The sequence below is a fragment of the Miniopterus schreibersii genome, assembly GCF_964146895.1.
Source record: "Miniopterus schreibersii genome assembly, chromosome: 3".
Lineage (NCBI taxonomy): Eukaryota > Metazoa > Chordata > Mammalia > Chiroptera > Miniopteridae > Miniopterus > Miniopterus schreibersii.
In genome coordinates, this window is record NC_138103.1 from 28,875,151 (window position 1) to 29,016,669 (window position 141,519).

The following is a 141,519-nucleotide window of genomic DNA, read 5'->3' on the forward strand; positions in this document are numbered from 1 at the left end:
CAGGTGTGGAGGACGCATAGATAGGTTCACGAGTGTGTGAACACAGATGAGTAGGCATGGCACGGGTCCTAGAGCAAATTAAGCCTGAAACATCACTGGAGGCAAAAATGACTAAACCGAAGCTGTCCTACTTTAAGCACATCATGAGAAAGCAGGGTTCTTTGGAAAAAACAACAATGCTGGGAAAAATAGAAGGCAGCAGGAAAAGAGGAAGACCAAATATGGATTGACTCCATAAAAGAAGCCATAAGCATGAGTCTACAGGAGCTGAGCAGAGCTGTTGAGGACAGGACATTATGACCATCACTCATTTACAGGGTCACCAGGAATCGGAGCCAACAACGAGGCATGTACATGACACCCGTATGGGGTGTGTATACAGGATGGGCATAAGAGTCCTGGATGTAGGACAGGTCATTGGGATGTGTCTATGGAGCATGCATATGGGGCATATAGATATTTGGGGCATGAAGGAGCATCCCCAGGGAGCATGCATGTGGCATGTATGTGAGATACATGTGAGCTGTGTATGGGTTCTATGTGTGTGTGTGCTGTGTGGATGTGTGCAATGGGTTAAGGTGACTTGGATCTATTCTGCTGGCAGACAGATGCTAGAGATAAAACTGGGTCACATCCTCCAAAAGAGCTTCAGCTGCCATCTCTGCAGCTGGCCCTACCCTCTTCCCACCCCTCACCAGTGCCCTGTCTGGGTTAGAACATAGGGAGTGAGGCATGTGCTCCAGGCCTCCAAGGACAGCTCACCACACACTACTTGGGGAGTAAGGGTCCTCAGGCCAGGACACCCATGCAGGGGGACAGCCTGAATGCTTCCTGGACCTGGACATATTAGGTGCCCAGTGTGAGATGGACAGATGACGGGTGGTGGATGATGACCTATGGTGACCTGCCAAGGAAAGAGAGAAGGCATACATCCCAGGCTACAGTGATGGCTGAAGCAGCAGGGCTGCCCTCTGCCCTGCTGGCACCCATCCTTTGTCCCTTTGCTGACTTTCTCCCTTTGTTTCCATCTCTTCTTCTTTCATTCATTTTCTCTCTTCACTCTAACACTCCCTCTCCTGGGCATTAAAATTTTTTTCTTGAAATATGATATACATAGGGAAAATGCATAAATCATTCATATACAACTCAATTAATTTTCACAAATTGAACACACCCAGGTACCCAGCATCCAGATCAAGAAACAGAATATTAGCAGCCTTTCTGTGCCCTTTCTAGTCACTTCCCCCCAAGGATAACCACTCTCCTGACTTCTAACACTGTAGATTAGTTTTGACTAATTAGTCATTTTTAACCCCAACACCTGAGTCCCTCCCCAGACTCGGGAGCAACATTAACTCCTTCCTGAATGTGAGAGGTGAGGAGACAGCAGTATAGTCATGCTGTCTGTCCTCACCTCCCCACACCCCTGCTGGCAGGCAAAGGATGAAGGGCCTGGCTGGCCCTCGTCACAGATGCCTGTCCAGGGTCTCCATAGCCCCTGCTTGAATGTTTCAGGGTTAAATTCCATAGCTTGACACTGAATAATTAATTTCTATAAATGTGTTAGTTAGGGCAATACTAGCTGCTATAACAAATAAACTCTTAAAATTCAGTAGCTTATCACTACTTATTATTTCTCATTCTCTAATAGTTTTATACTAATGTCCTTGGTCAACAGGCAGCTCTTTTCCACATGATGATACCCAAGCTTCTTCCATCTTGTGGCTCCCTCTCTCCTCGCCAGGGCCTTGGAGTTTTGAGCATCCTGCCAATACATGGGAGAAAAGAGGACAGAGAGGGCACGCCTGCTCTTTCGGTGCCTTTTCCAGGAAAATGTCACTTCCGCCTACATTCCATTGGTGAGAATTAGTCACATGGCTTATCTACATGCAAGGAATGTTGGGAGATGTAGTCCCTGAATGGGCATTCACATCCCATTGCCAACTCTCTACTCTGGAAGGGGAGAATGAACATTTGTTGGGCTTCTCTGTCACAGGGGGCCTCAGAGGGAGAGAGAGCCCAGAAAGGACACAGTCTCTTTGCTCCTGCCTCCACCTTGCTGGGAGGGCAGAGTCACCGACGTAGTGCCTCATTCACTTATCCATCTGAGTGACTTCTCACTCATTCATTCATTTGCAAATTCATGTACTCATTTTCCCCATGCCCTTTACACACACTATATCCACTTACTTGTGCACACACATCCATACACACCTCTACACCTCCTATATACCTGGAAGACCTAAGGGGCAGAGTAGCTGCAAGGGCCAGAGCCACATACCCACCATGTGGACAACTCACAGGGGTTCGGGCTCTGGGGTCCCAAGAGGTCCAGGGGGAGAGGGAGACATACTGAAGAGCCAAAGAATTGGTACCCTGGTTCTAGGAGGTCTGTCCCTCCCATAGGGCCCTCATTTGAGGGCCTGAGTGGGTTCGAGCATCAGGGAGGAGAAGGAGCTGTATGACCTGTCATGGCAGGGACCAGGGTCCCAGTCCCAGGGAGTAGAAATAAGACTATGCACAGCTCTGAGGCCAGTGGTTTAGGGGGCAAGCTTGGCTTTGGGTCAGACAGATTGTGGCTCAAGTCATTGGCCAGGTCGCCTATGGACTGTATGGCCGTGGGCAGCTCTGAACTTCTCTGACCCTCAGTGTCCTCATCTGTGAGATGGGTCAATGATCCTCAGCTCATGGGGCTCATTGTGAGAACTAGAGGTAACAAGAACGACCATAATCTCTGGGATGTGGCAGTGTTCAAAGTGGGCCACTCTAACTCCTGGGCCCAGGCCAAGGGGAACCTGGACCTGTGGGGAATTTAATTCCAAGGCACCCACGAAGATAAGGCCTAGGCAGCTGATTGCAGTACCCAACTCCAGCCAGGGATGTCCTTGGGCCAAGGTGGGGGCTGAACCATTGGCACAGTTGTGAGGCTTTGGTAGGGGAGGGGATTCCCACATAAAGCCCTAAGGCAGAGCAGGCGGAGCCCACAATCTCAGAGTATGGCCCCCTCCCCTCTTCCATCACTTCCCCTGATCCAAGTAAAAGCTTCCTTCCTTCACATTACCATGTCCCAGGGATCTTCACACTCCCAAAGGACCCTAATAAAAGCAATGCTTAAACCAGAGCAATGGCCCCTCATGGTGGATTTACAAGCTGAGAGGAAAACAGGAGACAGGAAGGAGGAGGGGAGCCCAGGGGAGGTAAGTAGGAAGGCTGCCGCCTCTGCTCATTTTTTATTAAAGATCTGCTTCAAGGTCAGCCCTGCCCATCTGCCACAAGGGACTCCTCAATTTCCTAAGCTCTGCAAAGAGAGAGAGAGAGGGATGCTGTAAGGAGGAGAAGGAAATGGAGAGAAAGTGGCCTGGGGTGGGCCAGGCAGAGAGGCACAGGGAGGAAGAGGCGGTGTGTTTCATGAACACAGTGTGGACCCAGCAGAGTGCTGGGTGCAGAGGGGGCACCAGGGTGACAGGGAAGGGAGTGAGGAGAGATAAAGGACAACAGCAGGGAAACACTGATGGGTCCGGCCAGGGGCAAAGAGTGAACAGTTAAGGTATCAGATGAGGGGAGGAAGCAGATGCCCAGGTTTTGTTATTTTCCAGGTAAAAGGCTGAGACTCGATGAGGCTTTCCCAAATCCACACAGCTAGTCAGCAGCAAATCTGGGCTTCAGGCAAGGGAACCCAGGGCACGAAGAGTACGAGCTCTAGGGCAGATGAGGGCCATAGCATCAGTTCTGCAAGTTCAAGAGCAATTGTGGGTCCAATTCAAAGAGTATAACCCCAGAGATACCGCAGATTAAAGATGGCCACCAACTCCTGGCCCCTCCTCCCCTCAAGAGGTGGAATCTATGTCCCCCACCTTTGAATAAGAGTAAGGGAGCGAGATTTAAATGGAGTGGGCTCTGTAACTACTTTAACCAATAGGAAATGGGGAAACTGATGTGCCTTCTGAACCCAGCGTTAAGAGATTGGCAGTTTCTACTTCCCCTCTTTTGGATCACTTCCTCCCAGGTCCCTGGGCTGCGACGTGAGGTGTCTGACAACTCTGCTGGAGACACCACGTGAAGAGGCCTGAGACTACCTGGAGAAGTCAAGAAGGAGAGCTGAGCCCAGCCCTCCAGCCATCCCCACCAGAGCCCCAGACATATGAATGAAGGTACTTTCTCCCTTCTAATCCACAACCCATCCAGCATCTGAAAACCACCAGGTGATTCCATTTAATGCCCTATGGAGCAGAAGAGTCACTTAGCCAAGTCCTGCCCAAATTTCCGACCCACAGACTTGTGAGATATGATAAAATAGTTGTTGTTTTGAGTCATTAAGTTTTGGAATATTTGTTACGCAGCAATAGATAGCCATTAGAGTAGGTCTGGAGAGCACTCAGACACCATCACATTTAACAAGCACTTAGGTGGTTCTGATGCAGAGAGTTGAGGAAACACTTTGAGAAGCATTGGATGAGAGGGAATGACTTCAAAGCCAAGTGCCCCCAAGGTGTGTGTCTACATCACATCATACAAAGATATAAATGGAAAGAGACAGGCAGAGCCAGAGAACAAGGGAGCAGAGTGGACTGGGGGGTGGAGAGGAAAAACAAAAGGTGGAGGGGGAAGGCAGACAACAGCTTGGAGACGGACTGAAAAACACAACTCAATTCAACAAGCAATGATTCTTGCCTCCTCTGTGCTTGTGTGGGATATTTGGAGGTTGCCATGGCCCAGCCCTGCCTTCATGGAGTTCATGTTCTAGACACAGGATGGCACAGAGAGAGGGTGGCAGAGATGGCAGAATAAGTGAGAAAGGGCAGGGCTAATTCTTAGATCAAGGTCACTATAAGCCACTCCCTGGGCCTGGAACTCTGGTGGGTAAAGGCTCCAGCCTAGCTTGTCCAGGCCTCTCATCACAGTCTTTCCTGCTCTTGCCTCTGAGCATGAGGCCCCTGGAAGGGCTGATTAGGCAGCAGGAGGTGGGAGATGGGTGCCTAGAAAGGGAGCTCCCCCTGGAGCTGAGTGTTGAAGGACATGGAAATGGAAAAAGGTGCTACAGCAAATATAAAGGCCAGTAGGGGATGCAAGGGTTGGTGGGGGAGGAGAGAGGGAAGGTGGGCAATGCCAAATTTAGTGACAGATTGAAGGCAAGTGAGTCTGGCTATGGGAGGAATGGGAGAGCATGAATCCGCTCCAGGTGCAGGGCTTTGAATCAGTCACTGAGTCCCACGTCTACTTTGGAAAGGTTTATTCATGGCACTATAGTTCTAATAATACAAATGGCAGAATGTAAGACAGACAAAATTTTGGCTGGTGAAGCTAGGCAGAAGATGGATTGAGAAAACATCAAGGGAAGCATTTAGATACCCGATCAACAAATATTTACTGAGCACCTACTATGTGCTGAAACTGGAAATATAGCAATGAGCAAAGTCCCTGCCCTCATGGAGTTCAAGGTTTAGAATGTGAAGAGAGAGAAAAACACACAAGTGGTTGGGTAATATGACAGGTGATAAGATAAAAATAAGGGAGAGGACTCCACAGAAGCTATACAAATGGCAATGAGCACACAAAAAGATGCTCAACATCACTAATCATCAGGGAAATGCAAATCAAAACTAAAACGAGACTCCACTTCGCACCTATTAGGACGACTATATTTTTAAAAACAATATAAAGTAACAAGTGTTGATAAGGATGTGGAGAAATTGGAACCCTTGTGCATTCCTGGTGGGAATTACAATGGAGTAGCTGCTGTGTAAATCAGTATGGCGGTTCCTCAAAATATTAAACATAGAATTACTATATAATCCAGTAACTCCATTTCTGGGCCTAGACCCTAAAGAATTAAAAGCAGAGACTCAAACAGATGTTTGCACACCCATGTCCATAGCAGCACTATTCATAGTAGCCAAAAGGTGGAAACAACCCAAATACTCATTGAACGATGAACGGATAACATAATGAGGTCTAGCCATGTAGTGGAATATTATTCAGCCTTAAAAAGGGAAAAAGTTGTGCTTGCTTTGTCAGCACATATACTAAAAGAAAAAGGAATAAAGTTCTGACACATTGAAGATTTTATACTAAGACACAAGAAGACAAATTTTGTATAATTCCATCTATGTGAGGTATTTAGGGTAGTCAATTCATAGAGATAGAGAGTAAAATGGTGGGTGCCAGGGGCTGAATGGAGAAGAGATGGAGAGTTAATGTTTCATGTGCACAGAGTTTCAGTTTCGGTTTGGGTGATGGCTGCCCAATAATGTGAATGTACTTAATGCCACTAAGATGTACATTTTAAATGGTCAAAATGGTAACTTTTATGCATGCTTTACCACAGTAATACTTTTAAAGGAGTGAAATGGTGCTGGGTGAGGAGATGGTGTTTTATATGGGGAGTTCTTGGAAGGGTTCATTGATCAAGTGCTATTGGAGCAGAGAGGTGTGTTCCAGGAGAGAGTAAATGGGGAGGGGCGGGTACTAGGCAGGGGACCAGGACCAAGCAAGGCCTGGCCCAGAACCATGGAGGGGGAGGGGGAGGGGGAAGGGGAGGGGGAGGGGGAGGGGGAGGGGGAGGGACAGTTCCAGGAGATGGCAGGTCTATAGGAAGAAGGGGGAACTGGAGGACTCAAGGACTCACAGCGCTCTGACTTGATACTGGACTTAAGAAAGAAAAGGTGCATGGTCAGGGCCCCAGAACAAAGTAGGCGGCCCCTCCAAAGGTTTAACTGAAGAGAGACTGGTGACGGGACTCCGCATGGTGGAGGGTGAGGATATGAGAATGGAGCAATAAAGAATAGAGAAGCACCAGAGACTTACAACAGTGGGAACCGGTACCACCTCTAGGCCTGAAGTACCACAGGAAGGAAACAATGCCAGAACTTGGCCAAAAGACCTGGAGCTATGGACAAGAGGCTATGGAACCAGAGCTAGAGAGGAGCTCAGCAAGGGAATAAATATCTAACTTCTCTCTCCCCTCACCCTTCATTCTCCTGGTGATGCTTCCCCTTGGATGAATCCAACCAGAAGTCAAGAGCAAAGGGGCCTTGCCCGACCAGCACGGCTCAGTGGTTGAGTGTTGATCTATGAACCAGGAGGTCACGGTTCGATTCCTGGTCAGGGCACATGGCCAGGTTGCGGGCTTGATCTCCAGTGGGGTCATGCAGGAGGCAGCCAATCAATGACTCTCTCTCATCATTGATGTTTCTCTCTCTCCCTCTCCCTTCCTCTCTCTGAAATCAATAAAAATTTAAAAATAAAATAAAAATAAAGAGCAAGGGGACCTGAGTAACCTGTCTGCAGAGGTCAGCTTCCCAAGGCCCAGAGCAGGACAGAGATGGGTGGGGAAGAGACCCAGAGAGGCAAACAGAGAAAAGCCAGCACAGATGGTGATACCATTCATTGAAATAAGTAACACAAGGGAAGGAGCCCTTTTTAGAAAATTAGCAGGCTGATAGGGAAACCAAGATAGAAGTTTATTCCCCCGAGCCAGGGCAAGGGAGTGCAAGGGGCAAGAGTGCTACTGGGTGTGGTAGAATAAATGGCCCAAGGAAGGTGGAAAAGCTTGCTTCCAGCCAGCTTGCAGGGGCCCCTCCCCTTCTCCCCTGAAGTAGCTCCCACTGTAAAGCTAGGAGGGACAGAGGCTTCAAGAGGCAAGCGAGGGGGAGGTCAGGAGGAGGTGTGCCCAACTGGGGAAAGTATTCCTGGGCACTAGTCCCAGAGTTGGGGCCAGGGCTGGTCAGAAACCAAATCAGTGTGGTGAGGTTTAAAGCCTACTTGCCTTCATTTAAGGAAAGGGCTTCACTCTGAGAGAATACCCTCCCTGCACCTCCTCTGGCCTCCCCCACACCCTCCACACACCCAGTCACAGCTCCCCAGGCAAGGAGCGGCCTGCAGGGGCCTCCAGGGGCTCTCCCCCAGCCCTGATCTGCTGACTCCCTGATCAGCCAGGCGAAAAGGGAAGCCCCTCCCAGACAGCAGAACAAGCACACTGGTGCTAGGCCAGCCTGAGGAAGGCCCAGCAGATGAAATATTCATGCAGCCAGAAGGCAGGAGATGAGCAGAGGACTCGCCCCTGGGGCTATGGGGCTGTGGTAAGCAGTAGCAGCTGTAGCCCACCCCTCTCCCACATCCCAATCTTTGTTCTGCAGAGTGGGCTGGGCCTACAGTATCAGCATTCCAACCACACACACACATACACACACACACACACACTGAAGACACGTGAGGGTTGGCATGGGAGGGTGAAGAAACTTGGGGGAAAGGAGAGGGGAAAGGAGAGGGCACACACAGACTCCAGACACCGACAGAGAAACACACACAGTCATACATACATACAGATGGGCATACATGCTCATAAACCCACACAGACTCACAACAAACATACACTTGACCCAGGGATGACCCTTAATGTCATATAAATGCCTTCTTAAAATCTGCTTCACTTGCCTACCCCTAGTCCCAGCCCTGCTCATGCCTGCTCAGGGACTTCCAGCCCTACTTGCTGAGTCAGGAAGCTTCCACTGGGACACCACTGGTGGGCTCCAAAAAAGGCTTCCACCTTCCTGGCTTCCATTAAGGAAAGGTCTCTGGGTTCCAACACCCCTTGGGGAGCCCGCCCCTGAATTTCCTATACTCAGCCGGCTCACTGTTCACTCAGGAAAGGGAGATGGGAGCCACAGGAGGGACAGATCATCCAAAGTCAGAAAAAGTAACCAAAGAGCTACTTGAACTGAGGACTCAGGATTCCAGACGCCCAACTGAGCGAGCACCATTGAAGATCCAGCGACTCCATTCTCAAAATTCCTCTCATCCATTGAGATGTCTCCCACTACCACCCGACCTGGCCTCTGTCCGGCCACCAGGATGCATGATGAAAGGAGTATTCTGGAGGTTTCTCCCAGCTGGATCCTCGGGCCCTCTTAGACATCTGCTGCACAGTGCCCAGGCCAGGACTCAGCATCCCGAATTCCACTCCCAGTGCCAAATTAATAAACCCCCTTACTCCGGTCTGGCATGCCCCGCCCCACTCCTCAGGAAATGGAACCCACGTCCCTGCGTGGAGAGTCTCCCAACGCCCCATTTCTCGCCTCCACTTCGCGGGGTGTGGGTAGGGAGTGGCCTCCGCACCTACAGAGGGCGCTGTGGGCGCCAGGCCGCTCTGGCCGGCCGGCGGGCAGGGAGGCCGCCTTCATGGTAGTGCGCTGTCCAGCATTTCAGCAGGCGGCGGCGGCGGCGGCGGCGCCCGGGAGGAGACCGAGGGTGCGGGGCTGTGGGGGCCCGCGGAGCTGCCCTGCCGACCCGAAGAAGCGGCCGGGAGGCGGTCCAGACAAGCGGGGCCTGAGGGCCTGGCTTGAGTGCCCGGCGGAGCGCGGCGGCCAGCAGGGAGGTGAGAGCCCTTGGTGGGGCGGGGGCATTTCCCAGAGGGGCTGGGGCTGGGTTGAACCTCGGGCCTCCCAAGCTGGGCCGGGGGGCTCGGAGTCTGCAGGCCCCTAGCAGAGGGTGGTTGGGGGACTGCTAGAGTGTTTGGTCGGGGATGCGAGGCACCTGGAGAACAGAGATGAGGAACGTCGTTCATGTCACAGAGAGGAATGGAGAAAGTGAGAACCCTGCGGGGTCACGGACAGGACTCCTCTGGGCATAAATGACCATGGCCTGCCCCATTAGAATGCTGGAGAGCCCTCCAACTGCAGTCCAAGTGCCCTCCCCCCAACTGAGGAGAAGGACCTGCTCCCTAGGGAAGGGAGAGACCGATGCAGGGACCCTGTGGAGATGCTGGTCACTGGGAGGGGTGGAGGGAGCAGGCCCCCACCCGAATGCTGGGCTTCTGTCCAACAGGAAGTGGCAGCACAAGGGACAGTCTGGCCCCTTTCTCACCTGCCCATATGCCCCTGGGAAGGCAGGACTGGCAATGAGAACTGGGTCTCACACAGGATGGCATTTACTCTCACACTGGGAAGAGGATGGAGGACACTGAAGTGAAAATAGCCACTGAGAGTTTAGGGGGTTTCTCTATGGGCTCTCTGGGTGTCTGGGGAGAGTTTCTGGAGATCAGAGTGGACCTAAACCCAGAACAAATTCCTGATAAAAAGGAGAGATGAGAGAAGAGACGCAACCTCTGCCTCCTCCCCTCTCTCCCAGGGCTCCTGCCTGGACAGTGTTGAAGCCTCCTGCAGTTCCTGCTCCTGGCAGCAGGTTCATTGTGGGGATGGATTTGGGGGAGAGCAAGAGAAGGGCAGCCAGTTTTTGCCTGGTACTCCAATGCCTGTGCTCTGTCCTAGCCATAACTTCTCCCTCCCCTGAGACCTCCTTCACTCACCCACTTCTGGCAACAGGGGGCCTGTGCTGGTCTTTTGTCCTGAGTCAAGAGAAAAGGCAGACACTTTGATGGAAAGCAGGACAGGGGCTTGAGAGTTTCTCTGTCAAGGGGAATCTTAAGGTCATATTCCCAGCATAAGCTAGATTCTTCCCTAGCCGAAAATAGGACCAAGTTGGCTAGGAAATTGCTCCCACATAACACCAGCTTCTTGGTTCCTTAATTTCATACCCCATCCCACTCTCCTCTGAGGGGTGGGGGAAGAATTCTTGAAGTGTGAATAAAGACTTGATTGGATTTTAATCAGTGGGGGTGGATGGGTTTGGAGTCATGGATTCTGATGTCTGAGAAACATGGGTTCAAATCTAAGTTATGTGACTTCAGAAAACCACTTTACTTTTCTGAGCATGTTTCCCGATTTGTGAAACAAATATAGTGTTAATAGTATGTAATTTGCTGTTCAAAGAAATAATCCAGGTAATGGATGGGAAACTATTTAAAGCTGTAAAATACTGGGCAAATGTTAGTAAATTGAATGCAAGTAAGAATTTCTTAAGGAGCTGGATAAAGGTGGAAAAGTTTTCAGCATTGTCTAAAGCACATCTTTCTTTTCCCAGAGGAGGTGGGCACTGGTTGAGGGCCTAATACCAGGCCCTATGCTAGCCACAATGCTACAGTTGGCTCAGTCAATCCTCACAAAAACTTCACAAGGCATCCATCACTGTCCCTATTTCACAGCTGAGACATGAGACTCGAGTGACTTTCCCAAGGTCATGAAGCCACCCACACAAGCTATCTTCCCTAGGGCAGAAGTGGAGCTGATAGCCTGTCCCAGTCCCTTGATAGCAAAGCCCAGTTAAATGTCAGTTTCTTGATTCATGCTGCCAGCTTTCCAGGTGGGAAGCCTGAGACATATGGGTGAAGGTGTGCAGTGCAGGAAGGAGCTGACTCCCTCAAGGTCGCTGGGATATTTGGAGGTGGAAAGTGCTTTGAACTGGCCAGCTGGGTGCCCCCACCTCAACCCACCCCCGGCACTGGCATGCCTGCCAAAGGGGGAGTCTGAATCTGACAGGCCCATCTGCTCACTGCTGCACCCACTTCTTCCCTCCTTGGCGTGCCAGCCTCTTGCTGACCTTGGCGAGGTGGTGACTGCCAGCTCCTTTCTGAAGTGGTTAGTCCTCAGCCCCTGAGATGGGGCCTTGGTCACAAGCAGCTGCCCCATTGCTGGCCTATGTCTCCCCTACTGACTTTTCCTTTCCTCTGACCACTTCTTACTGCCTCCAGGGACAGAATCATTGCTCCTCCTGTCCCAGTAGCCAGCGGGGAGCTCTGCTGAGGAGATGGGGGAGCGCACCCTCTTTTTTAACTCCTATACACATTCTAAGCTCCTGCCATAGACCTATCACTTCACATACATTATCTCATTTCACACTCACATAACTTGGTCCTTTTCACAGAGGAGCAAAACAAGACCTGGAAGCGATGTGACTTTCCCAAGGTCACGGAGCAAAGTCTTGGAGCAACCCCAGCCCACCGCCTCAGGCACCCAGTGTGGCTCCCACAACACCACTCTGTCATCAATTCCCCAGGTTCTCGGGGGGGGGGGGTTGTCAACCAGGGCACCATGGGTCAGTGGGAGTTGGAGGGTGGTATGTGGTGGAGGTGACTGAAGGGATCTGGGACAGGGGTCCAAAGACTTTCTTTCTGGGCCCATCTCTGACACTGGCTTCTTGTAAGACCTTAAGTTGAAGCCCTTTTGACCCAGGACATGCAGGGACATTGAAGATGCCCTGCACAAACTTCCCAGAGTTTTTTTCCAGAGTCCAGGAGGCCCCAAGGCACACATGCACAGGCCCCTTGCCCAGGTGCGGTGGTTGAGGTTTATTCAGGGAGTCTTGGGGACAGTCAGGGATTTTGCAGCTGATGCTCTAAAGAAAGGATGCAGGGCCCTGCAGAGGGGGTGAGTCGGTATGGCAACGAGTCCAGGCCCCGTGGGGAGGGGCAGCCAGACAAGAAATGGAGAAGTTCCTTCTTAATTCCAACATCTGGTCTCAGTGAAAGGGTGGGGAGCTCAGAGAAGGGAAGGGTTTAATGAAGAAAGAAAGGATCAGAGAGAGGGCACTCAGTGAGAATGGGTTCAGAGAGGAAGGGAGTGGGAGGTGCTCAATGAAGGAACAGAGAGATCAGCGAGAGGGACAGAGGCCCAGAGGAGCAGAGGGGCCTATGACAGCGAGGGGCTCATTAGAGACCCCAGCATGACCCAGCCTAGATCTTCATGGTGGCTTAGTGCCTGCTGACACCTCTGGGTTTCTGCCTCTTCACCTTCCTCTGGGTCATGAGCCCAGGAGGGCAATAGTTCCATCCCCCAACGCCAAGTCCTGTCGATTCTGTGTCATCCAGAATGGGGCTCTCAGGAGGCCTGAGCAGGTGTGCCAGTTCCAGGTTACCCAGGCTGACTTTTGACCTGGGAGAAAGGCCTCAGCAGCCATGTGGGCCTTGGCTCCAGAGCAGCCCCCAACCCCTAGGGGTTTCCACCCTGCTGTCAAAAGCCAGCCGGCCCTTCCTGCCCTTCTGTCTGCAGCACCCGCTTCCTGGGCAATCAGCCTGGCCTCAGCCTTCTGCCACCCCCGCCCTGGCCTGCTGCCCACTGCAGAAGCTGCTCTGCCAGCTGGAGCTGGCGGGCAGTGCCACAGCTCCCTTAGCATCTCTTAAGGCCTGTGAGGGCCATGAGGAAGCCTGGGCCCAGTGAACAGGACCTTGGAGTACAGGCAGCTTACTGCACTGGGAGCGCTTGGCATTCCAGTGTCTAGCTTTGAGTAAGGCCTGTGGCTCTGAGACCTCTCCCCATAATGAGCCACACCCCCTGCACAATTCCCCAGAACTCCTCAGGATGGAGACAGGTAAAAGTTTCATTGAAGTCTTTTGATTTGAAAAATGACACATCTTTATTGTACAAAACTTGGGAAATAGAGAAACCAAAGAGAAAACAGGAATCATCAAAGATACATACCACCCAAAGATAGCCACTGTGAACAAAGCAGGGCGAGGATTCCCTTCCAGGATTTTGTCCATGTGTTCATGGATACAGAGTTAAATAACTGGGAACATGCTGTTGGGGGGAAACTGGCATGCTCTTTTTTCACTCTATCATAAGAATTTTCTGATGTCTTTAAAGACTCTTCAAAAAGCTTTCTTTTAATGGCCATATGAAGGCTGGGCATGAGTGGATTTGATTCCCAGGGAGCCGCTGACGGCTGCAGGGAGAACCTTGCCCCTCCTTTTCCCTCCTGAGTGGGACACACCTTCAGGGTCTGCTGGCTGTGGTGACGCTTGGAGAGGATGGCTATGGGGCTGTGACAGTGTCAGCCAGGGACTGAGTTAGGCCTGCTTCCTCAGTCTGCCTGTTGCCAGCACCAAGGTGGGCAGGGTCAAGGCTTCTGAGGAGGGGGAGCATGAGAGAGTCACACATCCCCTGGAGAGGATGAGAGCCTGGATCCAATAAGATCTCAGAAGAAAGAGCTCAGAACTGGGAACGGCCAATCTTCTGGGCTCGAATCTCATCTGGGCCCCAACCTCCACAATCAGGTCTTTTTTCTGGCCCGTAAAATGAGTATAATGATACCTTCCTCCACATGCGCCATGAGAAGTGACTCAGGTAAGGCGTGTGAAAGCTCCCGAGGAAGGAAAATACCCAGTGCACTCCCCAGGGACAGTGGTCATATGAGTGTGTGACCACAGTCAACATCTGTCAGTGCCCCCTATTTTCTGGGCACAGTAGAAACACTGAGGACACCCTGACCTTGAGGAGCTCCCAGACTAGTGGGAAAGAGAAGCATGAGGGAACTGACAGTGATGACCTATTGAGACTCTGCTGGGACTAAGATGTCCACAGGATATGGCAGCCAAAGGAGGCTTCTGGGGGAGGGACATTGAAGTTGGGCGTTGGAGAATGACAGGGAAGGTACCAGACAGAGCAGGCAGAGAACAGCGTGGGCAACAATAGCACAAAAGTCCTGGTGAACTAAGGGGACAGTGAATGATCTAATGTAGCCATAGCCCAGAGGGCATTCCTGGGAAGAGAGGGCAGCCGGGGGGGGGGGGGGGGGGGTGATAGGCTGGACCAGGTCTGCGAGGACCTTAAAAACCACTGTAAGAGCTGGGAATTTATTTGGAAATCAATGGGAGTCATGGAAGGCTTTGGAGAAGTGTCATGAAACAGTCAAATGTGCACTGTAGGAACCCCACTCTGACCTCATTTAGTGGAGGATGGGGAGAAAGAGACCAAGGGCGAGAGGCCGGGGAGAAGGTGACGGCACAGTAGGAGAAGGGACAGGTACCGGAGACACCTCTAGGAGATTTGACAGGGGTGTATGTGCACGTGCTCCAGGCTAGGTTCACTCTGGGAGAAAGGAAGACCCATGGGGCAGGGACAGGATGAGAAGTGGGGCAGTCTGTCCTGCATGCCCTTCCCAGCTGCTGGCATAGACCTCAGTGCCAGACAGAGAACCCCAGGCTGGGGTGGGTAAGCTTCAGGGCTGGCAGAGGAGCTCAGCCACCCCTTCTCCAAATAGGATGCCAGAGGGGACTTCTGGGATTGTAAGGAAGTTAGGACACTCAGTAGACCCTGCCTCTGGGCAGTGCTGAGTCCCCTCCTTGTTTGGCATGGTCTGACACATGCTTCTTCATCCTTGTGACCCACCCATTATTGTCCCCAGAACACCTCTCTTCTCTGCCTCCCAATTTCTCTCTTCTTCTGTCCCTTGCTTCTCATACATCAGAAAGCACCCAATGGTTATTCGTTCATTAATTTATTCATTCATTCATCAGACATTTTCTCAGCAGGTCCTCTGAACTGAAAAGCTCAATTATCATTGTCATCCCCAAACCCTGTGGAAGGCACTGGAGAAAGGGAGGAGCCACCCTCAGTCTAGTGGGAGGCAAGGCCCATAAGCTGGTGGATGTTTGGGGATGGAATATGGGATATGTGGGAGCATCCCCAGGGCTGCAGAACATTTGTGGTGATGGGAGGGTCGCCTGCCTGGGTGACTCTGTAGCCAGTATTTACAGATGAGTACAGGTTTGCCAGGGGGAGAAAAAGGGGAAGAGCCTTTGGGGCAGAGGGAACAGCATGAGCAGAACTATGGAGGAGGAAAGAGCATCAGGCACTTGGGGAATAGTGTGGCTGGAGAATCAGGGCCCAAGCCTGAGGGGCAAATGACCAAGCTGGAGAGAGGCCTCATGAGGGTCCTTAGTGTTAGGTGAGGGAGTCTAACCTTTCTCCTGCAGGCAGCAGAGAAACCAAGGGACTTTTCCAGCAGGTAAGCACACAGCCAGAGCTGTTTCAGGAAGGTCACCCCTGAAGGGCGAGCATGATTTGGACAGATGGAGAGAAGGGGGGCCTGTGGTGTGCTTTTAGGACATAGGTCACATGGCCTGGGGCCTCTTCTACTGCAGCTCTGCTCCTCCCGACTTGAGACATCCAGAACCACAGCAGCCATGATCTCTAGATGCAGAGTACCTGCCTCAGCATTTCCAGAGCATTCTATGAAAAGCAGATTCCTGGGGCCCAGGCATTCAGAGTCTGAGTGTGGGGCCTGGGTTTCTGCATTTTTAAAGCTCCCAGGTGACTGTACATCTAGAGTTGAGAGCTGGTGCCTCCTTGCTTTGTATCTGCTGTTCCCTTTAGCTGGATTTCCTTCTTCTTTTTCTACCTCCTTGATCTTCAGACTCTGCTCACATGTCTTCTGTGCAATGCTTGTTCCAGGCCCTCCCCTCTGCATGCCCCCATATGCCTGGTGCTGCTTCTTCCTGGTCCCGTTTATACTCTATCCTGGCTGGTTGTTTGCCCTTCCATCTCCCTCAGTAATCATCACGAACACTCACCTAGCATCTCCCACATGCCAGCCACTGCTCTAGGGGCCTCGTGTACTAATTCATTTAGTCCTCACAACATCCTATGAAGGAGCCAGGTCACAGCCGTGGATGCTGAGGCTTACCAACCAGCATCAGCCAGCTAAGATGTGGTAGGACCACAGAGGCTGCACTGTCCTATGATGCCCCAGACTAGGAGTTCTCTGAGGGCAGGGACCCTGTGTTATTCATGGTTGCAGGTCCCCAGTGCAAGCACAGGGCATGGCACATGGGAGGTGCTGAGTTTCCCCATCTGTAAGATGGGCTTAAGGATGACAGTTCCCCTCCAGGGCTCCTCTGCAGCTTGGGGACGTCCCTGGTCTTAATGGGGTTGTAAGCTCTGAGGTGTGTGGTCTGGGTTGGAGTGTTGGCAATGAAGGCCAGGACTCCTCTCTGGGATTTTAGGATGAGTTTCCCAGAACGGCCTTTTCCCCTCCTTTGCTGTGCTAAAGTTCAGGCTCTCCCATAGAATTCAGACCCTCTCAACACTGGCCAGGGGCTGGGAGCGAGCTTATGGCTGGGGTAGGGTTAGACAACCTGATGACAATTCTATGGGCCGATGGCAGAGCAAAGTGGAGACTGGGAGGAACCACAGCTGCAGAAGCGGCCCTCACTCTCAATCTGACCTTGAAGGGCTTGCCCCTTCCCAGAGCAAGGAAGGACCCCCTTCCCCATCACTCATTCCTCCCACCCACAATCCCTCAGGAACCGTAGGTTATTGTCAATGATGTTTTTAATTAACTGCTTAATTAACTATTTAAGCTAATCAGATTAATTGACATTAATTGGCCACCATTTGTCAAGGACCCTGGAAAGCCATGCCTTTCGGAGCTGAAGTGTGTGACTGGGGTTGGGCAGGGGAGTCAGGGAGGAGCTGTCACTGTGCTGTGGAGCTGGGGGGAGCAGGTGGCAGGCAGTGGCAAGACCAAGGACACCAGGACTGCTGCCCCAGGGACTGTGCACCTCTCAGTGGTTCCTAGGGCCAGGCTGCTGAGTTCTGGCTCTTCACACTTTAGGAAGCGCATCACCCCTTCCTCTTCCTGAGTTGCATTAAAAACGTAGCTTTGATGAGGGACCAGAGGGAAGAGCCAGATACTTTCAGTCTCCAAGGGCTGTAAAGACCTTGGAGGGGGAGAGACATTAAAACCCGAAATAAGCCATGAGATAAGTAGGTCACCCCATAACAACTGCTGCAATGAAGTTTAAAAAGGGGGAGGCGGATGCTGAGCAGCATCAGGTAGATAAAATATGCAAAATATTAAACTGTGATAAAATGATCAGATTTCCATTATTTAGTCAATTACAGCCCCCAAAGCCCACAGTACATTTTTATGCCTGTTTTAAAGCACAACTTACAGTTTTAAATTATAGCACTTGAAACAAAAAAGAAAAAAACTACTATGAAATGCATCCTACGTTTTGGAAAGAGAGAGAAAAAAAAGCCAACCCACTCAAAACCGAGAGTGTGAATTTGTCTTCAGAGACACTATCTCAAGATTAAATGGCTCTCACATCTAAGTCCAACACTGAACTGGAAGCTGGTAGCCTGCAGTCTGGTCTTGACTTGGTCACTGACCCCCTAGGGGCCCCCTCCCGTCTCTGATGAACCCCTGGCCTGTATTCCTGAGAGAGTGCTTCCATGGAGCAGAGGAGGTGTGGATTTTGGATATTCTGGTGATGAATACACATGTGAGGGGAGACAGGGGTCTCTTTTAGTGAGAGGGTCAAGCTCCCAGGTTGGGGGCACTTCCTGGGCAGATGTAGGGGCTCCCTGCTTGGTGACAGAGATCTCTAGCTTGGTATGAGAAAACCTGGAGAATGAATGTGGGGTCTCTCCCCCCCCCTTAAGTGCCCTATCCTGCAGCCCCTGGAGGAAGAAGGACCAGGAGAGACTGGAGGCTGTTGCCTAGCAACAAGAGGCGCATCTGGATCGATGAGAATGGCAGCTGAGGCTCCAGCCCCCAGCCCAGCTCTCTTTGATCTCACCGGGCCCAGCAGAAACCTGGAGGGGATGCCCAGGGCAGCCTGCCTGATTAGAGCTGAGTCAATAGAGGGAATTTTCCATAATGAGACAGTGTGGGCAGTGGAGGCAGCTGTCCCTGGCTTCTCCTGTCACCCGCCCCAGTGGGTAGAAGGTGCTTATCTGTCTGTCCCAGCACACCCTTCCTGCTGATAGCTCCTGGGAGGATCATCACCACCCAACTTTTATTATTTTCCATCTTGGACTGCCAGAGATTCAGAGCCCAGCTTCTGACACGTATTCTGGATGGGGAAACTGAGGCTTGAAAAGGAAAAGAGATCTGATTATAAAGCTTCTAGCTCATCTTACCTTTCCTCAGCCCCGCTCCCAGGTGTGAGCCTGGGAGGGTTGGATCCTGGCGGGGAGAAGGAAGTAAAGGGGGTGATGGAAGCTGTTGAGAGCATGTGGGCTCCTCTGGTTTTACTCCAGGGTCAGCCCCAGAGGCCAGTATGGGAGGGTCCTTGGAGAGCATGGAGTCCTGACACAGAGTTAGGTGGCTTTCCCTAGGACACTTCATCATTGCCGTCTGGCTTAGACCCCCCCACCCCACGCAGCCCGACACAGAGATCACCACCTCGGTAGGAGCCCATGCCAGCAAAGGTCCTTTCTCAAGCTCCCTTCCCAAATCTCCATTCTAGCTCAGACAGCCACAAGGAAACTACCTGCTCCCTGGCTGAACAGCTACAGCTCCCTGAAGGCCAGTGAGGTGCCTGAATAGGAGCTGAGTGGGCTGGGTGGGGGCAGGATTCCTTTGTTCCACTAGAGTGCAGGGGAGGCTAAAATACTACTTGCTTATTTGGTGTCAGCACTGCTCTATACAGGTCTATCTACTGGGTGGAACTGGTCTGTATTATTTTCAATGACCAGTATTGCGTGTTCGGCTCTATCCACTGATTTATATTACTGGTTTACTGTGGTTTGCAGGTTCCTCAACATCCTCTGTTGATGTATCCAGTCTGACTGAGGCTCTCTATGGCCCGTCCTGGGCTACAGCGGTCTGCACTGGTCTCACGTATGTGTATTGCCTGTGCTGTAGTCCCCTCAGTAGGGAACAGACAGCTGAGGCTTCCTTGTGCCTGGGACCTGCCACTTAGATCTTCTGTTCTGGGAACCCAAATCAGAGCCAAGAGGAAAAGGAACAGGGGCTTTAGGCTGATGGGCAGGAGCTTGGATGCCAGGCAAGTCAATCCTGTCCCTTCAAAGACAGAGCTGGGCCCTGGCTGGTGTGGCTCAGTGGTTAGAGCATCGGCCCACGCACCAAAGGGTTACGGGTTTGATTTCCAGTCAAGGGCACATACCTAGGTTGCAGGTTCAGTCCCCAAAGCCAGTCGGGGCACGAGCAAGAGGCAACCAATTGATGTGTCTCATGTCAATGTTTCTGTCTCTCTCCCTCCCTCCCTTCCACTCTCTCTAAAAATCAATGGAAAAATATCCTCAGGTGATGATTAACAACCACAACAAAAAAAGATGGAGCTGGACTCCAGGGCTTACAAAGTATATGACAATATGGCCCTTGCAAATGTCAACACACAAAGTATAGGCATATTGAGAGTGGTAACTAGGGACCTTTCCCACTGAGGTCCCTGGAGATAGCAGTAATAAAAAACAAGTAGTGAGCTCACTGTCAGTACAAATACATTCTGAGTTTCAAGAAACGTTCACAGATAGCTGCTTTGTGCCAAGCTCTGTGCTGTGCACCAGGGACACAAAGACAGAGGGAACCCAGTCACTGCCCTTGGAGAGCCCCTAACTAGGCCAGGGAGCTAACAGTCACAATTACCTAAATGCTGAGAGTGGTAACCAGAGGGTGAGGCTTTAGGAGCACAGCAGAGGTAGGAAGCCTCAGCTGTCTGATCCCTACTGAGGGGCCCAAAGCACAGGCAAAACACCTATGTGAGACCTGTGCAGACCACTGTAGCCCAGGACAGGCCGTACAGGTGTCTCCCAGTGGAGGTCATGGAAGGCTTTGCTAAGGAGGTAATGCTTGAGCAGAATCTTGTAGGTTGAATGGAAGGGTAAGAGCATTCCAGGCAGAGGGGCCAGAGTGGACCAGTGTGTTCTTGGGTGGATCAAAGCGCCGTGTGTTTGAAACACAGCCGGGATTAGACAGGATGACCAGGAACCAAGCGCCAGCTAAGCTGCCTGGCCTTTCTCCTGTGGTCAGTGGGCTTGCTCTCCTTCCCTTCCCTTCTGGATACCCCATTTCGGCTCTGGGAACTTGGCCAGCCCCAGTACCTCCGTTCCATAGCACAGACTGAGACTGCAGGGCAGGGGACAGCTCCAAGCCCTGCCCAGGGACAGCTGGGCCCAGCACAGGGCTGGATAGGGAAGGCAGGAGAGGACCAAGAGCACTGTGGTGCAGGCCCAGGCTGCAGTGCCAGCACCCCCACAGGCCAGGCTGCCTGCCCCTCCTGGAACCAGCACTCCCTCAACCCAGCCAGCCCCAGCCTGGGGACTCTGGCCAAGGACTTCCTCTGGCTCCAACCAGGGCGGCAGGAAGCTCTGGCTGCTGAATAATTGAAAGGAAGGCTTTCAGCATTTCTCCCTCTCTCCCCCTCCCCCACAGCATCTTCTGGAGGGTTGGGTAACAAGCAGCAGTGCCAGCATCTCCCGCCCTCCCGAGAGTCCCCAGGAGGCAGAGATGAAGCTCACTTAGCTAACCCTCTCACTGCCGGCCTGCCCCAGTGCCTTCCTCCCAGGTCTCACCCTGCAGCATTTTCTTACCAGTGAATACTGGTCTCTACTGGGCCATGTTGGGTTGGTATCTGTGAAAAGTGACCTTGTTGGCAGACTAATCTTCACAAGTTGTACTGATTTGGAATTGTAAATTATCTACATAATCTGTTCTGAGCTCACTGGTTCATGCATGCCTGTGGTGGTTTAGACTGGTTGACATTGTTTATGGTAATACAACGAGGATACTTAGACATACCTTTAACTTAGTAAATACTCTTAACTAAAGGGTTAATTCCTTCAACGCTAATGGGGTTACTTATATTAACACAATTTTATAAATGAGGAAACAGCACAGAGGTTTAGTCACTTTGGGGCACATAGTAAGTGATTTGAATGAACCTAGGTTGGCTCTTTTGCCACTTGCTGGTCAGCACATGTTCATCTTGATTGTTTTCATTTATTTCATTGAGTCTATGTATTAATGCATTTCAAGTTTTATGTGTCTTGATTAATGTGGACTGGGTTAATGTGAAGTTAGGGTCACACCTTTCTCTAAAGGGCAAGGGCCAGCAAAAGTGAAGGCACTGGTTAGCAAAAGAGATCTTTCCAAAATGCAAATCTGACCATGACCTCTCCAGCTCAACAGCCTTCTCTGGCTCCCTATTGCCTATAGGGTATAGCCCTAGCTCCTCTGTCCCCTCCCATCCACTGTGCTCAGCCGTGCACAAGCCCATGTTCTTCCCTCTTTCCTCATTAAGCTTTCTTCCCACATGCGCCACACTCTTCCCAAGACGTCCTACCTCCCTTTGTCCCACCAGCTCCTACTTATGCTTCAAGATCTCTTCTCCAGGAAGGCCTCCCAGCTACGCTCCTCCGCACACACACCCTAGTTAGTTAATGTTTCTTCATGTCTGCCATGCCAGTACTTACCTTGATACATTACAGGCATCACTGCTTCTCCCCCTATATCTCTCTCTTGTCCTTTGCTGGGGCCCAGAGTGGCCACTCGCTGAGTAGCTGTGACATGAGAGCTTGACCCACCCTTAGAGCTGAGGATCTTCTCCTCACCCTGTGGCCCTTACCCCCCAGCCCCACCCTCCTTGGCAGGGAACATGGGGAAGGCTTCCAGTGTGTTGTAGCCACGTGGCTGGAGTGGCTCACAGAGGTTTGGAGAAGGGCCCCCACAGGGAAGGGAGGGGTCCACAGGAGAGCCCCTTCCCCCAGTGTCCCAGGAAACACATCCGTATCACAAGTACAGCCTGGCTTCAGTGCCAGAGATTGAGGTGGGTGAGACACACAGAGCTTCCTTGGACACAATGGAGATGGATTTTCTTTCCCAGACTGACAAACTATCCTGACAAACCATTGTTGCACACTCATTTTTACAAAGACTCGGACTTAGTTTCACAACCTAAGTACGTGCTTTCATGTGTGTTTGTCAGTTCCACCACGTTTCTGACAGTTACAAAGAATTTTTTTTCTTCCAGGAAACTCAGGAAGCATGTCCCTCCCCACCCTCTCTCCCATACTGGGCTTTTTCTCTGGAAGGGCTCACACTGTGTTCCCAGCCCCCACCTCACAGGAAAGCAGCTCCCCATCATGATCCCACTCCACCCTGGTCCTCTTAGTCCCAGGGCCCTGCACCCTGCCTGCCCTTGCCCTCAGCCTGTGGTGCCCCCCACCTGTACTTCCCCTTCCTTACAAAGACCAACTCATCTGTCAAAGGGCCAGTTCAAACACCATTGCATTTGTGAAGCCTTCCCTCACCTTCCCAGGCCAAGTAGACTTTCTCTGGTTTATTTGCTCCCCCAGCACCAAGCTAGGGTGCGGGGAGAGGGTGTAATTAGGGTCTGTCCCCATAACAAGCTTGTTATTCAGAGAATGAATGATACTACCATGCTGTGAGGTAAGGAGTATTGTCTTCATTTTACAGATGAGAAAACTGAGGCTCAGGAGGTATAATGGCTTTCCCTGCTCACCTAGGCCTCCAGGGGACTGAGTGCAGCCCCCTGGTGAGACAGGCTCCTGAACCTCAGGAGCAAAGGGGGCCCCTGGGTTGGTGCCATGGGTGCTGGAGGCTGAGGTGCTGGGAGTGAGATGGGGAGGGAAGGAGTTTGCTGAGGCCAGCAGTAGGAAAGTAGCCCATGTCACCTCAGCCAGCTCCTTGTAATGACACCCATTCTCTGCCCTGAGCTCCTGCTTCTGCTCTCTCCTCCCTCCATGATCAACAACTTTGTTCAATCTCCAGTCTCAGTCTCAGTCTCCAGCTGTGTATGACAATTCCCAAACCAGGCCCCACCTCAGCCTCCTGAATGTCAGACCCATGATCTGAGACTCCTGGACATCTTCCCCTCGAAGTCTAGGGACTCCTCACACCCACCCTATTCAAAATAGTCACCACTGACAAATAACAACGATCACCTGCACCATTTATGAGACACTCACTGCACACTAGGCGCTGTGGTGGCATTTCACATGTATTTGTCCTTTACAACAAACCTCTGGGGAGGGTGCTGTTATTAGTTCCATTTTACAGGCAAGGAAACTGAGGCACAGAGTTTAAGACACATGACAAGGTCACTCAGATTTTGAGTTCCCAAAGAACATAGACTTGTCTCTCCTTCAGACCAGGGCAGGGCCCAGTCTCCCCCTCAGACACATATGTTGTCCACTGCTTCCTCTTCCCAGGTCTGGCCAGTCCACTACCCATCTGAGTATCCCACCCTTCTGAGCCCCAGGATGAGTGATGATCTCATTAGCTGACAGGCCTCTGTGCCTGTCAGCAGACTGGACCCTGCAGTACAAATGGACTGTTTCACCTTCAATTAATCTCTACCAGCAGGACTGGGCTTGCAGGTACCAGCAGCCAGACTGTTCCATCCTGTCCTCGGCCAGGTCTGTTCAGGGGACCCAGGCTTGGGTCTGGGAGTAGGAGGAATGTCCAGGGACTCAGCTGTGAGGCTTGGAAATCAGAGGTCTGGCTCTTTAACCACTTAGATCTGCATGACTTAATCTGCACATGGGTTTGGCTGGCCCAGCATCTGGGCTTGCCCTTGGGACCTGACCCAGTGCTGGAGACAGACTCAAGACTGAGCTCTGGGGGTGGCTGCTGTGGCTCTGGCCACTGGCTACATCAGCAGAAAGGGGGTAGCCGAAATCTTGGCAGTATACATATGTAATTACCTAGATTTCCAGAGTAGGAAAGGACGTGTAAGGTCTCTGAGTCCAGCCCCTGCTCCCCTCATTGTCCAGTGGCGAGACAAGGGCCCAGAGAGGGGGTAAGACTTGCTCAGTGTCTCATGGCCAATCAGTAGTAGAGAAAAGATTTCCCATTTGCTGCTCTGCCTCCAAAGAGACTCTGTCAATGTCCCCAAGGACCTTGGCAAGTTAGGGTCAGGGTTAGGGTTAAGGCTCTAGATGTCATATCTGCCTGCTTGACCCCCTCCAAGCCTCTCACCCTCAGCACACTCTCAATCTACCCTCCATGTTCCCCATCACAGTAAATGGCTACACCATCCACCTGGTCACCCAAGTCAGTGTCATCCAAGACACCTCCCCACCACCCCACATCCAGTCACATCCTGCCAAGTCTGTCTGTTTCTTTTTTATTTATTTTATTTTATTTTTTGTTTAAAGTATTACAGATGTCCCTTTTTCTCCCCAATGACCTGTTCCCCCCCCTTCCCTCCCCTGTTACTTCCCCCTCCCCAGTCCCTCTCCCCACCATTGTCTGTGTCCTTGGGTTGTGCATATATGCATATAAATTCTTTGGTTACTCTCTCTGCTCAGGCCTCACCTACTCCAGTGTCGCGGCCTCCAGACCCTCCCACCCCCTCTGGGAAGCCTGCCCTGACCAACCAGACAAAGCTACAGACACTCCTCAAATTCTCTTTATTCACACTAGACCCAGATAACAATTGGTTTCCAAAACCAATTGTTATCTTGTGAGCTTCCAGGCAAGGATGGGGTCTCATTCATCTCCAAGTCCTCAGCCTTTCATAGGGTGGGGCCCAGAGTAGATGTTGGGTGAGTGTTTGAATGAACATAGTATCCAACTCCTGTCTGAACAATTCCTGTAACGGGGAACTCATCCTGGCATGAACTGAACTGCTTAGGGTTTTTATTGTTTTTTAAGATTTGATTGTTAGGGCGGAAAAATCCTGTCATGGACTTACTGAAGTCCACTCTAGATGACTTCCCTGCCGGAATCCTGGCTTTGTCTTCTAGGACAAAGGCCAGCAGTGGGTGAGTCTCTCAAGGGGAGAGAGTGACAGATAAGCTAGGGCCCTGCTCCTCTCTGTGTGGTCAAAAGACAGCACTTGGGAACCTGTTGGAAGTGCAAATTCTCAGACACTACCTCAGATCTATTGAGTCAGAAACTCAGCGTGGGGCCCAGCCCACTGTGTTTTAACAAGCCCTCCAGGTGACTCTGAGGCCTAATAGAATCTGAGAACCTCTGCTCTGACAGGGTTCCCAATTGCTGGTCCATAGTCTATATCAGAATCACCTGGGGAACATTACCAATTTCACCTTCGGAGATTTTTTTTTTCCTCTGGAGATTTTGATTCAGTAGGTCTGGGGTGAGTCTCAGGTAGGATGAACATGTGAAATACAAGACACCAGGTTAAATTTGAATTTCAAATAAACAGTGAATATTTTTTTAAATATAAGTATGTCCCAAATATGAAATTCATGGAATTCAAATTTAATTTAGCTGCACATCCTATATTTTTATTTGCCAAATTTGGCAACCCTACCTACTTCTTACAAGCTTCCCAGAAGATTCAGCCAGGTTTGGCCTATATCCTCTACAAGCCTTCAAATATTTAAAGATAGGGATTCTGATAGCCTGTATATTCTTTTGTTGTTGTTATTAATCCTCACCTGAGTATATTTTTTCCATTGATTTTTAGAGAGAGAGGGAGAGAGAGAGAGAGAACATCAATGTGAGAGAAACATATCGATTGGTTGCCTCCCACATTCATCCCTACTGGGGCTGGGGATTGAACCTGCACCCAGGTATGTGCCCTTGACTGGGAATCAAACCAGCAACCCTTTGGTGCGAGGGCTGACACTCTAACCAGTATGATGTCCCTCTGCCTTATGAAATCTCATAAGGATTCCATAAAAGATAATGTCAGATGCCTCACAGAGAGACCCTGTCTGCAGTAACTCCCCGGTTTGCTGGTCCAGCAACCCTAACTTGGAAAGAAGTGGGCTTAGTGTGCAATGACCCCTGGGTTCTCCTCTAGGTGTTCAAGGGTCATGCTTTTAATAACCTACCTCAGCTTCCTGCCTGGCACCCTCCAACTCACCATAAATTGGTAGAATCCACCATCTGTCCTAGAGCAAATGCAGACGGCACCTTCTCCCTGTACCTCCACAGCCTGAAAGATTGCCCCTGGTAGCCTAAGACATTTTCCCAGAGCTGGGGATAGAATGTCTTGGGGTCTAGAGATCTGAGTACATTCAGAACTCCCCCCATCAGCTTCTCTTCTCCTCCCTTCAAGGAGCTTGGGCCAAGCTCTAGGCTGGGGAGCCTCACCCACATCAGAGGGTAAGCCTTCAGAGCAGCATGACTAAGAAGCTGGCTTTCTACCACACCTTCAGTGTGCCTCCTGCATTGCCAGGTTCTGTGGAGGCTTTGAGAAGCTATAAGGAAGAGATTGTCCAGTCCCCGCAGAGGGTTCACAGTCTAGAACAAGGGTCAGATGAAAACAACAAGTTGAACCTCAGTATCTAAAGAGGTGAGGACAAAAGCAGTGGGAGTGAAGGAGGGAATGACTCATCGTTCCTCAGAAGTGGAGAAGGCTTCCCAGGGGAGGTGACATTTGGGCTAGGCACTGAAGGATGAGTAGAAGTTCGCCAATGGAGAAGAGGGGAACAGGTATTCCAGCACAGGGTAACCTCATGGGCGAAGGCACAAAGGAGTGAGAATGCTTGGCTGGGAACAGATGACCAAGGCTGAGGGGCTGGAGGTTGGTTGCAGGATGAGGTGTAGCAACGGATGAAGCTGAGAGATAGCATAAGGCAAAACATGAAGGGGCCTTGCAGGCTGTATTAAGGACTGTGCCAGATAGTCCTCCATCCTGCCTCCCATAATAATTGTTTTCCATTTGCTCTGCCCATATGCACTGAGCTCCACCTGCTCAGGCACTTTGCTGGCACTGGGAGCAGAAAACTAAACTGCCCCCAGCCCAGGGGGAGCCAGGCCTGTGAACCCACAGTGACAACAGTGAGTGGCAAGAGCTCTGGGAGGGCAGCACCTGCCAGAGGGCTAAGCGAAAGCTTCCAGAAGGTGGTGATGCATATGAGCAGTTACTTTGAGAACATGTAAAAATCAGAAGGGTATCCCAGGGCAACGGAGAGGCAAGAAAGATGGAGAATCTGTTGGAAGGGGTGTGGACAGCTAGACCAAAAGGCAGGTCAGGTCATGACCTTAAGCCAAGGTGGCAGGAAGCCACTAGAGGCTGTTAATCAGAGCATGACATGTCTGATTTGCTCCTGGACTGATCTCCCAGGTTGCTGATGCGGGATGGATAGACAGGTCAGGAGGTGTCATGCAGGACACTGAGGCCAGAGTAGACCAGAGTAAGGGGCTTGGATTGAGATGGTAATGGGAGAGAAGGAGGTGGATAAATGTGAGTGATGCTGGGAAGAGGGGATGATGACATGTGAGCTGCAGTGGGCCAAGGCAGTGGAGGTCTCCAAACTCCATATATGCCCCTGGCTCAGGTGACCAACATATGGAGGGGTTACCTATGAGCTAAGCACAGCGGCCAAGGCAGGTGGAGCAGGATTCCTAGTGCTCTGGGTGGGGGCAGGGGAGTAGGTGATGCTTATAGGGTGCCCCAGGAGAAGCCCTGGTGGAGCTGGGGTGCAGAGGTGGGATAGGGACAGGCAGGATGCCTGCAGGGTTTGGGGTGGAGAAAGGTTAAAGAAAACAGCTCTGGTCTGTAAACCTCCAAGAGCCCTCCTCTCCTGAAGAGTCTGGATGATGCTCCAGGCACAGGTGGGGATCAGAGGTTCAGAGAGGGACAGTGATGCTTTCAGGGTCACAGAGCAAAGAGTGGAGGAGCCTGGCCTAGACCCCAGGGACTTGGGACTTAAGGTGATGGACATATAAAGGAGCTTATGTTCTCATAACCACTGTCACTCTGTCCCCTTTAGAGCTTCTAGTGCCTCTCACAGTCCCCCTCTCTCTCATCTGCCTTCCAATCTCTGTGGCTCTGAATTTCCCCCACTCCCATCACTCTGAGGTTAGTAAGGAGAGTGTGTGTTGGGGGTTGTGTTGCAGGGAAGGTCCATTCAGGATGTCCAGACATGCCCAATCTCTTCTCTTCCCACCTCCCTCCACACTTTCCCTCCCTCCCATCCCACTCCCTGGGAAGGAGGCCTCCCTGTTGCTTAGCAACTAGCAGAGCCTTGGAGAAAGAAAATGGAAATAGCTCAGGAAGTACCTCCCTGTTAAGATAGGTCCTTGGTGTGTATGTGTGCGTGTGCACACATGTGCCTGGGCAAATGCACGCACATGCCTTACTTTGGGCCTAGTGTGAAACCAGGACTTCTTACCTCCCAAGCCATGCTGACTCCCACATCACCCTGAGCCTATAGGAGGATGTGCCCGGAAAGCTAATGTCAGTGCCACTTCTGGCCACATCCTCAGAAGCAGTGTTCTCAAACAATGAGGGGACAGTCCTATGGGCTTCAATCTGGATCAGTCCCCCACCCGGACTGTTGGCTTTGGAGAAGTCAGCCAAATTAAAGTGGGAACCGAAAACTGCATCTGTGGTGGGAATGCCCCTAAGCCTGGAGAAGGCTCTGTCTTCCCATCTCTGCAGGGCTGCCCTGGGAGCAGACTGGGAGGTGGGAGCACATGTGGTCTGTGATGCCACCAGCCAAAGCCAGGACAATGAGTGTTTTGGGGAGGAGGAGGTTTTCTTGAAGGAAAACAAGAATAAAACTAACAAATGTTCCCAGGAACTAATTTGATTGCCTGGGGAGTTGCAAGCAGGTGTGGAGGCAGGTGCTAGGTGGTCAGGCCCAGGCACTGGTACAAGGCAGAGAGGGTTGCCCTAGGTGGTTACTAGGTCCCTGAAAATGACTCCTTTCCAAGCCAAGGGCCCTTAGAGACTATCTATAGCCCCGCTTGCATTCACTCATCTTACAGACGGGAAAGCCCAGTGTCCAATGCCCCCTCATGCTCTGAGGTGTGACCCAAAGGTGCAAACCTGCTGTCCATCCCCCTCCGCAGCCTGAGGGGAAGCGGATTAGAGCCATGAGTGGGCCTTTAAATCTCCAGGATTAACTGCGCAGAGAGGAGCTTAGCAGGTGGCCGAGAAGTGACCATCCCGCCCCGTGTCTGTGTCTGTCCCTCAGGGCCCAGGCCAGTAGCTGCGGGGCCAGCTGCTATGTCCTCCACCGTTAACAACGGGGCGGCCAGCATGCCGTCCCCGCCCGATGCCGCGAACGGCTTCCCGCAGCCCGGCGCCTCCTCCGGGAACTGGCCGCGGGCGGAGGAGGAGATGCGCGCCGCCGAGCCGGGCCTGGTGAAGCGCGCGCACCGCGAGATCCTGGACCACGAGCGCAAGCGGCGCGTGGAGCTCAAGTGCATGGAGCTGCAGGAGATGATGGAGGAACAGGGGTGAGCTCGCGCGGGTCGAAAGAGGGGACGTCCTGGCTGCGGGATAGGGCCAAGGCGTGGGGCAGAGGGAGGAACTATGCAAGCTTGGGGACCCTGGAACCAGGCAAGGGACGGGAGTCTGAAACAGCCCAAGTGGAATCATTGCAAGCCCAGCCCATTTATTATAAACCCATTTATTAGTTTATTCAACCAACAAACTGTCTTGAACACCTCTGAACTGGACTCAAATTCACAGAAACCAAGGAGACACAATTCATGCTTTCCAAAAACATCCAGTCCAGTCCAGTGGAGGAGAGAGGCATGTAAACATTCATGACAACTCAAAGCCTCAGGTTTCCCTTCTATAAAATGGGTGGATCGAGCTACCTAGATTGTGCCAAGCACCTGCTGCAGCCAGACAAGAAAGCACAATGGACTCTGCTCCCTCCCCCTCACAGAGCCCCCCTATCTCCCTGAGCACCTCTCCCCTCACTAAGCCCCCCCCCCCACTTCACTGAGTCTTCCATTCTGAAATCTGACCCCTCCAGAGCCCTTCTTTCAGGGAAGCCCGAGCCACCTCCTTCATGAAGCTCCTCTCCTTCCCCGAGTCTCTTCCCCCTGGCTGAATCTTCTCCTCCAGGAGCCCCAGCCCCTCACTGCTCTTGGGAGGGCCTTTACCAGATGAGGGCAGTCTCAGGTGGAAGGGGATGGCATTTGGCTATGTCCTTGGTGTCATTCCCCAGGCATCAATGACCTGTGCCTCTCTGGGAAGCACCCACTAGGTCTCCAGATGTTCAGTCCCAGCCCCTTCCTCACACCCAAGCCCTCACTGCAGGTGGTCCTTAGACTGGGGCTTCCCACAAAGCTCTCTCTCCAGTCACCATCCTCCTCCCCTTCCATCACTTAGTGGCAGCCTGAGGAGTGAAGACCACAGCCACCCTGAAACCCAAAAATCCAGGCTTTTGACCCAGGCCTGTGACCTTGGGCAAGCCACAATTACTCACCTATAAAATAAGTCTTCCAGAATTGTTCTGAGGGTCCTGTGAACTAAGGCATGCACCTACAGGGCTCCTCGACCCCCAGTCAGTCCCCAGAAAGTGCTCCACAAACATTAGGGACCCTTGCCCTGTTATCAAATCTAGTCATTAATATCCAGTTCTAGAAACACTGGTTCATTCGCATTTATTTACCAGGTTCTCAGGCATTTGACAAATATTCCCACTAGTTACAGGAACACACATTCTTTGGCCCCATTAAAAAGCGATCCCTTTCTTAATATTGATGGATGGCCAGCTAATTCACAGGTGACTGATGCTGCATTTGAAATCACCTTCCAGGGTAGCCTCTGTGTGCAGCCTGCAATCACTATGGGGGTGGGGACAGAGCTGGGGAGCCTGTGCAATGTGATACCGGACCCCCTCCCCCATCACAAACATCCCCCTCCTCCCCTTCCCAGGCTCCTTTCTGTGAGGACACAGTGGTAATGGTGGTGGTGCCAAGGTGGACAGAGCAAGCTCTGCCCCTAGCTGGACTTGAAGCTTTGAGCCCTCTCCCTGTTCTGTTTCCTCATCTATAAAATGGGAATAGTGAGGCCATCTACCCCCCAGAGCTACAGGGAAAACCAAATTAATGATCAAGGAAGGAATTATCTAGGAGCCCTGGGTCTGGGCAAGGAGAATGAAACGTTTTCCACTCTGGGGACCTCTTTTAAAATACAGTGTCCCCTCATCCCACTCCAGTTCCAGAGGGCAACCCAGGAAGTCCCCAAAGCAACAACAGATTTGGCATGTCCTTCCCATACAGTGGAATGGGGACGAGGGAGATAGACATCATTGTCCTCCCTATCTCCATTCCCCTGTCCAAGCCCTTGATTTTTAGTATGAAGCTTTGGCCAATGCTAGCCAGGCCTCCTGCATGGCCTTAAGTTGGCAGATGCTACCACTTTCACAGAGAGTGGGTAGTTGGGTACCAGCTTCCCTTCCATGTCAGCCTTTGCCTCCTGGGAATGCAGGGTGAAGAGGCCCAGGTGACTCCTGACCTGGGACCTTGCTGAGCTGGCAGAGGTCTGGAGTAGAAGAAGGCAGAGTGCCTGGGATAGCTAGACCCTCTGTCCACACCACTCTGGAACAAAAATACTCAGTCACTACAATTTATTGAGCACCAACTATGCCCGGCAAAGGGCTTTATATGCACCATCTCTCTTAATCCTTGTGACAATTTTGAAAGGCGGGTTACTATCCCATTTCACAGATGTAGGAGCTAAGGCTAAGAGAAGTGTAAGGACTTGTCCAAGGTCACAAAACTAGAAAGCGGGGGGGGGGAGTGCCAAGACTCAAAAATAGGACTGCCTAGCTCTTCTGGCTCACCCCTTAATCACTGTCCCACAGGGCCTCAACTGAGAGGGTTGGCCTCAAGAGATATGAGGAAAGGGGAGACTGGGAGGTGGTGGTCACACTTGAGACCTCTTTGCCAAATAACCAGATGTTATCCCTGGGTCCCCAGTTTCTCCCAGCATGAAACCCTGGGGCATAGAGTGGTCCTCCCTAAGCCTCCTAGTTGGTTCAATCCAGCCCTCCCAGCCCCCTAACAACAAGTGTTGAAGTTAGTCAACTTGCCTTAAATCTGGCAGCTCTGGGATGAGCCCCAAGTCCCTGCACATGTCCTATTCCAGGTCTTAATGAAACCCATCTCCCAGCCTTACATGCTCCATAGAACCCCAGGCATGGGGCTTGGACCCTGACCTGAAGCCTCTCCTATCCACCTGGGGATCTGGCCCAGCCTTACTCTTAGGCCATCTCCTCCCCAGCCCCACCACTTCTAGGGCCCCATGCCAATGGTCCAGCCACCCTGTGTCTCCCTCCCAGAGGTCTATGGGTCTGGAACTGAGCAGTTTAAAGGGCCTATGCTGTTTGTCTCTGTGCTGGTGACAATGACAAGTTGGCTTCCTGAAAAGGTGAGATGGGAGCAGTTCCTCTGTGCCTCTACTGCTCAGAGAGGCCACCATCCCTTCTTCTTGGGCACCAGGCCAGTCCAGCCATCTGAGAGCTCTGTACTGCCCAATGCACAAGGACAAGGACTCTCCAGCTGAGTGCTAAACAGGGAATGAGGTGGACACCATGGGCCCAGGCCCAGAGCTTGGTGAAGCTGGATTAGAGGTATCAGTATAGTGTGGCCTGAGCACCCCCTCATCCCCCCACACACATATCCTCCCTGTGATGAGGTGAGGAGTTGGGAAAGATGGGCCTTTCCCCCTTCCAGGCAGGATTCAACCCTCCCTATGGTGGGCCACACAGGTGCCTGAACCTGCAGAGGATCAGAGGACAAGGGACATCTGGTTAAAAAGTTGTGCTTCTCATCTACCCCTGCTCCCCAGCATGTTCAATCAGTCCCTGAGACCCAGCCATTCTTCCACCTAGACAGTTTTTTGTCTACTTCTTCCCCTCCACCTTCAGGCCCACTCTCTAGCTCTCATTTCACCATCTCCTGCATGAACCCCTGTGGTAGCCCAATGGCGGCCCCCACACCTCCAGGTCCTTCTCCTGTAGCCACATAGCCACCAAAGCCACCTTTCCAAAATAAAAATCCAAACTTCAAACTCTTCAATGCCTCTCCATCACCAGTCACTCATTTATCAAAAATTTGGGGTGCCACATGTGGCAAGCAAGGTGCCAAGTGCTGGAGATACAATGGCAATCCAGACAGACAAGGTCCCTGCCCTCAGGGAACGCCCAGGCCAGGGCAGAACACAGAGGAGTCAACACATAATGACTAGCACATGGACCACCTGCCAGGATCCAGGAGGTACTGGCTGCTATAAAAACACAAACAGCAGCTCCTAACCTGGTCGGAGGGTATTCATGCTGTTGTAAACATCCTATGAGTCACATCTTTGTGCTTAGCCATGATTATTTCCTCAGGGTAAACCTAGACATCAATTTAGGAGTCAAAGGGAGTGTTCATTTTTTAAGGCTTTTGAAAAGAATTGCCCAGTTGCTCTCTAAAAAGGCAGGGCCAATCCACACATGCTTGTTGAAGAAGGGGAGAAAGGATTGAAGAGAAAAGATTGGAGAAAAGACCTGGAGTCCCTAAGAGGGAACAGTGTACTGTTTCATGAACAGGCTGAGTGGGGAGGGCTGGGCCTGCTGCGTGGACAGAGGGTGAATGGTGACCGGATGATAGAGACAAGACAGGACCCCTGTTCCTATTTGCCACCATGTTTTCTGTCCAGGACAATGACTTGCAGCCCAGGGAGGAGAGAGGGTAGGGGCTGGGGACCCCAAGATTCATTCAGCAGCAGCCACTGGATACCTGCTGTGTCCCTGGCATAGGGCAAGGGCCTGGGCAAACAAAAACACCCCCCACCTGGGCCGCATGGACACATGCTGGAGAAAGAAATGCCAGAGGAGCTGGAAGGCCCGGGCAGCAGCTGTCACAGTGGTGCCATGAGAGAGGGTGAAGACTGACTCCCAGGTGTGGGAGCAACGATGAGGAGCAGAGAATTCTGGACTTTGGTCCCTAGCCTGAAACCTGGAGGGAAAAGGGAGTAGAGAAGTGAGGAACTTCCATTCAAGGCCCAGATTTCATCCACCCGGCTCAGAGGGAAACAATGGATCTAGCATTGGGATCCCCAACAAGCCACTTAGTAGCCTTGATCTTGCAGAGATGGGAATGCTCTAAGGACCTCCCAAGGCTACTGTGAGAATCGATGTCCTTGAGGCCAGGAAAGCAGAAAAAGCCATGGATTCTCACTTCTCCCTAAAATGTATCCAGAGAGGGACTGCAGCCTGGATGTGGGAGGGAAGCCTGCCCTGGGAATGAATGAGTGCCAGGAGGAAGGGCATCGCCTCACCTAGTCAGTCTCTCCACCTCTAGGAACAACTTCCTTTAGTTTATTTGTTTGTTTGGCTGGTGGTTTATTTAGTTGGTTAGTTGACTGTTTTGGTACAAAGTGGGCAGGCCTTGAGCTTCCCCAGCACTGAGAACCTTGCTTGGACAGATCATCCCAAGTTGGAAAATGTTCTTGTGACTGAAGCCTGGGGGAAGGGGAAGGAGAGGGGGAGGCACAGGCTGGAAAGGAACCAAAGCCAAGAGAGCAGCTCTCGCCCTCCCTGCACCCCTGCAGGTACTCTGAAGAGGAAACCCGACAGAAGGTCAGGACTTTCCGGCAGATGCTGATGGAGAAGGAGGGAATGCTCACCAGGGAGGACCGGCCTGGAGGCCACATGTGAGTGCCACCTGTGTGGAGGCAGGAGAAGGGAGGGTGCAGGATCAGGCCACAGCTGGGTGCCAAATGCTCCTTCTGGGGGTTGGGGGTGTGCAAGGATGAGGAGGAAAGAGAGAGACATGGACTCTGTCCACTGAAAGCTCCAACCTGGCCCAGGCACATGGCAGGGGCTGAGAGGCACCAGGGCATCACCGGGGTTCTATCTATGGCCCAGCAGTGGGGGAGGCAGCCCAAATCTCGGTTCAGGGAATCACGGGCTGCAAATCAGTAAACCTGAGAAATGTTCTGACCCCAGCTTTGTCACAGGCTGACAATGTGACCCCAAGCTAGTCCCTCTGCCCCAACTCTTACCTCCAGTACAGTGGCCTCCATAGTAAACATGTACAGTGGTACCTTGGTTTTCAAATGTGATCCGCTCCAGAAGACCGGTCAAGTTCTGAAATGTTCGAAAACTGAGGGGTCCACAGCCCACAGCTAGGCCTCAGGATCCTGCCCTCAGCGGAAGCAGTGTGGCATGGTCGACTTCCGAGGCATGTTCGAAAACTGAAGCATTTCCTTCTGGGTTCACAGTGTTCGTAAACTGAAATGTTTATCAACAGAGATGTTCAAAAACTGAGGTACCGCTGTATTCTGGAAAATAAGAACCAACACACCAAATGTCATTGCTAGCTGGCCAAAGTCTTGTCAAGGAAAGAGAACACAAGCTGCTCTGTGTGTGTGTGTGTGTGTGTGTGTGTGTGTGTGTGTGTGTGTGTGTGAGAGAGAGACATCTCTGTACTTGTCACAAGCAGGAGGGGCACTGGTGTGCTTTGGACTCCCAGGAGGGCTATAGGGAGGTCAATTTTGTCTCAGATTAGAAAACTGGGAACCACTCAAAACTGAACAAAATGGAGCAGACTGCCATAGGAGGGCAGAGCAGCCTGTCCCTGAGAGTGTCCAGGCATAGCTAGATGGCCAGATGCCTGGCAGGCAGCGTGCACTGAGGGAGTGTCATTGAATCCACTCTGATGGACCTTCCCCTGGCGAAGCCTCAGTGTTCCTGCCCTGTTCTGGCATTCCCTGCTTCTCTGTCTGGAAGTGAAGCTGAGGCCGGATGAGAGGCTGGGGTAAATGCTGCTGGGCATTTCCTCCAGAGTAGGACTAGCACAGAGAGTGGGCATCTTGCTGAGGCCCTAAATCTCTGTCACCTTTACTCACACACACAAAAAACAAAAAAAAACACAGCACCTTCTGAGGATTTTTCTGTTACGGTTGTCTGAGAGTAAACAGCATTGTGAGAATAATGAACCTCAATGGGCAGTGAGTGGGGAAGCCCTTTCTGCAGACCGTCTGGATTGCTGAGGCTCCAGAGGTGGGGGATTCTGCACCTTACCTCACTTAAACCTCCCCTCTCTGGCTTGGAGTGAAAGCTGACTTGGAGCAGCCTCAGGCTTGTGAGGGCCTCAGGGGTGACCTGGAGGAACCAGGCTCAGCTGACCTCTCCCTCTTCCCCTCTGGTGGGAAAAGGTGATACCACCAACAACTCCTCTCCAGCCCCAAGGAACTCCCAGTATCCCTCAACAGCTCCTGTGTCTTCCCCCTCAGTGATGCCAGCTAGCTCCTTGCAAAGCAAGGCCAGCCCTTCTCTTTGTTTCTCAAACCTCCTGACAAACCAAATCCTCCAGCTCCTGCCCACACCACCTCTAAACCCAAGAGGTTCTGGCTTTGTGACCAGTGCCCCCTCAAATTGCCCAGGACTCCTCTGGAAATCACCTGCCCTTTCCTCTTCCATCCTGTGTGAGGGTGAGAGGCCTCCTCTGGACTCTACCTGCCACCTTCTCTGGGCCCTTCCAGCTCAGGCCTGCCTCCTTCCCTCCCCCGGGCTCCTTCCTCTTCATGTGGTTATTGCTCTTTCTCAATTCTGCTTTTTCCTCTGGATACCAGCCCACATTTGTCTTTCCTTTCACAACCAAATTTCTGTAGAGTGTGTGGCGTGCATTGTCTCCACTTCCTTAAGCCACAGAGATCTGGCTTCTGCCCCATGACTGCCTTGAATTGTTCAGGCTGTAACCACCTGAATCCTACTTACCATGCTGTGGGCCTGATATCACCAGCAATTGCCACCATTGTTTGTGCGTCTCCTTCTGAAAACCGACTTTCCCCCCTGGCTTCCAAGATGCAGTTCTCTGTGATTCCTCCTGCCCCTCTGATGGCTTCTTCTGTCTCCCTCATTCCTGCCCACTTCCCAGATGTTGCTGCAAGGCTCTGTGATGTCCTCAGCTCTCTTCCAATTTCTGCCTTCCCTCCTCTCCTTGGGGATCTCATCCTTTCCATGGCTGAATCTCTCCTGCTAGCGGATGATTCCCAGGTCTTTCCCAGTAGTCTTGATCTTATCTTTCCTTGAGTGAATGAATGAATGAATGAATGATGCATTTAAGAACTGGGACACACTGGGAAATATGCCATGGGAATGTTGTAGTGCCTCCATAATAAAAAGAAATGTCCTTGAGCATCTGCATGCCTAACCCTGTGCTAGTACAATGAGGGGGGAGGAGATGAGGGGAAGACATGCCTCCTGCTCTCTGGGTGGAAACACAAACCTGAAACCTAAAACCAGGAATTACTGGCAACTACCGACAATGTGGCCACTTGAACCTTTCAGCCCTGTTCTTGTCCAGCGGAGGAACTGAGGGGGACAGGTCAGGGTTGCCAGTCAGGAAAGGTTCCTTGGAAGAGGCAGTGTCTGGGAGACTTGATGGTCAGGGAGGACTCCTACTCTGGAGGCAGGGGAGACCATAGACTTGGCAGGATCCTGGGAGCCCACTAGAACGTTAGCTCCATGAAGATAAAATCTTTATCAGTTTTGTTTACTGCTATATCCCTGATGCCTAGAACAAAGCAGCTTGTCAGTTTTCCCCAAAGCCTCAGGTTCCTCCTTTACATAGAGCAGGGGTTTGACCAGGAGGCTTCTTTTAGCTTGGGCAACCAAAATGGTGTGAAAATAGCACTCCAAATGGTGACTGCAGCAAGCTCAGGAGGCAGAAGTGCCCTGGATTACTGAGAGGCTGGGAGGAGCTGTTTGTGGTGCTGAACTCAAGGCCGGAGGCAGGTGACAGATTAGTCAGGTACCTGCCTTCCAGTGGACCTTCAATTCTTAGCTCCAAGTGCGGGGTAGTGGAGGGAGGGTGTGGGTTCTGGTGTCAGACACTCCACCTGTCCAAACCCTTAAGTTCAATGTTAACCCCCTGGGCTATGGATTCCAGCTCCACCTCACCCCAGCTGTGTGACTGGAGCAGGTCTTTAACTTCTCTGGGCCTCCACCTCTCTACTTATAAAATGGAGATATTAGTACCTACCTCATAGGACTATTGAGGAAATTAAATGAGACAATGAATGTAAGTGTAAGGAATAGTCACTAGCATACAGCAGACATGTATCACTAATAGATGATCACCACCACTGTCTTAGTCAGCTCAGGCTACTATGACAAAAACACCGTAGACTGGGTGGCTTATCAACAGCAAAATTTATTTCTCACAGGTTTGCAGGCTGGGAGTCTGAGAGCATGGTCAGGTTCAGGTGAGGAATGTCTTCTGGGTTGTAGACTGCTACCTTCTTATATCCTCACATGACAAAAAGAAAGCTAGCTCTTCTGTCTCTTCTTATAAGGGCACTAGTCCCACTTATGAGAGCTCCACCCTCTTGACCTAATTACCACCGAAAGGCCCTGCCTCCTAATACCATCACATTGGAGTTAGAGTTTCAATATATGAATTTGGGGGTTGGGGGGGCACAAACATTCAGTCCATAACAGTCACAATCCCCATGATAACAGGAGGCCTGGCAATGGTTAGTACTAGATTGACCTTAACTTGGTCAATCCACCCTCTCTGCCCCTTGTCTCCACCCTCTCTGCCAACTGCGGGATTCTCACGGGGATCCATGAAGCCCTCTGACCACCCATCAGTCCCTGTGCTAATGCCTTTAGCTTCCTGACCCTGATACCCCACACCCACTCATAGACTGATAATTTGAGATGTGAGGAAATTCAATGCCTTCTCAGAGTGAGATGACAAAGAAGAGCCAACTAAAGGATCTTCACCGTGTGTGTGTGTGTGTGTGTGTGTGTGTGTGTGTGTGTGTGTGATTTTTTACCCTCTGGCACTGTAAGAGCCCATGACACCTCCCATTCAGGAAAGGGTCTCAACAGGGACAGAGTCACTCCCAGAGCCTTTTAATCCTCAGGGATCATCCTTCCTCCTTAAGCTGACTAACTGGTTTAAGTGACAGCCTCTTGTGACAGTCCCACCTCCAGTCTACCCTCCATACTAGATACCAGAATGTCACACTGCTGCAGTATCTGGATATGATCCCATAGATGGTGGAAGCCAGTGGGTGGTTTTGAGGGGTGTGATGTGGTCAGGCAGGTATTTGGGGGCTTTAACCTTTGGAAGATGATCAGTTGGGTGAACAGTGGGGCAGCTGGGGAAGAGGTTATGGAGACGAGGCATGAGGTCCCAGAGATATGGAGAGAGGACACGCTTTTGTCCTTGGAAATGATTAGGAAATGTGAGGAGTCCTATTTTGCCCCCCAGAAACTGTCTGTGGGTTCCCCATCACCCATGCAATCAAGTCCTGACTCCTTGGCCTGGCATTCAAGGCCTCCACACACTAGACCCAACCTGGCTTCCCACTCTCAGCATCACGCAGCAGCCAGCCTGACCTGCTGGCAATTCCCAGCCATGCTCTGCATAGTCTCTCCCCCACATCTTTTCTCATACTGGGCCCTCAGCCTGAAACACCCTTGCCCCTTCTACGCAGGCTCAAAACACCCCATCATCCAAGGCTGCCTCTAAAAACCACTTTGTCCACATTCCTAGGATAAAAGTAAAACCTTCTCTTCTTTGGAATGTATATGTTTTCTTTACTTCTTGTGGCCGCTGTCAGTTTTTTTCTTTTTTCACTCTAATAGATGACAACTTTTAAGTATAATTGTTTTCATAGTTATGTAATATAACAAAATGTTTGGGAGAGAGGATTTATAGAAAACAAAATTCACAAGCTACTTTCTAACACAGTGAGCAAATTCATCTCTTTTTTCTGTGCATCTAATTTTATACATAGTGCGACCTCTCTGTGCCTCATTGTTTTTTCTGTAAGGTGGGAATATTAATGGTGATACCCACATCAGAGGCTTGTTGGGCGCATTAAATGATTAAATGAGATAAATACATGTAAAGTGCTTAGAATAGTACCTGGAACCTGTATTAGTAATTATAATATGCACAGTGCATATTATAATTAGTAATTATAATATATGCTGCATTTTGAGGAAATAGAGGAGAGGCCCCAGGCCTGACTCATTCCTGTTCCTGCCACCACTGTCCCTCACCCCACCCCTTCAGGTCCTTGGCAGGCCTGGCACACTGGCTGAGTGAATGAGCAGAGAGGGCAGAGCCTTTGCCTGGGGTCTGCCACTCCTCTGTCTGGACTCATTCATCTGTCAAATGGCCATTATGCTTCTGGCTAATGGGAAACAGAACCAGTTAATTAGCAAAACTGCTGGTGGGAAGAAGGGCATGTGACAGGCAGCCTTTTCCTAGGTCAGAACCTTGCCCATGGCAGCCAGTCCAGCATGTGTCCTATGAGGTGCTGTGTTCAACCTCGATATGTGCTTGGTCCCTCTGCAGTGGACTCTTTGGACCTGCTTTGGTCAGCTCTGTGGGGCTTGGTTTGTTCTGTCATAAGGAGAAACGCCTCCCCTGAGAAGTAAACTAGACCACAAACATGAACTTAAGAGCAGGAAATATTAAATCTAAAGCTCAGTACACACCCCCTACTATAAAGTAGGAAGGGGACAGCTGAGCTAACATCTACAGCAGGGAAGCCCAGCCAGCTAAGTCAAGAGCTGTCCTGTTTGCACATGACTTCTCAAAGCCAATTGCATAGGTGAACTTATATTCTTTACTCGAAGGTCCCAAAACCATAGGGGATGTTCCTTTCTCTCTCTGGGCCTCGGTGTTTTCATCTGTAAAATGGGGGAAGGTGCAATTTCTCTAAGTGGCTCTGCATGGGATTTGTGAACTGCAAAGAACTATTTAAACATTAGAAAATATTATTATTAGTGATATTGTCACCCAGGAAAAGCAGGATAGGAGAACCCTGGGAGATCTTACAAAGCAGATATAGTAGTACCAGCCCCACAAAACTAGCAAAAGAGGTTGCAGCAGCCTACTTCCATTGATATCCCCACGACAAGTCTTACCAGAAGGTTCTGAGACCTTGGGCCTCTCCCTGAGCCTGCTACTCCTACCCTAAGCCTGCTCTCAAGTAAGCCTCTCAGAAAGGACTGAGGAATGAGAGTCCAAATGATAAGGCCCTAGGGAGGGAGGTGGGGTGGAGGGGAGGGAGTTCTGTCCCTGCTACAGAGGAAGAAAGGAGAGATGACCCTGGGGGTGTGGCCAGCATACTAAGGAGAGTGCACAGCGAGGAGAAGGGGAGCTCAGTGAGGGCCTAGACTCAGTGGCTAACTCAGCTGGATGTTAGGAGGCAAGAAAGGATCCCTGCTGAAGACAGTGCCCAAACTGAGCTATTTTATTTTTGTGAATAACCGTCCTCATTTTTGTGTCCATATAAATGGAAACCCCTCCTCCCAGTGGCTCACCAACACAATGCTGGAGTGCCCTTAAATTTTGCTAAAGACTGTATTTTATGTGTCAGGCATTTGTGTGGCTGAGGGCTGTGTGGGGTGACAGGCCCTGGGAGGGTGGGGTGCTGACTAGGCCAAGGAGTTGGAGATTTCAGGGACAGACACAGGAGGTGGGAGGCCACTGGCTTCAGGAAGAGGAGCGTGGGGAAAAGCACAGAGGTTTGAGTGAAGGGATGTGGGGGTGTTTGATTCTGTGGAGGTGGGAGAATGACATGAGCCTCTCCTTCCTTCATCACCCCAGATAAACCTCCTGTACTACCTGGATGACTTCAAGGCTGCCAGGGTCAGGTTGGTGTTAGGGAACTGAATGACATTCCTGAGATTCGAGATTAGCAGATTAGTGGGTGTTCTGCTGGAGATTTGTCCCTGAAAATTCTTTTCCCTCAGTGCCTGTGGCCTGCCTTCCTTGTCCTGTATCTCTTTCATGTGCCACAATGGCTTTTCTCCCTGGAAGAGGGTGTGTTGGTATGTGAGTGTCAGATAGAGGCTCCTCTTCTCACAGTGGTGACCATGTGTGGGACAACAGGAGCTTCAAAGACAGAATCTCACTTAATCCTTCCTCAAAGCTGAGGTATCCTTTTCCTCGTTGGATAGATAAGGACCTCGAGGCTCAGTGAGCTTGGTCATGCCTGGATTCAGACCTTTCCGTGTGAATCCAAAGCCCACGTCATGTTTTTAACACTCTGCCACCCAAGTCCTGGCCTCCTCCTCTCCGGTCAGGGAAAGAATGAGCCAGGTAAAATGGCACCCAGGAGTGAGGGTAATTCTGCCAAAACCAGGGCTGAGCCTCCATGCGGAAGGGGCACTGTCTGAGCCAGTATGGAATGAAAAATGAAATGGGGGGGCACCACTCTGGAGCCATTACGCTGGAGCTGGACCTTTGGAGGGTGGTTTCTGGGCTTGTTCAGTAAAAAACAAAGTTGCACAGCACCCGTTACCTAGCAAATTCTCCCAAAGCCCTATAACACAGTTATCACTCTCATCTTGGAGAAGAGGCTCAGAGAGGGGGCATGACAGGCACCAGGTCACACAGTGACTCAGGGACAGTGTGTGATGAGGGCACACCTGCAGCTTCAAAATTCATGCATTTGCCTTAAGCCCAGCTGCCTTTCCGAAAAAAGCATTCTTTGAAGTGCCCGCAGGGTGCAAACATCTGGCAGAAGGCTGGGGACTCCTGAGCCAGGAGCAGGGACCGGGGTCCCTGCCGAGTGCAGGGGAGAGTTCTGCAAGATGGATGGGGAGCATCTGAGGCAGAGTGGTGGGGTCTGCGCCTGCTGCCGCCAGGCAGTGATTGATGACAGCCTGCAGCAGAAGAGCAAGGAGGCCTCGGGAGGCTGGAGGCTAAGGGGAGGAGGGCGAGGAGAAGCTATGAATATTTCAGAGAGGCAGCCAGGGCTGGAGGAAGGAGAGGTGTGAGGGAGGGAGGCAGTCGGGTGGGCAGGGGGAGGCAGCTCAGGGACCAGGACAGCAGAGTTATTAAGGAAGTCGTATCAGTGAGGGGGGCTCAGTGAGGGAAAAGGAGGACTGGGGAGGAGGAATGGGCTCGGAGAGGGGAAAGGGGCTGGGTGAGGGGTGCAATGAATGGGACTAAGGGACAAAGAATCGGTGTGGGGAGGGGACTCAATAAGGGGAGGGGCCTCAGGAGAAGGGGGCTCACTGATGAGAGAGGGAGAACTTGTGGGGGGAATTTAGAAGGAGGAGGGCTCAGTGCTCTTTTTCCTCTTTTGCAAAATATGGCACCGTTAAGGCTGGGAGTCCTGTAAGGAAGGCTCCCCATAGGATTTCCCAAATCCCCGCCGGACCGTCTAGGGGTCGAGGCTGCAGACCCCGGAGCCGGCCACATCCCGCCTACCTTGGACCTTTCGGGGCGGACCAGGCCTGGGGCGCTGCACTGAGAAAGGGGCAGCGGGAAGGCCCGGCCCGCGGGGGCGGGTGCTGAGCGTCCCTGTCGCCGGCAGCGTGGCGGAGACACCGCGGCTGCCTGAGGGCGCCGAGCCAGGCCCGGAGTACGTGCCCTTCGACGAAGAGGACGGCCCGGTGGACTGCGACTGCCCGGCCGCCTGCTACCGCGGGCACCGGGGGTACAGGTCAGCCCACGGCGCGGCCGGAGGAGGGGGGCGGACAGGGCCCGGGGGGCAGGGCCGGGGGGGGGGGCGGCCCCACCCCCTCACCTTCCCCCCGCCCCTTCTCGCTCAGGACTAAGCACTGGTCCAGCAGCTCGGCGTCGCCCCCTCCCAAGAAGAAGAAAAAGAAAGGCAGCCACAGGAGGAGCCGGTGAGAGCGCCACCCAGCGGCGGGGGCGGGAGGGGCACAGTGGATCCCCCCTCCCGCGGTGTTTGCAGGGACCCACCGCTGCACTTGTGTGAGCCTGCCTTCGCTGAGTCCCTCTGCCCTTTTTGAATCCCTCCCCCTCACTGTGTTGCCCCCAACAAAGTGCCCTCCTGCTTACTGACCCCTCCCCTTACTCAACCCCCTTTTTTTCACCAAGCCCCTCCCCCCACTGAGCCCCTCCCCTTCACCAAGTCCCCTCCCATCACTGAGTCCCCCACTTTGGCACTCACCCGCTGGAGACCCCAGAGCTGCTCCGTCCACCTGGTGGGCACCCCTCTGCCCTTCGTCAGCAGTCTTGCCCTCACCCCCACAAGTATGAGTGGCCTGGGGAGGAGGGGTTTGGCAGGGTCTCATCTGTGGTTCCCCCTCCCCTGTCCTGAGTGAGACCCTGGCAAATGTCTGGGGGCCCAACTAACTCGGTCCAACTGTCTGTCCTTCTTTCTCCCCTGGCCCTCAGCAAAAAGAGGAGACTAGACTCCGAGTGCAGGTCAGTGATGAAGGTGGGCAAGGACCAGGAAGGGTTGTGTGTGGGGGCGGTGTCTGTGGGAGGGTGAGATTCCAGGGCCATCCTCCAGAGGCAGGAGGCCTGGCACCTCAGGGCCTGGACCTTGGACACCACCAGCTTATCCCCACGGAGGCCAGAAATCCCACCATTACAGCCTCCAACCTTTGGGTTTGAAACAGCCCTCTCTTGCAATGCCAGGAGGCTAGAAGAGTGACCAGGGACAATACAGGCAGTGCCACACAGGCAGCCTTAGGGACCCTGCTGACCCTCTGGGCCTCGGTTCACTCTGTACAACCGGCAGTTGGCTTCATGGCCTGGAATGCCCTTTTCCAGCTTTGATGCCCCAGGCACCAGTCTTCCCTAGCCATTTCCAGCTGCCCCTCCACCTCCCAAGCCCCAGTTCACTAGAGCCCACCTCCCACACCTTTGTCCACAGCTGTGGGAGCTCCTCACCCCTGCGCAAGAAGAAGAAGAGCGTGAAGAAGCACCGCAAAGACAGGTACCCTTCCTCTCCTGGGGCCTCCTCGCACTTCCATGGGGCCCAGGACCAGGGCTGTGTTCCTTGGGTATCCCTGAGTCATCCCAGGTGGGCTCAAGAGAACCCTTTTATGGCTCTACAGGTCTGATTCTGGGTCCAGGAGGAAGAGACGGCACAGGTGAGCAGTGCCCTGTGGAGGCTTACAGGAGGGTGTAAACAGAAGCTAGTGCCCGCCTGCAGAACCCAAGGCCCAAAGGAAGCCATGATGGGAGAGGGGCTGTGAGGGTCCTGCCCTGCTCCACCCTCCCACTCCAGGGACTCCTTCTTAGAGCCAGGCAGGGGACCAAGGGTGGGAGGAGGAAGATGAAGACCAGTGGTTTGCAATCCTTACCTGCTCTATAAGTCAGCCTTGACACAGGGATCCCAAGAATTTCCAGACAACACAGCAGGTCCAGTGTTCAAAGGGCATGTCCATAGAGGTGTCAGTTAAGAAGGCAGAAGCATTAGAACCCTGAATTTGCAGGAGAAGGGCATGTCGGGTAGAAGGAAGCTGCAGTTGGTAAGAGACAGGATGTGTGGGTTGTGGCTAGAGGTAGAGTAGCTGAGGGCCAGGTGCCAGCCCTCAACAGGCCTGACTACTATGGAGATGGCCTCCACCTAGGCAGGGCTGAGAGCCAGCATGGGGCTCTGAGCAGGACAGTGACTTACTCAGGATGGATTGGGAGAGAGGACAGGAGGAAGTGAAAGGCAGGAGCCTAGGCAGAAGCAGGGATAGAGAAAGTAGCACAGAGGGAAAGATTTGAGGCAGTCCCATTCCCATGATTGGCATGAGAGCCAGAGGCCCTCCCAGCAACCCTGAGTAGGGGCAGAGTCCCCAGCCCCATTCAGGCAGTGGGAATTTGCCCAGGGCCATTTGCCAGGTGGGGAAAGAGCCTAAATGAATGCCTAATCCTTGCCCTCTTATTTCCCCAATTTCCTGCTCCTTCCTCTCCCCCAGTTATTATAGGCCAGTGTGGGCCCCCACTGTCCTCAGTAGTCACCATCAACTTACAGAGATCCTCTGGCCAGCACCCATTAGTACTGGGAAGGACCTAGAGATAAGTTAGGCTAGATAGTTCCAGATGGGGAGACTGAGGCCAAAAGCATGCAACAAGGGTTCTAGACCCAAACTTTTGCCCCTCTCCCCCACCCCCCAGGCCTGCCCCCCACTTACTCTGCTCCTGTGAGAAACACCTTCCAGTGTGTTTCTTAGCATCACTTTATATTTGGTCAGAAGAAAGCACCTGTTTAGGACTAGGATTGAGCCAGAATTTGTTGGCATAAGGGAGCTTGGGCTGAGAGACCTACTCGACCAGGCATGAGGTATGACCTTAGAGGGCTAATCAGAAGGCTCTCAATCCTTTTGTCAAAAGCAGCTCTTTTTTTGTCAGAGAGCTGGATGGGATGGGGGTCCAGAGTAGTAACCCAAAAGCAGGAAAATTATGCCCAAGGGCAGGAAGATCACAACCAAGGGAAAGCATTTCTTTTCTAAAACCCGGATGAGCTGGCCCTGGGCTGGGCCACAGTCTAGAGGGCAGAGAAGCAGGAGGTTTGGGTTCTACCTGGGAAGGCCCCATCTGAGGAGTCTTGGGGCACAGGGAACACAAATGAAGTGTGGAGGGGTCACCCCCCACCCAATAACTCATCAGAGGGGCCTGTCCCTAGACTGATGCCAGAAGATAAGGGCATGTCACCCTTCCTTTTGGATCTGTAGCCATACCACCCTTTGGCATTCCCAGAGGGAGCAGCAGTTAGGGCCCAGGCAGGAGGTGATCATGGCCCAGGACTTACTGGAGAAGGAAGGAACAGACTTGACTGAGTGGAAGAAACCAAAGCATTGGGATGGGATGGGCAATTTCATACCTGCCAGGGAGGCTCAGGTCATAGAGAGGAATAAATCTCAGGTCCACACCTGGGCACAGCCAGGCTCCAGGGCTGGAGGCCTCTCCCTCCCCTGCCTGGCTCAGGTTGTGCTGTCACCTAGCTTCTGCTTTCTGTAGATCTCGAAGCCCCAAGAGCAAAAGAAAAGAGAAGAACAAAGAGAGGAAGAGGTGAGCACTCTTCCCATTCTCCAGCTCCTAAGCCCCTCTTCCCACGCGGCAAACCTGGCCATCTGGAGTCTCAGAATCAGGCTCTTAGAAATAGCTCACTTTGTATACCCTGCCCAGATGGAAAAATTCAGATGCAGAGAATAAGCCAAGAGCCCTCGTTAGGCAGTGGCAGAGCTGGAATTAGAACCCAGGCCTCTTGCCTCCCAGTCCAGGGTCTTTTCAGGCTCAGTCTTTATAACTCCCCTGCACCTCTTCAGAGTCACAAGAACAACAGCTGAGGGATCAGTGACATCTTGGAGGCCTGGGACCATCTAGAGAAAAAGACACCTCCTAATTCCCACAAATGACCCACAGCGACTAGCTGGGCTTTGCACCTGTGTGAACAGTTTTTGTGTTATTTTTGTAGGAGACTTGGGGAGGGGATACTGGTCAGCCGTGGCTTCCATCAGGCCTTCATGGGCATCCCCATGGGGAGGTCAAGTAGAACTTGAGTACAGGCTGATTTCTCTCCCAGGCCACACGAGTCCCCAGGCCGGAGGTCCCATCGCCACAGCAGTGGAAGTTCCCACAGCCCTTCACTCTCCTCCCAGGACAGTGATTCCAGATCACCCAGCAGGTAGGTCCTGGGCCACTGGAAGCACTCAAGATGTGGCTAAGCTCGGCTTTCTGTTGGGGCAAAGGAGCTCGCATATTAAACATACTCAAGGGCTGGGGGGCCGTGCTGATAGACAAAGCAGCAATTAATCAGCGGGTAGTTTACCAGGACAGTGCCAGTGCCAACCTGGAACTGGACTAGGCATCCCAGACCTTGAATGGAAATCAAGGCTGTGTGGGGCCTGGGGCCTGGCTCTTTAAATAGAAAGGTTCCCAGCCTAGTGCGAGGGAGGGTAGGGGGCTGCCCTTCCCGCGGGGCTGAGGTTTCTTGTAGAGGGGTGTCTCACGCCAGCTCCCTCTGTGTCCCCTGCTGCAGGCAGAGCCCCAAGCACAGAGGCGAAGGTCGGAAGACGGGCAGCCAGCGGTCCAGCGGGAGCCAATCGCCTTCCCTGTCGGGCGGCAGCGGATGGGGGTCGCCCCAACAGAACGGAGGCAGCAGGCAGCGGAGCGGAGCGCACCGGGGCCGCCCGGGCTCGGCGCACAGCCCGCCCGATGTACGTACGCCTGGCTTTGCAGAGGGTTCCCGCGCCACGCGGGGCTGCGCCGTGCTGGGGCGGGGCGAGTCGCTGCGGGGCCGGGGGCTGTGAGTGTGTAACGGGGCGGGGGCGCTGCACGCCTCCCTCAGGCCCGCCGCTTCCCCCTCCCATGCGCCCTCCTTTGAACGGAGCGGCCAGGAGTGCTTGGTTTTATGCCCATCTGGCTCTAGTGTCCTGGGTGGGAGATGGGGGGAGCTGCAGGCTTGGGCTACCCTTGAGCTTGGCAAACTGAAAGCCAGAGAGGGTTGACCACCGGGACACTCAGCCATTTAGGTAAGAGGAACCAAGATCTCTTGCCTCCCTCCCCCAGCCATATTGAAGTGGGAGAGGGCATGGCCATTGGAACAGGATTCCAGAGACAAGACTCCCCTGGGCATCACTTGGGTTCCTGAGCCTCCCTCTCCTCAAGCCCTACACCCTCTCAGAGTGCTCTCTGTCCTTCAACCCCCTCACTAACCCCCTTCCCCTCTCTCAGATTCCTCCCCTTATCTCAGTCCCCTTGACACAACAGAGCTGCATTTCTAAAGTCCCTGCTCCAGGAAGAGTCTGTCCTTTCCTAGGCACTGCCCTCACTTGGACAGATGTATCAAACCTGGGGGTTCCACTTGCCATCTTTCCTAAGGCACTTCCCAGTGTACCCATTGCTCCCTGGGAGACCACAACAACAACACCCCAAAAGCTGTCTCCATCCATCCTCCAGGAGGGGCACAGATTCCTGGAGACCCACAGGCAGGTGTGGCAATTGTAGGAGCCCACAGCTGGATGTCTGAACCAAGGTGGGGGATCTCATAGGACCTAGGAGAGGCATATAGCCCACTTCTGTCTGTTGATCTTAGAGTACAGTATGGAGGCCCCCTCAGGGAGAAGGGGATACAGCACTGACAGGGACACTGGGTGGACACAGGGGACTTAGGGTCGGCAGTCTGCCAGTCTGCAGGTTCTTCCCTGCCAGACCCACAGGCGGCCCAGAACCCTCAGCAGGGAGGGGGGAGCTGCCCCTCCCCAGACCTCAGGTCTCAGCAGCAAACATGTACATGTTGGTTGGTCAGTTTCATTTTGATTTTTGGCTGTTTTCCTTTCACTCCCTTTCTTTTCTCAAATACCCTGAGTCCAGGGCCTCAGCAAGGAAAGCCAAGGGCACCTGACAAAAGGCTCTTGGTATCAAGGTTAATTTTTGTTTAAGGACATTACTTATGTGGAAACTGCCCCACCTGGACAGGGTGCCAGGCTCCTGAGCTCTAAGGGGCCTGGTCGGGCCATGTGGGGAGGATCTCACCGTTGTCCCTGGATCTGTCCTGGGTATGGGAGAGAGCTTGCAGAGGTAGTTGAGGCAGCCAGGACAGGGACAGGTATGAGACATGATGCCCAACCTGGACACCCTCCCACCCCTATGGGCACAGAGCCCTAACAGGGCAGTGCCCCAAACACCTTCTCATGGAAGCTTTACATCCTCATGCCCCTCCCCTCCCCAGAAGTACAGAAAAGCATGTTCTTTCAAGTCAGGGTGGAAAGGAGGCCCCTTCCCACTTTTGGTCTCCTCCCCAGCCTTGGATGCCTGGGCAGTAGCCCCCACAAGAGCCCTTGGGCATGTGCAGACAAAATGGCCACAGCAACTAGGTAGACCCTCGGAGCAAGCAGTCAGAGAAGGTGGCCTAGCCTCCGACCTGGGGAGGAAGCCTCTGCAGCACCCCAATCTTGTCTCCCTCCCAAAATGGGACTCCATTTTGACATTGCCCTGAGAGTCTTCTAGGAGACAACACTTTGTTACTCTTTTCACAAAACATGGCCCCTGAGTCCTCTCCCTACCCTCTGGGCTCTGGGCCATCAGGGACTGCTGAACATCCCCTGCCTCTCACCTAAACCCAGACCCCTTCCTTGCCCTATAGAGCCTTTCCTAAAAGTGAAATGAGGCTAGTTCTCTCTCATCTCCAGGGAGGTGAGATGGGGGTCATAGACTTTGCCATTAACCAAAAATGGTTTTTGGGAAAAGCACTGGGGGTGGTATTCTTGGAGTCTACCTTTTAAAAAAAGAGAGAGAGAGACAAATGGAAAAAGAAAAGCTCACCATTTTTAACCCCATCTATGTTTTTTTTTTAGCCTCCCATTTGAAACTTGGTAATATTGTGATTCCATTTCTCATTTAGTGGCAAGGGAAGAGGGTGGGGAAGTTTATGTAACTTTTCCTGTTATTTTGTTTTTGTTTGTATTTTCTTTTCCTGTTCTTTTTTCCTTTTGTAATGTACAGAAATGCAAACTATCTCTCTGGGTTTTTTCTATCTTCTCTGTTGTTCTAGAATTTTGCTTTTGTGCGTTACTGTGGGAGCCTCTCCTCCTAATGCAGAGATGGTTTTTGAATCTCAGTGAACATTAATCATATACATATCTCTGTATAATTATTTTTTCCTTTGTAATCAGAATTTAAAAGGGAAGATAACTCTTTAAAAAATGATCCCCATACCAACAGCTTCTGCCACATCTGCAAGCAGCTGCCATCCCTTCCCTCAACCCTGGGCACAAGGCACTGGTGGAACTGCCTCAGCTTTCAAATTAACAAAAGTGGTGCAGACCATGCTTCTGGGTCCTTGCCTATGAGGAACTTTGGAGAGAAGCTGGGAGACCCAGGGAAGGAAAGACTTGTCCCAGTCACCCAGAGCAGTGAGCTTCCCGTGTCTCCTCAGTTCTGTCTAGTATAAGAAGATGGCTGGGCATGACAGGGACACGCTGCTCAGCACCTTCCGTGCTAGGCCTCAAATCCTTAGAAGGCCCTGGAAGAGGGAGCTGAAGACATCTTAGAGAGTTTAGCTCAGGTGAGGGCTTCAAAGCCAGACACTCCCAAGCAAGAGAAAGAAATCCATCCTGGTTCTTAGACTGAGGTCAGTGGGATGCTAGCTCCCAACATCTCTTTGTTGTCTTATCCCAGGCCAGGGCTAAACCCCCAAAGGGATTTCTGGGTTCTGTTGCTTACTGCTCTCTGCAGCTCACAGACATCAAATGACCAGTTTGAGTCACACAGCATTTTAGAGATAGAACTAAAAGGAGACCATCTACCCTCAAGACCCCCAGCCACAGCCAAGATGTGGAGACAGTAGTCAATGGGAAGCACATTCCAAGAGCCCTGAGCAGCAGGAGGAGGAGGATTTGGGAGGTGGATGCTGGGAGTCTCCACTCATACCTTCCCCCTGGGGACCCCTCCAGATGTTGATGGCAGGCTCCCAGCTCTCTCAACTTCCCAGCACTGAGACCTGCCCACATGAAGACCAGGGTATAGGTGAGCCTGGTGTTACACAAGTCCAACTCTATATGACTGCAGTTTTAGCAACTCAGGGACCCTAAACCCTCACAGTTCACACACATGTGGAGAAAGAAATAGTGAGGCACAGAGAGGGAAGGGAGCTGCTTAAGGTCATATAATGTGAGATAGATGAGTAAGATGCCCAGCATATTGGCCAGATAGATTGCAGGGTTTGCAGCCTTAGAAGTAGGGCTCCCTGCCTTGGTTCCACCTGTCCCTAGCATTGGAAGTATCAAGGGAAGTCTCAGCATTTGCTGAGTCAGAGATGGTTCAGAGCAAGGCCCCCAGGCAGCCTAGAGTGACCCCAAGAAGGGGTGCCCAGGGCACTGCCTGACCGGCCTCATCCCAGGCCTCTCCTCCACACCCCCAGGGAAGAGCAGTGACCATGGCTAGAGTGGGGCAGTCAGAATAGGAAGGGACATCTTGACATTTCTTACAGGATGAAGCCAGAAAGCAGGAGGGATGAATTTTGCTAATGGTGCTAAAGCCAGGGGGAAAGAGAGTAAGGTTGACTTGAGGCAGGATCAATCCTCTAAATTGAATCTGTGGCTGCCTTCCCTTTTAAATGCACAGTTCCCACTTCACCCCATCTGTCCACTCTGACTGGCCTTGTTTGAACAGCTTCTCTGTCTTCTTTCTGGCTGGGTCCACCTTTCTCTCTGTCTCTCTATTCCCTTCTGCCTTTGCTTCTGTCTTTCTCTTTCTCTCCCTGTCTCTCTCTCTCTCCCCTTGTGTCTCTGTCTTTCTTTCCATTTCTCCTCTGCAATAGGCCTATCTCCCCAGGCTGCCAGCCCTTCCTTTGCCCACCCTGTGGTTCTGCTTCTATCAGTTGCTTCCTGCATGCCCTCTGGAGGTTTTCTGTTGTTTAAAGAGTTAAGAAAAACTTGGCTATTGGAATCGGTGGTGGGTGGGAAAAAGCACAGAAATGGCTGGGCAGGAGTCCCCTGCCATCCCAGGGACTAGACCGAAAGCCACACTTGGCTGCCCATATGCCAGCTCAGAGGGGGAGCGCAGCTTACAGTCACTGTCTTCCCCAGTCTGCGTTCCCAATGCGGAGACCTTCTTTTCTTTTTTATTATTGCATTCCCGTCCCTGACCGCTGAGAAGGTAGGTATCCCAGCTCAGCTGTGCGCTCGCTGCTCCCATCTCCAGATAAGCCCTGCCACTCTGCTTGGTTTGAATGTGGTTTTCTTTCTCTCTTTCTCTTAGTCTCGCTCCGGTTGGTTTTCTTCCCTCCCCTTTTCTTTATTTTAGTGACTACTCATTTGTAACTTGCATTTTCTCCAAATGAGCTACAAAGCTGTGTTTCCTGGTTTGTTGTTTGGTTTCCTTGACTTCTCCCCCTCCCCCAACAACATTTCTGGTTCATTCTTCCCTCCTTCCCTGCTCCTCCTTCTCCCCCCATCCCTCTTCAGGCCCTCTCTTTCTCATTTTGTTGTCTGAATGCATTTCTGTGTGGTTTAGCATTCCAAGTTTGTGTTCCTTTCCTGAACTCTATGCTGTGGTTGAGCAAATTTGATTTCTGTTGTCTGGAGTAACTGCTAAGCCTCTCACTCCTCACCCCTGCCAGCCCCTGGGGTGACTTGGGCAATAAGCCTTTGTTGGTGGAGGGGCCTGTGCTGGGCCTTTTGACCTCTAGATCCTGGAGGAAGTTCTTGCTGAGGTCAAGCCTGGGGAAAGAGCCCTGTCCCACTCTCTGGGGCCTGCTGGGCTCCTGCAGGTGCTGCCCTGGCTGCAGGCCGAGCTTTAGGGTGGGAGCTGCAGGACTTTGGGGCAGCAGCTGACACCAGGGCTGAACCCCACAGCTCCATCTTTGGGGTGTGATGGTAGTCGAACTTTGGGTGGGGGTGAACTGGCCAGGAGAAGGCACTGGACTTAGAGGGCCTACTTAGAAAAGTCTCTGTGAAGCAATTCGGGGGATGGAAGGAATTCTCAGCTAACCCTCCCCTCCCTGGACCACTACCCAATCTAGACGGGCTCCCTCCTTCCCCCAGTATCCTTCTGTCTTCCAAATTTGAGTTCAGTGTGAATGATCCAGAAGGGATAGTCAGTAGAGACCACAGACCCCCAAGGTTAGGGCAGAACCAGGCTAGGTCCTGGGACTTGTGACTTCCAGCCCAGTGCTCATCCAGCCTCACTGAGGGCACATGTCACAGGTAGGTCCTCAGGGACCTCAGCTCCCCATCCCTTCCCTTTAAACTGTTTTCTGTCCCACTTAGGAGCAGCTACAGATGTTTGACATCCCAACCCTGTGAGGCCTTGCTGGGCCTCCATCCTCAGCTTTGAAAACAGAAGGCCTCATCTGCCCCCATGTTGACCCCAGGGGAAGGTCCTCAGGGCTCACCCACTCAGAACATTCTGCAACTCTGGGTGGCTCTAGGAGGGCAGACAAGGAAATTGTTCACGGAGGGAGAAAGCACTGCTGGTCTGATGGAGGAATGGATGTCCCGCCCTCAAGGAGTACCTGATGTGATCAGGCACCCAGAAACAGGATCCTCAAATGCTGAGTTGGAGGGGCTAGTTGTCCCAGATGCTCACTTATTCTTGTCTTTAAGAATACCAGGATCAGGCAAGCACACTATTCCTTGCTACTCTCATTCCCTTGTCTTTTCACCTCAAAAATTTCTTATAAGAAAAAGAAGTTGGATAGGAAGTCAGTGATCACCCAATATCATTGTACTTTTTTCTCTCCACATTAACTGAATCAAATGGTTGTTTAGGTATCACATAAATTTAACCTGAGGTAAAGTTTCATTAAAACAATTAAGAAACTTAAAAAAAAAAAAAAAAAGATGTCAGGGAGCAGGTGGTACCAAGGAGCAGAGAGGCTCCTGGGAGCAGAGCTCAGAGGCAGGTGAGGTCTCACTCACTCATCCATCCATTCAGACACACACACACTAAACAAGCATTTGCTGAGCACTTCTCTGTGCCAGGCCCTGTCTGAGTGTTCATGCCAGGGGAGAGGCAGGCAGACCTGGGTTTGCAGCCTCCACCTGCCAGGCTGGAGGGCAGACAAAAAGATCACTCAGAACAATGAGAGGGGAAAAGCTGAACCATGGATGGGGAGCTCTGCTCATCAGGGTAGCCCCACCCTAGCACGTCCTGGCTCAGTCCATACTATGGAAGGAACAAAGGTCTGTGGGATCATAGAGGAGCACACCTGACTTAGGGTGAGGCTCTGGAGAGGCTTCCTGAAGGTGGTGGCCTTGGGCTGACTACAGAAAAGATAAGCATTAACCAGGCTGTGAATCAGAGAGAGGAGGGGGAAGAGGCGAGAATAGTTCCAGGAAAGAGGGACAGGACTCACACAGAACAGGCTTCCAGAGATGTTTGTGGTCCCTGGCCACCACAGTCCTGTCTGGCAATGAGATCCCATGGTGTCTGGGCTTGTATCTTCCTCAATTCCTGGAAAGAATGCAACCCAGCCAGGCTGAGGATGAGGCTCACCCTCTGGCAAGATCATGGTGACCCTTTCATGAGGGCTTCTGGAAGAATGGATGGATTAGGATGAGATTGGCCCTAGAAGTCTTCCCTGAGAGAAGGCACTATGTGCCACCCTACCTAGCAACATCTTCCTCCCAACCTCCATCATCCTGGCACTTGGGGGACATGTCATGGGGCCCCACCCCTTCCTACACTGCTCTGACTCTGTTTGTCTCTGAGGGAACAGTGAGTCAGTTGTATTCTGTAAAGAATCTCTCAATCCCTGAACATGCCTACCCTGTTCAGAAAGACCCCAGTTACGATCATTTTATCAATGAGGAAACTGAGGCCCCAGAGTTAAGTGACTCCCTTAGGTCTCACAGCAAGCTTTCATCAGGGTTGATTCCAGTGTGTTCATTTTGCCAATGACCATCATCTTGGGCTATGGCAGCCACTTGGCTTGGAGGAAGTGAGAGGGAAATTAAAAAGAGCTTGGACTTCACGACGTGCCAGGCAGGAAGGGTCCAGATCAGCACAAGGGGTCTGGCCCAGGGACTTGCACCTCATGGTTAGGGACAGAAACATGGGGGTGGGTGTCCACCCAACCCAGACCCTTTTTATTCCTAACACTCCCAGACCAACAGTGGGAAGTAGAGAAGGCTCCACAGTGCCTGTGGGAAAGAACATCGTAGCCCTTGGTCTTCTTCCTGCCCTGCTGGCCTCGTCCCTGAGTCAGAAGTAGTGGCTCAGATCCAGAGTCTGGGTTGGAGCAGAATTCACATCCAGGTCCTAATTCTCAAGTTCAATATTCTGCCCTCTTGCTTGTGCCCCTCCCCCCCCACCACCACCAAAGTAGCAAGCAAAGGCTTCTTAAAGGTGGGATCCAGCATCTCCTTGGATATGAGTTACGATGCATTGACTGCCAGGGCTCCCACTCTCCCACCTAGTATCTGTTAACTCTACACTTTTTGACAGCCCAGGGGTTAGAAAAGAAACTGGGAATTTGGGGAACCTGGGGACTTTTCATATGCCTTCTCTGGAAGGAAAAAGATGCTGGATGACAGAACCTACTGCTGGGGGCTTGAGAGTTATACCAGCAGGGGTGGGGGACATGTGTTGGGGAGATAAGGTCTCTGGTAATGTCTATTGAGAATGGAAATGCCATCTCAGAAGGGGCATGGCTGAAGAGCCCAGCCTCCATCTCTCCCAGCCTAGGGTCAGGATGCTCAGAGGGGTACCTTGGTACTTGGTAATATCTACTCTGCCCACCTATGCCTGTATCTGCCCCAAAGAGAGATGTCAGGCTCTTCCAGGAGGAGGACTTCATGGCCCATCTGTCTCTGGTCAGCTGCTTTCACTTTCTGTGGTTGGTATTTGCTGGCTGCTTCAGCTACCAGCCACAAGCTGGCTGTGCCTCTCTACCAATGGGGCTGACTTCTTGGCTCTACCTTCATGCCTTGGCTGGATCCAGACTTGTACACGAAGGCCTTGGCACCACCCTGCCCCAGGAAGCACCAGGGCCATGCCAACCACATTCCTTACAGCCCTTGGCAGCAAGGTGCCCTGAGGGGTAGCAGCTGGTTTTGTTCTCTCATCCCAAGAGCCTGTCAAAAGAACTTGACCTAGACCCTGACCCTGACCTAAGACTCCCTGGGTTTGGCCTTGGCCCTTGTAAAGGTATTTCTTCCTTCCTCAGCAAACAGCATTGAGGCCTTACTAGGTGCCAAATTCTGTGATTAAAAACTCAGGTTACAGAGCTGATTTCAACACCAAATATGCCCTGGAGGTACTCCAAGTCAAGTTGGTGCTGTTATTGGGGGTGGGGTAGGAGCGATGGACAGACTTATAAATAGATAAGTGTTATCAACTGTTACCAGATGGAAGCCCAAGGACTGGAGGATGGTCAGTTCTATGGAGGGAGGGGGTGGAGAGGGTGGTCAGGGGGCGTGCAAAGAATCTTGGAATATTTGCTCTGGAAGGAACATCAGGAAGCAAAGCCCAACACTCTCATTTTGTGGATGGTGAAACTGAGGCTCAGTAGGGGGAAGTTACTTGGCCAGGATCACTAAGCGAGGTAGTGGCAGGCTCTGGGACCCTGGTTCCCAGCCAGGGCCCTTTTGAAGGTACCAGGTACCCTTTCTGGTTTTCTGTATCCAGATCCTTGTGTCCTAACTCCACTTTTGGAAAAACATATGACATCTCTATCCAACGGTCATGGTCACCCAAGAGGTGCTTGCTCAGGCCCAAGGAGCCAGGCGCTGCCAGTCCTTCCTCCAGAGGCAGTGTGGCCTCCTCTAGGCCTAGAATGGGGTGGTTGAGTTTTTCTCTCTCTCTCTCTCTCTATCTCTCTTGCATTTTTGTGAATCTAATGATGAACTTACGCTACCACACTTTTCCCTTCTCTTACACATCTTACCTACTAAAGGAGGAAGTGCCACTTTATTGGTAAGTGGACGTTAACCAAGAGGGACTTAAAAAAAAAAAATCAGAACTTAAAGAAAAAAAAAAAAAGAAAAGAAAAGAGAGAAACAGAAAGACAGTCGGGTGTTACTGACAGCTCCACAGGTCTCTGCAGGGCCGGAAAACAAAGAAAAATGTTAACAGAAAAATGTCAGTTCCCCAGGAGTTCAGACATTGTTTTTGATTTTGGTATCTAATGACATTTGTGGATTTTGTTTTTTATTTGTGTTTTTCTTCCCTTCGGTTTAGTTTTGAGTTCAGTTGTCCCGCCCCGCCCCCACCCCCATCTTTGTGCCGTGTGCCCCCTCGGTCCCCTCACTCACCCCACGCTGGGGGGGCCTGGCCTGCTGGGCTGGCCCTGGTCGGGCCTCCCGGTGCCCACCCTCTCTCTTCTCTCGGCCGGGATCGTCAGTCCCTTGGAGGGGAGCAATGCCAGCCCCCGTGCCCGTCCTGGAGCCCCGTCCCTGTCAGCCCCCCGCCCCCACCGCTCCGTTCCTCTTGTGTTTTGCATGCTGAGAACCTTGCATGAGCTGCACTGTTGAGGCCAGAAGGTGGACACTCAGGAGAGGCAGAGGCAGGGCAGGCGCGGGGAACCGTGTGTGCGATGCTCCGGGACTGGCAGCCCCAGGCCTGGGCCAGGTGAAAGCCCCCTCTCCCTCTCTCCCCCCACCCCACCCACCCGCTCTCTCACCCTCGATCTCTCGCTCCTTCTCTTGGTCTATCCTCGCTCTCTATTTTCCTCGGACTCTTCGTCTCTCCGTTTTGTCTCGCTGCTTCTCTAACTTGACCCTGTCTCCCCTCACCCGTCTCCCGTGACTCTGCCTCTCTCCCCTCTGGGTTCTCCGCCCGCTCCTCTCTGGCTCTGCTTCGGTCTCTGTCCCCTCTCTCCTGTCTCCGTCACTCTCTCTGTCTCCCCCCGCTCCCGCCCCCGCCCCCGTGCCCTCTCTGCCTCTCTCCCCGTCAGAAGCCCAGCTCGCCCTCGCCCAGGGCCGGCGACCAGGCGGAGGCCGGCGCAGCCACGTCGCCCGCGCGGGGGAAGGAGAGCACGAGCCCGCGCTCGGCGCCGTCGTCGCAGGGCAGAGGAGACCGCGCCGCGGGCGGCCAGGCCAGGCGGCGGCGGCGACGGCGACGGAGGCGGCGGCGGCGGCGCTCGAGGTCGCCGGGGTCCGCCCCCCGCCGCAGAGGCCGCCGGCGCGCCCGGCCCGCGCCGCCCCGGGTCTCGTCGCGATCACTCAGCAGGGCCCGGTCCAGCAGCGACTCCGGCGGCGGCGGCGGCGGGGCCCCGGGCCCCGGACCCGAGCCTGGCTCCGAGCGAGGCCACGGCGGGCACGGTAAACGGTGAGCGGGCACGGTCCCAGGGAGTGGAGGCTCCCCTCCCCGCACTGCCTCCCGCCGCGGAACACCCACCCCACCGAGCCCTCTACCCTCGCTGCGCCCTCGCCCTCCGCGCTCACTGAGCCCCCCGACTGACCGCGCTCCTTCGACCCAGGGAGCCCTCTCTTCCTCACAAATACTCTCCCCCGACCTCTCTTCTATCCACCCCACGATCCTTCTCCTCCCCCCACCACGGAGCACCCTCCTCCCTCATTTGTACTCCCCCCTTCTTGATCACTCTCCCTTTCCCTCACTGATTTCTCTCCCTGCCACCCCTCCCCTTCAGGAAACCTTTCCCCTTCCAGCAACCTTGCGCCTCCAACTCTCACACAACTTCCTCCGGCTCCTAACCCATCCCCTCCTCAATAAACGCCTCCTGCGCAAACCCCTGCCCCTACTGAGCCCCTTCCTCTCCGCTGAGCCCACTCCCTACACCGGCTCCCCTGTCTCCCCCCACTCCGCTCCTCCCCTCTGCGGAGCCCACTTTTTCCCTAGCTGAGCCCCCTGTCGCCGTGCCCCTCCTCCAGGGCCAAGGAGCGGCCCCCGCGCGCCCGGCCAGCCAGCATCTCCCCGTCCCCGGGCGCGCACGGCCGGCACGGCGGCCCGGAGGGGAAGAGCTCGTCGCGCAGCCCGGGCCCCCACCCTCGCTCGTGGAGCTCCAGCCGCTCGCCTTCCAAATCCCGCTCGCGCTCGCCGGAGAGGAGGGCCCGCAGCCCCACGCGCTCGCCGTCGCCCAAGAAACCTCCGAGCCGGTAAGTGCAGGCCGAGCCCCTCCGGGCGGTGGAGGGGAGAAGGCTCGCGGGGGAGAAGACGGGCCCCGGGCGCCCTCGCGTGGCGGCGGCGCTCACCTCGGGCCCGGCCCCGCAGGGACAAGGACGGCGAGGGCCGCGCGAGGCACGCCGAGGCTGAGGCCGCCCGCGCGCGGCGCCGTTCCCGCAGCTATTCGCCCATCCGCAAGCGGCGCCGGGACTCTCCCAGCTTCATGGAGCCACGGCGCATCACCAGGTATGTAGGGGCCGAGGGACTAGCCAGGGACCTAGGGGGTGAAGGCCCCTGGGACCTCCTGGGGGGCCCTACTGAACCTAGTACTGGGAGAGGAGGAGGCTGGAGGAGAGGAGGTGGGGGTTCAGTAAAGGGAAGAGGGCTCATCGAGGAGAGAGGCTAGAACTGGTGGTGCTGGGGAGGGTGTGGACTCAGAGACCGAGGTGGAGGTTCACTGAGGGGAGGGAGGCCTCAAGAAGGGAATGGTCCCCGGTGGGGGCCCATGGAGGGGAGGGGAAATCTGTACTTGGGTCTGGGTGGAAAGCGGCAAACCTGAAATTAAGTTCTGAAGATTCCAGCCAACCCTCCTGGAGCCCCTCCCTCCCTCCTTTCCTCCCTACATTCATCTCCTGGCAATGATGTCTCCTTTTCTCCTTCATCTCAAGGTCCAGCCTGCTGAGTGGCCTGTGGCCAGCCTGGGGGCCAAGTGGACCCCCTCTCCACAGGCTGCAGGGGAGATGCCCATGTGAGCTGATCTGGCTCTGTTCAGCTGTCTGTTTGCCTCTCCTTTTCTCACTAACCTCACTGCTCACCTTACAGCCCCCTGGGGAATTTGGAGGAGGGGGCACCAGCAGCCTGGTCTCTGGGGCAGCTGTGGGAGAACCCATCTGTCCTACTTTCCCCACATAGTCCAGTGGGGCTGTGCCATGATCAGAGCTTCTCTGCCAGGACTGGAGGGTCTGGGCCTGGGTCTCCAGGTGAGCCAATGGTCTGTGTTTGCAGAAATCACCCAGAAGTCCTAGACCCCTGACATGGGGTAGAAGGCCACAGGCAAAATTCTGAGCCCAGCTCTGCCACAGCCTTGCTGGGCAGCCTTGGGAGATCCGTGGGCTCCTCTGGGTCTCTGTTCTCATTCCAAACAATAAGCAGGCCTCCCTGAGCACCTTTTCAGCCCTCACATGGTCTGATTTTCAAAATGGCCCTTCCTAGGCCTTGATGATCACATTGCCTCCTCCCTTCACCCCAAAGCTAAAGGCCAGACCAGGCTTGGGACACCCCCCAGACATATGAGGGAGGTCCTAACATGGCAGACCCTCACACCTCCCACCTGGTACCCACCTCAGCCCCTCTCCCAGGCTGCCTCCTCCTCCCACTAACGTACACCTGTTTTCTTCCTCAGAATTAACCCAGTGCGATCTTAACCACTCTCTTTTGTTTTCTCTGGGTCACAGTCTCCTGGCTTCAAACTAACTCCAGGGCTGGTGGGGGGTAGCTGAGTGAGGAGAGGGGGCCAGTGGGCCTGGGCCAGGTTGTGGGCATGGGCAGCAGTGGCCAGGGGTCTCCTCCTTGTTCCCTTCACATGACCGGAAAATCCCAAATCCTCCATTCTGTGGGGAACAGAGGAGCAGAGCTGGGCCATACCCACAAACCTTTCCATGCACAGAAACCACTGCTTAGCTTGGTTGATGTAAATTTAAAACTTACATTCATTCAACAAATATTTATTGAGCACCTACTTAGGTCAAGCTGAGATTTGGCCCCCCTTTTCCTGTAGACAAGTGAGGAAAAACAAAATGATCAACATGTAATTGGCAAGTGACCACTGACTGTCCAATTCTGTTGGGGAGGGTGGGGGTGCATCTGAGGCAGCGGAACCCTGGCCACTGCTGGGGAGGGGCTCTGGGCCCAAGTGAGGGCCTTGGATGGTCTGTAATTGGTTTTTTCCTCCTGGCAGTGCCCGAAAGCGGCCCATCCCCTACTACCGGCCCAGCCCCTCCTCCTCCTCCTCCAGCTGCCTGAGCAGCGATTACTCAAGCCGGAGCCCCAGCCGCAGCCCCAGCCCCAGCCCAGGCCACAGCCACGGAAGCTACAGCAGCCGCAGTCGAGGGACCCGAAGTCGCACGCGCAGCCCTTCCCGGACCCCCAGTCCCAGCTATCACAGCCGGAGCAGCTCAGAAAGTGGGGGCTTCTGAGCCCATACAGACCCAGATTGGTGCCCCCTGTCACAGGGAGAGGCAAGGGGTCAGGCCCCAGGGCCCATGGGAGGGGCCTATACCCTATTATACAAAGAGGTCCCAGGGCCAGGGAAGACCTTGAGGGTGGGTGCCCTGCAGACAAGGAGGAGCTGGGTTCTGCTGCTTCTAGAGGGTCCCTACCCCCACCTTCTGCCCACCTACCATGTCCAGGGAACAAAGAGCCTTTTTGAACACAGGGATCACCCTGCCCCCATTCCTGCTTGATGCCAGCTCACCAGGCTGGGGACCTCAGCTCAGTGGACCCAGGGACATCTCTGTAGGTGCCAATCCTGGGAGCTTCCCCTACCCACTCCGCAGGGCCCTTGGCTTGTCTCTATCACTGGATGAGCAAGGAGGTGGACAGAAAGCAGGATATAAGTTAGAAGAATGGCCTAATCTTTAGTGTACCACCATCCAGGCTGGGGAGTTGCTGATTGCAGGAAGACCCTGTCTGAGGGCTGGTGGCTGGCCCCACAGCCTCCCAATTCCCTCTCCAGGCCCAGGAGTGCCAGGAAGAGCCAGGGAGCTTACTCTTGGTCCCACCGTTCCTCTCCAGGCCAGTTTCTCCCCTTCAGCCCTCACCTCATTCCCTGAGCCAAAGCCACACAAGCCAGGCCTTCTGCATGACAAGAGGTGGGACATACAGACCACAACTGAATCTGACCCTGAGATGAGAAGGGGTTCAGGTCAGTAGGTGGAAGAGAGAAGGAGTGGATGGAAGAGCCTATGAGAAGGGGGGAGAAGCACTGCAGCCTGATGACTGAGCAGGCCCTGGTGTTCCCATGTGCCCCTTGTCTGGGTCACAGGCATAGGATAACATGAGCTTCAGGCCTGCCCAAGAGAGCACTTCCTCCTCAGGGTTTGGTGAGGAGGTGGCCAGCCAAGGCTTCCCAGAGAAGGGTGCTATAGCCCTTGGAAGAAAGGGTAGGATCTATACTGAGGGCCTTGGCCTGGGGCATCGACAGGAAGCAGTGGCCCCCAGCCCTCTTCTGCTGCTCCCAGCCCCCTCCTCCTGGGGCCCTCAGGGATCTAATGAAGTCTTCCTTGGCCCAATAGGGCAGATGCCCTGGGCTCCAGTGGGGGGAGGGGTCTGGGGTCTTATCCGGGTTCCCCTCTCTCTATTTCCCACTCCTTTTTTTTTTTCCGCAGTGCGGATAAAACTTGAGACTCTAATAAAACACTCAGTGCCCAAAGGGCAGGTGGTGAGACCAAGCTTCTGTGGATTTGGGTACCTGGAGAGTGTGGGGAGGGCATGGGGTCCTAGGGGTCCCCCACTCCCCGCAGCCCCCACACCTCATCTAGCTTAGGCAGTGAGTGGGGTGGGGCAGAGGGAGGAGGCACTGGGCCAACACACAGAACCTTCCCTATATGTGGAATGTTCCAGACTGGCTAGAACACAGTTTGTAGCATCATATGGCTGTGAACCCAGGCTCCCTAGGATGGCACCTGGAAAGGGAGAGTTTAGAGTAGTGGATTGTTTTTTTTCTTTTAACAGTTTCATTATCTTTCTTTTATAGAGATCTAAACAAATACGCAAAAATCTCCTCCCCTCCCCCTCCTTTCCCTCCTCCCCTTCCTGTCCTCCTCCTCCTCTTCCTTCTTCTCTCTTAGAGTGGTGGATTTTAACCTGGTTTTGAATCAACTGCTTTTCAGGAACCTGATGAAGGCTGGGAACCCTTTTCCCAGAAGATGTGCACATGCCCACAATTCGGCATGCAATTTTGGACTGCACAGACACTACTAAGCCATTAGGGCCCCCTGGTCCACCTCTGCTGAGGAAGCACCTGACATGTCTATAGCTCTGATCTGTGTGAGCCATGATACAGATGTCCTGGCTCTGGCCTGGTCCCCAGAGCAGAGAGGTCATGCTCCTGAAGCCTATGGTTGTGTCAGCACATGACCTCCTTTCTAGTTTCATTTCCTTCCTACTAGAAGGGGCACCTGAGGGGGCCTTTGGCCAGTGGCTCTGTTTCTGATCTGAGGAAGCTGTTCAAAGAAGCACTTGTCTCTTTAACCCTTTACACAAGTTCAGCAAAACTGACCCTCAGGCAAGCTCTTGGGGCTACAGGGAGCACATATTTGGCCCTGGTGTGGAGATGCCATGAAACACAAAGGTGGGCATGAAAATTTAGCCTGTTTCACACTGAGCCCATACCTGCTCCTTCCCTACTCCCCCATTCCATTTCCTCATTGCTCAGCCTGAGGCCTTCCTTTCTCGCTGCACCCTACAGTCAGGCTGCCCCCAGATGGTACCACTTCTTCCCTTTGTGTCCCACTTCCATTCCTGGCCCAACAACCCTGGGCTTTCTCACTAGCACCCCTCCCATGCCCACCTCTTGCCCACTCCAATCCATCCTGCTCTATCTAAAATGCAAATCCAACCTTTCATTCACTCATTCCACACATACTTATTGAAAACCTACTGTGTGCCACACAGTGCCTGGCTCTGAGGACATAGTATTGAATTAATGAAACAACTTTTTGCCTTGTGGACCCTGCATCCTGTGACCAAGTTCACCAGCTCATAGGGCTTGGAATGCTTCTGAGGGGCTCCACCAGGAACAGCAGTCCTTTCCTCCTGCCAGCCCTCCAACCTCCTCTCCCACCACTGCCCTTTTCTCCAGTACACTCCAGTTCAGCTGACCCTCCCTCCTGTGCCCCCAAGAATGTCCCTCACCTCCACAGGTTCAGGTGAGGCTCAGTTCAGCTGCCTCCTACTCTGAAGAGCCTCTGGTCCCAAGCTGTGCCACTCCTGCCTCTGGGTTCCTCCAGTACTGAGTCTGTTCCAGATTTTAGGGTCTTAAGATCTTCTTCCAGTTGTTTGTTGGAAAGCCTCTCTCTCCCTAAATCTGTGAGCTTCTGGAGCCCAGGCCATGCTTTCTTGGTTTCTGCCACCCCCAAAATAGGTGCCTTGAAATGTTTGTTGAATGAGTAAATGAGTGAACAAGGGAGCCATGGAGTGAGCGGTTCCAGAAACCCTGGGGGGCGGGCAGGGGACCAAAGGCAAGGTGTGTTGGCAGCAGGAAGACACTAGAGGGCGACAGAGAGAGGAAAAACTGCCCGTTGGTATCTGCCAGGAGGGGCACAAAACAGGCAGCACTAAGAGGAGAGAGCCCTTGGGGAGGGTCCTGGTCAGCCTGGAAGCCTGAAGCTCGTCCTCCGCGCCCTCACTGGCTATTTGAGGAAGCCCGTTCCATGGATAAAGATGGGAAGGGTACCAGGGTCCCCCCCACAGACTGAAGCGTCAGCCTCTGCTCTGTACCTTGGGAAAACAGAAAAGTACTGCCAGAAAGGCAGGCAGGAAAACAGGAAACTCCAGTTCTGCCTTGGTAACAAGGAAGGGGAAATGGGATGGGGGTGGGGGGACCTTCCCTGGATGTGAGCCTTTGGGATGCAGTAGGTTCTCTCCTGGTCTCTCTCCATAGATGGGGCTGCAGGGCCCCCTCCCCCCATCTTTCCCTTTCCAACAACCACAGCGACTGGGCATTTGGGCAGGGCTTTCCTGTGTTCCGTTTTCCTATTGGTTTCCTGAGGACCCAGACTCAGGGTAGCAAGTCACAAGTGCATATGCCCAGTTTGGGTGTCCCAGCTGGCACCCCCCATCCTCTGCCTTTCTGAAATGGTCTTGGAAGCCCCCTGGCCACTCACCAGTCTCTCAGCTGAGGACATATTCAACAAACTGGTCCTATCACCAGGCACCTTCTCTTCCTTCTCCAGATCCCCCTCTCGTGAAAAAGTTTCTCAGGACACCTAAGACATGAAGGTGCTCCAGCCGTGGGGACTCCCACCTCCACGGCCACCACAGGGGATGCCACATCTCCACATCCTCCCTGACCCTCTGCCTCCACTCACCATATACACACCCCCTCCGGCAGCATTAGATGGCAGAGGGGGCAGTGCAGGGGACCTGGGGGGAGGGGGGAAAGTAGAGGAGAAACTGTTGATTCACGGCGCTGGAAGGAGTCTTAGAGAACATCCCGTCCAATGGTCTCATTGTACAGATGAAGAAAATGAGTCATGGGAGCTGGCCGCTGGCTGAGGTCCCAGAGTTAGAGACATGCAGGTCCCCAGACTCCCAAGCTAGAAAGATTCTTTCTCCTGGACAGCGGGGTGGTAGGGGCCAGGGGATGGGTCCCCTTCCACCTGGCCCCTCCTTGGCACCCCTTCAGTGGTGATGAGGGTGAGGTGATCCCAAGGCCAGCCAGAAGCCAGAGGCCTAATGGGTAGGCAGGTTGGAAATGGGGTTGTAGAAATGGACTCCTAGAGGGTCAGTGTTTAGACACTTCCAGAAAGACCTGGTGCCCCCCACCCCCATGTGCTCTAATTACTGCTGCCCACATTTTCAGTTCCCAGCAGGCTCAGTGACAGGTGAAATCTGTCAGCTGTCAGACCTCTCCAGGGAGCTCTGTCAGCTGCCTGAAGACTCTCGAACTTTCTCTGAGGTTGTGTCAGGGAAGGAAGAGCTGGCTCAGCCACAATTGGCAAAAGCCAGCCAAGGGTGTGGCTACTGTGCCTAAGGCCTCAGGCACAGTGTCAGGCTGGGAGGCTGGTCTTCGGGCTGCTTCAGAGTATCCCAGACTGGAGCCAGAGATGAAGGGAGAGACCCTCCAATTAAGTAACCCCAGACCCTACAGTGCCCACCTCCCCTCCCCCCACCCCCACTATGGCTTCTGGGAAATCCATGGGGGTGGACTTAGTTGTCCCCCTCTTAATCCCAGAAAAACTACCCCTGGAAGCTCAGTGACTGGAATGCAAGCAGATAATTGTCAAAGAACATTTGGGCAGGTAGGCAACTGGGGGCAGATGTCCAACTTTTGCTCCCTTTGCCAAGCCCTGTGCCTGGGTTCTGAGTGCAACCTTCTGGAGGAAGGGCATCTTGGTCAGGGCTGGAGGAACCCCAGAGAGTCTGGCCCAATTCTCCATCCTGACTGGCAACCCTTGGCTGAACATAACACCCTGCACCTCACTGGACTGCCTGGGAAGTCTCTCCCCTGCAGGACAGAGGATCAGGAGGCCTGAGTTCCAATCCCTCACACCCCTTCCAGTTTTGTGACCTTAGGCAGTTCTGACCCTCAGTTTCCTCATCTCAATAATGGGACTCTGATAAGAGACATGGGCATGCTGTAACGCACATACAACAGGATAATGCTCATTAGTCTAAGTCTCAATATCCAAAATTAAAGGCCCTCTTTCCTTAATGACGATTAACACTTAGTGAGCACCAGGCATTTCACATGCATTATTGCATTTGAGATTCACCACAATCCTGCAAGATGGGTACATTATTAGCCACATTTTACAGATGGGGACATGTGGGCTCAGAGAGGTCACCAGGCCAGTGAACAGCAGCACCCAGATTCAAGCCCAACCTTGTCTGACCCCAAAACCCAGTTTCTCCCACGCCCCACCCCCTCTTATCATGACCCAGAGCCACTCATGTCCCCTCCCTTGTGACTGGCAGGGTGACCCAAGTCCCTCAAGAACTGGCCCATTGAAGATGAATGTGAGTTCTCCATTCTGCCTTCCCCACCCACTGTGGGCAGAGTGCTGGGGTTGTTGTACCTCAGGTTGCACAACTTCCCCTGGCTGGGGCAGCAAGAAAGGATCTTCCCTGCCTAGTTTCAGGCAGGATGAAGGGAGCTATGAAGGGAGCTTGTGTCTATAAAATGCTAGCAGCCAGACAGGTAGCCCCCACCCAGAGCGAGGCTGGGCCTTGCAGGACCACACTTGAAAGCACCCATGACTACCCTTGATAGCTCCCCTCGAGGGTGGAGCACCTGGGCTCCAGTCTGGGCCAATGTGGGCAGGCAGGGGCGGATGAGGGACCTCCCTGGCTCCTGACCTAATCCTGACTTTATGGGGCTGGGAGTGCCAAGGAGTGAAAGCCTGGGGCTTCTTGAAGCTGAGATCCTTGGGAGGAAGCCAGTAGCTCCCAACTGAGACCCACTGGGCTCATGACATGGTACACAGTAAGGGAGATGTGGCAGAGGGCAGGGGTCCTGTCTGCCTCCCACCCTTGACTCAATAGAGCCCCAGGTGCTCAGAGGCCTTTCCAGAGGTGACATCAGATTTGGGTGGTCCAGCCCCAGCTCCTTCCTGATGGGGAGCAGGGTGATAAAGAAGAAAGGTATCCAGGAGTTCTCTCTCTTGAAGTGGAAACTGAGAGTCAGAGAGAGCATGAAACTTGTTACCCCTTGCTCCTCAAGGTAAGTAGCCTGGAGTCTGGCTTCTGGCCCCTCAGGTGTCCTGGGCAGAGCAAGGCCTCCTGTAGAACTGATAGAGTACAGCTTCAGCCCCAGGAGAGGGGCAATAAGCAGGGTGGGCCTCAGAAAGAGAGGAGGTAGGGAAACCTCAAGGTAGGAGCCCCTGAGGGTAAGAGCCCTGAGCACTGAAGTCAAGAGGAGCCCCTGAGGGTAAGAGCCCTGAGCACTGAAGTCAAGAGGTTTACTCTGAGGGTGTCTTACAGGAGATGGTGGGCCAGTTACTCTCAACCTCAGTCTCCTCATCTAAAAAGGAGGGATAACAGGACAGAGTCTTGAGAAGGAAGGCTGGACCAGAGCCATGCCTATGAAGGCCAGAACAAGGGAATGTTAGGATCATGGCAGGAGCCTAGGGCACCACTCTCTCCCAGAGGTGGGATATTGGGGTCTGGATTCCATTAGGTGGTCAGGTAGGAGATGGAGTCGAGGGACAGGCCTCAGGCTATAAGCAAGATTTAGCAAACTGTACCAGCTGGAGCCCCCTCTCCCTTTGTACTGTGAGAATCAAAAAGGGGTTTTGTGATTATAATTTGCAAAAAGGGAAATTGAGGACTAGAGAAAGACAGGGCCTTGTCTAAAATCACACAGTAAGTCAGTGGCAAAGCCCAGACTAGACTCAAGGTAGCTGCATTTCAGGTTCCCTGTCCTCAAGAAAAAATAGATTGTATAGAGCAAGAACTGAGCAGACTTTTTGGACACCTTTTTGGACAATCCAATATGGAGTCACTGTCAGACAAGACTGAGGTATGTCAAAACTGAGGTAAAAGGGTGTAATGGGAACACCCTTAGGAGGAGCCCAGAAGGCCCAAAACCACAAGTCTGGACACTTGGTAAAGGATTCCATGTGGGTACCGAGATGAGTGGGACCTTCACCCCTTGTGGGCAATAAGAACTAGAACTCCTACCACCTCAAGCTTGGCTGTAGCACTGGTAACACTTGGAGCCCTGCCAGACTTTCACTCCACCAGATGCATGCCCCCACTCTAGCCACCTGGCTTGAGACCGATGCCTGCCTCTCCACCTGCAGACGCCCCCAGTGCCCAGGACTTGGCTCTGCTTGTGCAAGCTCCCCCTCTCTGTGTGACCTGTGTGTGACTCTATTGGCTTATTTTTCATTTATCTTTTTTTTTTTTTAGAACATTTAAAAATTTTTTGTCTTTATTGATTTCAGAGAGAGGAAAGGAGAGGGAAAGAGAAACATCAATGATGAGAGAGTCATTGATCGGCTGCCTCCTGCACGCCCCCCCCCCCCACACACACACTGCCCCCTCTAGCTCAGGATCAAGCCTGCAACCTGGGCATGTGCCCTGACCAGGAATCAAACCATGATCACCTGGATCATAGGTCGATGCTCAACCACTTAGCCACACCAGCCAGGCTCTATTGGCTTATTGGGGAGGTCTCCCCTGATGAACCTGACATTGTGGAAAGACACAAACATATGTGAGTGACTCCTTTCAGGGACGCTCCCTTGCTCACAACATAGATATAATGTGGAGATTGACAATAACCTTCCTCCGGAACCCCTCTCAGCACTGGATTTGAGATTTCTTCTCTGGGCCAGCCCCACTGGAGGAAAATGGCCAGACCCACACATGCCACTGCCTCTGCAACAGGGAGAAATACACACTCTCCTTCCTCCTCCCTCTCTTCAATTCCAGGTAGATAATAACAATAATTAACAATTACCATGTACCAGGCCCTGAGCTAAAGTCTTCTTGCGTTAAGTCATTGAATCCTCACACCAACCCAATGATGTCAGCATTATTATCTCATCATCGTCTCCATTTTCCAGATGGGGAAACTGAGGCACACAGAGTCTAACTCGCAGAAGTTCTTCCAATCAGTGGCAGAACCAAAATGTGAACTCAGGCAGTCTGGTTCCATAGCCCACACTTCTCAAAAAACCACCAGACTGCTTCTTAAAACATTATATCACAGATATCCTGCGGTGCAAATCCTGGCCGGTCACTTCCTAGTTGCGTGGCCTGGGACAAGTGGCTCATTCGCTCAGCTGGACAAAAGGATGGGACTGTCCACAGGCAGTGGCCCAGGGCTTCGGCCCCCAGGCCTGTGAGTGTCCAGCAGTGGGCAGTGCATCAGCGTTTGCGCTTCAGTTATTTGTTTTTTTGAACAAGAGAAGGTTCCAGAGGTGGGTAGAGCCTTCCTCGCCCCGCCCCGGCCCCGGTATGCAGGGGGAGGGGCTGCCACAACTAGTCATTGCCATTAATAGAGACCTGAAGCACCTCCTGCTAAAAATACCCGGCTGAAACCCTTTAAAAGCGCCGCTGGCTCGGGCACCGGACATTTCTCCAAGCCTCCTCCAGAAGCGCAGAGCCGAGCCGGCCAGCATGGCTGAACGCCGCGTGCCCTTCTCGCTCCTGCGGAGCCCTAGCTGGGACCCTTTCCGCGACTGGTACCCGAGCCACAGCCGCCTCTTCGAGCAGGCCTTCGGAATGCCGCGGCTGCCCGAGGAGTGGTCGCAGTGGTTCAGCCACAGTGGCTGGCCGGGCTACGTGCGCCCGCTCCCCGCGGCCGCCGCCGTCGAAGGCCCCCCGGCGGTGGCCGCGCCCGCCTACAGCCGCGCGCTCAGCCGGCAGCTCAGCAGCGGCGTCTCCGAGATCCAGCACACTGCAGACCGCTGGCGCGTGTCCCTGGACGTCAACCACTTCGCCCCCGAGGAGCTGACTGTGAAGACCAAGGAAGGCGTGGTGGAGATCACCGGTGAGCAGCCCCCACCCGGGTCCTGCGGAGATAAAGCTGGCGGGGCGGGGAGCCTGGGCAGTGAAAAATCAGCGTCCTGGCCCTGCCCCCGGCCTGTACTCCCTTCTCCAAAAAGGGGAGAGGGGGTGCGAATAGCTCCTCAGGGAACTTTCGGCCCTAAACAACGCTCTCTTAAGGGAAGAAACGCCCCATTCCAGCGGAGATTTTAACCCCTCCCCCCAACCCCACCTCCAAGTGACCCCCAGGCGCTGCCTCTTCCCATATCCGGTCCCTGGACGGGGTGTATGTCCCAGGCAAACGGGGCTTTACCGAAGCTTATGAGGGCCTGGGACAGTCCGGGGACTCCCCAAATCCCCCCACCAGTCTGGGATGACCATGAGTCCAGGCCACCGTGTGGGAAGTGTTTGGATGTAGGCTGACCTGAGAGGCCGTCCCTCCCTCACCCTCTGACCTCCCTCCCTTCCCCAGGCAAGCACGAAGAGAGACAGGATGAGCATGGCTACATTTCCCGGTGCTTCACTCGAAAATACACGTGAGTCCTGGCACCAGATGGAGGGGATCGGGAGGAGGACAGGGTGACTCACTTGTGTGTGACCCTTGTCCTCCCTCTCTACATGTCCAGGCTTCCCCCTGGTGTGGACCCCACCCTGGTGTCTTCTTCCCTGTCCCCTGAGGGCACGCTCACCGTGGAGGCCCCGATGCCCAAACCAGCCAGCCAGTCAGCAGAAATCACCATCCCTGTCACCTTCGAGGCCCGTGCCCAGCTTGGGGGCCCAGAAGCTGGGAAGTCCGAGCAGCCTGCAGCCAAATAAAGGCCTTAGCCCTGCTTCGAACCCCCCCTTAGCAACCACTGACCATCCCCACCTGTCAGCCTGTGTGCTCTTTTGATACATTTATGTTCTGTTTTTCTCAAATAAAGTTCAAAGCAACTGCCTGCCACTGCCTCTGTGTGTGTGGAGGCCTAGGAGTTGGTGCTGTTTGCTGGCTCACACATTCCTCATATTTGCTGAGTGCCTACTGTGTGCCAAGCCCCATGCTGGGCCCTGTGGGTACAATGTTGTCTGTCCATCACAGGACACAACCCTTCTTCCGTTGAGAAAAGTAATGATTGTAACCAGCAGTTAAAACCCCAAAAGCCAGGTGTGGGAGCCAGGGAAACCAGGAGAGGCTCCTAACCCAGGCTTGGATACTCAGAGACACCTAGGCTGGGGTCAGATGGAAGGTGACAGCAGGACCAGGGGAGGGGAACTTCCTGGGAACTCAGAGTCTGGTACTGACTTCATCATGACTTTATTCTCCTCCTAGACAGGGACAGGACCATGTAGACAGTATGAGAGGTGTGGCCACTCCAGGTTACTTTCTGAGGGGAGGTGAGCCTAGTCAAAGGACCCATTCTCCCTCCTCCCAGCTCATGCATGCAGGATGGGGCCTGGCCTCTCAGGCCTGAGTGTATCCTCCAAAGATCAAGGCCTAGGTTTTGGTGGAAGAGAGGCAAAGACTCTAACAGGGAGGTTAGTTGCCCCAGGAGGGCCTGCCTTGACTGGGCCAGGCAGGAACAGTCACATCTACCTTGGTCCTCTTCTTTGTCGGCCCTTGCCCAACCCACCACCCTCTTACCTGACCCAAAGAGGGTTTGGAGGCACCTGGGAGAGGGAGAAAGCAGATGGGGGCTTTGGAGCCCAGTCTCAAGGCCTCAAGAGCTTGAGACACCCCCACACTGTCTCTACAGACAAGGTGCTAGAGCCTGAGGCTGTGGCAAGATCCCCCTGCATTTTTTTCTAAGCCCACGGCCTTACTTTCACAGGGTGCTTGAGAGGAACAGCACCCCACAGGGAAGGGCTTGGGCATACATGTGTACACACATACCCCACCCCTGAAATTACTCAGTTTCCTGATTTCCCCTCTCTGGTGCAGGCTCCCTGCTGGGATACCATAATATGGAGCAGACATAAAGCCAAAGCAGGTCTCAGCCCTCGGAGGCCTCGCCAGACCTGGAGGGAAACCAACAGGGAAATAAACACATAGACCAAGGATTGTGCTTGCCCAGCTGGCAGCACAGGTCTGGGCCTGAAGGCCAAGGCACTGCCCAGTCTACCCACCCTTCCACCTTCCGCTCATTTCCTGAGCTCCAGTCTCCTAAATCTGCTACCTTCCTTCCAGACACACACATCCCACATCTCAGGTGTCCTGGACACCTTCATGCTCCTGTGGCCACAATCCAGAGTCAGCCTGTCTAGTTCTCACCCTTGCTCTGATTGCCAGCTCCCTTGTGGGTGGCAATGGGGTGGCCCTAGCCTCTACAGGTGTGGCTGCATCCTCCTGCCTTGTCAGAGAGAGCTGCCAACTCCTCCCAGTGCCCTTGAAGTGTGGGAAAGCTGATGCCAAGCCTTTTTGACAAGGTAATAATCCCCACATTACCCTGGGAAGAGGTGTGGTTAGTCCTGCTTAACTGGGTGCAGAGAGCCTCAAAGAAGTAAAGAAACTTGCCCTGGTCCACACGGGTAGTCCTGGAGGGGTGGGTTACATCTGTGTGGCTATAGGCAAGGGAGGGCAGGTAAGCTCAGACAGGAAGGATGGGGTTTGGGGGTTCCACAGCTTAAAGTGCTGCAAACAAGGTTTGGCCGGACCTCAGGACGGGGAGGACATGGATGCAGATGAGCCCAGGGGCCACAGGTGTTCAAGGGAGCCAAGCTCAAAATGGCCTGGAGAGAGCTTCTAGAGTCTCAGTCCCAGAGTCCAGAGCCATGGTCTGGGGCAAGCAGGGGTCAGTACCCGGGGTGCTATCAATGCTATAGGAGTGGAGTCCAAGGGCAGCAGCTTTGAGGTCCCCAGGATTCAGACCATAATCTGTCACACAGCTGGGGCAAGGGGTAGGTGAGAGGGAAGGAATCCACTCTCTGCAAAGGAAACAGGCCCGTCTCCATGGGAAACTAATGTAAGAGACGAGGAAACTGAGGTCGATGCCCTGTAGCTTGCCTGGGCCACATGAGGGGCAGAGGCAGAGAAGAGTCTGAGGTGGGCTGGCCCTATGCTCAGAGCTCAGCTTGGAAGATGTGGAATCTGAGGCAGCGCCTCTGGGCAGAGTGGACAGGGCTGGCTGGCTCAGGTCCGGGATCTCCATTAGGAGGGGCTGGCACTAGGCTTTGGGAGCCCTGGTGAGTCCCTGCACTCCTGCTATGACCCAGGAGCAGTTCCAAAGCTCTACAGGCATTTCCCTAATTTTCAGTGGGTCCTTCTCTAAAGGCCTCTGATGTCCTTCAAGTTTCCAGACTCAGATATTGGCCTTGATTTGATGAATGCTAGCATCTGGGCCCCTCTGCTCAGCTGAAGGGTATCTGAGGGGCAATGCTCCATGCTCCAGGTTGATGACAAAGGCTCCCTCGAGGACCTCAAGTCCCTATGGCTGCTGGTCACCCCTGGCTGGTGCCAGCTCCCCTGGGGATCTGTAGAGCACACAAACCTCCCTCAGTTCCAGGCTGATTCCCAGGTCTCTCGTTTTCTCTCTCCCTCCCAGTTGTGAAATCTGCCCTCCCTGTTGATACCTTCTCTAGCCTAGCACCCAGCCAGTTGGTCCAAGTCCCTGCTCTCAAGGGGGCAAGTGGAGGAAACAGCTCAGTGACAAGCAGCATTACACATTAGAGAGAGGCTGGGACATGGTGCAGGATCTCAGTGGAGTTGGGAAAAGGGACTTCCAGAAGTGACCCTTTTGTGATAGGCCAGGGGGAATAGCATAGTCAAGGGCTGGAAGGCTGGTGCATTCAGACTGCAGGAGAAGCAGCAAGTGAAGGAAGGAAAGAGGACAAATATGGGAGATGGTGGGGCCCTGTCTTGGAGGGCACTGAAGGCCATGCTTTGTATGCCATGGAGTCAGCAAAGGGTTTAAGCATCCCTGCTTTAGAAACAGGTTCCAGATCATACAGGAGAGTGGTTGGTAAGGAGCCAGCCAAGATGCAGAGGGCAATGTGCTGCTGAGATGTACTGGACATGGGTCCTGCCAGGGAGAGGGGGAAAGGGAACCAGGTGCCTGGATGTAGCAGCAGCAGGCTCTGCAGTGTGGGGTGATGGATTGGAGGTAGAGGTGTGAGGAGCAGTGAGGAGAAGGCAGGGATCTGCTAAGGCCATGGCTCATTACCTGGGGCTCGCTGACCTCATTGCCTCTGTAAGGTCAAGCAGACCCCAGACCTTGGCTGCTGGGTGAGTGAATTGTTTCCAGATATCATCATTTTCCCCATTACAGAATCAACCTGGGCTTTACCAGGTACGCACTGCTCTGTGGGGAAGGCAGGGTGGGAGACAAAAGTTGCCTAGAGGAACCCAGTGTTTGGTCCAAAGAGTGTGGCCAGAGAACCTTTGTGGTGGGGGAGGGGCAACCAAAGTAATAAAGGAGATGAGGGTCAGGCAGAACTGGAGCTTCTGGCCAGGAACTGGCCACTGGGTTAACAGAGACCCCAGACCCCTTGGTTTTCTAGAAGTCACCAAGCCATGTCCTGCCCTGGGCTCTGGCAGGAATCAGGCTGGCCAGGATCCTATCTGCTGGCCTTACTTTGGACTCCCTGCACCCTACCCCCAACTCCATATGCACACAGTGGAACCTAGAGGTTTGGGACAACCCTGGAGCTCAGGGCTTGGCCCCAGGCCCACATTTGCACAACAGCAAGGAGCTGCCAGCTCAGTACCAATGCAGGAAAGGGGAGGGAGGAAGCTGCATGGGCCAGCACAACTGGGTAAGCCTGGGTTGGTCTTAGCCAGAATTGGGCCCTGGATAAAATGGGGCTAAGCCCTGCCCTCATGTTAGTCTCCCAAGGAGACTGACACCAGGGAATGTGGAGGAGGAGGCCCACCATGTGCCCTCCACCCCCCAAATGTGTACTGTCTGTCAATCAATCAATATCCCTGTGTGCCAGCCCTAAGGAGCACAGGGTCCCCTGGGGGAGACCCACAAGTAAGCAGGAACTCACTCCATGCCTGGCATAATCCTCTTAATTAAGGGCTCTGGGTCTTCTTCCCCTTTTTCCACCTGGCCAGGTGACTTTGGACTTCACTGTAAATGCATATCTATATAATCCTGCCTCCCAAGGATGCACCATATTCTCATGAACTTCTTTGATAGTTCTGCCAACCTCTAGTTGTGCTGGAAGAGCTGGCAGCATGAAAAATGCCAGGAATCCCAGGGTTAGCTGAGAAGGGACAGCTCCAGATCTATAGCAGAATTGCTGGATGACCTCAGGTAGGAGCCTGGAGGGTGGAAGAGCCTTGCTGGCCAGCCAGCCACCAACCTCTCCACTGAGGAGCAGACTGAGGCCAGGGCTCCCAAACCCCAGCCTGGAGAGAAAAGGTTATGTCTGGAGCTCCTGGGAAAACTACCTAGCTATGGGAGGGGTCCCTGCAGCATAATGCCCCCCTCCCACCCTCCTTCCAGCCTTGTTCACTTACCAGTCCAGTATACCACTCTGCATTGGTGGTTCAGGGACTGCCTCAATGAAAGGAAGTTACACCCACCCCTAGGGTTAACAGGGCAGAACTTGAACCTGCTAGGAAGGCTTGGACTAAAGAATGAATAGAGGGGGCAGGAGAAGCTCTGTGTTTAGGAGGCATGGCCTGGGGTCCAGCCCTGTTCTGGGCTCAGTTTCCATTCTGAGGGATCTGGGTGGCCTCTGAGGCCCCTCCTAATCTGCCTGTCGGTGTGGTGCAGAATGGGAATCAAGGGAGAATAACAAAGATTGGCGGCTGCCCAGGGTCAGTCCCCTAACAATGGTAGGAAAGCCAAAGTCCCAAGGGTGCCCAAGAAGGTAAGGATAGCTCTCTGCAGGACTGAAGGACCTTCATGAGGAAGGCTTCAGTCTTGGCCCTGACCCCAGCGCAGGTCTGGGTAACCCTTTTCTTCCCACATCATTTCCCCTCTACAAGATGGGTTCATAAGAGTCCTTTAAGTCTGCTTAGGGATGGCTGTGAGAGCCTGTGTTCAGATTGGGGGACGGGGGGAATGACATGGGATAGGGAGGTTGAGAACTTAATCAGGTGAATGACCAGAGAGGTCACTGTGCCCTCTGATCCCCACCCGACCTCTCTCTGAGTCATGGGCTATCCTTTTACAATCCCCTCAGTGGCTCTGTTGAAGATCTAAAGATACTCTTCCCTAGGCCTGACCAGCCTGAAAGCCTTGAACCCTGTGAGTGGCCCTACAGGCCAATCCCTCAGCAGGGGTTCTGGAGCCCAAAGGCAATGGCTTCTTTGTGAGAAAAAGAGTGATTCTGGAGGAGTAATCAATCACCACCAAGCAGGCAGCAGGCCTGGCCAGCTCAGGCCTCTGACTGTACTGGCCAACTCCAGAAATGAAGCCTTGGCCCCATCTGCCAAGGAGATGGAGCACTGCCAAGGCAAGCCTTGAGACTGCCCCCTGCAGGATGCCCTGAGGCTGGGCATCAGAGTTCTACCTGCCCCTCCCCTTCATTTAGGCCCAGATAGGACAGTAAGTGACTGCCCCCTGGTGCTCTACAGAGACATCCAGATACCTGACACCACTCACCCCAGGACATCTGGGAACCTGCTCAAGTTCTGGGTCCTGCTAGGTCCAGAGTAGAAATGGGCACAGAAGACCTGGTCTTGGAACACACTGACAGCCCCCAGCCTGGCACCTACCATGCCTTTTTCTCTGCTCTGAGCCTCAGTTTCTGAGAACCCTTAAGCCTCATGAAAATTCCCTCCTGGAGGACCTAGTTCACTCCCCTGGCTGCCACCCCTGCCTCTGCCTTTGAGGGTCTGACAGCCCAGGTCTGGAGCCAGAGCCCCTGCCCTACCCTGCTGCATAGGTACTGACCACTGTTTCTGTTACTAATTACAACTGGTGTCTACCTGCTAGCTATCAATCACGCCTTAGCTTATTAAATTCTCATAGCAACCCTATACCTCTGAGAGGCAGAACAGGATTGTGATTATGCTTTTGGCCACTGGTTTCAAATTGCCTGGGTTCAAATCCCCATTGGTCCACTTACTAGCTATGTGATCTTGAGAAAGTTACTAAGTCTTAGTTTCTTCCTCTGGAAAATGAAGCTGATTATATGAATTAATACACATGAAACATTTAGAACAGTGCCTGGCCATTAAACACATTAAGCACCTGGTCAATGCTAGGTGTTTTAATGAGGTAGACTGTATTACTTCCATTTTACAAATATGGAAACTGACACTCTGAAAGGCTAAGGAAGCTACAAGCACCATGTAAGTAGGGCAAGGTGGGATGAGAAATCAAATGCTGAGCTCTTTTTTTTTTTTTTTTAAATATATCTTTATTGATTTCAGGGAGAGGAAAGGAGAGGGAGAGGGAGAGGGAGAGAGAGAGAGAGAAACATCAATGATGAGAGAGTCATTGATCAAGCCCACAACCCGGGCATGTGCCCTGACGGGGAATAGAACCCGGATCGCCTGGATCCCAGGTCGACGCTCAACCGCTGAGCCACGCCCCGCCGGGCAAGTGCTGAGCTCTTAAGCTTTCTTCCACTGACAACCCTTCATTTGGAAAATGACAGAAGTTGCTCAGTGACAGAAATCTCATCCTTCTAAACAGTAGCCACTGAAAATTATCTTCAAGTCCTAAATCTAGGTTTGGTTGTGCTTTGGGAAACCCATCTACCCCCCCCCCCCCCCCGACCTCAGGATTATACCTCTCTACAGTGGGAAATGAGAAGGGCAGAGATTGGGGTGTCTGCGCTCCCTAACATTTTGCCAGCTGATTCTGAGAGAGCGCGCTGGGCGGCCACCATTCAATTCAAAGCTGAGCGCCTATCCAGGAGTGTGGGGGAAAGCAGGGGCATTCAGGGCATTTAGTAGAACAGCACATACACAGAGGAAGATGGGGCTGGGGCTGGGGGGGAGAGGGGGGTGCAGGTGAGGCTGGAGAGGTAGGTTGGGCATTGCTATGCCAGAGGACCTTGAATGTCAAAGAGAGGCAGGAGCTGGCCTCACTGTCCTCATGACAGCAAGTTTGCCCTCTAATTCAGCGTTCTGCCATGGGACCAGCGTGTGAGGTGACAGAACCTGTGAGGTGACAGAACCCAAGTCACCAACCCTCTTTGCGCCCCTCCAACTGTTGTGGACAGATAATGCTGACCTCCTGGGGCTGGTTCCAGAATGAGAGATATGTAGGTAACAAAGCACAGCAAACCTACACAGGACATTAGAGGTCTCTTTGTTAAGATGGGGAAACTGAGGGGTAGGCATGGGGTCAGAGCCCCGCAGGAGCCTGAGGCTCCACCCCCTCCACCAGCTCCTTCCACCCACCAAGGCGATAGACAACACCAATAGATGTCGCTAACGCCGTTTAAGAAGTTATAATGCCCTGAAGAGCCCAGGCCACGTTTCTCTGAGTGACAAATGCGGACACGCAGGGTGGTGGGCGGAAGGTGGAGGTGGTTGCAAAAGGGCGGATGAAGCCCTGCGCGTGGCGACGGGAGCGAATCAGAAGGGGCAGCTGCGCAGGCAGATCCTAGCGCAGGAACCCAAGTCCTAGCAACAGGCCGACCATTGGAGGAGCTGGACAGACTGGCCTATGATTGGCTCTCGCCAAAGCCCGCGGTTGGAAGGTGTGGCCGCGATCAAGCTCACAGATGGGAGTCTGGCGCGTCCTGGAACCTTCACAACCGAGTCGTCAAAGCCCCTCATTCTTCAGAGAGGCTCGCCCAGTCTTGCAGTGGGGCCGACATGCACACCAGGGAACCCTTAGAGCCATGCAGCTCATGCATGCAAATTCGTCCGTGTGCCCACGGGCACTCGCGGACAGCAAAATCCTTCGCTTGGGGCCCAGGTGTTGGGGGTGGGAGGTGACCTGAGGACCGCCCACGCTCTGGACTGGAGGGCGCCGCTGCTGTCCTGGGACCTTAGACAAACCTTGGTAGCTTGAATGCTCGCGGGAAGCAGAACCGGCTGAAACTTGGGGCGGGGCAGGGCTCCGTGAGGACCAGTTGCATAGCTGGCGGCGCCCGTTGGGGGACAGCAGAGATCTGGGGACAGCATAGGACGGCACCACCACAGCAGGCCTCTATCTAGGTGGGAGGAGTGCTGGGGCCCAGATTTGGTCCAGGATTGATGCTGAATCCCCACCCCCCCTTCCTAATTCCAGGACCTTGCAAACCATTCCGTAACCCATAAATGGGACAGCGGCAGCCAGATCCATTACTTACTAAATCTATCTTTTCTCTATTTCTAATGTAACCTAATTTAGGGCAAGGGAATATTTTTCATTCTTAGTGTTCCTCACTATCCAACCCTCTCCAACCTAGAACTCATCACTGAGGGACCACAACATCGCCAAAAAGGAATGATTTAAAAACCGAGCAGGCAAAACACATATGGCATAACTGCACATATTGGGAAGCACAGACTTTTGGAAGGCAGTATACTTTAATAGAATTCAAAATGAGCTTTCCATCAGGGTTTAAAGGACTGACCAACCATCAAAAACTCCATCCCTAAATTCTGGCTTCAAGCTAAGAGAAAGTGAACAGAGTATAAAGTATTGATGTCTCTTCTTAGACCCTATCGAAGAGCCAGTACGTATTAGTGATTTGCCCATCATGGTGGGAAGAACCAGTTAACACAAGATTGTGTTCAAACAAGCCTAGATTCATTCTATGGATGTAGATTCAACGTGAAGGCAGCCTCTCAGAAATGCCTGCCTGTTCATGAGAACTCCCCAGTACATGGTGGGCTGCAGTTTCACTACCTCCCCCAGACACCAGCAGAAGAGCTGCAAGCCACCAGGACCCACCAGGCCAAGTGAATGCATGTGTGAAATGGCTTGCAGAGTCAAAGTAAATGGTGATTGGGCACCCACCTAATACTTTTTCCATCCAGGGGTGGTAGGACAGGGTTGTTAGGAGACAAAACACCCTGTCTAGAAGACTCAGAAAACAAGATGGGCGGCAGGCATTCCCTCTAGCCTGTTGTTCAGAACTGTGGCTTAGTCTTCATAAGCTCAGGTAACAGGCCCTGGTGCTGCCTGCTGCTTAAGATCACCTGATTCAGGGGGGGAAACTTGGCCAGCCCCTCTTCCATTCCACATAAACTACCTAAGGCTAGATACACAAAATGAAATCCTTATGCAAGGTAAAAAGCGTCCCAATTGGGATGGGAACAAGTTAAATGGCACAGGAGGAAACAGCTGGACAAACCCAGAACATGGGCCATTCTATAAGATTATCAAGTAGCCTGGTCTCTCAAGAAGAGGTGGAAGGAATAGAGGCTGAAATCCTATTAATTTTAATTAGATCCTGGTCAGGGTGTGTGTAGGGGTGGTTACAAAAAATGTCATTATTTTCAAGGTTCCACAAGACAGAAATGTAAAACAAATACGGCGAAGTATTAACTGTCGTATCAAACAGCGGGTATCTGGTTGTCATTGCGCCATTCTTTTTCACCTTTTGTCTTTGAAAAATTTCAAAATAAAGGGCTGGGGGGTAAAGTAGCCCAATACCACCTAGCTAGGCTAGGTACCCTTTAAATTGGGGTTAAATCTAATTCAAGAGGTATTTATTGGGTCCACCAAATTTCATTTACCCATATTTAAAATCCTAAGGCAAAACCTTTTATGAACCAAGAGTCAGTGCTCAAAAGAAGCAAAAATCCTTCTATCTGAAAGCCAGTTAAGTCTACTGTCTCAAACTGAGCCAGATTAGGAAGACTAAAGAACAGTCGTTACCTCTAGGATGGGAAAATGGGTGACTTGGGAAACAGGCATAGAGAGTTACTGATAAACCAGGAGTTGCCAAACTACTGTCAAGATGGTAAATATTTTAAGCTTCATGGGCAGCCCACTCTTTGCACATTTCTTCTTTACAACCCTTTAAAATGTAAAAACCATTCTTAGCTCAAAGGCAATACTAAAACCTGTTTTAGACTACACCCTTTTGCATTTTTAACATGCGTATACTACCTATTCTAATAAAAAATAAGTTTCCCAAAATAATTCCTATTAACTTTTCTCTCCCATTACTACGGATAATTGAATGCCATTTCATACTACTACTTACATTGGGAAATCCTACTCCAGTCTTGCCAGATGTGGGTTAAGTATGAAGATGAGATACCAACAATCCTAAACCCTGGTATACTGAGGATTCATCGGTGTGACCCAGCCACTCTTGTGACCACAGGTATCTGTGGCTAATTAGAGGTGGGGTTTGTGGTCACTCAGATTCAACCACATTTATCCTTATTCAAGCTGGTATCCCACATTTAAATGTTCTGCTTAGGCTGGTAACCACTTAATGTCAACTCCTAAACATAGAGAACAGTGTTACCCAGCTAGACTTCTGGTTGTTTCTCCAAGCTTGCTTTGAGAACTGTGTAACCAAGAGGAGGTAACTGCCATTCTTAGCCACTCAGATCAGCAGTGAGTCAACATGCAGTTTCAGCTGACCAGCTCAGACAGAGGCCAATGCATGTGGTAATGACACATAAATAGAGTGGAGGAAAACCACTCACACTGAACAGCAACTCACCTGCCACACTTTTAGGTCCCCTGTCACTAAATCTCATTTGATGGCCCCTCCACTCCACCTGCAAAGTTCTAGGAATGGAGAACTGTACTCTGTGGATGCCCCAAGCAGAGTGGATTACTCACCCCTTTATAATTACTCTTCTATCCCTTTCTCATCACCTTTGTTTCACACTAATTTTTTAAATTCTAAAGTGCACTGAGGAACAGGACCTCTCCTTAGTGTCTAACCCGGGTCATCATGCAATTTCTGAATTAGAACTTTCTTAACCTCAACTCTTTAGGGCCATCCTTTTCCAACTACTTATTGGTGTGATGCCAGATACCCCGCCCCCAAATACTTCAACTCAAACCACATAGCACAATAGATTGAATGCTGAGACAGTTATGAGTCCAGCTGAGCTCTACTAAGAGATTAGCAAAATTCTAAAATAATACTTCTGTTTCTATTTTTGTTTTGGAAAACAATTACCTTTCATGAAATTATTTATCTTAACATGTAATGTGTTTTTATTTTTAATTAAATGAGTATTTTTAGTTTCCAGTTTTGGATACGCCCCACATAAACAAAAGCACTTAAGAGTTGTGTAAAGGGGTCCCAAGATGAAAAAGTTTGAAAAACACTGCATTAAGGAACTCTTAAAACTGGATAGGAACTTGCAGATAGCATTTTATCTCGAGAGATTTAAGTGTCTACTGAAATCCTCTGGGCAAATTCCAGGCACTCCTAGTGGGAAGTTACATGGAAGGAACAAGTGTGTTAGAATAGCAACTTTTCCCTTCTTTCTGACGAGCCTTGGCGAGTCTGTTATTTTCAATAAGCTTGACTGTTCTGATCTTGCCCATATCTGCACTTTCCTGTTAGCAAGATGTCTGATTCATCTCTCTACCCTCAGTAACTCCCACATTAAAAGCTCTCAGTCAGTGTGGCTGAATGTTGGCAGCTGCTCAGTTTCTGAGTCTCCTAGCTGAGCAGAAACTGCCTGGTGTTAGTAGGCAGAGCTGAGGAGGGCCAAAGATTGAGTCCAAAGATTGAGTGGGCCTCCCATGTGGGCTTATCAGCAAGTTGCGGGACTTCAAGCACATCAGTCACTTCTATTTCCACAGCTGCACTTGCAGTGGCACTCTCAGGATGGTTCTGAGTGATGAATTCATAGGTGAATTCACTGACTACATAGGCAAAAACCTAGTCACACACAGTGTTATTCCTAAAATATGAATTCTAATTTCTCAAAAAATTAAAAAGCCATCTTCCACTGTGTGAACCAGTGCCCCCCGCCCCTTCCTTTGCTAGAGCACACCCAAGTTGATGGAGGAGGAAAGCCTTTGCCCTGGCATTCCTTCCTGTAGAGACAGCCCTCCTCGTCGCTGGTCATGGGAGAACACCCCACACACCCAGGGATGTGATTTAGGTGGTGGACACATTTTGACAGCTGCCATCAGCAACAACAGACTGGTGAGAGTTCAGCCCACACCAACTATGGCTGCTGACCACCTCAGAAGGAATAAAAAAATCCAAGACTATATATATATATAAACATTTATAAGTACAAAGAACCACCTCATCTAATACATAATGAGATCAACAATATTGGGCACCTGAGAGCTCTGAACCAGGCACGTGACCCAGTTTTCATTTAGACTTACGCACCCCCCCCAACCGAAGGCTCAGTTTTGTCATTTGCCCTTTGCTCCAAGATCAAAAGGAGTTGTGGCTCAAACTAAGGTCTAATTGTATGCCACCTTCAAAGATCTAGTTGAAGGCACTCATTTTGTAGGAGAAACAAAGAAGGCCCAAAAGGTGCAATGATTTTTCACGGTCAGTAAATCCAGGTCTGATTCCCAGATATAGGTGCTTTTCAATATATATTGTTTTGCCCCTCCCCCAATCCAAGAGTAGGGAAGGGAGAGAGAACACTCACATCCAATCAAACCTTCAAAAGCAAAGGAAAATTTAAATTCATTAAATAAAACTATGTAGCACTGACATCAGATCTGTAAGTTTATTTGCTCAATGTACGACAGCTACATAATGACTCACATTCATGATATTCCATCACTGAGGAAAACTGCTAAGAATGGTCCGTGTGTGAAATAATTCCTTAGAGAAACACGGAGTTGAAAAAATAATCACTGATTAGACCTTAAAAATAGTTCACTGCATAACATGACAAAAAGCACAAAGGCTCATTCAGAGAACATATTCATTGTTCTCCTACACTGTAATAGTTATAATTTCACCATGACAAACACCAGACATTAAGATTAAGCTAACACTGGTGTTTCTTTTGCCCCCCCCCTTTTAAAAACAAAATATATAACTGCATGTCACTATAGCAACATCCAAAACAGATCAATTTGTTACAGTCACTATTTGGTAGAGCAAACTTTACCCCCAAAAGGAAAACTTAAATTAAAAAAACTTTAAAAAATTTGAAGACTTAATTTTTTGTCATAGGAATACATAACACCTACAGTATAAGTTAATAAATTTCAAGCTACTGTATAGAAATACAACACTAGCATGCACAATATTGTATCAATAGAGTAATGGAGGAGTAATCATTTCACTGGAGAGACAATATCATAGGCAAGTGCATTTCTTTAAAAATAAAGAAAAGAAAAGAAACCATTCAAGCTGCTTAAATATCAAGTCTCCTATTCCCTCTTCATTTTTAGCCCTCAGGTATGATTTTATCTTACATTATTCTAAAAAGCAGCCAGAGCCAAAGCTGAAATTTAAAAAAAATATATAGGTTTTGTAATTCCAGTAAATCATTTCCAAATGCTACAAGGACAACAACACTGCTCACTGGACATTAAGATAAATTAAGGAAAGCCCCACCTACCCTCCCCCCCTCAAATCTTTTCCCATCCATGGCATTGACTTTAGGGCCCTATAATGGCAAAAAAGCTATAAAGCTTTCTTCTATTACTTCTTTTGGTAGGGTTCAGTTAATTGGGACTTTCACTCTAGCATAGGAAGGGGACCTTTTAAGGAAAGTCATGCTGGATAAACTGTGCAATGTTACAGAGTATCATTACCATTGTATCTTCACTATCACCTGGATCCCGTTAAACGTATTCATTTCATAATTGTAAGCTCAATTTTGGTATTAGCAAAAGCAAGTGTCAGTTTTCCTCAATCATTACTGATCTGTCTCCTTGCCTAAATAAAACAAAGAAATCAAGTCTGGTGTCATTACCTATCTTGGGAGTTCACAGTTACTGATCTTATAAAAAAGGCTGCACACACATGCACAGATCATGTTTTCAGACAGATTTATCAAATATAAGAATGAAGGACTTAAGGCTAAATGAAAAGGAATTTGTGAAAATAGCAATGTGGTTTCCTTCTATTCTAAACCGTGCACTGAATGCACAAGAAATGAATCTGATTTCTATGCTTTTGCTAAAGAGAAAAAAACATATAGAAAAAAGTTTTGGTCAAATAGGAGTTAAGTATTTATTATTTGATAATGACTTTAGTTTGTTTTCCTGTAACAATTAATTGGGAAAAGAGTATTTTCAGGGAGGAAAAACTGACACACTTACAAGGATCCTGGAATTGGACAGAATATTTATGAACAGAGCTCTTCCTTTGGGATTTTTCTACCAGTAAGCTTCTAGCACCTGAATTTTCACACACTGCACCATAAACTCTCTCAAAATGACCACCCAGCTCTACAACCCAACAGCTTTTCAACCCGAGTGGCATCAGCATAAAGTACAGTGGGGAAGACTCAAGTGAAGAGTGAAATGGCAGCATAATCCCTGAGGAAGGAGCTGTGGCAGCTTACAAATCAGGATTTCTCTGAAAATATCAATGCAATAAATGACATACAGACCTGAATTTTCTCTATTTTTGTGGTGTTTAATGTTTCTATTAAAGTGATTAATAATTTTTGTGGTGGATTTAAGAGGAAAGAAAGACAAAAATCCCACAGCCACCTGCCAAGCACCTATTAACCAGAACCTAAAGTAGCTTTGACGCTCCTCAGGCAAGCCTTTGGCCTAGGAGAGAGAGAACCAACCTGGATAAGGCTGAATAAGAATGTAAAGCCAAAATAACTAGCAAAGAAAAATACACAGTCAATGGCTTGATGTTACATATGGCTGTAATGTAGAAATACTGTAAACTGCAATTTAGTGTTAATACTGTCAACTAATCAGAGACTTCAGAAAACTAGCAAGGCCTAAACCATAAGGATAAATATACCTTATGTTCTAAGTCTGTCCGTTTGGGATTTAAACTATTCCATGTCTGGTAGAGTACACCCTGAAAAAAATGCACAGCTAAAACAGATGAGATAGAAAGTACCCAAAACTTAAGACAAGAGCATATGTACATAAAAATCCTTACTGGAACCACAGAACTTACTGAATGAGGGCCATTCCACTGAAGTTTTCTTTTCATCTTAAAATCCTATTATCTAGCAATAAGTTAAATTAAAGACAGACAGCTCCACTTGCATTAATCTACAGAACAGTCCATATGCCGGTGTGAGGCTGCTATTCCAATACCAGCACAGCTAGCCTGACTTTCCACTAGTGGTATTTTGGCAAAAATGTCAAAGAGGCGATCAAAGACAGGACAGGTCGTGGGTGTCTCCCTAGGAAGGTCATCCCTCCCTTTCCCTCCCCCACCCGACCCCCAAACTCATGGGAAAAAAATAAAGACTGCAGTAGTAGCATCAGCGTGCGCTGCCAGTCCACCTGGGGGGCCTTAATTGTTGCCTTCTCCACCATCGTCGTCTTGCTGATCGCTTGTCCAGAGCGTTAGGTTGTCGCGAAGGAGCTGCATGATGAGAGTGGAGTCCTTGTAGGAGTCCTCATTGAGAGTGTCGAGCTCGGCAATGGCATCGTCGAAGGCGGTCTTGGCCAAGTGGCATGCTTGCTCTGGGGCATTCTGGATCTCATAGTAGAAAACGGAGTAGTTAAGAGCCAGGCCTAATCTAATGGGGTGAGTAGGCTGCATGTGCTCCTTGCTGATCTCATGGGCTTCACTATAGGCCTTCTCAGATGATTCCACAACAGTCGCCCTTTTCTCTCCAGTGGCTACTTCAGCCAGGTAGCGATAATAGTCCCCTTTCATCTTCAGGTAAAACACTTTGCTCTCATACTGGGTCTCACTGCAATTCTTGATCAGGTAGTTATCCAGCAGGCTTAGCACATCCTGACATACCGCTTCCAGCTCCTTCTCTATTTTTTCACGGTAAGCACGGACCATCTCTATCTTCTTCTCATTACCATCTGCAGAAGTCTTCTGCTCAATGCTACTAATGACCCTCCAGGATGAACGGCGTGCCCCAACTACATTCTTGTAGGCCACCGAAAGAAGGTTTCTTTCTTCATTGGACAGTGGCTCATTCAGCTCTGTCACCTATTAGGAAGAAAAGAATAGAGTTGTTATGGTACACATGATGTCAGTTGGTTTAACCTTATATTGCTAAAACACAAACAGATCCATCAGTTGATTAAAGTGGTTAACAGAGAAATTAGGCTGTGTGGGTGTAAGGAATGGGGGATGGAGGTGGAAGGAGCAACAGGGAAAAAAATGCAGCTGGTTCAATGGTGCCTGAACCCTTGCTTTCCCCCCATAAAAGGACACATACTTATCACATAGCTGTTCCATTAAGGAACTGTCAAGTCTAGCTATTAGATGACAAATCAAATTTTGATCTAAATTTGGTCAACAGTTCTTTCATGTAACATTACACACACACCAATCCTAGGGATTTTAGTATAGATGGCTTATATGCCTCATATACTCCATTCTGTTCTAAAATGACAGCTTCCTCCTAATCTTGCCCTGTCTGCTAAACCAGTCCCATCCCTTCTGGGTGAGAATATTTTGAGTATTGGCTGAGAATATTGAGTCAACTTCAAGCAGACTTTTAGAAACAAGGAGGCTTTTCTGCCTCAGAATTATAAACCTCAGAAAGGTAGTCAAAATTGGGGGCATGGGACAGAATCTGACCACTAAGATTTTAGTAACTTGGGAACACATATTTGTTGTAGTGTCAGACTGAATACAATTAGCAATATGAAAGAATGAAGAGGTGAACAAGTACTTCTGAGCTGAGGTGGCCAATAGGAATTAATGCTTCTTTCAAGACGGGCATTTCTAAAGGGTTTTCATCATCCCAAAGACTAGTTGCCTTCAGAAAACTAAAGCAACAGAACACTGAGAACTCTGGTCAAGATGACAGAGTAAATGAGCGCTGTGCTTGCCTCCTCCCATGACCACACCAAAATTACAACTAAATTGTGGAGGTCAAGAATCCAGAGAGGTATCTTGGCTGCAGACCTTCCCCTGAGGAGGGAGGGGTCCCATACCCACAATATCTGGCTGTAAAAATAAGTGGGGATTCAGTCGGGGTGAGATGAAGGGCTTCTGGAGACCCAGAATTTCCTCATAAAAGGCCTGAGCATGGACTTACTAACACATTCCCTTGCTCTGAGCTCCAGTGCTGGGACAGCAGGCTCAAAAAACGTCAGGGACATATGGGGAGGAATAGGGTACAGGATGGAGGAGCAGCTCTGAGCTGGACAGAGTGCTAGCAGACGCCATTGTTCCTTTGTTGAACCCTCCTCCCAGGCGGGTACCAAATCTGAGTCTCCATCAAACTACCTAACACCACTCGCTGGCCTCACCCTTATGATTACCTGAGACCCGACTCCACCCAACCTGTGCATCAGCCAGAGCCTCTTTCACAGGCTGTTCCTCATAAGCTACTGGCCCTGGCCCATGCTGTAGACTTCCCTAAAATTTCCCAAAGGTTGTCCAGCCAGAGTGGCGCAGTTGGTTGAGCACTGTCCTTGGGTAAGGATTAAAAAAAAAAAAAAAAAATCTCTCAAAGGTCCACAGACCTAAAACAAGCAGCGGTTGGCCCCACGTGTCCTGTACTCTTGCTGAGCGGCCCTGGGTTCTAGTGGCAGCTGGCCTTGGTTCATAGCACAGCCTCTCTCCTAGATCACTACCAATCCTAGATTACTCTGTAACTCCTACCAGGTGGCTTCAGGCTGGGCACAGGCAGCAGCTCACCTTGGCCTGCACTAGAGTCCCTTCCAAGAGGCCCCAGAACCAACATGCCTGGCTGGCTTCAGACCACACCAGAGCCAACACCCAATTAGCTACACAAATGAAACACCCAAAGGGTGAACTTGGCAGGCACCAGAGCCCCACCAAAGTGAAATCCACTCTGTGGGATCAGTCCCTATACAACAGCTCATCTGCTATAGTCACGGCCAGTCCTCTCAGCCAGTCATAGCTGGAGGGTGAATCCCATCAACCTGCCAAGAGCAATCAAGGCTCAATAACAACAGAAGGACACATACGACCCACACAAGGGCCACCCCTGGAGCACCCAGCTTAGGTGAACAGGGAGACTACACCACAGGACACTTCTACATAAGGTCCCCATACCAAGATTAGGAGACACAGCAGATCTACCTAATACTCAAAAACAAACACAGGGAGGCAGCCAAAATGAGGAGACAAAGAAACATGTTCCAAATGAAAGAACAGAACAAAACTCCAAAAAAAAAACAACAAAAAAACACCTAAAGAAACAGAGGCAAGCAATCTCCCAGATACAAAGTTCAAAAAACCGGATATAAGGATGCTCAATGAACTTAGGGGAAGAATAGATTAACTTAGTGAGAACTTAAAGAGCCAGAAACCATTAAAAAGAACCAGTCATGCCCGGCCGGGAGTGGCTCAGAGGTTGAGCGTTGACGTAGGATCCAGGCGATCTGGGTTCGATTCCCGGTCAGGGCACATGTCTGGGTTGCAGGCTCAATCTCCAGCCGGGGGCGTGCAGGAGGCAGCTGATCAGTGACTCTCTCATCATTGATGTTTCTCTCTCTCCCTCTCCTTTCCTCTCTCTGAAATCAGTAAAGATATATTAAAAAAAAAAAAAAAAAAAAAAAGAACCAGTCAGAAATAAAGAATAACTGAAATGAAGATGTTAGGTGAAATCAACATCAGATTACATGAAGCAAAGGATCGAATCAGTGATTTGAAGACAAGGTAGCAAAAAACACCCAATCAGAACAGCAAAAAGAATCCAAAAAAAATGAGGATAGTTTAAGGGACCTCTGGGACAACAGCGAGAGTAACAAAATTTGCATAATACAGGTACCAGAAGGAGAAGAGAGAATAAGGGATTATAAATCTATTTGCAGAAATAATGACAAGAACTCTTCCCTAATCTGAAGGGAACAGACACACAAGTCCAGGGAATACAGAGAGTCCCAAACAAGATGAACCTAAACATGCCCACACCAAGATACATCATAATTAAAAAACCAAAGGTTAAATACAAAGAGAAAATCTTAAAAGTAGCAGGAGAAAAGCAGAGTTATGTACAAGGGAGCTCCCATAAGACTGTCAGCTGATTTCTCAAAAGGAACTCTGCAGGCGAGACAGGACTGGCAAGAAATATTCAAAGTGATGGCAAGCAAGGACCTACAAACAAGATTACTCTACCCAGCAACGCTATCTATCATTTAGAAACAAAGGAGATAAAGAGCTTCCCAGACAAGAAAAAGCTGAAGGAGTTAATCACCAACAAACCACTATTACCAGAAATTTTTAAGACTTCAGAAGAAAAAAAGATAAAAAATACGAAAAATAAAATGGGAATAACTTCATGATTACCAGATGAAAGGGGGATTAAAGGACTGGGCGAAAAAGGTGATGGGATTAAGCAGTACAAATTGGTAGTTACAAAATAGTCATGAGGATGTAAAGTGCAGCATAGGGAATATAGTCAATAATATTATAATAACTATGTATGGTGCCAGGTGGGTACTAGATTTAATGACATTGGATAACTTCATTATATAAATGTCTAACCACTGCCCTAGCCTGTTTGGTTCAGTGGTTAGTGTTAATAGCCTCGAGTGAGGAATGAATGAATGAATGAATGAATGAATGAATGAATGTCTAGCCACTATGCTGTACACCTGAAACTGATATAATAAATCAAGTCACTAATACTACATTCAATTTATATAACTTGATTTATGTGGTATCAGAGCCATCCATATATACTAAGTACTACGTATGTGACAATATGAAACAGAAAATTTTACAAGGATAGAACTCTTTTTATTCCTATTCTGAGGTCACATTTTTATTTGTCTAGTTAACTATCATACCTAAACTGGTGTATACTAAGTCCATGGCTAAGTCACAACATCAAGAACCCCAGATCATTCACTATTTCCTAAGTCTTACAGCAAATTAGGTGGTTCCCTCCCCTCACCCCCTCATGTGCCTGTGCTCCAGTGTAACATGTTAATTGCGAAAACCTTCATACTTCTGCTCTTTGTTCTTCTGCCCCTGCCTAGACTATTTCCCACTGTTCCTCCCTGGAAAATACTTACACAATTATCAAGAACCAAGTTAATACTACTGTCCTGAGAAATCTTCCCCATCTCTCCTTCCACCCCCAGTTAAACTGGCTACTCTCTAGAGGTCTCACTGTTTCCTGTGTAGATCAACCATAGCATCTATGTAATATCGTATTCCTTATAGATGTGAAAGGTCAGGGGGCTATAATCCAAAAAGATCTGCTAAACTATTGGGGGGGGGCAGTGATTGGATGCCAATAAACTTATTTTCTATGTATGAATCATTTACACTCAGTATATATTCTACTTTTGTAAAGGGGGTGGGTGGGGGAGGGTTATGCTTAGTGAAACAGGTTGTGCAACTTAAAATAATGTCTCAGAAATAATTAAACCAGAATATAAACCAAAGCATATTTATTAGTTTATTGCAATTCATTCTTTGAATGAATTGATCATGCTTTGCTTACTAATTCTCACAATATCCAGCAAGTAATATACACTCAAATATTTCAGTCATTTTTCTTATGTTAACCTTTTACTGTGCTTTACTGATTCTCCATTATAACGCTAGAGAACAACAGTACCTCTACCAGACATGACCTAAGTGCTATAGACTGCAAAGTGGGAGATTAGGGTTTGGTATACTGGACTTCAGAGCAGAAGAAAACCAAAACAGAGGTGCTTTCTGCTCCATGACCCCCTACCATATCCCCTTGTGGAAACATCACTTCTGAATAAGGAGGCTTATCATCTCATATCCAATTCTTTACATATTTAGGCTTTGGCTACACTATTCTCAGCCCTCAGGCCATTGTCATTCCTATTGATTTCTGATATATATTCCAATATCCCAGAACATGGGGGTTTTCCCAGTTTCACCATTTACTAAGTGACCTTGGGAGCAAGACATGTCATCTGCCTGGGCCTCAGTTTGCTTACCTATAAAACAGAGGCCTCTGCCTCTTTCATAAGGTTGAGTGCTTATCAGATGAACAATAATGTGCTCTTGACACAGCCAAGTTGTATACAGATGTGAGCAATTACTTTTGAGAATACCCTGAATAATTTTCATTTTAATTCTCACCTAGGAAGCCTCTAAATTTCTTATACAATCTCCTAATTTATCTTCCTATATCGAGTATCTCTTCTCCATTTCATCCTGTGCTCTATTCTAAGCTGAAACTACCTTACACCACTGTCTTTCCATAAACTATAGTATCATATAGCTAGAAAAATTCCCCAGACAGGCTTTCAAACAAGCCAAGTGATGGCAAGCAAGGACCTCTGTAGGCCTTGGGCCAACATATCATAGGACTCTAGCCTATACTCACTGAATGTGCAGATACTGAAGACTAACTAGCTGTCTCTAGAGCAACTGAATAACTGTCTTCCATGTAAGGAGGAGCCACAGAGTGCCTAAGGCCACTGAGATAGAGTCCTGGCCTTTCCCCTAAATCATGCTGTCCTTATTTCAAGAGCCAGCAACTATTTAAAGCTCAGATTACCTCACCAGTATGCTACATACTGGTAGGTCTCATACTGCAAATAAAGTTTGGCTACAGAGCCCAAAGGTAGCAATTTCTGCATATGTAAAGTTTGTCTAGTTGCCTCTGACAAACTGGAATATGGAGACTATGACATGCCAATATCACCTTTAGATACAGTAACTCAACCACATTTGGAACATGCTCAGATGTTCTCTGCCACTGAAAACTAAATCAGAGGGAACAGCCTTTAACTCTAAAAAGTCTGTTCAAAGGAAAGCAAGTTTACTCTAAAAACCTTAAATCAGAATTTTGAAAAATCCTTAAGATCAAAATGACTTGTATGAGAATGAATCTGTGACTTTTACATTAAAATAGAGATCACAACCATAATACTTTTAAAGGTCAAAAGATAATTTTTTAAAAGGACAAAAAAATTCCCAGTGTCCAATAAAGGCTTAATCAAGATAGAATGACTATTCAATGTGGGAAGATGTGACATATGCCAGAAGGGAAGTAATGTTTTTCAAAACAATCACTGAATTGTTTATAAGAATGCAATAATTACAAATATGGTCCCCAAAATTTACTGTCACAAGTGTTGGAATATGTGGAAAGCTTGTATATTCCAGCATTGTGTGTTCTGCTTAAAAACAAAATTGAAGTTTCTCTCTTCTCAACTCTTACAATACTAGCTAAAGTTCACATTTCTTTTAGTGAGTTGGAGATTAAGAGTAAAAAGGCTAGAAAAATCTGTTATTCTCACCAACAGTTTAAGAAATATAACTCCCTACCCTAGCCAGTTTGATTCAGTGGTTAGTATCAACCCATGAACTGAAGGGTCCCAGGTTCGATTCCAGCCAAGTGCAGGAGGCAACCAATCAATGAATGTGTCTCTCTCACATATATGTTTCTCTCTCTCTGAAAAGTAATGGGAAAAATATTCTCCGGTGAGGATTAAAAAAAAAAAAGAATAAAAATAAGTTTCCTCAGTAAACATTTCACACATATATCCTGTGTGACTCTACTGAGAGAGGACCCTTGAAAGCTTGTGCCTGGTTTACTCTGATCTTCACCCTAAGCACTTTTTCCCTGTGCTGATCTAGCTTTGTATCTTTCTACTGTAATAAACCATAGCCACCAGTGAGACTCTATGCTGAGTCCTAGCAAATCATTAAACCTAGGGGGATAGTCTTGGGGACCTCCAACACATATTCATTCTAGATAACTTGATATAACATGTCCCATAAGGTCTGATGGCAAGGAAAATATACTTAAAAGCCACTCCTTAGCAGGTAATTCATTGAACATCCAACAGTGTCAACCACCACACTGTGCTGAAGATAAAATTCTCCACAAGGAGGAAACACGAGCTTAGAATATCAGTCACAGAGGTATTTTTAAGGTAGCAAAACTCTTCCTGGAAAGCTTAGAGAATATTTTAATTAGAAAGTAACTACTTTAGCTCGGCCGGGCGTGGCTCAGCGGTTAAGCATCGGCCTAGGATCCAGGCGATCAGGGTTCGATTCCCGGTCAGGGCACAAGCCTGGGTTGTGGGCTGCAGCCGATCAATGACTCTCTCATCATTGATGTTTCTATCTCTTTCTCCCCTTCTCCTTTCCTCTCTCTGAAATCAATAAAGATATATTTAAAAAAAAAAAAAAAGAAAGTAACTACTTTAGCTAGGTTTTTAAAAACCAGCAGCGGTCACCCTGGACACAAATTACAGAAGGGAAAAACATTCCAGGAAGAGGGAATGAAGAGTCATTCTAGAAGAGTATTAAACTTCCATGGTATATTCAGAGCCACACTCAAGGTCTGAGATAAGAGGAGAGCTGGCTGAGTACCTGTGTTTTTCTGACATCACTAAGTCCTATGTTTTTTGCACAACTACCCTACAGGGGACATTATACATGATGCAAAGAAATGAAATAATTTTCCCCCTCAAATTACACCATTAACACACAGTAGCACAAGGACACAAACTCGGGCCCTTCAAATTCTGTGCTCTTTCACCCATGCAGAGTCTCTAATACAACACAGGAAAAGGGCTAATTTCTCCATTACATAAAGACCTCCTAAAAAGAATTTAAGACCAACCAATAATTTTTAAAAATGGTCAAAAGGAATAGACAGTAGAAAGAAAAGGAAAATATACATACAGTTCCCAACCCCATTCATTATGAATGTTAATTTTTCTCTGATCAGATTGACAAAACTTAGAAGTCTGACGACTCATGTGAAAGGGGACAGTATGTGTGTGGGTGAACAGCACTCTCATCCACTGTTGGAAACTATAAATTTATAGAGGGCAGTTTGGAAATGACTATCGAAAACACAAGTGCTCAAAAACCTTTTAACTCTGCAATTCCATTTCTAGAAAAGAATTCACTGCATTATTTGTAACAACTAAAGTCTGAACCACTTAAATAACCTTTGATGGGAGGTGATTATGATATATCCATATAATGGAATTTTAGTCGTCAAAAAAAGAGGGTGGGGCAAAGGTATTTTACCTGTAAAACCTACTTTTGCCCTACCTGTACTGAATAAAATACATTTTTTCAGTGTACTTCTCGAACGGTCTGAAAACAGAATGGCTGAAAAGCAATAAGGGTTGAAAAGGTTGAACTCTGACTTACTAGTACCTATTCAAACAAACCCTCTTCGCCACTCAAAGTTGCAGAGCCTATTGATGTTGAGTGAGAATTTACTGTATTTGTTATCATTTCTTCAACATTCTTTCACTTCTTACCTCATTACCACTATAACCACTCTTTAAAAAGTCATCAAATGTCTTCCTCTTTCACATATCCAATATTACCTTGTCTTTATCTTAAAGGAATCTAATACTGCTGACTTTTTGTTAGCATTCTTTCCTGGTTTTCTGCACATATATCCACTCTTAGTTTGTTATTCCTCATTCCAGTCACTACTAAGGCACTACTCCCCAGGGCTTCACATTTTGACTTCAACTCTCCATTGTCCCTAGGTGATCTTACTATGCCTGGTTTCAACTATCATGGATATATAGAATGCTCCCACTAGAACATTGGGGATGGTATATTATCTTAGATCAGAGCCCGATAATTAGTGGGTTTTAAATAAATACTTGCTTACTTAATGAATAATAAGTAATACTGACTGCTTACACTCTGCCAGACACTGTTCTAAGTGCTTTTCATGTATTAAAATGAAACCATGCTGTCTCTATTTACCTCTACTTACATGTTTCCTCAAACTCAGCATGGCCGCAACTTAATCCATCTTTTCCATCATTTTTTGTCTTTTCTTGTTCTATCGCCAGTCATCAAATTCTCAAATCTGTCCTTTTCCAGGTACTCATCCCTTCAGACTAGATCCCTATAACATTCTACTAATCAGACTCCTTCACTGTCACTGTCCTCTTATACAAGGCCTGCATGAACTGATCCATTTACTACTTTAGACTCATTTTCTTATTTTCCCTATTTTTAAAAAATGTTTAAAATTATTTGAGGGAGGAAGAGGCGGAGAAACATAGATAGGCTGCCTCCTGCATGTCCCCCCCCACCATTGAGCCTGAAACCTGGGCATGTGCCCTGATTGGGACTGGAACCTGGAACCGGCCAGCTCTCAATGAATGGGAGACGCTCAACCGAGCTACACCCGCCAGGGCGAGACTCCTTTCCTAAATCCCCTCAAATGCGCACTACTATAGTATTCCCCCAGTATAATCAACAGTGAGTATTTACTGCAACAGACTCTGCTCTTTGTATATCCCAAAGCTAAACATGCTATTAGTCTTTGTCTAGACATTTATTCCTAAATCCTTTCCCCCTTCCTCCCACCCCCTCCCACCCACACTGCTCTGGCATCACTTCCTCTAGGAAATCCCCCCTGATGCCCAGTGTGTGATGTCAATGTCCTGATTCCACTGAGCTTACTTCCATTTTTTAAAAAAATCCTCACCCAAGGACATGCTTATTGATTTTAGAGAGGGAGAGGGATACGGAGAGGGGAGAGAGGGGGGAGAGGGGGAGGGGGAGGGAGAAGGGGAGAGGGAGGGAGAGGGAGGGAGGAAGAGAAATATCAATTGGTCATCTTTCCATATGCACCCCAACTGGGGATCAAACCTGCAACCTATGTATGTGCCCTGACCGGAATCAAACCGGCAACCTCTCGGTGTACAGTACGACACTCCAACCAAGCCACACTGGCCAGGACTTACTTCCATTTTTATGTGTGGAATAAATATTCCTACAAATGTTCAATAATCCTTCATCACAACTGTCTTCCCTTTGTGATTCTATCAATATTGTTCACTTCTTCCACTTGCTTAGACTGTCTCCAAAATATGCAAATTACTATCTTTTTTCTTCCTTTGATCTTCATCCAAATCCACTCAAAACATGTTTCCACACTCCAATTTGTGAATTCTACATAAGACCATATTATTTTTGATGTGCAAAAAGGTTACAGCACCCTGGCTGGTGTGGCTCAGCTGGTTGGAGTGTCGTCCAGTGCACCAAAAGGTGGCAGGTTCAACTCCCAGTCAGGGCACATGCCTAGGTAGTGGGTTCATTTCCCAGTAGGGGTGGGTGTGGGGGGCAGCCAATCGATGTTTTTCTCTCACACCATGTTTCTCTCTTTTACCTTCCTTCCTCTCTCTAGAAATCAATTAAAAAAACTTTTTTAAAAAGGTCACAGCTTCCTCCCATTTCTTTCAAGTAAGGTCTTTTCTTTCATCCAGTTCTAAGTGGCATTCTTTCACCTCCTGGAAATACCTGTAAAACTCCTAGAGCAAAGCTATAGTACTTAACTCCTCATGTTAAAAATCCAAAGTTCTCCTTTATTAAATGGCATTTAAAACATACCACGATCATGGGATTAAGTGTTTTCTAAAAAAAACCAGATTACACTCATACTGAGTAATAATGCCTTTAGGACTGTTCTAAAGGAAGTTTGTTCTATATTTTAATCTGGACTACATAATGACCCTCTCGAGGACAACTAACTGGAAAAATATTAAATATGCAATAGTTTGAAGGATTTTTAATGTTTCTGCAAACAATGGAAAATTTACTAAAGTTAATGAAAATAAATCAGTGAGAACAACAGTTAAAAGATCATCAATATTGATTTATACACATTACCTTTGACTCCTTAAAAAAACCTTTAAAAAGAGCCTTAGATTTAGAGGGGGAAATACTTTTAGCTGAAGCCTTAGGAAAATTGCTTAAATATTTATGCCTGTCAAATGGGACTCTCACTTTATAAAACTTTTGTGAAATTAAGTGGAAAAAGTATATAAAGATGCTTCCCAAGTAAGAGTAAAGGTCAAACTACATTGCAATGTTTTATCTAAGAGTATGTAATTTATTGTCTTTTGTTTTCCCAAATGTTTTTTGTTTGTTTTTTTTTTTTAAATCCTCACCAGAGGATATTTTTTCCATTGCTTTTGGGGAGAGGGAGAGAGGGAGAGAGGGAGAGAGGGAGAGAGGGAGAGAGGGAGAGAGGGAGAGAGAGAGAGAGAGAGAGAGAGAGAGAGAGAGAGAGACATCGATGTGAGAGAGACTTATCAACTGGTTGCCTCCCGCAGCACCCCAACTTGGACCAGAGCTGGGGATTGAGCCTGCAACTGAGGTACAGGCCCTTGGCCGGAACTGAACCCAGGACCCTTCAGTCCGTGGTTCCAACCACTGAGCCAAATTGGCTAGGGCTCCCCAAAAAGATTTTAGTCAGTTCAGAAATCTACAGAACAGATGTTTAAGAAAAGTCATACCAGCCCGGCTGGGCGTTGCTCAGTGGTTCAGCATCAACCTAGGATCCAGGAGATCACGGTTCAATTCCCAGTAAGGGCACATGCCTGGGTTGCAGGCTCGATCCCCAGTTGGGGGCATGCAGGAGGCAGCCAATCAATGACGACTGTCATCACTGATGTTTCTATCTCCCTCTCTCCTTCTCCCTTCCTCTCTCTGAAATCAATAAACATATATTTAAAAAAAAAAAAAGTTATACCAAAAAGTACCCTAAGTTCTCCATTGTGGTCAGAGCAATGCTACGCTGCAACAGTGCAGTAAATAATGGTATTGGCTCAATTTTCACAAAAGATATAAACACTTGTTTAAAAGTCCTTAGTCATCATTTATTAAAAACGTGTATATATAGCCTATATGTGTATATATAGCCAGCCAACTTATGAACACAGAAAAAACATGATTAAAATTTAAGTATACCATATATTCAATAAGAACTAGTTGTTTTTGAGAATCTAAATGCTAGACATAGTTCTAAATAAGTAACATCATCAATAGAAATATATTTCATGCAAGTTTTAAAATTCAATCCATTACTATAGCTGAAGTTTACCATATTGTTTTCCCTTCCTTCCTCAATAGATGGATCAAGTTCCAACTATCTAAAGTCTTTACTTACCTACAGGACCTTCAAGTGGTAAAAAATAATAAAATAAAATAAAATGTAAAATATAAAATAAAATAAAATAAAATGGCAGTATATCCACCTAATTTACTGATATCATTACATTGGTCAGCTCTATACTTCTGAGCATAATTCAAACCCCAGCTGTCTGGGTCCAGACAGCTAGTATGTACACTTACTATAGATTATCTATACACACATTCCCCCAGTAGTATATTGACATTAAGGCAAAATAATTTTTTTAAATGCTTGGCAAGTACCCCAGCAGGGTGGCTCAGTTGGATGGAGTGTCATCTATATACACCAAAAAGGACGTGGGTTTGATTCCCAGTCAGGATACATACCTAGGTTTCGGGTTCTATCCCAGTCAGGACATCAGGGCATTGTACAGGAGGCAGCTGATGTTTCTCTCTCCACCCCCTCCCCCACTTCCTCTCTCTCTAGAATCAATAAACATATCCTCAGGTGAGGATTTAAAAAAAGAGAACTTTATTCTCTTCTTAAAAAAACTTGGCGCCTGGCCAGCATGGCTCAGCCGTTGAGCATCTATCTATGACCTAGGAGACCACAGTTCAATTCCTGGTCAGGGTACATGGCGGGGTTGTGGGCTCAATTCCCAGTAGCGGGTGTGCAGGAGGCAGCAGATCAATGACTCTCATTATTGATGTTTCTATCTCTCTCTCTCTCCCTCTCCTTTCCTCTCTCTGAAATCAATAAAGACATATTAAAAAAAGAAAAAAAGAAAAAATACATTAAAAAAAAAAAGCTTGGCAAGCAACAAAGCCTAGCAAAAGCAAAATTTGTTTATTCACATTGTCTTCAACAAATCAATTGGGTTTTAGCTCTTCTATCAGATTAGTAATAAAAACTAGAACTGACAAAAGAATCTACCTTCATTATCCTTTCAAAACAAGGAAAAGGCAGTAAAAAGGGAAGAACATACTGATGCAAATACAGAACTCTTTCTTTTTCCTCTCCCTATTAGTGACCCATCAAGCCTTTCAACCAACCCCTCCTGAGAGTAAAAGCTGACTTGGATGTTAACTTAAAAGAAGCATTCCTCTTAAAAATCAAGAAAAATTAAATTATTTGCCAGCTGGAGTAAATGCTTTAAGCAAGAAACTATACTTTGAGGCTGCCAAATTTGAATGTAAAGAGATCTTGCTGGTAATTTGAGCATTTGTGGCAAATAGGGGTAATTTTAATTTTATAAAAAAGTCAAGTTTGAAAGCTAGCAGTCAACCTTTCCCCCATGTGAACCTCATTTTCTCTTCTTGGTAGATCAGTAGGGTATCCTTGAATTTTGAACTGTGTGTCATACCTGTTCAAACAATTATATTTTTCAAAACTTTTGAGGTCGTACCTAGTACTAGTAATGGTCTCAAGATCCCTAAAAATTATTCTTAGCAATTCCACTATTGGGTCTCTGTCCTAATATATAAACTGTGTCAAAAGCCTTAGTCACAAAGATATTCATGGCAGTTTTATTTATAAAATTGGAAACAGCCTAAATGCCAAACAAAAAATAATTTAATTATGACACACCCATAGGATTATTCAGCCACTGAGAATACTAATGATAGAAGGAAATATCCTTGAAATAATGTCAAGGGGAAAAGGCAAGGTACAAAAGCAAGCCTAAACATGTCAAAAAAGACATGATGGCAATATCTTCCATGGGGAATTATTCTAGTGAAAATACTTGCCTTTTCTCCCAAATTTTCTAGCACCCTAAATGCCAGACATTTTAATCATCAGTAGTCAGTCTCATTGATGACAGCCTTCCAAAAACCAGACTCCTTAGAAAAATCACAACATCCCCAAATTCAAGATATTCTAGAATATTCCTTCCCTGCCCACTTGTTCCCACTAGCTTTGCTTGCCTCAGAATGCTCTTTACTACTGTTCTTCTTCTAACCTGTTAGGTCTCCTTGCCCTTTTGGATTGGGTCATTTTCAGCCTAGAAGAAAAAAATCTGGTGTCTAAACTTTAAAGTTTCTATTTCTACTACACAAATGTAGTTAGAAAAGACCAGATGTAGTCCACATGTGAAGACTGGAGTATGATTTGAAAATAACAGCCATCCACCATAGTCTACCCATACCAAGCAGGCCTCATGTGTAAAAGTATACTGGTAGGGAGTATGGGATTGTTTGCATGGCTACTATTCGTGCTCGACCTCCACTACAAAGACATGCCCATTCACTATTTCATGTTAAACTGCTACAAAAGGAGAACTGTATTGAATTGAATGGTACTGAAGTGAAATAATTCAGTAAAAAACAAAAACGAAAACAAAAAACAGCTCATTTCTACATCCTTAAAGTACTGGCACCATAGGCAACTTTGTTTCCTAGATCAAGGTATTTAAATTGTCTAATTGTCTAATTCATAACTCCTTTCAGAAAGCTAAAGATTTCAATGATCTCTTTCAAAACAAACCTGCATTCTTAAAAGCCTTCCTCCTGTTACCTCTTAGCCTTCTCACTTCTCTATACCACTGCAGCTGCTCTTCAGACTCAGCTGTGGGGAGGTTGGATGAGGGATTCCTCTTGAGCTACTACTGTCATTACATGTTCAGCTGCCCATTGCTGTCACTGTCACATTCCCAGCTCTGACATCCTGTTATAGTAACAGAATTATTAAGGACACTACACCTAGGCCCTACTCGCTAAGACTGGCTTTAGATCTCTCTAAAAAAATAAGACTTCACTCCAAAAATTAAGAAAATAAGACCAATGAGTTTACTTGGAAATTTTTAAAATGTCACGTTAAAAATCAGTATGTCGGGGATGTAAAGTACAGCGTAAGAAATATAGTCAATAATACTGTAATAACTATGTATGGTGCCAAGTGGGTAGTGGAAATATTGAGGGGAATCACTTTGTAAAGTATATGACTGTCGAATCACTATGCTGTACACCTGAAACTAATACAAAATAGTAAATGTAAATTGTAATTGAAAAATAAATATTTAAAAATCTACATAAGGCTCTCATTTCTGTTTACCTATTTACAACCCAACTAATGCTTTGTGGCACATTAACAGCATTCAGCTCAGGTAAAGAAAACTCTACTTCTGTGGGACATACCCTTATAAGTGAAATGTTGATGAAGATTTGGTTTAGACTTCAGCAGTTCATTTATTCCTATTTTTTAAATATGTATTTATTGATTTTAGAGCGAGGGAGAGGGAGAAACAGGGATCAGCTGTCTTCTGCACAACCCCTACTGGGGAATCGAGCCACCCACAACCCAGGCATGTGCCCTGACCAGAAGAACGCTCAACCAACTGAGCCACACCAGCCAGGCAGCAGTTCTTTTATTTTTAATTTTTATTATTTTAAAAATCCTCACCCGAGGATATTTTTTTCCATTAGCTTTTCAAAGAGAGTGGAAGGGGGAGGAGGGAGAGAGAGAGAGAGAGCGCGTGAGCAAGAGAGAAACATCAACGTGAGACACACACGTAGATTGGTTACCTCCTGCTCTGGCGCAGACTCGGGCAGAGCCTGCAACCCAGGTAAGTTCCCTGGGCCAGAATCAAACCCAAGACCCTTCAGTCCGAGGGCCGACGCGCTCTAACCACTGAGTCAAACTGGCTAGGACAACAGTAGTTCTTTTAAGAGGAAAGAAAGCAAAAAAACTCATGCAAAGTTTTAAGATTTACAATTATTATTATTTTTATATATATCTTTATTGATTTCAGAGAGAAGGGAAAGAGAGAGATAGGAACATCAATGATGAGAGAGTTGTCATTGATCAGCTGCCTCCCACACACCACCCCCCCCCACCCCACACACCCCCGATGGGGGATTCAGCCCACAACCCGGGCATGTGCTTTGACCGGGAATCGGACTGGGAATTGAACTGCGATCTCCTGGATCCTAGGCCGACCTTAACCGCTGAGCCACGCCCTGCCAGGCTAAGATTTACAATTTTTATTGTTTCTGCAAAATCATGGGACCAGACCAGTTATTTAACCATTTATCTTAAAATTAAACTGCCTTTTGGGAATTTTTTTGATCACTTTTCATGTAACTATTTTCTTAACTATTCAAATTCACAAATTAGTAAAAACAAAATTTCAAGGACCTCTACAAGTGCCAAACTTAAAGTAGGATGATATGGTTTGATAGTGAACCAAAATGATAGCTGACACCTAAAATGGAATTTGGGGAATACAACAGAAAAATGATTATGAGAGGAAAGGCCATAAGACAACTGGTACTGGTAGCCTAGAAAGACAACAAAAATATAGCTCCCCCATAATTACAGTTTCAAATGTCTGGTCAAGCACTAAGAAACAGAGTTTAGAAAATAAGACAAAAGATAGTGGTTTATATGTAATTCCCCCCTCCCTTGACTATTAAAGGTATAAAGTGGTCTTTGCTTTTCTTTCACATTCCATGAAATCTGGTAGAAATGCAGAAAAATGCCCTGCCAGATAGGGTTAGGGCTAGTGATATGAGGATGAGAAGCTTCTGGCAACCTCAGAATCACCACAACACTGTATTTAACATCTTATTTACAGGAATCCCATCAGTTAAGAATCACGTGCTTAAGTAGCTCACCACTCTCAGTACTGCATAGTGTTCATTAGGAGGCTGCAGCCACACAGCAGGGAAATCACCTATAACCAAGTCAGCCTTGGGGTGGAAAATGAGTCATAAGACCACCAGCAAAATCTCCATGATCTACAAATAGTTAATAGTTTGCTCTGATTTCATAAACTGTTCTTATGTATTTGGATGAGCATCATATGATTTTTAAGCTCTGTAGCTTTTTTAAAATGGAAATACAAACTTAGCTCAGAGTAAATCCTTTTAAATTTATGCTGAAAAGTTTCAGAAGTTAGAAAACAAAGACAAAGGGATACTGATTGCTGCTGGCTTTGCTATTGTGGGTACTTCATTACTGACACATTCCTGAATCAGTCATGTCTTGAAATCCGGCCAGCGATAGCCAGACCATCATCACTTTTTAAAGATCTCATTTTTTTCAATTAGAGATGATGGTATACAATATTGTGAATAAACCAAATGCTACTGAATTGTATACTTGAAAATGGTTAGTTTGTGCCTGACCAGACAGCTTAGGAGCTTAGTGTGTCAATACACCAAGGCTGCGGGTTCAATTCCGGGTTAGGGCACATACAAAAACCAGCCAATGAATGCATAAATAAGTGGAACAATAAACTGAAGCCCCCCCCCACTTCCTCTTTAAAAAATAAATTTAAAAATTTAAAAAGAAAATGGTTAGTTATGTCACTTTTACCTCAATAAAAGCAAGGACATTTTCTCCACTCTTTTTAATAATTTAGTTTGGTGTAATAAATAAATAAGGCTTCCACCAAGTACAAGGGATGAAATCCTCCCCAGGGTCAGCAGTTAATTCAAAGGATTAATGAGGATATACATTTAGCAACACCTTTTATTATCTCAATATAATTTTTTAATAATAAAAGCAGTTAACATTCATTTGTTATTGTGAAGGATAACACACAAAAAGCAAACTGTTATCTGTATTCTTTCCACCCCAAAGAGAACAATTGAAACCACATGACTTAGAATAATGGCTGGCAGAACTCCACCTCTGAAGAGTCTACAAAGGTGTCATTACTCCATTAGCAATAATGGCTATTGATCTAGCCTCCTGGAAGAGCTAGTAGGAAAAACAGAGTATTCAGATAGCAAGAATTTTAAAGTATATCAATTCTACTAGGAAGACTTTTTAAAATATAATTAAGATAGCCTCTTGCCACCAATGCCCTCCCCCCACCCACACAGTTAAATTGCTTAACCCAGTGACTTCAACAAAATTAGTAGCCCAGAATGTTTTCTCTATCCCCCACCCCAGGCAAGTACCAGTAGCCTACTTAGAACGTAAACTTCCTAGGAGGCCATTAAAATCCAAAGGACTAGACAGCATTGTCTAACCAGTAGCAAACACCTAGGTGTTCACTCTCTTCTTAAGTGCAAGGCTGCACATTTGTCTTAGAGACTAAATTTCCCCCTTTCCTCCATTTCAAAATACTGCATATTATTTCTAGCCTGGTTACCCATATACAACTACCATTTTGCACAGATCCCAACAGTGTTATTACTAGAATAATCTCATTAAATGCAAATAAATGCAATCCCTCTAACATATAGGACTATTTTCTTTTTATCTTCCAGTATTTTCCAAATTCTCCATGATGAGATGACTTTTATAAGAGAAAAAAAGTTTTCTAGTTTCCATGTTGAGCACCTATTGCATTTATTTAATCCTCACAACTTTTTCAAGTAAATATTAACCCATTTTACAGATGAGGAAAATGAGGTTCAAGGTAAACCTACTTCATCAAAGTCCCAGTAAACAGGTTTGAAAAAAGGTCTGCTTTATTTTACAAACTGTTCTTTCCTTCAAACTCCATCAAGCAGCAGAAGCATAAATATAGGAAAAGAGAACTTTTCCAAATCCCAACCTAGTGTTTTGTAACAGAATATTCCCTAACATTTACTGAAATGACCCAGTGGGAAGTCATAATTTTTTAAAGGTTTTTATTAAAACCTGCCAAGTTAATAACATGCAACAAGCCCAAGTATACAGCCCATTCCTGCACTATGATCATAAAATGTATTCTTGTTTAAAATTTCTATCTTTATTCCATCACTGCCCAACTTTAATGGTGAGATGAATGTTTAAAAATACAAATGTATCTTATACATTCTTGTGAGAAAACTAGAAATAGGAAAATGAATAGGCATATCTAGAGGTCACTGACCTGCATGTCGAAGGGTAAATGAAATTCTTATTTTTTGCACTAATTCTTATCTGGTGAAAGATGACGTGCTCAATTCCACCTGGCTTATCTACTAATTTCTGCATTACCTTGGACAAATGCCATTTGCATACTCCCTACCAGCCCTTAGGTGCATTGCAGCCTCTGTGTCATTGTGTGTGACATCACTGGGTTGCTATGGATATAGGTGGGAGGTCACTCGCTTTTCTGTGATACTAGAAGTACGGAAATATTAGAAGAGACTAAATAACATGAAATAAATATATTTCCATTATTGATAACTATTAAAAGTGCAACTTATCATCTGAGTTTTAAAATGTTTTAAGATAGCAACTGTAGCAATGTATTAATTCAGTGGTACTCCCAATTTCAGAACCGACTGCATTCCTTACTGAGATAAATTTTTTGTTCATGTAGCTGGCTTAAATATAAAGGCATCAGCATTATCATCTTTTTGTAGTTATTCAGTAATCTGTAATACCCATACTGCTTCATTTAAAAAGATTTAACATGTAAGATACACTCCAAAATCCACTTCACACTTAAGATGCATTTTAAAACCTTTGTTACATAAGGTAGGAAGTTAAATATTAAGATAGTGGGAGGCCTAAATCATTGGATTAATTTTCCATGTTTCATTTAATAATACTCAATACCTCCCCCCTTAATATCAAACTCTTTGACACCCATTAGATAAATGTAGTGACACTGACAAAATGGTGCAATACAGGCAGGAATCTGTAGACAACTGGAGATCAGTATTCCCATTTCATCAGCATGAGAATGTGCTAGCTTGTTTTTTTGTTTGTTTGTTTTTAAGCCTCAGATGCATCTAACAAAATTTTTAAAAAAGACTTTTTCCCCTTTAAAATAACTCCTCCCAGCCTCCACCCAGTCTAGGCTCTCTGCAATATGACAAATGCAGAATCTTCTGGAATGACTTGATACTGCCTCCCACCACCGCTTTGTTTGCAATAACAGACTAGTGAGAATATTTTATCAACTTAACAGGAATTTCAACAGATGTGTGCCTGTATTTAAAAAACAAACAGCATGTCACAAATTGAACCAGTCAGATAAATTCACCACCTTTATTTTAAAGACAATACCTACCCTTTTCAGTACAAAACATTAGGAAAAAATGAAGATGGCATGTTGAGAACAATCAATGAAAAGACTAGCGAGACAGACATTCCCCCCGTCCTAAAAGCACGAGGACTCTGCTCTGGGAAATGGAGAAAGAGGAGCCCTTTTGTTAAGAAAAACGTGAGAAAGGTTTCGATTTTGCACCACTGGGCCCAGGTTTTCAGGGGAGCCTACATTTTTCCCAGGGAGATTCTATAGGATCTGTCGGGAGAGGAAGCGAGAAAGATTGGGGGGGGGGGGGCAGAGAATGTTAAGAAATCGAGAAACAAACTGAGTGAATGGGAAAGGCGCCGCCCAGACACAAGGGAGAAAAAGAGGAACCGCATCCATGCGGTCCCCCGCCCCCACGCCAAGGCTGGGAGGAGGGGAAGTGGGGCACAAAGGATGCGCACGGTCCCGGCTCAGGCCCCCGGCAGCCCGGAGACGCCGAGGGCAGAGACCTCACTTCACAGACCAGCCCAGCAAGACCCCGCCCCAACCCTAGCCCGGGGAGGGCCTAGTAGGCAGCGCCGCCGGCCCTGGGAGACACTCGGGGAGAGGCCGCGTCACAATCTGGGTCCCAACACGCTATCAGGACCATCCCCTGTCCCCTTAGTGAGCGAGGAGGGGCGGCCAACCCTACAGTCGCCACAGGCGACTAGTCCACGGGTCGTCCACGCGAACGCCCGCGTCTGCGAAGGGGCTGGGGCGATGAGGGGGAGGGGAAGAGAAACTCACGTTCTTCATGGCCGCGGCCATGTCGTCGTAGCGCTCTGCCTGCTCGGCCAGCCGGGCTTTCTGCACCAGTTGCTCGCGATCCACCATCTTCGCGGGCTGGGTCGGGCCGGGCGAGAAAACCGGGGAGGCCTGAGGGCTCGGAAGGCAGCTGCGGCGCGGCTGGAGCCCGTGTGCCGGAGGGACCGACCCACGAAACGGGTAGCTGAGGCGACTAAGGCGGCGCGAAGATTGCAGCTCGAGTTGCAACCAGCGGAGCGGGCGTGAAGCGGCTGCGGCTGCCGTGCGTGCCGCGGAGGACAACCCCCTGCGGCCCCGCCCACGCCCCGTGACGCACAGGGCCTGCCCACCCGCGCACCCCGCCCAGGCTCCGCCCCGGCTCTTCCGCTTCTAGGGCTTCCCCTCCCCAAATCAGCTCGCCGCGCCCTTCTGCTTGTCCCTTCCTTCCCCGCTGCTCTCAACACTCCCGGTTCTTCATTTCACCCCGGTTCCAGCGTCCTAGCTTCCCCAGACGCCCCCACCCCTCCCCACTAAGGCCTCCGCCCTGCCAGGTCCCCGGCGCCTGGGCCCCTGGGAGTTGTAGTTCACCCACCGCGGAGGTGATGCGTTGAAGAGATCAAGGACAAAGGGGCGGTCAACACTACATCTCCCAGTGGTCACAGCGCTCAGGCGGAGGGAGGGGTGGGTTCTAATTACGCGGCCGCTGGGGACCCCTGGCGGGGAGGAAGGCTGCATCAGCTCCAACGAGTGCTGATTCACTGCCCCGCCCCATATTCTCCAGGAAATTACGAGGGCAGGGGGCCAGGGCCTCCCCCGAGATAAAGTATGGGGCCCAGGCGGTTCACAGGTGAGGGGTCCGCGTCTACTGTAGGTCCAAACTGTCACGGTGATGCCCGCCCCTGGGGCGGTTGAATTAAGGAGCTAAACATTGGGAGCTAAACTGTTTCCCTCCCCTACAAGATTCCAGTTCCCCAACCCCACCTTGAGGTTCTTGGACCTGATGAAAACAGAAAGTTTTCAAAATACTGGCCAGGCATACTGGTTAATTTACAGAAAGGATGCAGCTGTCTGCCGGCTGACGCCTGGGGAGTCGCTTCTTCCTCTCCAGGGTGGAGTGTTAAAGATTCAATTCTGTTAGGAAGAGCCTACTGTATGCTTAACACTGAGTTATGTCTGGCGTTAACCAATCCTCTCCGCCTAGGACATACACACTGAGGTCAAACTGACAAATGCTTGCTCATGTGCTTCCCTTTTTGACATTCCATGTAGCTCATACCCCGTAGTTTTCACTGCACATTTTATTCATTTATTCAGCAGGTATCTGTTGAGCACCTGCTATGTTGCAGCACTGTTCTAAGCCATGGGATACAGCAGTGAACAACAAAAACAAAAATCCTTACCCAAGCAAAAGGCAGGATATAAATATAGGTGGGCGAAAGTATGTTTACAGTTGTACAAATAAATAATAATACAAGAATAAACTCTGTGTTTCAGGTACTCACAACTATAGGCCTACATTTGCCCACCCCTGTATGTAGAGTATGTTAGAAAGTGATAAGGAGTAAAAACATAAAGTAAGGGATGTTAAGTGTTGTGTATGAGAACCTAGAATGAAGGAGTTTCTCTTGAGGGAATATTCCAGGCTCGATGCTAGGGGGAGAAGGCATGGAACCCTGCCCTCAGGAATTTAGAATGTGTTAAGTGCTAAGTTGTCATTTTTTAATTGATTTCAGAAAGAGCAGAAGGGAGATGGAGAGAGAGAGAGAAAAAAGATCATTGATTGGTTGCCTCTTGCAGGAGGATCGAACCCCAAACCTGGGCATGTGCCCTGACTGGGAATTGAACTGGCGACCCTTTAGTGCATGAGATGACGCTCAGCCAAGTGAACCGCACCAGCAGTGTCTAAGTGTTTTGGGCTGGGTAGGAATAGATTCTGAAAAGCTGCTCAATGGAGGTTAGTAACATTTCCAACTCAGCTCTTAAAGGACACATAGGATCTGAGAGCAGGCAGAGGGCACAGACAGCAAGACTCAGAGGCAGCTTCTTCCCTGACATATATATTGATAGACAAAGAATCCAGTGTTTGTTGCCTGAAGTGATGGATAGCGGGGCTGTGGATGGAGTCAGAAGCCAAACATGAGGAGCCCTGAATGGCAGGCAAAGGAGTGAAATTTTTATTCTGAAATAAATAGAAAGCCTGTGAGAGATTTTAAAAAGGGCAGAAAATTAGATTTGTGTTTTGTCTTCTTCATCATTGCCTCCTCAGTGCTTAGCACAGTGCCTGGTACACGGTAAATATGTAGAACATATTAAAGAAAGGAATGAATATGGACTGAGTGAGGAGAGAATCTAGAATGGCTCTCTTCTTTCCTACTTCCAACATAGAAGCTAGCCCCTCTTCCCTTAATATACCACCCAGCAAAATGCAATCCTGCTGGTGAATAAACCCTCCCACTTCCTTCTGTCTCTTATAAGACTGTTCGCCAAATCATTCCTCTTCCTTTCTCTTCCTGCCTACAGGCCAGGCCTGAACTATTCTGGCCTGGGCATCACAGGTCCATGAGAATGAGCTGTTTCAGTCAACCCTGGTTGTCTACATGTGATTAAATGTGTCAATGCTAAATCTTGGGAAATTCCTGGCACATTTCAGGCTGCTTCCCTGACCTCTCCACCTCAGTTCCTTCCCCTACCAGTCCAGTGTGCATTAAAAAAATAAAAAAATAAAAAATCCAGGCCAAATCTGTTTGGGAAAAGTCAAGCAGATGCAAAGAAAGGATGTTCCAAAGCCAAACAATAATGACATCTGCAGTCTCCATATCGAGGCTTCTCTCCATTGGTGCAGGGGAGAGCTGGCCCTGCCTTCCTTTCCCTTTTGATTTTTTTTAAGACGCTAGGCTTAAAGCTGCAGCAGCCCAGCAGCCCCTGGTTTTTTAGAGGACTGCTTCAGAGGCATGGTGACATTATACAAAGCAAATGGCTTAATATTCTGGCTTCCTCCTCCACTGCCTGGTACTGCTGAAAGAAACCTAAAGCAGGGATTTGGAGAACTAGCATTCTGGCTTCTGCTTGGCCCCCAGCTCAATGTGCAAGTCTTGTCCCCTCTCTGCATTTCAATTTCCCCTCCTTTGAAGTGAGAAATTAAACTAAAGGAGACTAAGTGCTCCATCCAGCTGTGATGAATCATAGTTCTAGATTCAGCATGTTCCTCTTCTGAAATAGAAAACTATTGGCATTCTTTAGCTGTGGAAACAAGGGATCTGTACCTAAGAACCTGGGAGATGGTCGAGGCCCAAGGATTGAGAGGCAAAGAATCATCCTTGTTTTTTAGACAAAAATGTTGAGACAGGTGCTGTGTGACCAGCTACAGGTGACTGATAGAGCCTGAATTCAAACCCAGGCAGATCTTCTGGACTCTCCATAGCAAGGATACCCTCTCCTGCCCAGGCTATGAGGATCTACCCCTTGGCATGTACTCAGGAAAGGAGGGGCCCTGCCTTCTGGTGGCCGGCCTGACACAAGGGCACTGGGCAGGTACCCTGTATGGCTAACTGTCCATCCCATCCCCAGGCCTGGAGGACACGACCCTTAGAGGCATCTTCTCTGGCTAAGTTGGCGGACAAGCAGGCCAGCCAGAGATGTTAGTGTCCTGCTGTTTCTGTGCAGTCATAAATCACCGCAGCCCCATCCTCTGGCTCCTGGCTTCCTCCTGCGGCTGGAAAGCTCCCTGATTGGTGTAGAGGCAGCAGCAGCAGCCCCAGCTTCAGAAGCAGACAGGCAGTGCTCCCTGCCTTGTCCTCTGGGAACACTTCCCTGTCACTGGCTTAGCGGGCTGGTCTGCAGTCGCAGCAGAGCACACCGAGATTCAGAGGCAAAGGACAACAGGGAAATCTCAGTGGGCTGCCTCTCTTCCTGAAGATACTGGGGCAGTGGAGGATGCCTGTGCTGGGAAGCAAGAACCACAGGTTGAAGCCTTGACTTTGCTATTAATCTTGCTGGGTGACCTTGAGCAAGTCGCTTTAACTTTTGGGCATCAGATTGTGCATCAATAAGATAAAAGAATTTGATGGATGCTTTTTAAGTTCTTCCAACCTATAACAACAGCCTTTAAACAGCCCTGCCTCAATGTCTTTCCAGCCTCCCCAGTGAAAGATCTGAAATATCTTTCCAAATGTACACCTGTTTTCCTTCCCTTGCCTTGGCTCTGCCATGCATGTCTCTCTCATTACATATGGGCCAAAGTCCCTGTTCCTTAGCCTAAAATTCAGGCCTTTCCTGAGAGCCCCTGCCTACCTCCCCATCTCACACAGGGCATTTCCCGAGCACACAGTGCCATCTTCCAACTCTGAGCCTTTTCAAAAGCTGTTCCTTCTGCTGAGAACTACATCTATCCCCACCCCCATTCAACTCCTATCTCCTCATCCTTTAGACTCAGACACAATAAGTTGAACTGACTGTCCCCCTTTGGTTCCCCCCTGCCCACAGCTCCATGCTCTGTGCTTCCAGCCCGGGGTCTAGACTTTTTTATTGCACTTGTATAAGTCTGTGTTCTCCTAGGGTCTTACAAAACATTCCTCAAAAACAAAGATCCATTGGAGTCACCTCTGAGCTCTGAGCCTGGCATAGAACAGGTGCTCAGGGAAGTCTCGTTCAATGAAAGGTATGCTCTGCTTCAAGAAAGAATTGGCCTAGTAATAATGGTCTTACCTCTTGAGTAAGACTTGAAAGGTTTTGCCCCAAACAAGTAGCCATGGCCAAGTTGTGCAAAAATTCAAGAAGGCAGGACTATAGACGATCCCAGGAGCAAAAAAGGCCACAGCCAGAAAGGATGATCTTGGAGAGGATTCAGACAGTGGATTTTGAAAAGGAGCCTGTTGACATAAGGCTGATGACCCACAGGAATTTCCTGTTCTGAGTACCTGGGGCTGACCACCCCTCACCGACCAGCTTCCCTAAATCTAGGGCCTGATTCTTAGATCCCCTAAAACTGACTGGGTTGGAAAGAGGGAGAAATTTGAAAGCCTACTACATCTTTACATTTTAAGTCTTACATTTCCATATAAAGAGCCAACTTCAGAATTTAGCACACCAAGGGAATGTCTGTCACCATAAAAAAATGAGCACTGTCTCAAACAAAGAGATAAATTGTCCCCATTTTCAAGAGACCAACATTTGAGGGCAGAGGGGCCTGAACTAGAATCTTCACCCCAAACTCAGCTGTGTGAACTTGGGCCAAATGCTTCACCAATTTGGACCTCAGGTTCTCCACTGAATAGTAAAGACAAATCTCCACCCTGCCCTCTAAATGGGACTGTGACATGAATGCATTCTTTGACTTGGTAGAGGGGTCTGAAGTGTTGATGCTTGAAACTCCCAACAGAGAGCAAATGACTCATGGGAGTCCCACAGTGATGGAGATGGTGGCAGCCTGTCAATCACATGGAGTGGAGCAGGTGCCTTCTGTTTTTAAAGGACTCCAAGCTGCAGAGAGCCCACCAGATTCAGTTCATTTCAAGGAAGCAATTTCTCCATCAGATGGAACTGTCCAGTGATGACATGAGCTGAGTTTGGAGGGGGTAGGATAGGAATTGGGTCAGGGACCAGCAGATAAGCAGAGCCAGAAGACCAGCCAATCAGGGATGATGCTGAGCAGTAGTTCTCAACCTGGCTGTGCATCAACAATCCCCCAATACCTGGGGGATGCTTGTCTAGAATACAGAGTCCTAGGTCCAACATATGAGTTCAGAATCTCCAGCAATGAGGTCTGAGAACCTGTACGTTTCCAAAGCTCTCTGGGGGATTATTCTACCACCAGTAGTCTGCTAGGGTAAACTCAAAAGGCCCTGGCAACTCTGAAGGAGGCCAGGGTGGGTTGCTTGAGGAGGAATTAGTGTTCATGAGGCTTTTTGAGAGCTGGCTGGAAGAGGTGCGGGAACTAGCATTTTCTTCTGTTGGCCATTCTACCTAGTCCACCCAGCACTAATGCTTCCAGAGTGCAAATCCCACTTGGTCACGTAATAGGAATGCTGATGCTGACACAGCAGGCAGACAGGAGCCCAGGCTGTAGCAGTGGATGGGAGGTAGGCAGAGACATTCAGCATCAACTCTTTGCTCTGAGCCTAGGGACAGGCAGGGGCAAAAGGCACCCCTTCCATGCCAATGTTTCAGAGCCAGCCAGATCTCCTCCCTGTCTCCCTGGAGTTTGGAGTTGGTAATTGGAAGGGACGGCAGAAGGACTCTTGTCCCTCCAGTAGAGGAATCCCTTTTGCAGCACCCCTTCTCCTGAGTGGCAGCCCTTGCTAGCACACCTCCAAACACAGGCAATTACCATTTCCCCAGGTTTCCCTCCAGCTATGGGACAGGTTTCAACAGCTTTCACATTCTAGACCCATCTTCCCATTGTTCCTCATTTTGCCTTCTGGTGTCATAAGAAAAAGGAAAACCCTTCTCCCCACCAGCCTTTTACATTTGAGACCAGAATATATGAAGCCTTTTGTCTCCACATTGGACACTTTCCCCAGGAGCAGAGAGTCGGTTTCAGGATGTGCTTTTCTCCATCCATAATGCCTGGTGGGAATGGAGAGATGGCCAAAGAGACACATGGCCAGGACAGGCGTTACTGAGCTCTTGACACCTACCCTCCACACACACACACACACACACACACACACACACACACACACACTTGAAAAATGTGTGCCCAGAGGGTTATACAAGGCCTAAGAGCACTTCACGACAAGTAGAGGTTTGGCTGCCAACTCCAGGACAGCCATCCACAGCCTAGGCTGGGCCAGGTACCCATATCAAGGCTGCCTTGGGACCTATAATCAATGCTTTTTCTTCCTACTCCTAAGTCCTCACCTCTGTTGTAACACTCAGATCGCAAGGAAAGGCCAATAAGTGAGAAAAAACAGGAGAGCAAATGTGTTTGCCCCATGCCCCCACAGACAGTAGGGAAGCCACACGTTAGATGAGGAATTCAAGGCACAGAAAGGTTAAGTAACCTGTCCAGGTCACACAGCTAGGAAGCAGAAGGGCTGGGTCATAAAGGAGGCTCATGTGTCTCCTGTTCCTCATCTCACCATCCAGAAGCACCACCTCAGTGGAGAGAATTGTTTGTTGTTGTTGGCCCCTTTTCAGAGCCAGTAAAGGCAGGCCTGACTCCCTACCCACAGCTGGGTTTATTTCTAACCTCTCCTGTGGGAGGACACAGATAAAGCTGGGGTGGGGGGGGGAGAGGGAGGAGGTGAGTGACCTGCTCCCTCACAGAAGTGGGAAGGAGTGTGGTCTCTAGGGGGATGAGTCAAAGCCAAGGCCCTCCTGGAGTTGGAGGGACAGCATTTCCAGGTGTACTGCCCAAGGCTGTGGCTGTCCATGCTGGATTAAGGGCCTGGTACAGCAAACAGAACACAATGACTTGCTGAACAGCCTTAAACTAATTACTTCTCTTGTCTGGATCTCTGTCCGTCCTTTGCAAAATCAGGAACCAATGATTCATCAGCTCAAAACAAGCTACTTGGGTTAATACTAAAACTTTTACATGTTCTTACCTTTGTTAAAATGATCTGAATTCCAGTTATTCCATGTAGATCAGGATATCTCACAATACTATCATAGGGGTTTCCTGGATATCTATGACATCACAGGGATTTCCTGGGTTCTAGAGGCAGAGACAAATAAAAGGGTCCCGAGAGGCATCAAGGTTGGGAATCTCAGAATGGACCAGATGCTGAACTTAAGATTTTTTTAGTCAGGAGTGATTTTAAACAAGGGCAAGATGAGGTCAGATTTGCATTTTAGAACAGTTGCTCTGGCAGCTGGGGTAGCTGGTGGATTGGGTGGGAGACCAAAGGAAGGGAGTAATTTGGGGGGGGGTTCCTGCGGGAGCTCCTCTGAGAAGTGGTGAGGGTTGGGGCAGAGCATCAGTGGTGGCTGTGGGAGGAGGGAGATGATCAGCATGGCTCCTAGGCAAATGGGTGGACAGGGACGGTCCCATTCTCCTAGACAGAGCAGGTTTAAGAAAAAGACGACAGGTTCAGTTTGGGAAGTGATTTAAATGTGTGTGAAAGGATATACTCAAGTGAGATGCCCAGGTTGGGTCTGGACATAGAATTGTGAGTTCTCAGTAGGAGTAGACGCCAGGGCCTGAGAAGATATAAATGAGCGGGGGGTGAAGTGTGGGAATGGCCAGTGAAGATGGGCTCAGGAGGAGACCTAGAGGGAGCGTCAGGAAAACCAGGAGTCCATGTGACTGATGGATCACAGAAGAATGTGGCCATCCAGTCCTCAGTGCTCCAAGGCACCTAATGCCTCCAGAAAACTCATGTAAGGACAGAAAAGAAGGCCATTTCACGAGTTAGGGCATCACTATTGACCTTGGCAAGTGAAATTTTGGTGGAGCCCAACTATAGTGTTTGAGAATGGCAGAAGGTAGAGAGGCAACAAATTAGGATTTGGAGATGACTCTTCATTGGTAATTTAATGGTCAGATGAAGGAAGGAGAAGCTAACATTGCTGGTGACTCAGGGCAGAGGGAGAGTTTCATTTGTCTGAAAGAGGCTGGGCATTGTTTAAATGCTCAAGGGGAAGAGTCTTGAGAAAGAGAGGCTGGAAGGATGGGGGAGGTAGAAGGAACAGGTGGATGAATTGAGGTGGGGTGGGAGTTAAGAGCCCTGGAGGAAGAGTCTGCTGGGGTGGAAGGCAAGTGGGATAGACTTCTGATTGGAAAGAAGGGAGGTTCCTGGGAATCTCTTTCTGTGAGAAGGAGAAGCTGAAGTCATCTGCTGAGTCATGGGAGGAGGAGGGGAAGAGGCTGTGAGCCCAGGAAGGTTTGAGGGAGCCTCTGGGGAGGGTGGGGGAATGAGCTGGCAAAAGGTTGACCATTTGAAGACCAGCTGGACCTGGAGGCCACACTCAAGGGCCCCCATCTGCCCAGCCCTGTGGCTTTCTCAGTAGTGTGGGCCAGGAGGTAAGCAGGTCGAGGTCAGGCCAAGCACAGCAAGCAGTGGCCAGCTGCAGCCCAGAGACTGGGGTACAGGGAGCTCAGTATATCAAAGGAGTGAGTGCCAAGATTGGCCAAGGACAAGGTGAGGTGGAGAAAATAAAATTCAAGAGGGAGTCAGGGCTGGAGGCTTCAGGAACACAGCACAAGCAGAGGGGAGCAGGGAAGTGGGAGTGCCAGAGGATCAGGAGAGTGAGATGTCACCATTCTGAGACGCTACCCAAGACCCATGGAAAATTTTTGGGAGTGGACATGGGCTAGGGCTGAGGCCCAGGTTTAAAGAGTTTCCCTGGAGAGGTTAGAAATGCTATGGGAGATGCTATGTCTATGGATGCTGGAATCCCACAGGGTGAGGCAGGGCCTGGAGAAGGAGGCAAACTGCAACCAGGGGCCAAAGGCCTCAGGAATGCCACCAGGAATGCTACAGGCTATCCAGGCAAAGGGACGGTTCACAGAACTACAAGGCCTGAGCCCTAGGGAAGGGAGTGTGCCCACGGCATGTGGAAGGATAAAAACACCCAGCCAGCGGGGCAGCTAGTGGCTCAGAACGTCATACCTTTCAGTTCTACCTGGCACAGAGGCCCTGCCACCCTCACATCTTGCTCCCCTAACTCTGATCTTTGGGCCAGCACTTCCACCTCTGTGAAATGACAATTAGAGCTTCAGAATGAGGGAAGAGGTTGCCAAGGGCTTGAACAAATTGGAGCATGACTATGGTACTCCCCTGCTTTATAATTTTTCCATCCACTGGGCATGCAGGTGACTGAGGAGAGGCAGCAGGCAGAGTGGAGCAACCATGATTCTTGAGGAGCTGGCTGTCCTGGGGTTAATTCTGAAGCAGGGTGAAAAGGAGGTTACTCCTGGCCTGGGAGGAAGCTCTAAGGCAGAGACGAGAAAAGGGTAATGACAGAGAGACAGACACACAGTGGCAGAGACGTAGACCCAGTAGAGAGACACACACACATACACACAAGGATCCGACAAGGGACAATCAGAAAGAAAGACTGCCTGAGACAGAGATGAGGAGACAGAGCAGGCTGGCCAGGTGCCCGCAGCTCATCCCAGAAGCTGCTGGGCTGGACTCAATCAATACAAGAAGGATGGCTGCTCTGGGAAGGCAGAGGCCACTAGGCCAGGCAGCTGGGCCATCTCTTTTACCTACACAACCTGCTGCAGAAAGCCCAGCCAGGTGACCCTGTTTGCCCAAAGCAGACTAAGGAATGCCCCCTGAGGGCTTCCTTGAGGGCAGCAGGAGGTCGGAGAAGAAAGCTGCTTTGTAGGCATGGACCCCTGCTCTGCCTCTCACTAGCTGGGGGGGTTTGGCAGCCACTGAGCTCCCTGCAGGCTTCATTCCCACCTGTCAAATGAGAACAATCAACGAACCCTCAGTGATCCTGACATTTTCACCTGCTCCATAGAGACAGGGACCTGGATAGCCTGGAGCATTAAGGATGTCTTTTAGGTCCAACAAGAACTTGGAGGTAACAGATGCCTTCTGTTCCCAGCACTCTTTGGGAATAGTTCCAAAAATCTGGCCAAGCGAATTGGGCTGAGGGTGATGAGTCATGAGAGTAGGTTGTGACCCCAGCTCCCAGGGCTTCACAACTGATAAAGATCCTACCAATTAAGGGTTCCTATCCACCTCCCCTCACACCCAAACCCCAGCACTGAACCCTTATGCCGGGTGTCAAGCCCTGTCACAAGAAAGGACATGTTTTATTCCTCTGTCCTAACCATTCAAGGGATCTGCCCCAGGTGGTAGCCCTCCACAACAGGACTGGAAGAGACTCTCCTGATCACCAAGGTCACTTGCACACTGGCCTCATTCTGCCTCTCTACCACTCATTTGCCTTCTCATTCATTCAAATGTGGACTGCCTACAATGGTCTTCAACTCCAGTTTAGTTTAAAAGTTTCCTCTTCCAGGAAGCTTCCCAGAATTTCTAGGAGTGAATTCTTCTGCCTCTAGGCCCCATACATTGGGATCTTATACAAAAGCTAGGAATGTATATGCATTATATTCCTATAGATTGTCTCCTCATTGGAGCAGAGCCCAGATCCCATTCGTCTTTGCATCCTATCAAGCCCTGCACAGTAGGAGGGCATAAGAGTTAAAGGGATACATATTAGTTGTGTATCTTTGAATTTCAAGGGAGTTCAATATATGCATAACAGTTGTGTCTTAAGCCTCAGTCTTTTCAGTCGTAAAGTGGGGATAATAATTTTCACTTCCCATTATGGCCAGATGGAGCAAATGAAATATTGCATGCAAAGTTCCCTGGCATGCTGGAGGCTGCACAGCTTTGCGCAGCTGTGGGCTGTTGCTAATAATATAGTAATCTTGAGGTTGGAGCTGGACACAGAGAGGCAGACAGCAGGTGCCCCACTGTCTGCAGCTTCTCCTCCTGCCTGACGGTGGTGGAGGGGCTCTCTGAGTCTGAAACAACCTAAATGTGGGCAGCCAGACCACAATGGGAAGAGAAACCAATGGGAGCCCAAATCTCCAGGTTCCAGGTTTGCTTCTAGCTCAGGATAGGCGACCTTGGGCAGGTCAGTCCCTTCTCTGAGCATCAGTTTCTCCATCTGCCAAGTAGAAATAATAATATCTGGCTGACTGCCAGCAGAGGCCCTGATGAAAGTTGGAATACATAGGAGCCTCCCCCCCCACACACATCAATGTCCAAATACTATGAAGTTGTGGGGTCAAAGTGAGGTCTGCACCAACCCCTCTGCAGATATCACCCCTTGCCTTCCACACCCTGACTGGGTCAGGAAGTAACCCCTTCCCTGGGAGACTGGGCATAATTTCTGAACCAGAGTGATGCTCAAATATTTATTGAATAAGAGAATAAATGAGCAAATAAATAAATGGGGCCACTTTAAGTCTCTAAGTCTCCTGAAGCATTAGAGCCTCCATTGGACAGGTCAACAGTTCATCCTCTGTTCACTGTCTCTACCACTTCCACCGAGTCCAAACCAACATAATCTCTCCCTGCATTATTGCAGTAGTCTCCAAACTGGTTTCCCTGCTTTCATCTTATTCTCCTACCAGGATTCCCAGAGTGGTCTTTTAAAAATTCACATCTTACTATGTCTCTCCTCTGTTTAAAACTCTCTAATTAGCTTCCTAGTACCCTCAGGATAATGTCGGTAATCTTTTTTATTTTTCCTTACCCAAGAATATGCTTTTTATTGATTGGAGAGAGAAAAGGCTGGGGGGGACATCGATAGGACCTGGATGGGTAGGCACCCTGTCCAGGAATCGAACCCGCCACCTTTTGGTGCACAGGAGGACATGCCAACCAACTGAGCCACCCTGCCAGGGCAACCTGCCCCTGACTTAGCACTCTGTTCTTTCCCATCCCAACTCTCATCCATCTTTGATATAACCATTGGTCTGTCTCCTGCTAGACTGTAAATTCTAGAGGAGCAGAGACCTGGTTCACCCTCACTGGCCTTTTCACTCCTGCCTGGCACAAGAAGGGGCTCAAATACTTGCTGAGTAGCTGAGCTGAAAGGAAGGAAGACTGAAAGTCTTTGAGAATAAAGTAAACTCCAGCCGACCAAGACACATCAAGAGCAAGGGCGGTAGGGTAGTGTGTGTGTGGAGAGAGAGGGACAGTGCCAGAGCGAAGGCAGAGGTAAGAGGGAGATGGGCAGAGCATCAGACCTTGACTATGAGTTTGCAAAGCAAACCCCCGAGATCCAGAGACCACCCTCCCTGCTTAGTCTACATCTCAAAGGCCCTCGGGGCCAACTCTGGAGACCACAGGTGCCACATTCTCAGGGTGACCCCGCATCCCCAAGCCTCGGCTGAAGTACGTCTAAGCAGCTGGTTGCTAAACTCTCAGTCTAGTGTGCAGGTCTGTGAATGTCCCGGCCCGCCCCTTTCTAATCGACTTTTATTGAAAAGCAGCGTTACAATTTAACAGGCGTCTCTCTAGGTTAATCTCTGAAAACAAGAGTAAAGGTCCCAGCCGGGCCAGACTGGGGAGGCCAAACGCTCTTTTACAGCTGCAAATGGCCGCTCAGACTAAAAGGGACCCTTCTGAAGCCTTCCTTCCGGTCCCCCGTGAGGCCGCACCCTGCCTCAGTGTCCGGGGTCCGGCCAGCCGCACCCCTCCAGTGGCCCAGACCCGGACTCTCCCAAAAGATACCAGGGGCGCGCCCAGGAAGGGCTGTTTTGAGGGGAGGAGCGAGCTGCTCGGTCCCAGGCTTTGCAATCGAGAGGCTGCGGCGAAGCCAGGGGTGAGGCTTCGGTTTTCACGAGAGATGGGCTCCTCCTACTCGCCCTCCTCTTCGCTCCTTTCCTCTCCCCGCCCCGCACCGCCCCGCACCGCCCGGCCGCCCGCGGTGACTCAGCGGGAAGCGAGACGCCCGGGGGCCTGAAGGGCCGAGCAGCGCCGTCCCCTCCTGGTCCACGCCCCCGAGCGGGTGGGGCTGGAAGCGGGTTTGTGGGCTGAGGTGGGAATTCCTAGACCTGGTCCCTGAGCTTTCTGTGTGACTCAGAAAACCTGACGCTTCTTTGCCCTCGGTTTCCCTTCCTTACTGCGGAGATAATGACAAGCACCGCCCAGATGGTCAAGAGGCGAGACAGTATGAGTACCGGAGAGTGCGGGGCTTTTGGGGGTTTGTCCGTTCAGGGTGTGAAAACACCTCCCCCACTAGTTAGCTAGCTGTGTGATCCTGGACAATCCTTCAATCCTTGTGTGAAATCCATCTCAGGTTGGGACAATGCCATGAGACAGTGTACACAAATGGGGAGGGGAAACAGAACAACTTAAGTTTCCTAGGTGGCTGCAGAATTCTAATTAGGAGGGCCAGCTTTGACTAGCAAAATGAAAAGGGCAACTTTGCAAAGCTAGTCCTGGAGGCTAAGCAGTAGACAAGATAGCTGAACAGTTATGTGTGAGAAATGAGCAAGAACCCAGTTGAAAAATGGGCAAAGGACTTGAATAGACATTTCTCCAAAGAAGATATACAAATAATAAGCACAAGAAAAAAATACTCAACATAATTAGTCATTAGGGAAACCAAAACCAGTAAGTAACACTTTAATTTTAGCCACTAGAATAGCTAAAATTTTAAAAGGGGGGGTGGGTGGGGGCGGGGGAGTAATAAGAATTAGCAAGGATGTGGAGAATTGGAGCCCTTAGGCTTTGCAGCTGGGACTGGAAAACGGCATACCCACTGTGGTAAACAGTTTGGCAGTTCCTCAAAATGCTAAACATAGGATTACCATATAACCCAGCAATTCCACTCTTAGGTGGTATATACCCAAGAAAATTGAAAACAGGTTCTCAAACAGATACGTGTACAGGAATATTCATAGCACTATTATTCATAGTAGCCAAAAGGTGGAAACAGCCAGTGTCCATCAACAGATGATGGGATAAACAATTTGTTAAGTCCATACAAAGGAATATTATTTCACCATTAAAAGTAATGAGGTACTGATACATGCTACAACCCAGCTGAACCTTGAAAACATTATGCTAAGTAAAAAAAGCCAGACACAAAAGGCTGCATATTGCATGATTCCATATCTATGAAATGTCTAGAATAGGTAAATCCATAGACAGAAAGTAGATTAGTGGTTGCCAGGGGCTGGGGGAGTAGGAATGGGGAGTGACGACTAATGGATATGAGGGGGGTTTTTGGTGGGGATGATGAAATGGCTCTGAAATTAAGATGGTGGTGGTTGCACAACCTGCGACTATACAAAAAAACTACTGAATTGTATATTTTAAAAGAGTGAACTTTATAGTATGTGAACTATATGTGAATAAAGCTGTTATTAAAAAAAAAACACAAAAAACCAATAAGCAAAAATGTAGGAGTCTGAAAACAAGGGAAGAGAAGAAAGGAAGTGGTAGAAGAGAGGACCCTAGCACTGGGGTAGACCATTAAGGCTAGAGTAGAGAAAAATCAGTGAAAATTATCTGGGAGGGTGTGTGTGTGTGTGTGTGTGTGTGTGTGTGTGTGTATACAAGGGCTTTTTAAAAACAGGATATCTAATTTTAAATTCTCAGGTGCTTGTTGGTTACTTGCTACAAATCATCAGCCAGGTGTGCTATGTGCACAGCATGGAATTGGTGGAACTTTCGGAGTGAAAGCTTAGTCAGTGACCAGAAAAAAGGAGTCACGGAGGAGGCAAAAGCAGGTGGGAGATTCAGAAATCAGCAAAACTCAGATATTCAGAAATCAGCAGAATCTAAGCTCCTTAAGAATTCCTGAGGTTTTTGGTGGGTATGCTGGGAATCCTACTTGAATAGGAGATACCTGGCTGGGTCCTTTTAATTAAATCTTAAGAGGCAAGATGCTCTCAGCAAGTCAAATGAGGTGGGAGATATTCAAGAGGCTGACATCTGGGGCACCTGTATCACCCATTTTCCAATGGAGTCTCAGAACCCTTAGATAAAACTCCTCCCATGGCCTAGAAAGCCCTGAGTGGTCTGGTCCTCCCTGGCTTTTCTGACTCATCTCAGCATGACCCTCTTTGCTCCAGTCACAATGCCCTTCTCATTGGTCCTTTTTGCAGGTCAGGCTAAATCCCCACTGAAAGACTTGGAATGGCCAAAAGTTCATGGCCAGCTCCCTCTCACTACTGAGACCCAGCTCAAACCTCACCTCCTCAGAGGCTTTACCTGACCACCCAATTCCTACCACAACAGGCTGCTTTATGGTTATTGTTTTTTTAAATTATTTAAAAGATCCTCACCCAAGGATATTTTTTTCCATTGCTTTTCAGAGAGTGGAAGGGAGAGAGAGAGAAATATTGATGTGAGAGAGACACATTGATTGGTTGCCTCCTGCACAAGCCCCGACCAGGGCCGGGGATCAAGCCTGCAACTGAGGTATGAGCCTTTGGTTGGAATCGAACCCAGGGCCCTTCAGTCTGCAGGCTGATACTCTAACCACTGAGCAAAAACAGCTAGGGCAGCTTTATGTTTTTTATAGCACTAATCAGTAGGTCAGATTCTCTTGGCTATTGATTTGTTTAATGGCTTATCAATATTCCCTTGAAGGCAATCTGTGCAAACCGGAACCTGGTCTACATCTCTTCTTGCTCTGCAGTTCTAGAGCCCAGCATGGCACTTGGCCTAGCACACAGGTGCTCCAGAAATATTTGCTAATGTCCTACATTCACTGGGTAAATGTTACTTGAGCACCTACTGTGTGTGAGATCCTGTATACAAAGTTGGGCACAACAGACCCAGCCCCAGCCCTCCAAGGATCCTGGGCTAGTAGAGGGTACAGCCAAGATAGCAGTCTGCCGAGATGCTGGGGTGAATGCTGTCACTGGGGAGGTACAGGGTGCAGAGTGGGCTCCTAGACCAGATAGAAAGGGGGTTGTGTCAATGAAGGCCTCTGGAGAAAATGAAAGCCAAGACATGAGGCTAAATAAGAGTTGACTGAGGGGAAGGAGGAGAGAGGGTGACGCCTATTCCAGGCAGAGAGAACAGCATGTGCAGAGGCTTGGTGGGAAGAGAGCCCAGACATTAGAGAAATTGAAAGTAGTTCAACCTGGCTAGATCCTGGCAGCAAGTGGCAAGGGATGATGCTGAAAACAGAGGCAGAGCCAGACTGTGCAGGATCTTATAAACTAAGCTAAGGAGTTGAGGAAGAGCACTGGGGAGCCATAAAAGGGGTTTGAGCAAGGGAGTGGCACTATTGGCTTTGTAAACATTAGACAGCTCACTGTGGTAGGGGGAATGGGTTGGGAGACAGGAAGACAGTGAAGAAGCCATTGTAAAAAATGTGGGAATGGAGAGAAGACACAAATTCCAGCAGGATTTGGGAGATAGAATCAATAGGATTTAGTGATTAATTAGGTTTTGGGGGGATTGTTGGGGATAATACCCAGATTTCTAGCTTAAGCTAGTGGTTGGTAGTGCTGCTTACTAAACAGGGAAACCCAGATGTAGGTGTAGGTGACAAAATTCTCAGTGGGACAGATTGAGTTTCAGGAGACTGCAGGGTACTCAAGTAATCACTGGATTATTCTAGGAGTTTCTCAAGGGCAAAAGCAAAAGCCCTTTTTTATCTGTATGCTCCCAATCCCACTGAGTCTTCTCACATAGAACACTAAATGTGCTGAATAAAACAGTGATCAGAACCAGCCTTAATAACTGGCTGGAAAACAGGTTTTAGGTAACCCCATAGGAAAGTCAGTCAGGATGGGCTATGCTAGGTTGCTCTGATAAACAACCCCCAATCTCAGTAGTTTGCAACAGCAAAGATTTATTTCTCATTCACTCTCTGTGTCCATCTTGAGTCAATGAAGACTTTGCTTCAGGTGGCCCTCATTCAGGGACACAGGTTGATGGAGCCTCTACCACCTGGAACATCACTGGTCACCTTGAAGGAAGGGAACTTGGCAATTGTGTTCGGGTCCTTAAAGGCTTCTGCCTGGGGAGCACTTCTATTCACCTTTCATTGGCCAAAGTATGTCATAGGGCCACACCTCACTTCAAGAGGGCAGGGAAGTGCAAAGCTACCATGTGCTACGAAGGGGAAGAAATGGACATGTTGGTGACCAGTATTAATGGGCATCAAGAATCTTAGGTTGTAGTCCTGGGTCCACTGTACAAAATTGGGCAAGCCATTTCTCCTCTCTGAACTTCAGTTTTCCCTGTCTGTAAAAAGAGGCAATAATAATTCCCTCACAGGGCTGCTATGAGGGTGAGAGATCATCAATGAAAACACTTTGTTTAGATGGGAAAGGGGACTTAAGGAGTGGGAAGCTGTGATATTTCTGAGGACAACAGAGAGGCACACTCAAAAGTGGGTATAGCTGTAATGCCTATGACCAGAGGCTAAGCAGAATTTGAGTATGCTGTGTTCAGATCTGGGGCTGTGGGGTGGATAGAGCATCACTGTCCAACTCTCTGAATTCTTAAGCATTTTCATTCCTCCACCCCTCATCTCTCCAATGACACAGTGGGTTTCGGAGAGCTCCCTAACAAATGCAGACAAAGCCATTACTGACAAGAGCTGATGGAGTTTGGAGCTAGTGTCTGCCTCCCTCCTTGGCTGGAAGCCAGGACCAAGTTTAGAGCCTGTGGGAGGCAAAATAATGGCCCTTCAAAGATGTCCACATCCTAATCCCTGGAGCTCCAGAATACGTTACTTTACATGGCTAGAAGGATTATGCAGATGTAATTAAATTAAGGACCTTGAGATGGGGAGATTATCCTGGATTATCCAGGTGGGTCTAACATAATCACAAGAAGCTTTAGAGAATGGAAGAGGGAGTCAGAAGAGTCAGAAGAGGAGATTGAGATGGTAGAAGATGCAGTCAGAGTGATGTAATTGCTGGCTGGAAGGAGGACATGTGCAGGCATGGAATGCAGGCAGCCTCTAGGAGCTGGAAAAGGTAAGGAAACAGATTCTCCCCTAGAGCCTCCAGAAAGAACACTACCCTGCAGATGCCTTGAATTTAGCCCATTTCAGACTAGTGACCTGAAGAACTGTAAGATAATCAATTTAGTGTTGTTTTTAGCTCCTAAGTTTGTAGTCATTTGGTACAGCGGCTATAGGAAACTAATGCAGAGCCTGCAGGCTATACCTGGAGAGCAGAGGCTTGACACTAGACCGCTGCTACTGGGGTCTTCCCAGTACTGGGAAGACCCCGTGGCTGAGAGCTCTGGCAGGATCTGCCACTTCTCTCTGCCCCTGGAACTGTAGGTGAGGTGCCCCAAAAGCAGCCTCTGGGGAAGCCCCAATGTTTATTTGCTCTCCCTTATCTGCCTTCCTGCCTCCTCTCATTTTTTTCTGTTCTAGTGACTCCACCACCTTGCCATGTGACCTTGAGTAGACCTTCCTTTTGCAGGACGTAGATTTCTCTATATGTAAAAGCAAAGCAAGGATGGGCTAGGAGACCCTCTAGGGGCCTTCCGGCCTGACACTGTGAGTCAGCATTTCCAGAATGTGATGGGCCTGCACAGAGCTCTCTGATGATGCTCTTGAACTGCCCTCGATCCCCAAGCCTCCAGAGAATCCTCACCAGTCTTTCCTGCTGCCACAAACACTGCACTTGTGCCCAAACACTGACCTCAGTTAAAAGATAGGGGGGGACAATGCTTTATTGACTTGGCACCTATGAACGGGTGGCTATAGGCCCCCACAGTTCTTTGCTATTGCAAAGTAGAGGCTTTGTGGTGGGGGCAGCATAAATCAGAGATGCTGGTTCCAGCTGCAGGGAGGGGCCAATGTCCCTGCTTTGGCCCCTCCAGTCCCCTTGTCCAGCCAAGCACCATCTGAGTCTGGGTCCTCATGGAACAGGCCAGGGCAATGACCCAGGTTCTTCTACAGCCCCAGGCAGGCTAAGGTAAGAGCTGCAGGCCTTTCCTGCCTTCCCTCTTCTTGGGGATCCCAAGATGGGTGGGGGGAAGGGAGAGACCTCATTTTCAGAGAACCCCTAAACCTCCTGGACTGGGTTCCAGGAAGGCAGAATCAGGGGTGCTGGAACCCTACCAAAGAGAGAGTTAGAAGTCATCCCCTTCCCCCAATTTTCTGTTTTGGCTGAGCAGAAAGTGGGAGCTTTCGTTGAATTGGGCCCACAACAGTTGATGGGATAAAGTCAGGCTGCCCCATGCAGGACCACACCATCTGGGCAAGCTCTCTCCCAGGCAAAGGGAGGGAAGGGCTGAGTGAACTGCAGTTGTCACAGGAGGAAGGCTTCCTGGAGGAAGAGGGGCAGGTCACAGTAGGTTCCCAGAAGAGGTGGTCTGCAGAGTGGGCTGGGTCATAACAGCCGGCACAGAACACTGGCATCCTCACTGTGGTCACAGTTGTGGGCATCCCAGCGGATATGAGAGCAGAGCAGAAGGGCACTCTCGTCTCCACGGCACTTGACATTGTCCAGGAGGATAGGGCCTCGGCCTGGGCCAAAGTGGGCCTCTCCAGGGGCTGCCAGAGCCTGGCCACAGCCTAGCTGGTGGCATAGGACACCGGCTGCCCTCAGGTCCCAAGCATCATCACAAACAGTGCCCCACCGCTGTCCTAGGAAGAGTTCCACACGCCCCTCGCATCGGTGGGCTCCATTGGCCAGACGTAGGTGCCCTGTAAGGGAACAAGGCCGGGAGCTGGAAGGTGCTGGCCCATGCCAGGCCACTTCCAAGCAAGGCCAGGGAAGGGGTAGAGGAGGCAAAGGGTGTTGGTCTGAGACACAGCACTACCCTGGAAGCCACTGGACAAGGGCAGACAAATGAGAGTAAAATAGGATGGATATCAGTCAAGACAGCCTCCAGATGGAAGAACATGTACAAGCCTTTGTGGGGTGCTCTAGGCATGTTGGGTTCCATGTCTGCTCTCTCCTTAGTTCTCTGTTCATAATCCCAGTATCTCAGCTACAGGGCTACTCTCTGGACACTGTGATTGTGTCCTCTGAAGGCACCCCCTCTGAGGGGGTGCCTACCCTCACCCCCTGGGCTTCTCAGGCTAAAGAATGAATTCTTTCATTTCTCTCCTCAGGAAAGGTACCCTATCCCCTCATTTTGGTCCCATTTCTAGAAATTTCTAGATTCCTCTAGCTTAAAACCCACCTCCCTCTTTCTGGACACCATACTTCTATTAATGAGACTTAAGACTTGCACAAGAGAAAGGTTCTAGGACATGGTAAAAATATGCTGAGCTGTGACCTCCCCTGATCCTTACCATTCTGATGCCTCTACCTCCCTCTTAGGGGCTGTGGGCACCTACCGTCCCTGGGCCGAGGAGTGGGCACTCGGGTGGTCTCAGAACCATCCTGCTGGACTTGCAGTCCTAGCTCCTCTGGGCCTGGCTCATCAAGGACAAAGAAAAAGGTGGCTGTCACATTGGGGAAGCCTGATCTAGGGACAACGAACTTCACAGGACCCTGAAGAACAGCTCCCCCGCCCCTTGGATCAGAAATGGTGATTGTGCTTCTTTTACCCTGGGGCCCAAAGTGGAATCCTTTGTAGCCTACCCTTTGTGGCCAAGGCTACCAGGCCCCGGGGCTACCAAACTAGGGAGAAGATACCAACCAATTCCCAAACCAAGCAATGAACAGAAGCATTTTAAAATGTGTAAGACTCTGCAAACACCCCTATCTACTGATTCCTCCTCCCAAAGGTCAGACGCTTGCTCCCGAGCACTGATAACTCTCCGTTTACTAGAGCTTTGCGTCTTAACTCAGCAGGGCAATAGCGCCCCAGCCCCACCCTTTGTGGACTTTCAGAATTTATCCATGGTGTCAGGTCTCTCACCCCGCACCCCGCCCCTCACTGCGGCAGAGCCCGCACCCTCCCCACGCCCCGCCTCACACTCTCACCGCTAAAGGCACTCCCTTCCGGCCCCGCCCGGGCCGCGCAGCGGCAGTTTGCGTCAACGGGCGGGCTCCGCCTCTCTGCGGAGAGCGCGTCCTTTCCGGCTCCGCCCACGTTGCTGTGCCGCAGTGAGGCCTCACCCGCGGCCCCGCCCATTCCTCAACAGATCCCACCCCACCCGTGCCTACGTGCGTGCCTACGTGCAGTCTCCTTCCTCACTCAAATACTGCCTTGCTCCGCCCATGCCGCAGTACGCACCCGCGCGAGCCCGCGCTGCAGTGAGTGCGCATGCGCGGCTCCGCCTATTTCTTAAATCCCGCTTGATCCCGCCCTCCCCACAGTACCAGCCTGCGCGCGGTCCCGCCCAAGGCTGTGCTGTCTGGTCCGCGCAGTTCGCTTCCGTGCGCGATCCCGCCGCGGGCTCACCTGAGCAGAGTGCTCCCGCATCCTCGTGGTGGCCGCAGTTGTGCTGACCCCAACCCAGGTGGAAGCAGTCGCTCAGGCGGGCCTCCGTGCCAGCGCAGCCCACGTTGTCCAGCAGCACCGGGCCGCGGCCGTAGCCGAAGTGGCCGAGGCCCGTGGCGCCCAGCGCAGGCCCGCATCCTGCCTCTCGGCAAGCCACGCGCGCATCCGCGAAATCCCAGTCATCGTCGCAGACGGTGCCCCAGCCCCCGGCGTACATAACCTCCACGCGGCCGCGGCACGGTCCCGGGCCGCCCACCAGCCGCAGCCGCCCGCCTGCAGGGCGCACAGGCCCGCGGCCAGAGGGGCTGGGCTGGAGCCACCCGCTCCCAGGCAGGGCCCCAACCCCATCCTTTCCCACCCCCCACAGAGTCCCAGCTCTGCCACTTACTTTTCTTTCCCGCGGCCCAGGAGGCTGTGGTGAACAGTGTGGTCTCCCTGGAAGGCAGGGCACCAACTCTTGTAGCTGCGGAGACAGGGCACCTAGATAGAGCATTTGAAGGGGACAAGGAGGCCTTATGGCCTACAGCAGGGCGTGGGGGCTCCCACTGAAATCCCCTAACTGTACCACACCTGCACCCCACAGTCAGCCTCAACTCTAGAATCACCATGTTAATTGGTGTGGTGGGGTCCTCCGGAAACTAGATTGGAATGAACCGAATCCTATTTCCAGGCATTATTCTAATTTCAATCCCAATGATAGTTTCAGCCCTAATTTCAAATGTACTTCTATCCTTCCTTCAACCTTTATCTCAAACCTCTCACGAGGCCTTTCAATTCCCACCCTCAGCCAAATTTTACTTAAGAGCTTTGAAGAAATCACTTACTACCTCTTCCCATCTTACTGAACTTTTCAGAGGTCTGGATTTCATCCTTGCTCTATCTGCTCCTCCGTTCTCTCACCCTTCTCTACCATCTGGCCAAAAGCTCTAGCCTTCTAGTCAGGGCCCCCTTCCTATGCATCCAAACAGCTTTTTCAATTCCCAGCCCAACCCACCTTGCCCCTACCATTATAGCCTGAAGGCTAGCAGGCTCAGGCTGGACTCCTTACCCTCTGGCTCTGTGTGCCAGGCCCAGGCCTCTCTTGTGGCTGAGGATGGCAGTGCCGTGAGAGTCGGAGGCCCTAGAACTAGAGTAGGAGAGAAGGGATCAGGGTCAGAGGCTGAGGTTCTTGGTCAGCCTTTGGCTGTCAGGAGGATAGAAGGGTTTCTCTGAAGGAGACCACAGATTTTACTTATAGAGCTGGGAGCTTAGCCCCAACTGGGGTACAAGGAGGTCTACCCCACTTTGACAATGGTCGTAATTCACTTGTGTTGTACAGGTGTACACATCACAGCTTGTACAGGACTTTCACAGACATGCTTTCATTTCTTTCCAATGTTCTCAGAAACCCAATGTGTGTCCAAAATGGGGAGATAGAGAAGGTCTTGAACACAGGGGGAGGGAGAGCCATACACAGTCCTGAGGGACTTGTAGAACAAGACTCATTATCCCCTCCTACAGATAAAATAGGACTAGAAAGGGCAATGGGCATGCCTGAGACCTTGCAGTAAAGTTAGCCCTGACTTTACCAGGACTGAATGTGTGACCATGGGTGTGGCTCTGCCTCACCGGGCCTCAGCTTTCCCATCTGTAAACTGGAAATGATGGCCCCTGGTTTGGTGTGAGGCATGGGCAAGAGTGGAGTCCATTTGTGAAGTGCCATCATTGGCCCTATTATTTGTATTTGCTCAGAAAACCTCTCAAACTGGAGAGGGGCCAGGTGGAGCAAAATATTATAGGAGAATTAGGATTAAAGAGTGCTGTGCTTGGGCTACAATGGAGTATTTCTGGGTCAGTTCTAGAGCTCTATTATTTTGAAGTGTTCCATGAAGAGTACTTAGAACATGCTCAAAAATTCCGGGGGCATTCTTGGGGTACTGCTAGATAATTCTAGCGTATTGGTAGAGCAATACTGTAGTATACACAGCTGCGGAGCTCACCACAGAGTAGTGGGGTTTTCTGAGTACAGTAGTGAGATATTAAAAGTAATTTCAGGGCCTTCCTGGGTTACTCTGGGAAACACCAAGGCAGCCGCCCAAGTCCCCCTCGGGCTCCTCCAGCGTCTGGACAAGGCCGGGTCCCGCCCACCAGCCGCGCTGCGCCCCGGAGCCCGCACCTGCGCACAGCGCTCCCGCGTCCTCGTGGTGGCCGCAGTTGTGCACCCCCCAGCCTAGGCTCAGGCAGGCTGCCAGGCGGGGCTCCCCGCCTTCACAGTTAACGTTGTCCAGCAGGATGTGCCCCGTTCCGTAGCCGAAGAAGGCGTTAGTGGTGGCGGCCAGGGCTTCCCCGCAGCCCAGCTGGCGGCAGACCACGGTGGCGTCTGGCAGCCCCCAGTCATCGTCGCACACAGTGCCCCACAGGCCGCCGTGCAGGATCTCCACTCGGCCCTGACACGGGCCAGCGCCTCCCACCAGGCGTACACTGCCCTCACCTGGTGACGGTGGTGGCAGGGGAGGGGGCAAGGAGCATATCCCACAGGCCTCTGACTCCCGTCACCTCCCGATCTAACGCACCGCCCCACACCCACAGCACATGGTGTCCTAGGACCTAAAGCCCGGGAGGAGCTCCTCATTCACCCCCACGGCACTGTCTCCTTACAGTCCAAATTGGGGGTGGTTTGTGGGATCAGAGGACAGATTGGCTTTGACTGTGTCGCTCTCTGCCTAAAAGCAACCCTCCCAGTCTTTGTCCATGCTCTCCTGCGCAGCTAGGTTGCGTTGCTTCCTCAGTTAAGGCTGCAGTGAAAGCCGCTTCACCTTTCTAGGTGCAGCACCAACAACTCTTCCTCCAGGAAGCCCTGCCTGATCTCTGATGGACTAGACCTCTTCCTTCTCTGGACTTCCTTGCCTTTTTATCTGTTGTTCTGTTTTTAGATTGCTTTTCATTTTCTTGCTCTACATCATTATCAGCACTCCTGTGCATATCTGACTCTCCCATTAGATTAAGCTCTGGCTAACCTCTCTCACTTTCTCCAGCCTTGTGCTGACTATTTTTAATTATTCCACAGGAATGAATCCTCTTTCCATGTCCAGAAGGTGAGCAGCCTGAGGGGGTACAGGGGGCGGGGTGGGGAGGGGAAATGACCAAACTCAACCATCAGTAACCCCTCTCTTCCCGTCTAGGGTAGATATTGGAGACTGTTCTCTGGGTCCCTCTCCTAAGACCCAGGTGGTCCCCCACGTTGCCCTTACTTACCTTTCCCATTCCGGGTGGTTGTAGTGGGTGCCCTAGTGGTTAACACTTTCTTTGTTGGGGGCTGCGTGGGCAAGAACTCTGGAAAGGAAGGGAGGAGGGCAAATGTATCTTTCTGTTCTTCATCCGCACCCACAGGTGTATAAGTAGCAGGGCATGGACCCCTAAGGTACCTGCTCCTCAGGGCCTCTGGCCACACAAAGGATCAAAGCCAGGGATATGAGAGGTGAAAGGGCCCCTTGGGTCCAGAAAGCAGTAGCTCTAGAGGAATTCTTTTAGTTCTTAAAGCAGCATCACATCACTTGAGAACTTGTTAGAAAGGTAAATTCTTAGGCTCCACCCAGACCTGCAGAATCAGAAACTCTGGGATGGGGCCACAATCTGAACCCTCCGGGGGGATTTTCTTGAAAATTAAAACCACTGCTCTCAAGAACAAAACCTCTCAGAGATTTCTGCTGCAACTGTAATGCCAAGTGGACCTGTGGCCAGTGTTGACCCCAATCATCTGATTTTAAAAATGGGAAGGAGACTTTGCTGGAACAGCCAAAGCTCTATGTGGAAAGTAGTGTGGAGTTTTGACCAAGGTCACACAATGAGCCAGAAGCACCACTGGGGCTCAGGGCTCCTGACAGCCAGCCTGGGGCTCTTCCCCAACACTGTGCAATGAAGCCACTGGCTAGGTCTTCTACATAGAACAGTGTTACCGCTGGGAAGTCCCCTCATTTATCTAGCTTTTAGCCCTGCTGTCTAACACAGTCTGTCTGCCCTCCTAGGTCACAGACCTCTGCTCACCATCACACAGGACAGCCACATCCTCGTAGTGAAAGCAGTTGTGGACTCCCCAGCCTCGGCTGCCGCACTCACTCAGAGCAGCTTCCTGCCCTCGGCAGTCCACGTTGTCCAGCAGGATGGGGCCTCTGCCCTGCCCAAAGGCAAGGGGCCGCGGCACAGGCAGCGCCAGGCCACAGCCCAGCTGACGACATACCACATTGGCGTCCACCACATCCCAGTCATCGTCACAAACGCTGCCCCAGGAGCCACCATGCAGGACCTCCAGACGCCCCCGGCAGCGGCTCGGACCCCCCACCAGCCTCAGTTCTGTGGAGAGGGTTGAGCTGGCACCAGGGGGATCCCTGGGTCCAACCTACAGGATGCCAACTTTGCCATAAAGTTATGGGAGCCTTGGGAGCAGTCCCTTCAAGGTCTTATTTCTCCCTTCCTATAAAATGGGGAGACTGGCACAATCCCTTTGGGGGCATCTAAAATAATGGAGGTCTTCTGTCTGAGCATCTGAATACCTGGGGTCAGGGCAGGGGTGGGGGAGGGAGGAGCAGGGGCACCTACCTGGAAAGGGCAGTGGGGTGGGCTGTAGGGCACTGGCTGAAACAGAGTGAGGAGAGCATTGGCCCCTCTCCCCCCTCCCTTTGCTGCCTGGTCCTGGGAACACAGCCTTCCCTCCCACCACAGTCCTTACCATCACCTCCCTCCTCTTCATTACTCCTGCTTCCCCAAAGTCTCATCTTCTCTTTCCCAGTTGGCCTCCTTGCTTCACCCCTCTCCCATGGGCCACCCTGAGAGAGCTGCCTAAAATACAGATCTGTTTATCCCACTCTACTGCTAAATTTCTCAAAGACTCCCCATTTCTTATAGGAGTCCCAGCCCCTGAGCTTTCTCAACGAAGCCTTCTAGTATCTTCTGACCAGCCTCACCTCACTTCTTAATATCCCATCAGTCTTGTCTCCAGAACTTTAACCATGCAGTCTCCTCTGCTTGAACAGTCCTGGCCATTCCTACTCATTATAGCTCTTCAGAGCCTTCAAGACCCAGCTTGGAGCCCCCTCCTCCAGAAAGCCTTCCTGGAGCCCTCAGCTAAAAGTGCTCTCTATTCCCTCTGAATCCCTGGGCACCATATACATGCCCCTTTCTGGACCGTCTGTCTAGTAATGTGTCCGTACCTGTCTTATCTTGGTATCCCCCAGAGCCCTCTGCCCAGAGCCTGTTACTCAGCAGATGCTCAGTAGCTCTGCCTTAATGTGTAAACTGGTTTTGGGATTCATTATGATTTCCCCCAAAAGCTTTACCTAGACAAGTCCTTCTGCTTCAGCTCTCATGTATGTATATGCCAGGCACTGTGCTCACTGCTTTATGTGGCCTGGCTCACTTAACCATTAGGACGACTTATAAGGTAGGTAGGATTTTGCAGATGGGGAAGCTTCAGGTTTAGTGAGGTTAGGCAACTTGCTCAAGGCCACACAACAAAGGGTAGAACTGGGATCCCAACTGAAATAGCCACACTCTTCTCCACCATACACTTCTGAGTACATGGCCTGGGAGGTGAGGAGGAAACAGGGAAACTGGACTAGCATGGGAAATGGAAAACTCTATAATAGCCCACTTGTGCACAGGCTATTACTGTGTTTAGAAACTTTCGCATACATCACCTCAGAGAATTCTTACAATAATGCTCTGAGGCATGTACTGAGGTACCCATCTTACAGATGAAGAAACTGAGACTTGGTTTCTTCATTTTTAAGTTAGGATAGTCCCTAGCTCATTTGATTTCATTTATTCTACCAGCTGCTTTTCCAACAGCCATTGGTAAGCCCACCCTCTTTCTCTCCTTTCCCATTTCCAATGTCTCTTAACTGCCCATACTCTGTGCACATTGATCCCTCACTCTCAGCACTGAGCCCTCCACTTCTCCAGCTCAGACCCTTACCTCTCATCAACCATAGACAAATGTGGGAGATGGAAAGAATGTTAGAAACCACCTCATTTACAAACCACCTCCCACCATAACTTTACAGCTGGGAAAACTGAGAGTCAGAAAGGGAAATTGTTGGGGATTAGGGGGACAGCACTCACCCAGTGGCAAGAGGAGAAGGAAGGACAGGGCTGGGGGGATGGGTGCAGGGGCTGTACTCCTGTCTCCAGGCCTCCACCCCCTGCTCTGATCTGGTTGGGGACCAATTGGAATCTCTGCTTCCTTGTGTGTCCAGCCAGTCGATGGCCTTTCTGATGGTTCCATCATGAAGCCGGTGGAGAAGTCACAGCAGGAACATCTGGAATTAAAAATCCCAAGTCACTTCTTCCAGCTGGAAGGGCTCAATGAGAGCTCCAGGGGGAAGTGACATTTCCATTTGGGTTTGGCATTCTGAGTGGAGGCAGCAGGAGCAACAGCCGGGCGATGAGGAGGAAAGGAGCACAGATGGGAGCTAATGAGGAGTTAGGTCCGGCTAGAGCAGAGAGTGTGAAAGGGATGGTGGGAGATGAGGTTGGAGAGTTGCCTGAGCCTAAACCCAGGCAGGCCACGCAGCTGTACCCAGGGTTGAGTTTATTCTCCAGGACAGTGCGTCCCAAAGGGTGGTGGGGCAACCCACGTAAATTTAGGGGGAGATAGATGGACATTTATTGTTTGATTTTCATTGCTTTTTTTTTTTTTAACAATGCCTTTTATTTATGGCAAAGGATCCTGATTTTCCATTTATTGGAACAGTATAAAGTTTCTCTTTAAAGTTCATTTAAATCAGAAGAAATGAGTCAATTAAAAAAATAAAACATCAAGGAAATATAGTTCCCATGACTCACAAATATGCAAAAATGGTGAAGGGGCCCAGACAGTAAATGCCATTTGGGATGCTCTGCCTTTTTGGGATGGGAAGCCCTTGAGGATTTTTTTGTTGTTAAATTTTGGGTTGAGGTATACAAATAAAACAGTACTTAAACCTAAGTGTAGAACTCAGTGAATATTCACATCATGTAGCCAGCATCCAAGAAGCACCCTCAGATCCCCCTTTCTTCACAGACAAAATGGGGAGGTGTTGGCTTAGGGGATGGGTATTGAGAGTGCAGGGCCATAGGTCCCCCTCTCAGTGCCCCCCTCCCTGGCTGTGCCTCTGCCCTGGCATACAAAGAGTCTGGTTGGGGAGAGGATGAAAACCTATCTGGACATGGGCACGGGGTTTTCAATACCCCATTCATGGGGCCCAGGACAGCCCCCAGTGGAATAATCAGCTTTTGTCTTCCTTTTGCCTGGCCTGGAGACAGCTGGGAGATAGGAGTTGAGAGCTGTGAGGAGGAGCCACAGTCCAATCTTTGCTGAGGAGATCCATAGTGATCTGGGCCTCCCCACCCCCACCCCCACCTCCTGGGCCTCAGGCCACCCAACCCTCAGGCTGCTGGGACACTAGCCCCCAGGTCAGGTCAGCTCGCACCATGTGAGTATGGGGACACACAGCTTCCAGGGAACCTGGCCGGGAATCCTCAAGTCCCCGCCACTGTATCCCCTGCCACCCTAGCCCAGGGGTGACGGACAAGGACCCTTGATCCTGATGTCCACTGACCTCAAGTCCCAGCTGACCCAAGAGCTCCCAGTGGGCCTCTTGGAGCCTGCCTACCTCCAGCTCCAAACTTGGTCCCAAGCCTGCTCCTGCCTCACTCCCTGGGAACCTTGGCCAAAGTGAGGCTTAACCATTCCCTGCCTTCTTTGAACTTGGGTCTCTAAAGCACTCTCTCTCCCTCCCCACCCTTTACTAGTGCACCTTTTGCCCTGAACTGTTTCTTTAAGTGTGGAGCAGGCAGCATTACACAATGGTTAGCGGCATCAGCTCCACCAACTATTAGCTGTGTGAACTCACCTTGCTAAGTAAGCCTCACTGTCCTCATCTGTAAAATGGAGTCAGTAATACACTTGCCTCTTACAGTTGTTGCCCTGTGCCTGACCCACCATAAGTATGGTAGCTATTATTACTATTACTGTTTTCCCATCTAGGCTGTGAACCCTTGAAGGCAGGGACCAGATTTTATTCAATAGAAATACCTGACCCAGGGCGAGTACACAGGAAATGTTTATTGAATGACTGGATAAACTTTAGTGCCCCAGAATCATAGAATGAAGCAGTCAGAAGGAGCCTGGGAGATCATCAAGGACAACTCCACATCTGACCAGTGGAAAACTTATCACACACACACACAAACATACACACACACCACCAAAAGTGAAGGATTCATACCTGGGGGAATGCTCTGGGCTCTTTCTGTCCCTTCTTCTATAGTCAATCCAAGGTCAAATCACTTTTTCTGCCCCCAGAAGTTTAAGAGGGGGTTGGATCCCCCAAATGCAAATCAACACAGATCTTTCTTTTCTTTCCAAAGCTGGAAGGTGAGCAGAGGCAAAATCTCTGTCCATGGAGCTGGCTGGTGGCCCCAGCCTGTCCCCACCCGACCTTAGGGGCAGAGGGAGGCAAAGGGAGAGTGAAGGTGGCCCGCACAGTCTGGAGCAGCCCCAGAGAAGGGGCATCCAAGCAGAGGAGGAGCTATAAGGGTGGGGGGGCCCTGGCTTTCACTCTCAGGGCCAGCAGCCCCTCCTCCCCCTTCCCTCCCACTCCAGGACTCAGGTTTCAGAAAGGCCAGGAGAGGTCTCCACCCCTTTGCAGGGCAGCCAAGCATCCCTGATCTCCTGTGAGAGCCCTGATTCAACCCCTTAGCCCTGTTGCCTGGGGAGTCCCTTTGACCACGACCTGACCCCCATCCCACCTGGGGGTTTGGAAACATGGTCACAGGAGTCAGAGTGTGCATGGTGGGCTTCTCACGTGAGCATGGTCTCTGATTTTGCTGCTGATTTTGCCTTGCTGTGGTTCCTCTTGAGTTCTGGTACCTTTTAGGCTTTTGTAGTTATGGGTAACAGGAAGTGACACTTGGCTTATCTTGTAATTTGTAGCTTCAGTAAAATGCTATGCTGGAATTCTGCACCTTCTGGCTGGGACCACAGAGCTGCAGGCCCCTCAGGGCGATTGCCAAACCTGGTATGCATCCCATCACCCCCAGGGGCACTTTTAAAATATAGATTATTGCCCCACCACTTCTGCCCCAGAGATTTTGATCCAGCAGTTCAGGGATGGGTTTCCCCTAAAAGTGTATTTCTAAAAAACCCCTGAGGCTCAAATATCTTTGGGGGCCTGGATTTAGCTGAAGCTGTTTATGATGCAGGTGGGAAGACCGAGTCCAAGAGCAGAAAAGGGAGACACAGCCCATGTACCTCGCAGGTCTTAGTTTGCTGACTCTCAGACCTCATCTTGCTTCCCACTTTGGGGAAAAAGAAAACTCTCTGATGGGAGGCCTGCCTTCACGCTGCTCCCATCCCTCCTTTCCTCTTGCCTTTTCTTCCTCCCCTGGCCTGAAGAACAGTCCCCCTCAGTCCAGATCCAGCTCCTTCTGCCTTCTGGGGACCTCCCTCTCTCCATCTGGCTGTCTTTTCTCTTCCCTGTCAGCTGCTCTGTCCCAGCTGGATTCTTCACTTTGAGCTTCTAAGCATACTCTGCACTCTGTCATTAAAAGCAAATAACAGAAAACCCTTTCAACCTGTGTTGGTTGGGTCTCCCGGGTAGAAATGGCCAGGCGCTGGTATCTCGGCCATGCTCTGTCACTGTCTGGGAGATGCCGGGGAAGAGTGTGGCCTTGGCTCAAATGCTGCTTGCAGCACATCCGGAGGGTGCTAGACTGGAGGCTGTCAGCTGACTGAATTCCTCACAGCTCATCAGCAAGTTCTTTCTCCAGGGCAGGTCTGAGCAGGCATCTACAAGGCTGCTACTGGACTCCACAACTCCCTCCTGCAGCTAGTGCCCACCTCTCTTCTCCCCATTGCAGCCAAACTTCTCGAAAGAGCTGTCTGCACCCTCATCTCCATTTCCTTACCTCACTCACTGCTCAGCTTGCTCCAATCTGCCTTCTGTCCTCACCACTCCACTGAGGCAACTCTTCCTAAGGTCACCGGTGACCTTCTTGTCATGAGATTCAAGGAACAATTTTCATTCCTTGTTTTAGTTAGAAAGTGAGCTCTGATATGGTAACAGAGAGAACCTGTATTACTCAGTTTTTGCTGTGGTAACATGCAAAACAAACAACCCCTAAATTGCAATGGCTTAAAGCAGCGATTTTCAACTGGTGTAAGGCAGGGATTTTTAAAACATGCAATTTCTGACTATTTAGTCAGGGGCATGAACTCTTTTCCCTTAGACTGTCAAATTAAAGAAATGACAACAGCCAACACAGCACTAGTTATTTGGTGTGCATGAATAAAAATTATACCTATATCTTTTGTCAGGTTGGCAAAAAATATATTTTTTGGTGTGCTGCAGAATTTTAGTATTAGCTTATGAGTGCCGTGAGATGAAAAAGGTTCAAAATCACTGGCTTAAAGCAACAATTGCTTCCCTCCCATGGTTCTGCATGTTGGCTGTGATGGCTCAGCTTCAGGCTGTGGGCTGGGTTCAGGTCTGCTCTATTAATCTCTTGTACCAGGACCCAGAAAAGGAACAGCGGTAACCTAGGGCATGTACAGGAGGCAGGAACCCAGAGACCAAGCCAGATCACACAAGCACACCTACAGCTTCTGCTTTGGCATGATACACACTCCATCTTGCTCATGTTTTATTGTCTAAAGCAAGTTACATGGCCAAGCCTGTGCCTATCAGTGGGGCAGGAGAAATACACCCCTCTCATTCTCTCTTCAGAGAATGAATATTTGCTGAAAAGTAGTATAATCTTCCAGAAAACAACAGGCTTGAACAATATCCAAATTTATTTCTCTCTCTCACAAGTCCTGGTAGGAGATCTAGAACTGGAGATCTAGAGCTTATGATTGTTAAGGATCCAAATTCCTTCTCTCTTGTTGTTCTGCCATTCTTTCTTTTTTAAAAATTCCTTATCCAAGGATATTTTTATTGATTTTACAGAGAGAGGAAGGGCAAGAGAGAGAGAGAGAGAGACATCAATGTGAGAGAGAAACATTGATCTGTTGCCTCCTGTACATACTCCAACTGGGGATAGAACCCACAACTTAGGTATGTGCCCTGACAAGGAATCAAACCTGCAAACTTTTTGATGTATGGGATGACACTCCAACCAACTGAGCCACCAGCCAGGGCACTCTGCCATTTTTAACACAGAGCTTCCTTCTCTTGGTCCAAGAAGGCTGCTTTAACCTCTGCCATAAAGCTTTTATTTCAGCCAATGTATCAGTCAGATTGGGCTGCCCCATCAAAATAGACTGTGTAGCTTAAACAACAGAAATTTATTTTCTCACAGTTCTAGAGGCTGTAAAGTCCACAGTCAAGGTTCTGGCAGGGTTTGGTTCCTGCTGAGGACCCTCTTCCTGGCTCGTAGTTGGCCGCCTTCTCACTGGGTCCTCGCATGGGAGGGGAGAACACTCTTTGGTGTCTCTTCTTATAAAGACACTAATCTCATGGGATTGTGGCCCCACCCTTATGACCTCATTTAATCTTTATTATCCCCTAAAGACCTTATTTCCATACATGGTCACATTTGGGGTTAGGAATTCAACATAAATTTTAGAAGGATACATTCAGTCCATAACAGACAATGAAAAAGGATAGAAAGGAGAAACAGAGCTTATGCTTCTTCCTTAGAGGGCATGATCATGCCCTTCTGCTTGTATCTCATGGCTAGAACTTCTTCTAATGACCCAGCTAAGAATTCTGTTATTGCAAAGAAGAGAGAGCAGATACCAGTGGACAACTACAGCTTCTGCATTGTCCCTGTATTAC

At 49.9% G+C, this 141,519-nt stretch overlaps 4 protein-coding genes across 5 annotated transcripts; 2 read left to right on the top strand and 2 right to left on the bottom strand.

Annotated features, from left to right (window-relative positions):
* The first annotated feature begins 9,203 nt into the window (after nucleotides 1-9,203).
* On the top strand, nucleotides 9,204-62,790 carry SRRM3 (serine/arginine repetitive matrix 3). The gene is made up of 15 exons (XM_081132639.1): nucleotides 9,204-9,373; nucleotides 29,286-29,550; nucleotides 34,652-34,753; nucleotides 43,400-43,528; nucleotides 43,638-43,715; nucleotides 44,230-44,259; nucleotides 44,714-44,776; nucleotides 44,898-44,933; nucleotides 46,795-46,845; nucleotides 47,360-47,461; nucleotides 47,816-47,993; nucleotides 58,175-58,548; nucleotides 59,112-59,336; nucleotides 59,452-59,589; nucleotides 61,301-62,790. The coding sequence occupies exons 2-15, from the start codon at nucleotides 29,318-29,320 to the stop codon at nucleotides 61,536-61,538; spliced, it is 1,977 nt and encodes a 658-aa protein (XP_080988765.1). The 5' UTR covers nucleotides 9,204-9,373; nucleotides 29,286-29,317; the 3' UTR covers nucleotides 61,539-62,790.
* Nucleotides 62,791-69,777: 6,987 nt separating this feature from the next.
* Nucleotides 69,778-71,498, top strand: HSPB1 (heat shock protein family B (small) member 1). Its single transcript, XM_081132288.1, has 3 exons — nucleotides 69,778-70,564; nucleotides 71,033-71,096; nucleotides 71,187-71,498. Exons 1-3 carry the CDS (start codon nucleotides 70,192-70,194, stop codon nucleotides 71,374-71,376), a joined length of 627 nt encoding a protein of 208 aa, XP_080988414.1. The 5' UTR covers nucleotides 69,778-70,191; the 3' UTR covers nucleotides 71,377-71,498.
* A 12,546-nt stretch (nucleotides 71,499-84,044) lies between these two features.
* YWHAG (tyrosine 3-monooxygenase/tryptophan 5-monooxygenase activation protein gamma) lies at nucleotides 84,045-108,478 on the bottom strand. Its single transcript, XM_081131250.1, has 2 exons — nucleotides 107,973-108,478; nucleotides 84,045-87,438 (listed from the first exon to the last, which is right to left on the bottom strand). Exons 1-2 carry the CDS (start codon nucleotides 108,057-108,059, stop codon nucleotides 86,782-86,784), a joined length of 744 nt encoding a protein of 247 aa, XP_080987376.1. The 5' UTR covers nucleotides 108,060-108,478; the 3' UTR covers nucleotides 84,045-86,781.
* Nucleotides 108,479-127,280: 18,802 nt separating this feature from the next.
* SSC4D (scavenger receptor cysteine rich family member with 4 domains) lies at nucleotides 127,281-135,986 on the bottom strand (the record flags this gene model as incomplete). Of its 2 annotated transcripts, XM_081132063.1 has the most annotated exons (11): nucleotides 127,281-127,649; nucleotides 127,724-128,033; nucleotides 128,673-128,750; nucleotides 129,686-129,997; nucleotides 130,113-130,187; nucleotides 130,773-130,850; nucleotides 131,880-132,194; nucleotides 132,959-133,036; nucleotides 133,748-134,053; nucleotides 134,300-134,335; nucleotides 135,821-135,986. In XM_081132063.1, the coding sequence occupies 11 exons, from the start codon at nucleotides 135,984-135,986 to the stop codon at nucleotides 127,457-127,459; spliced, it is 1,947 nt and encodes a 648-aa protein (XP_080988189.1). In that variant the 3' UTR covers nucleotides 127,281-127,456. The 2 variants fall into 2 exon arrangements, with proteins under 2 accessions (XP_080988189.1, XP_080988190.1); XM_081132064.1 differs by having other exon boundaries at nucleotides 127,575-128,033; nucleotides 135,821-135,983.
* Nucleotides 135,987-141,519: the final 5,533 nt, after the last annotated feature.

What these genes read in the sequence shown, in the direction of transcription:
- HSPB1 (XM_081132288.1), top strand. Translation starts at nt 70,192, where the DNA reads ATGGCTGAACGCCGCGTGCCCTTCTCGCTCCTGCGGAGCCCTAGCTGG. An exon ending in AGGCGTGGTGGAGATCACCG is followed by an intron (nt 70,565 to 71,032) that starts GTGAGCAGCCCC and finishes TCCCTTCCCCAG; the next exon opens with GCAAGCACGAAGAGAGACAG. An exon ending in TGCTTCACTCGAAAATACAC is followed by an intron (nt 71,097 to 71,186) that starts GTGAGTCCTGGC and finishes CTACATGTCCAG; the next exon opens with GCTTCCCCCTGGTGTGGACC.
- SRRM3 (XM_081132639.1), top strand. Translation starts at nt 29,318, where the DNA reads ATGTCCTCCACCGTTAACAACGGGGCGGCCAGCATGCCGTCCCCGCCC. An exon ending in GACCGGCCTGGAGGCCACAT is followed by an intron (nt 34,754 to 43,399) that starts GTGAGTGCCACC and finishes TGTCGCCGGCAG; the next exon opens with CGTGGCGGAGACACCGCGGC. An exon ending in CACGGCGGGCACGGTAAACG is followed by an intron (nt 58,549 to 59,111) that starts GTGAGCGGGCAC and finishes CCCCTCCTCCAG; the next exon opens with GGCCAAGGAGCGGCCCCCGC.
- YWHAG (XM_081131250.1), bottom strand. Translation starts at nt 108,059, where the DNA reads ATGGTGGATCGCGAGCAACTGGTGCAGAAAGCCCGGCTGGCCGAGCAG. An exon ending in TGGCCGCGGCCATGAAGAAC is followed by an intron (nt 87,439 to 107,972) that starts GTGAGTTTCTCT and finishes TCTTCCTAATAG; the next exon opens with GTGACAGAGCTGAATGAGCC.